We start from the raw sequence: 144,179 nt of genomic DNA, 5'->3' as shown, positions 1-144,179 counted from the left end.
CTAAGTTAAGTTTCACTTATGTTCACAAGTTAGGTTTAATTTTGTTTAGGTGGCTTAAATGGTTTTGTCTGCTAAAGGAATTTCCGAGCCCAGCCTCCATTTTGTATTTGATTTTAACTCTGGGCACAGGTGCAGGTAGGTGAATGGATGGGGTAGTGGGAGTGTGCACAAGTTCTCTTCTGATAGCTTCTATCTTCCCGCTGAAATAGCAAACCAAGATCATCAGCTGGTAGTAAATATGGGGAAGGTTTGAGGAAAGAGAAAGTAGAAATTAGTCACATGTGAAAGTGTGAGCAGACCCTATAGATGCAGTAGAATTACCCACTGGAAGTCAGAGGTCGTGAATTTAAGGCAAGAGTTGTCACTGTGGCCATGTGTATCGGTCTGGTCCCATTCAGCTGTGCAGGTGCAACTGTGGGGCGAGAGCACAACTGGATTGGGCCAGAGAAGGAATTTGCGGGGAGACGCTAGCAAGAGGAGGATGTGTGTGAAGATGTAAATACAATGACAGGCCACAGAATGGAAGGTGGGTAAGGAGGGGTACAGCCTGGTGGGAGGAGAAAGGACGGTGAGAAGGCGGCAGGCTCAGTGGACTTGCAGGCACCGGGCAAGGGTGAGTTGTTAGGTTTGGGGAACAGAGAGTGGGAACCGAACAGACGCGGAGTGCACGTTATAGGAACACAACGACTGGAGTTGAGGGGCTGGTGATGATGACCAAGGCTATGACTTGAGAAGAAGGAGGACTGGAGACCAAGATGAATTGGAAGAAGGAGGTCCAGGAGCAGGTAGGCTAAGGTAAGAAAGGATCCCCTACCACTAATTACAGCAGGAATACTGGCAAGGATCATAGCTAGCTGGGAGGCAGAATCTTCAAGGAACAAGGGGGATGACCCTGGGATTGGTGAGGGGAGGAGGGGGAGCAGGGGGAGAGCACGACGGCAAGCACAGATCTTACCACGCTATGTGCCAGGCTCTCTGCTCTCCACAGCCCTTTGGAGCAGCTATTATTATTACCCCCATTTTATGGATATGGAAACAGGCACAGAGAAGTAAATGGGCATGAGAATAAATCAGATCCCAGCCTCGAAGAAAGAAGTTTCGTCAATCACTTTCACCACTCCCTCCCTCCCTCCTTGCAGGTACTGACTACTGGGCACAGCCATGCTCAGGTTCCCACGTTAACAAAAAGCTTCCCTTCACCTCGTTCACAACATGCTACTGCTTCTAGAATCGTTTCTTTCTGCCACCAGCTGCCTTGAAAGAAAAACGTGCAAGCCCTATTCCCTGACCCTTCGCACTTCAGGTTTCTTGAAAGTGGCTCCAAGTGAACAAATGGTTGGACCCAGGGTTCCCTCCTCTCCAGCCTCTCTCCCTCGTTTTCTCCTTAAGCTGTCGTTGACCACGGTCCCGCATCCCCACTGACCTTGGCATGACATCCACCTCCCTCGTCAGCCATGTGCAGGTCCCTCCACCTCTCTGATAGTCTATCCGGGTCATCTTCAGTAGCTCCTCTCCTACAGGTAACTCTTAAATTAGCCATTCCCAAAAACCCAAGAAGGCTTTTGGTCCCAAACCCCAGAGCCTGAGCCAGTGGTTCCCAGCCACCATGAGACATCACTGTCACCCAGTCCCAGTGCCAAAAGTCTGAAGTAATGGGTCTGGGGTGCTGCCCAGTATCTATATGTTTTTTCAAGTTGCCCAGGCAATTCCCCTGTCTGGCTGGTACACTGAGCATGTCTTGGGGGAGGGGGATTAGGTGAGAGGAAAGGGCAGAGGAAGTCACAAGAGGAAGGGAGTGGGGGCTAAGAAAACCCCCCACCCACCCACCCCTGCACAAAGGGCATGCCCAGCATCTGTCCTGCTTCTGGTTTCTGAAGCCACTTCTAAAACATTTTCACTTCTAAATCTTTCCCTCCCCCGCAAAAATCTATCTCCCTCCTGAGCCGAAAACAATCTCCTAGAAAGGAAAAATAAGTAGAATAGACCAATTTCTCCTTGTTAAGACAGCTCCACAAGAATTGTTTTATTGCTTTTCTTGGAGTTTGATTTTTTTCTTATAAGATCAGGCAAAAATGAGCATTAGTATTCCATGTATCCACAGAGGTGACCCTTGGTATTAGAGAAAAAAATAACATAAAGCAACAGACCATTCCCATCAGGATCATGTTCGGTGTTATTTTTCTCCCCTAACAGTGTTTTCATGATTCGGATAATTGAATGGGAGCATTAGAAGGGCCCCTCAAGGCCATTTGGTGCAGCCCCTCACCCCTTGAGGAACTGGGAAGGCGTCACTCAAGGACCCTGATCTTACCGTCAGACCCACCTGAGTTCCAGTCCCAGCTTGGCCACTTTCTAGCTGAGCCCCTTGGGCATGGAACTTACATTAATATAGGCCCCTCAGTATACTTGTCCACAAAAAGTGGACTTTGATACCCGCCTCCTCCGTACCACAGAGCTTTTGTGAAAAATAAATGAGTCAACAATAAATGTCAGTCCTCTGAGTTGAATTTTGGACGTTGATTGTGATATTTGAGGCTGGAACCATGACCACACACAGAAGCATTTTGACACTGTCAGTTTCTGTCACCAGAATTCAGGATGCTCTAAGGCGTCAGCGTCATCTGTAGGCAGACCACGGGGCCACCTAGGCAGCAGCCTGTCTTGGCCAAACGTCGTCTCCCAGCAGTTTGCCTGGCGCCAGGAAGCACGCCATTATTGATAGGCCCTCACTGGAAAGCAGTGTGGTAAAAGGAAGGAAGTCAAAATGATTACGCTGACCCCGATTCTACAAAATTTGACTGTGGGACCTTGGGCAAGCAACTTAGCTACTCTCTGTTTTCTCCTCGGAAGGTGAGGATGATAAAAGTTGCTCTATGGGGCTCCTGGGTGGCTCAGTCAGTTAAGTGCCTGCCTTGTGCTCAGGTCATGATCCTGGGGTCCTGGGATCGAGTCCTACATCAGGCGTCTTGCTCAGCAGGGAGCCTGCTTCTCCCTCTCCCTCTGCCTGCAGCTACCCTTGCTTGTGTTCACTCTCTCTCTCTCTTTGTCTGTCAGATAAATAAATAAAATCTTTTTTTTAATTGCTCTGCCCCCCCTCGTATTATGGGGGTCAAATGAAATTGTTAAAGGCAGTAACTCTCAATCAGTAGCAGGAAGAACCATGAAGAACACGAGGAACTTAATCTGACATCTCCATTTAGATTTTTCAAAGACACCTCAAACCCAGTATGACTAATACCAAATTCATGCCCATCCCAAACGTGCTCCTTCTCTGTGGTTCTCCGCCTCATCAAATGACAACACTATCCATACATATGGTTGCTCAGGCTAGAAACCCAGGAGTCATTAATTCTGCTTTCACCCGCCATTCTCATCTAACTCATCACCCAAAACAACCAATTTTCTCTTAAAAATATCTATGGACTCCACCCCCTTCTTTCTACCTCCACCTGAATCTCAGCCAACACCAGCTATTGCCAGGATCACTATCTTGTAATTGGCTTCTTTTCCCACTCTTGGCCCTCCATTGACTTTTTCTGATATTCCTCTCTCTCTCTCTCTCTCTCTCTCACACACACACACACACACATGCATAAAAACACACGTTAAAGCTCCTAAAAAGCCCTCCAAATGCTTTTGTGATGAAGACTAAAGTCCTCAACACAGCTTGGCTCCTACTCTGACTCCCCAACTTCACTTCTTATCCTTCTCCCTACCCTCAGCACTGGTCAACTGGATGGCGCTTCTTTTAGTTCCTTGAAACAAACGTGCTACAAGACCTTTGCACATGCCTTTGCATATGCCTTCTCTTTTTCCTCCCCCACTCCCTTCCCCTGACTAACTCCTACTCTTCCTGCAGATTCCAGCTCTAGCACTGAGTCACCACATTCTTAGGGATCTGTATCCTGACCTTTCTGACCAGACCAGGCCTCCCTGTTATCCCTGCTGTGATCCCACCACCTCTCTCCCACAGCATCCGTCGCACTGGTAGTTTTATGTGTTCATGTGAAAGAAGACATTCCATCTGATTTCTTGCTGGCCATTATATTCACAACATAAAGCACAGTGCCTGGCACACAGTAGGAGTTTTATACACATTTGTTGAGTGAATGAATGAGTATGGCTCACAGAGTCATATTGGAAACCAGCGCTTAAAAACAGCAACAACAAAACCCTCAGGATCCTTTTAAGCTGTTAAGGAATGTTTGAACCTCTTCGGTGCCCAGAAGAGCTTTTGGCCTGATGGAACATCTTTATGCTAGACTGTCTGAGATGTCCTCCTATTCCTCCGAGCACTTAGGCGAGCACGCCTGGTACAAACAGAGATTCTCAAGCAATCTGCCTTCCCAGCACTGAATCCTGTTTTCCTTGGGCACTTCCCAGCTGCTGACAAACTTGCTGAACACTCTTCCCTCTGGGTTAGAAGCTCCTTTTTCCTGGTGGTGGGTATTATGGAGGGCATGTATTGCATGGAGCACTGGGTGTGGTGTATAAACAATGAATTCTGGAACACTGAAAAGAAATAAAATTAAAAAAAAAAAAAAAAAAAAGGAAGCTCCTTTTTCTCTCCCGGGCTTTATGAAGCCAGATTCAAGCCAGGAACAGCACTCCACCTCGCCTACCAGGCTTGCCCTACAGAGGGACTCATTGTAGAAGGTTCTCTCCTGAAATTATCTGGCTGACATCTACTCTTCCTTCTCTGAACTCTGTAAGCAGCAACACAGCAGGAACCAGGTTCTGACCCCTGAGGCAGGAGGTGAGGGGCTGACCCTTGCATCCCCGGGAGGTGGGGCCCCTGAAGGAAACTGAGGTCCTCCCCCCTGTGTCCTACCCTAGAGAGGAGTTCTCAGATATAGCCACTGCGAGGGCTGTAATAGGTAGATAGATAGATTGATTAATTCTGACCAAATGAGATTTAACCCAACATGAAAGATGGAATGTGCTGTATTTTTTTCTTTCCTCCTAAGTCCTTGATGTCACAACCATACTGTGCTGTGTATTTTCTAAGTTGTTTTTGTTTTTGTTTTTTGGGTTTCTTTTTTTTTTTTTTTTTTTTTTGTATGAAAGGAAACGAGAGGAAGAGACAGACAGACAGATTGGGGAACCAAGGGGAGGAAAGAGTGGAAGAAGTTAGGAAGCAAGCCGTACGATAGGAAGGGAGAGAATAGCGAGAAGACACAAAGAGAAAGAGAAAATTGGGAGGAAGGAAGCTCATTCAGGAGAATTTTTTTAGTAAATCCCAGCCCAAGGAAGCTGTGCTCATGGGCTCCCCACTTTCTCCTCCTGAAGCCCGAAGGCAAAGCGAGATGCTGTGTCAGTTACAGGAAAAATCAATGAAGATACTGTTCAGAAGTCCTTTTCGCCATTCAATGCGGATGGTATCCTTCACTTTCTACCACTGATTCATTTACTTCAGCCTCTCTTGGGGCTGCTGACATATCGCTATCTCTGAAGAATCGGAAGCAAAATCACCTTTGTTTCTCGCTGCAACTGTTCCTCTGCACGGGTTGATACGGGAACCACCACGTGACCTGCCCAGGCCTATAGGGCTGAAGGGCAAGACCTCACCGGGCCAACCCTCCTTGGGTGCCTCCTCCCACCAGCCCAGCATCTCCTTCAAGGAGCCCAGGCCCCATCAGGCCTCCAGCATGGAGGCTGAGAACCTCTCCCATCTTTACCCCTGGTTTCCTTCCGTGCATCTGTCCTCTGATGCATTAAAACCTGCTCTCGTGCCGGTACCCTCCCAGCTCAACAGTAGTGCGGAAGGGGCCTTCCTAGAGAAGGGTTCTCCAAAGCGGTAACAGGTAAGGGAAGTGCAGGTGTGAAACTCAGGACAAGCATCCCCGGAGCAGGCCTTGTAGGTGAGGCAGGAGGCCACCTGCGTGGCTGAAATCCCTCCTTTACAGAGTCCTTTACTTCAGCTAAGTAGTGCCCTTTCCTCAGGAGCCCATTCTGGACTTGCCACATTTCTAAGGTGTCCAACCCTCAGTCCCCATACTAGTTTCCTGTTGCTGTTGTAACAAAGTATCAAAACCTTTTGGCTTAAAACAACATAAACTTATTAAACTTATTAAACTCATAGTTCTGGAGGTCAGAAGTCTGAGCTAAGTCAGGGGGCTGCATTCTTTCTGGAGGCTCGAGGAAAGGATTTGTTTCCTTGTTTTTCCTACTTTCTAGAGACTGCCTGTGTTCCTTGGCTCATGGCCATCTTCCTTCATTCTGAAAGACACAGCAAAGCCACTTCCAATCTCTGTTTCCCTCTCTCTGTCTCTCTCTCTTCTGACTGTGCTTCCCTCGTCACATCTCCTATTCTGCCTTTGACCCGCCAACCTCCCTCTTAGCAAAAGCCCTTTGATTCCATTGGGTCCCCCCAATAATCCAGGATAATCTTCAAAACTCATGAATTAATCCTACCTGCTAAGTTCTTTTTACCATGTAAGGGAACAGATTCACAGGTTCTAAGGTCTAGGACAAGGACATTGTCCCCTAGGACAAGAGGGTCGGCATTATTCTGCCTAACACATTTCCTCATGGTTAGAATGAGTGAATGATGCAACCATATTTCTTCTCAGCTAGTGACAGGAAGGATGAATGGAGAGACCCGAGAGCTGGGTAAGAGGGGGATGTTGGGTACTAACAAAGGGTAAGAGGGCAGAAGTGACAGAGAGAAGTGACACAGTATTGCTTTCGGTGACTTACACCCTGGTTTTATGTGACTAAACTCAAGGGCAAAAGCAGTCAATAGAACAAACCCCAATCCTCCCAGATTACACAAAATTTGGTGTTTTTCTATAATGGAATATTACTCTACCCCCAAAAAGTAATGAGCTACTGGTATACACAACATGACTGAATCACAAAAATAAATTTTGAGTGAAAGAAACCAGATACAAAAACTGTATTCTGTACTATTGCATTTATAAGAAGTTCAAGAATAGGAAAACTAATATAGGATCGAAAAAATCAGAACAGTCGTCCGTTAAAAGTGGGACTTGACAGGAAGGAGGCATATGGGAATGTTCCTAGTGATGGGAATGTTCAAAATCTTCATTGGGGTTGTAGATACTCAGGTGCATATATTTCCCAAATTGTATGCTTCCGGTCTAGGCTTTTCTCTCTATATAAAATCTACCCCAATTAAGATTTTTTTTTAAAGTTAAGAAACATAAAAGATAGATCAGAAGACTCACATATCCATGTAATCAGACTTGTGTGCAGAGAATGGAGAAACTGAGGCCAAGCAATAATCAAAGAGGAGCTGGCTAGGCATTGAAGTGAGATGATGAGCCCTCAGATGGAAAGTGTCCAGGTGCCAAGCACCTGGAGATAAATCCCCACTTAGACACAGCCTGGTGAAACTGCAGGATATTAAAGATAAAATCGTCAAAGCTAACAGAGAGAGAGAGAGAAAGAGAGCGAGAGAGATCACCCATAAGACTGTGTTCCTTAAACACACTCATTAAACTGACCTTTCTCGGGGCGCCTGGGTGGCTCAGTGGGTTAAAGCCTCTGCCTTTGGCTCAGGTCGTGATCCCGAAGTTCTGGGATCAAGCCCTGCCTTGGGCTCTCTGCTCAGCGGGGAGCCTGCTTCCCCCTCTCTCTCTGCCTGCCTCTCTGCCTGCTTGTGATCCCTCTCTGTCAAATAAATAAATAAAATCTTAAAAAAAAATAAATAAACTGAGCTTCCTCTTCTCCACAGCAACAGTGGATGCCAGAAGACAACAGAACAACATCTCCAAAGTGTTAAAGGAAATGGAATAAAAACTATATACTCTGCTAAATGATCATTAATGAGTAAGCACAAAATAAAGACATTTGAGATATACAAAAACAGATTTTTTTTAACTATCCCCATGCCCTCTTTGTATAAACTAACAGGTGTTCTTCGGCCAAAAAGAAAAGTTGAACTAGGGGTAAGGCTTGAGCCATACAAGGAGCCCAGAGATTGTGAAACATACTGGCAGCTTTCATTAACTAGTAACTACAGGAGGTCAAAAAGACATTTTACTTTTATTTTGAAAGATAAAATAATATAAAAGAAACATAATGAGTGTTCATCATGGGAAACTTGGAAAGTACAGAGAGTTATAAAGAAAATATAAAGACCACCTATAGTCCAGCACCCAGAGGTCACACTGCTGTTTCCACGGCCCCTGGAATCACCCCTGAAGCTCTGTACATATTTTTTTGCAAGAAGATTTTTAATGACATACATTATTACATTGGTTGGCTTTCCACAATGGAGACAACCAAAATAACATATATGTATATATTATGAGACACTATTTTGCTAGGATAAATCTCCAGCAAACACTGTTCTAGGAGATTCTTAAAAAAAAAAAAATTGTATTTATTTATATGGCGGAGAGAGAGACAGCAAGAGAGGAAATACAGCAGGGGGAGTGGGAGAGGGAAAAGCAAGCCTCCCGCTGAGCAGGGAGCCTGATGTGGGGCTCCATCCCAGGACTCTGGGATCATGACCGGAGCCAAAGGCAGACGCTTAACGACTGAGCCACACAGATGCCCCTGTTCTAGGAGATACTGAACAATGTGGCAAGGCCTGGTCTTTTTGCAGCAGATAGACCTTTCAGTCTCCCTCAAACAAAAGACATACGAGGAGTGCATAGTAACCCTGGATTGAGAAGCCAAAATGTTACTTCAACCATGGTGCCAAGAATATACAATGGAAAAGGATAATCTCTTCAACAAATGGAGTTGAGAAAATTGGACATCCACATGCAAAAGAATGAAATTTGGTCTTTTTCTTAACACACAAAAATGAACTAAAGAGGGATTAAAGACTTGAACCTAAGAACTGAAACTATAGAACCCCCAGAAGAAAACATAGGGGAAAAGCTGCATGACATTGGTCTTGAAAATGAGTTCATGGGTATGACATCAAAAGCACAGGGACCAAAAGCAAAAATAGACTCGTGGGAGCACATCAAAACAAAGAACTTCTGCACCGTGAAGGAAACTCAACAGAGTGTAGGCAACCTACAGAATGGGGCAAAATATTTGGAAAGGGGTTAATTTCCCAAATATATAAAGAATGGCAACTCTATAGCCAAAAACAAACAAACAGTATTAATAACTCAACTAAAAAATGGCTACAGGCTTGAATGGACATTTTTCCAAAGTACACGTACAAATGGGCAACAGATATATGAACAAGTGTTCAACATCACTAATCATAACCACTCTGAGATATCATTTTATGTCTTTTAGGATGTGATTATTTAAAAAAAAAAAAAAAAACAAGAGTTGTTGAAGATGTGGAGAACGTGGAACCCTCACAGCCTGTTGGCGGGAATGCAAAATGGTGCAGCGATGAAAAGCAGGATGGAGTTTCCTCAAAAAATTAAACGTCAAATTACCAGATGATCCAGCAATCCCACTTCTAGGTGTACGTCCAGAAGAACTGAAATCAGGATCTCAAAGAGATTATCTGGAGTCTCGTGTTCATGGCAGCACTATTCACAACAGTCAAGACGTGGAAACAACTTAAATGTCCCTCAGCAGGTGAACAGACCAGGATTAGGTGGTATATACCTACAGGGGAATATTATCCAGCCTTTAAAGAGAAGGAAATCCTACAATATGCAACAACACGGATGAACCTTGAGGACATCAAGCTAAGTGAAATAAACCAGTCACAGAACAGTCACGATTCCACTTATATAAGGCATCTAAAATAGTCAAAGCCGTAGAAATAAAGAATCGAATGGTGGTTGCCAGAGGCTGCAGGGAGGGAGACATAGGGAGTTACTAGTCAATGAGTATAAAATTTCAGTTATGCAAGATGAGTAAGATCTAGACATCTATGTATAATATTGTGCCTGTAGATAACAATACCACTTTCATACACTTAAAAATTTGTTTAGAGGGTAGACCTCAGGACCCTGGGTGGCTCAGTCAGTTAGACGTCTGCCTTCAGCTTGGGTCTTGATCCCAGGGTCCTGGGATCGAGTCCCACATCGGGCTCCCTACTCAACGGGCAGTCGGCTTGTCCCTCTGCCTGCCGCTCCCCATGCTTGTGCTCTCTCTCTCTCTGCCAAATAAATCAATTCTTTATTTTTTTTTAAGACTTTATTTATTTGGCAGAGAGAGAGACCAGGAGAGAGGGAGCACAAGCGGTGGGAGGGGGTGGTGAGAGTAAATAAAATCTTAAAAAAAAAAAAAAAGGGTAGATCTCATATGAAGTGTTTTATCATAATAATATTTAAAATATTATTAAATTTTTTAAAAAGATGTTATTTTTAATCTACCTCTGTCATTACCCAGCCAGTTGTCTCTCTGGGCTCCCAGATTCTCATAAGTAACACTCCAAAAATAACTCTCCCTTCCCCCAGAAAAGGCCCTGGCTCTAGCACAGTGGAAACTTCTGTCTAGTTCCAGCTCCCTGGGCAAGTGAGCTGAGGAGCGAGAGCTGCCTGCAGAAAGAGCACCCCGGCTGGGATCAGATTTCCCCGGCTGTGCAGGTGGCTCGATCAGCTTCTTTCACGCTCCCTCCCTGGGGGCCCAAGGTGGCCCAACTCCTCCAACCGTCTCCTCCACCTCCGCCCTTCACGCTGAACAGACCCACAGGAAAGGTTCTGCGGCAACACTTCCCACAAGCAGATGACAGGGAGGGCCAGTCCTCCGGGATCCGGGAAGAGGCATAAAGTGATCCCCAGCAAAAATCTGTTTTCACTTTAAAAATGCATGTGCCTTTTGTATTTTATTCCATACTCTCTCTGTATTTATTTTACTGGAGAAATCTTTCCCCCGTCCTCCAAGTAAAACTGATACACAACAAGGAGATGCACCACATTCCTCTACTGGGCTTTAAGTCCCTCCCAGCCCATGTGGGCCCCCCCCCCACGCCCCGTCATCGTCATCGGGTACACTAGCTGGTGAGAGAAGCAGGGGGTCTCTCAGGGCTCCTCCTTCCACCCCCGCCCCCACCCCTGCCCTGGCACTTGTTCAGCCCCTGCTTCTAGCCCTCTGTTTGCAGGCCCCTTCCGGTTGTCACTGTCGGATTCATACTGGACCCTCAGGGTCAGAGGCCTTGGCAGTTGCTTCAACCCAGACACTCCCTTTGGTTTACAGGAGGAGGCCCTACTGCAGTCCTTAGACCCACAGAACCCCATTTCCCAGCACCCTAAGGAGAGGGGGCACTTCTGAGAGCACTTTCAAAAGTTCAGTGCCCTGGGGGACAGCATCAGCTCAGGCCACCTTAGCCAGACCCCTCCCGCCAACATCCGTAGCTAGATAAATCTAGCCAAGGAGAATACCCAAGGCGGCTGAAAAGAAGAAAAGTGGGTCTGGCGGTAGGAGAGAAGATTGAGCAGAGCAAACAGAGGGCAGCCTACAATCTGAAATGCAGGCAACCAGCCCCAACGCCCGTGCGGGTCACCACTACAGGGACAAAGGTGTTGGGTCCTGGTGGGTAAAGGTTGCCATCTCACACCTGCTGTCTCACCCAAACAAGAGCAGACCCCCCCTCCCCAGAGAGCAACAAACCCAGCTCTTTGGGCCCTTGGGATAGACCAACTATTGGCACATTTTGCAAAAACACTTGCTCAAATCATTGGTGCCTCAGAATAATTGTTTCCTTTCTCCTCTGCTCCACTACTGGCAGCCTGGAATTTTCCATGAGAAACAACTGATGGTCCCAGCCAGGAATTTCTAGAAATCAATGGTCTCCAATGCTTTTTTGATCACTCATATCTATTAGTAAAAAACTTAAGATGTGTTCCCAATATATGGACATTTAAAAATTTATCAATTACATACAACTGTACCTGTAGGTTAGTACATTACACAGAAATAGGCATTTTTGAAGGATGAGTTGAAAATTAAAAGCAAACAGACCTAATGTTTCTTGCTCCACTCCATCCAGCCAATCATCAGGTACAACCTGCTTTGGAAGCCACGGCTGTACCTCATTGTCTGTTACTCTTTTGTTTCTTAAACTGTGTTGAGGTGCCATGTCTCTGCCCAGCCATTCATCTCAGATGTGCCAACTGCTAAAGAATATAAATGTCTTCATCACTGGGATGAACATGTCTGAGGGTGAGAAGAAGAGAGGAGAGGATTAACCCTGCCCTCAAACTCAAAGGATTGGCCTACACATTCTGCAACCATTCAAATGCCTGAGTGACCGCTGTGTGCCTGGCACTGTGTTGGGTACTGAGCAGAACACAGGGAAACCCATGGATGAGTTGGTCATAGAGCCTGCTCGCTGGGCCACCCCATCTCTGCTACTGGGGGTGCACACATCACTCAGATTCAGGGCAGCTGAGCAGAAAGAGAAATAATGGACTGTGGGAATGTAAGAGGAGAGCTAAAAGGTAGGCGGTAGAGGGGTGCCTGGGTGGCTCAGTGGGTTAAACCCTCTCCCTTAGGCTCAGGTCATGATCCCGGGGTCCTGGGATCGAGCCCCGCATTGGGCTCTCTGCTTAGCGGGGAGCCTGCTTCCTCCTCTCTCTCTCTGCCTGCCTCTCTGCCTACTTGTGATCTCTGTCTGTCAAATAAATAAAAATATTTTTAAAAAATATTTAAAAGGTAGGCAGTGGAAGCTGGTCTCTGAAGGATGGGCAGGACATCGCCACAGGGGCTTGGGGGGGGGGCAGGAAGGACTCCCCACAGAGGGCCTAAAAGTCTCCAAACTTAAGGTAATAAAATATGCCAGAGGGGGTGCCCTAATGAATATCCCGTGTCAAAGTCTATTGGATGCAGGAAAACACCGGAAGAACATGCTTTCACGTAGAACTAGGCGTGGTTCCCTGGGCTCCAGTGTTGGCTCCTCCACTGGCTATCCATCGGACCCAAAGCAAGCCATTCCACCTCCCTAAGCCACAGCTCCTTCTCCTGTTAGATTCAGATACTCCAGTTCTCAGGGTTGCTGCAAAGGGTAACTAACATAACACATCAGCATCTACTACATAAATATGGTAAATAGGGTTTCCCTGCAGAGAACAGCACTAAAGGATGCCCACGGAAATGGAGCAGGTCCCAGTGGCCTTGACTCTCGTCGGGGAACCTTCTGGATTGACCATTCAGGAATGTGAGCCATGGCTTTCCGACCAATTTGTACTTTCATCGTGGCCCATCTTAAGGCCCACAAGTGTTTTCGTGAAGAGCACAGAATCAGAAAGCAAACTTCCTTGGTCCAAATCCTGCTCTGCCATGGGCCAGCTGCCTGTTGCTAGCTAGCCCCTGTTATCTCCGTCTCTTTGAAAAAGGGTATAGGTACCTTCATCAGAGATTCTCTTCTGGTGTGTGCAATAATGCTGGGGAACCGCAGACAGAAAGCCCAGCTCTAGAGGAGAACGTGTTACAGAATAAGCCTGGAACGTCTTGTCACCAGAGAAAACCAGGCAGCTATCCAAGGTCACAGTAAAAGATCTGAGGATCCAACCCAAAGGGACTCCTACTTTGAGGGAAAGCGTCAAATAAGACTAACAATAACAATGGATTGAAATGCATCACATTTGTAAAAATCCAGACGTTCATACTGATATTTTTCAAATGATCCCATTCTGAGAGTGCTGGATGTATTATCCTGAAAACTGAACAAAATAAGATAAAATCAAGCATTGAAGTCACCCTTCCTGAACGAGCTGTATCTCAAGATAATTCAGTAGTTGATGAGGGGATATTTCACTTTGTACGAATAGGTTCTGTATTTTGGACCATAAAGGGGAAAGAAAGGACAGAATAGCGTCATCTTGCAAACCCTCTAATGAATTAAAGGGTCTGGGTATGATCTTCAATGCCTTGCCCCCACCACTAAAAGAGACAACCAGACATTCTGTGACTCTTGACACAGCACCATCTCTGAAGAACCCTTGGCAAACAGCAAAAGCCAAACCTAGATCTCAAGAAGCCCCTAGATCAACCAGTCTGCAGGAAATACAGGGGACAGGAGAATGTGCTAAATGCTATCATGGAAATGCAATCAGCAAGATCCAAGACAAACGACCCAGGTTCTTCAACAAGAACCTCAAAGTCAGGGGGAAAAAAAAAAGAGGGAGGGAAAATCAGGGAACGTAAAAGCAGTATGAATCAAACATGATCGACGGACCTTGCACATCCTGATATAAACAAACTCACGGCTGAAAAATCATTTATGTGTACAGAATGGGTACAGAGTTTCAGTTTGAGATGATGGAGAAGTTCTGGAGATGGATGGTCGTGATGGTTACACAACAGGGTGCGAATGCCACAGACGTGTACACTTAAAAATTATTGAAATGGTCGATTTCATGTGATATAATTTTTAACCACAATAAAAAATCATTTCTAAGACTACTTGATGTTGACTGGATATTAATTAAGGGATTACTATGGTTATATTTTAAGTGCCCTTCTTATTTTTTTTAAGATTTTGTTTATTTATTTGACAGAGATCACAAGTAGAGAGAGGCAGGCAGAGAGAGGAGGGGGAAGCAGGCTCCCTACTGAGCAGAGAGCCCCATGTGGGGCTCGATCCCAGGACCCTGAGATCATGACCTGAGCCGAAAGCAGAGGCTTAATCCACTGAGCCACCCAGGTGCCCCACCCTTCTTTTTTTTTTTTAATTATTTATTTATTTATTTGAGAGAGAGAGAGACAAAGAGAGAGTACAAGCAGGGGGAGAGGCAGGCAGAGGGAGAGGGAGAAGCAGGCTCCCCAACAAGCAGGGAGCCTGATAGATCATGACCTAAACCAGAGGCAGACGCTTAATCAACTCAGCCACCCAGGTGCCCCTTAAGGGTCCTGTCTTTTAGAGATACATATAGAAGTATTTATGGATGAAATAGCATGATGGCTATTATTGACCTCAAATTAATCCAGTGGCTTGGGGGTGAGGGGGTATGAATGATACAAAATTCACCAGGAGTTGATAATTATTATAGCTGGATGGCGAATGTAAGGGGTTGGTTGTATATTTGAAATGTTTCATCATATAAAGTTTTTTAAAATCCCTGCCTTCAGAGTTTACCATTTGACTGTGGTAAAATAAACAAATAAGCAAAATATATAGCGCGTCAGGTGATAATGAGCATTACAGAGAACAAAATAAGCCAGGAATATCAGAGGAAATATACATTTGCAAATTTCCGTGCTAAATAAGATAAGTCAGAGAAAGACGAATAATACATGATTTTCTTCAAATATGGAATCTAATAAACAAAGAAACAAACACAATAAAACAAAACTCACAGTGAACAGAATCTTGCCTACCAGAGGAGAGGGAGTTTGGGGGGGTAGGTGGAGTGGGTGAAGGCGATCAAAAGGTACAAACTTACAATTATAAGATCTTTAAGTCATGGTTGTAATGTGCGGCATGGTGCATATTTGAAAGGTGCCAGGAGACTAAATCTTAAAAGTTCTCATCACAAGAAAAAAAAATTCTGTAACCATGTATGGTAACAGATAGTAACTAGACTTACTATAGCGATTACTTCCCAGCGTATACAAATATCAAATCATTATGTTGTATACCTGAAAATAATATAATGTTATATGACAATTATACTTCAATAATAAATAAATTCACGAATGAAATACTAAAAAAAAATTTCAGAAATTTTCAGCTATATTTAAAGCCAGGAGACTAGTTGAGTTCGTCTACGGAATGAGTACAGATAAAAAAAAAAAAAAAAAGAAAAATAGTAGCCTGGGTTCTGAGTCCGGGGTTCCTTCGTGGGTGACAGTTTAGGGAAATGAGAATCCAGGAAAAAAAAAAATGAGAAGGGACCATCAGTGAGGAAAAAGGAAAACTCAGAGGAGAGTGACGTCCCCGTGTCCAGAGGCAAATGATCACCTCTGTTAAATGATGCTGATAGTCTAGTAAGCTTAGGACTGAAAGACATATCAGCATTAGATTTAGCAATAGGGAAGTCATGAATGATCTTGGCAGGAGTGGGATCTCTGGAAAGGTACGGCCAAAACGTGGTTAGAGTGGGTTCTAAGGAGAATTGGAGACATCAAGAATAGGCAACTTTTTTCAAACACGTGATCCCTTATTGTTAACTGCACAGGATTGTACACTTGAAAGTTGCTGAGAGTTGATCTGAAACATTCGCACCACACACAGACACACACACACACACACACACACACACACACACAAATGGGGGTATTAACTATCTTAACTATGTCAGTTGAGGGATGGGTTCATTATCTTCATCTTGGTAATCATTCCACAATGCATATGAACATCATTTCATCACATTTTACACTTTAAATATATATAATTATATTTGTCCACTGTTCCTCAATAAAGCTAAAAAAGAACAGACCACTCTTTTGAGGGGTTTTACTACAAAAGGAAGCAGAAAACTGGGGAGGTCGCGGGAGGAGTGTGTGGAGTCAAGAGAAGAAATTGTTTTAGGGATGGGAGAAATGCGAGTGTGTTGATAGGCGGGTGGGAGTGAAATGGCAGACAGCAACAATTCGATGATGCAGGAGGAAAGAACGCCCTTGGGGAGGCGAGGGCAGACAGGGTCTAGTGCACAAGCACAAGGGCGGCAGTTCATCCATGGTAACGCAAGGCAGGGCGGATAGTATCAGGATGACACAGACTCTGCAGATGGTAAGACACGCAGCTGTGGAAGTTCTGTTCTGGCTGCTTCCATTTTCTCAGCGAAGTCATCATTACGAGCAAGAATGAGGAAGGGGCTATAGAGAGAGGAGGAGGGGTGGCAGGTATCCACGTGAGGGGAGTAGAAGACTGAAACACACATGAACGGTTAGGGTGATGCCTGCAACGCCATCATAAAGCTTTAAGAATGCACTTAGAGGACACAGTTAAAGTGCTTAGAATAGTGCCTGCCATACAAACACGTAACACAGATTCGTTCTTCGTTTTTTTTTTTATTAGGCCCCTCTTCCTAAATCCCCTCCATCTTCAAGAACTGGCACTACTTTGGATATACAGAGTTGACTGAAGACCCAAGTGTCTCCATCTGATAGCTCTTGGGCTGAACCCCTGGAAAACAGCTCCTGATCTCAAAGCCACCGGAGCGGTCCCTGCCACAGACATCCCCCCAGCCCATGGGGAGTCAGCTCTGGAAGGCAGCCTTCCCGACAGCAAACACAGCAACAGAACACTGTGTCCTGCTGGGAGGAGAGATCATTTGGACCAGGGAGCTCCTGGTTGGTAATTATGGTCCCATCCTTGGCATTTCCCCAGGACGTGGTGGGGCTCCTGGGCTCCCAGGTGCTTTCGAGCGGTGAAATGGAAATTATACTTAGCTGCAGGGTGTGCAGGCTCGGGGGGGCTCTGGGCTGGGATCTTCGTGGTGAGTTGCCAGCATGAGGGTGTGTTAACTTATGAAGATGGAGATGAGTCACCCATCCGCAGACAGGAGCGGGGGCTGGGGAGACACTGAGTGTGATGGTGGGAAGTACTGAACCACGAGTCTAAAGGCTTGGGGTGAGATCTTGGCTCTTCCACATGAACTATGTTACCTTGAACTATTCAGGTTCCTTTTCTGTAAGGAGAAATGGTGATGATGATGATGATGATGATGATGATGATGATGATGATAGCTTTACTCAGACTCCCACAAGGCACAGCTTCGGCAACTCTCAAGTGTACGCTCCAAAAAAACAAAGGAGATGGGAAGAGGCAAGACACCTATGCCAGCTGTCCTCTGTTTGCACCTGCAGAGCCACTCTCCACTCTGATCCAGTCTGCTCCATGCCCTGGGATGCAGGCCTGGATCTGAACTGTACTGACTGGCCTCCCTGCCCTCCCGTGTTAGGTTCAGTTAACCCCAGACTCCAGCTGGAGACCAGAGACTGGAAGGAGTGTGAGGTCAGGCATCTGTTTGCCATGGCTTGGCTACATCCATCTACTAGTGATCACAGCTCCTGGAGGTTGTCCTCTTCTTCACCTACCCTGTCCAAGTCCTGGTGGCCTCCTGTTTTCCTGCCCTTTGGGAGGGGAGGAAGAGCTCCTCACTGTCCTTAGCCCCGTGATGCTTCACCACCCCTTACTGTTCCCTAAGTCCTGCCTACATCTTTATTAAGCTCTCTCTAACGCCCAGTTTGGTGGTATCTACTATTTCTTCACGAGATCTGGACTGAGTTCTCTTTCCTACTAAGTAACAGACTCTTGTTTCATCTCTCAACTGAGTACAGAAATCATCAAGAAACACTTGAGTAATATTTATCGAGCAGTTAATGTATACCAGGTTTCACTTCGGTTACAAAAAGCAAAAGAGCATCACTTTACTGCAAAGGACCTAAAGTCTCACTTGAAAAGTCAAGGCATATGTACATCAAAAACCATGAGAAGTGCCTTGCATGTGCTTAATGGGTCTTTCCCTCCTTACTGGATGGAGAAACCTGCTTTTCAGTAGCTGAATCCCTGGGTCACTTGTCCAACCTGGTCCCCTATAGACTAGGTCCCCATAGCACCAGGAAGCATAGTAAGCAAACAATAGGATACAAGTTGTAAGATTTCCCCTCGTAGCACATACTCTATCAGAATTTCCAGTTTATTCACCGTATCCCTAACAGGACAATGAGCTCTGTGAGGACAGAGCTCCTATTCATCTTGTCAACCATTCTCTTCTCACCTGGACCACTGTGGGGCTCCTAGCCGTCCTCCCTGCTTCAAACTTTACCCCTCCACCCTCCACTAACATTCTTCACATGGTGTTAGGAGTGGCTTCCAAAACTATAAATCTAACCCTACTGCTCTACCACTGAAGACCTTCCAAAGTCTTCCCACTGCAACCGTGATCAAGTCCAACTCCACCAGCTACAAGGGCCTGTGGGGCTCAGGAGCCCACCTCCCTCTTACCACACGCCTGTACTAACCTTTATGTACCTCTCACATACCAAGTTAAGTCCAACTTTTGGGCCACTGACTTGCTGTGCTCTCTTCCCGGACCATCTGGCTGTCTCCTTGCTCTCTATCTACTAGGCTTCAGCTCAAATGTCACATCCTCTATAACAGCCCCCTTTTATGCTTTATACATAGCACCCAGAACCATGGGAAATAATTTTACTCACTTATTATCTGTCACTTGCACAGTATCATGAGAGTGGAACCTTGTCTTTGTCACTCACCACTAGATCCCCAGAGCATGCAGTGCTGCTTGGCCACACAGTATGTTCTCATTAAATATTTAGTGAATGAAGGCATAGTATTCAGCTGAGCTCAAAGATGCTTTGGAGCAACATATTAGAAGAAGAGAGAGGTTCTTTAAGCAATAATAAGGGAGAAATAAACAAACCTGATGCCTTAGGTTGTGTTAGCAAGTAACTGACAAGAGCTGGCCCATGAGAAAGAAGAGTTGAGTCCACATGCAAGGGAGGTATTGGACTAATCCCCTGGGAGCCCTTACAAGGCTGCAGACCTGTCCTTCATAGACTGAGAGGGGGTAGGGAGCCATGCAAAGCAGCCTCACCCTCTTATGCCCCCTTCCTCATTATCTTTTCTCTCCCCTCACATTTCCTTCATCTTCCTTCATGGGTACTGAAGTATTGCCCTCATCTCGCATTATCAGAAAAAGTCTCTCTTTAGACCAGGGACCAGATTTTTTTTTTTTTAATGAACATTAGAATTTAAACAATGTGGCATGGGCACTATGTCACTTAGGATGCCTTTGGCCAAATTAAACCCAAACTCAACTGGTTTAAGCAATAAGGAAGATGTATTTTCTCACATAGCTACAGGTCATGGCAAAGGGATGCTGTAAGGTCAGCAAGATCAATTCTTTGCAAAGTCCTCAGGACCTAGTTCCTTCTTTCTACTTCATCATCTCCAGTACTAGGTTTGTCCTCAACTATCTCCCCTCATGGTCACAGGATGGCTGCCACCATTCCAAACCTCACAACAAACACAACAATGTCCATGGGAAGAAGAGCAACTACTCTTCCTTAAGAATCATTTTAAAACTGAGATAATAATCTTCCTTGGAAATTTTCCCAGACATTTCTCTTCACGTCTCATTGGCCAGAAGGAGCTCATGCTTCCCTCAAAGCAGAAAGTAGCAAGAAAATGAAATTTCCATTTCTGCTCAAGAGGAGAACTGATGAAGAACTGCTCTTGAGCAGATGAGTTTGGAGAGTTTGCCAACAGTGCCAGTTATTGGGAGTCTCACTGTGTTCCAAGGTAGTTGCAAGGTTACCCGAATTTCAATGTAATAATCATAGTGAAATTTAGTATATGAAAAGATTGCTTAGCCCTAAATTACAAAGCAATAGGATAATATGTAACTGATGAAAGAAGAAAAGTTCCTAATTCTAACTCTTTGTGGGGACTGGGGGAGGAGCAGGAGAGGAAAAGGAAACCGGAATGCTTTCTCAGAGGAGATGTCAATAGTAAAGCCAACACACCTTGACATTTACTCTACACCTGGCACTGTGCTAAGTGCATTACATAAATCACTAAATTTTATCCCTTCAATAACCCTCTGACATAGTTACTACTCTTTCCTGTTTAAAAAAAAAGAAACTGAGGCATGGAGAAATTAAGTAGCTTTTTCCAGGTCACCAATTTAGTTTACTGATCCCTGGATTCAAGCCCAGGCAGCCTGATTACAGATCCATTCTTTTACTTAATCCCTAGGCCATTCCCTCCTCCCTAATCCTGCAAAAAGTGTTTCAAAGGAACAACTTTGAGTTTCCCCAGATGCTTTAACTAGAGGCAGGAAGTCTAGGCAGACGGAACAAGTACACCTGCTAGAAAGTCATTACCTGGTTCAGGCAGGAGGTAGTTGAGACCTGGTTAGATGGTACAAAAAGAAAGAGGCAAATTGAAAAGTATATTATTTTCGAAGAAAGAAATACTAGTACTAACATCAATGTAATTGTTTCTGGATAGATGTTGCCAGAAGAGTCTCATGTCAGCAACCTTAAGAAAAATTTAATTTCTATAAAGGATTCACAGGACCTGGAATTGAATTTAGAAAGCAATTTGGTGTCTAAGCAAGTTGACTCACGAAGTCCATCTGGGAGTTCCCCCATATCTGCCATTAACATTTTCCATGTTCTCCCTCTACATTCCAAGGGAACTGAGAGCCTTCCTCCCTGAACAGCTGGCCAAGGGATGGACAAATCCACTCCTGGTCCAGTCAGTGCCCAGAGCACAGCCTAGTACCGACTGTCCATCTGGATCCAAGGGCAGGGCAGTGTCAGCCAAATGGGGAGACCATGATGTAGGCCTTGATTAAGGAGAAAGAAGAGTCAAAGCTGATTTCCAGGACTGGAAGGATGAGGCTATTAGAAGCAGTCATGTGGTTGGAAAACATTTAAAAGAGCTATTTTGTAGAAGGAAGGGAGATGTGCTGTTTTGAACAGGTTGGGGTTGAGAAGATGGTAGCACATCTAAGAGATAGCATTAGAGGGGCAAGACTGGAATGCAAGTCAGGACTGTACACACAGGTATGAGATTCAGTCAAGCAGATCCATTCACCCAATCATTGAGCATGGGTCTGTCCTGGGTTCTAGAATGGTCCTAGGTTCTTGAGCTGCACCAGTGATTGGAATAAAGGCTCTGTTCTTACATGGCCTATGTTCTAACATCCAAGCCCTTGCAAATAAATGACCGCTTGCACAACCTCCCACACTATTCGCTGTACCCTGTGTGACTATGAAGAGAAAAGAGCAAAGTCAAAGTCATATAAGTCGAGAAGACAAAACAAAGGTGATGAAGCAGAAAATAAGAAAATAGTGGGACGACACCAGTAGAGAAGAGTAGGGAACCAAGAGAGTATCATTTCATTAAAACCAAAAAGGAGTGAGTTTAAAGAAGATTTAATGTCCAATGGGCCCAGGCTAGTATGAAGAAAAAGTCACTGAACTTGACATGGAGATTGCCACTGGTCAGCTTTCAGCAATGGTTTTTGATCCCCACTGGGTATCAGAATCACCTGAAGAGCTTCAAGACACACAGATGCCTGAGAGCAACCCCCAAGATCCTAATATAGTTGGTCTGGGGTGGGGCCTGGGTTCTGGAATTATTCTTCAGTTGTTCAAATGACTTAAATAAACAGTTGAGAAACATTGCTTTAAAGAAAGGGATTTTGGCAGTAGAAGCTAAATTGCAGACAATAAAAAAGAGGGTATTTTTTTTTTTCAGTAGTGGAACTAGCAGTCTTAACATCAGACATGGATGTTTAGCCTCAGTCTCCTCCTGCCTGGCTGTGTGATTTAACCTCCGTGCGTCTTATCTGTGAAATCAGGATAGAAATACTTGCTGTGCCCAACTCACAGTTTCCTTGGGAGGTCAAGATGGGATAATAGATGTGAGAGTACTTTGAAAAAAGATTGAAGTGCTATAAAAATGTAAGATTTATATGGTTGTCAGTTTTTTTTCCCCAAAGATGGCCCTAAAGATAGTGATTATCAACTATAAAGACCCACGTGGAACCAGCATCCCTTTCCACTGAGCTCACAAAGAAAGCATCCTTTGATAAGTGCTCACAGCCACTGTCTAAAGGTCTAAGGCTGTTTGCAGCTCTCTCTTTTTCACAGTTGGCCCAGCACAGGACCTAGAATAGATGCCACTTCCACAGTCTTGCAAATCCTACCTAATATTGTTAAATCACACAGCCGCCCAACATAAAACTCAAGAGTGAAACATGCTGCCATAAAAATTAAAAATTAAGTTTAATGTTATAAGGTTTCCGTTTAGTTGTCAGTCCTACTCGTTATAGAGAATGGGAAGGCAGAGGAGAGACTGAGAGGCGTCTGTGCTAGCCGGCAATGCTGCAGGATCAGAGCAGCCTAATTCCCCTGGCACACGGGGAAAGATTACCCAAGATCTGAGCCAAAACCCCAAGGTGGTCAAAGCATTCACTGACCACTTTGGGGTCTACTTCAGGTAGGTAGTTGAATATGCCTATCTCTGTAACATGTCATGCCTGATCCCCAAGACATGGAGACCCATCTCCCACTCTCTGACTGCCCTTGAGGTAGCACCTGGTACCAGGGGAGCAGTGGTACCTGTTTGTGACGACCAAGGCCCAGCAGACCCCCAGATGACAGGTGGGAAGAGCAGTACGGTACCATGCTCGCTACTCCCTCTTGCTTGTTGTCTTCCTCCAGTAAAAATACAAGAACTACAATTCTTTGTCAAGTAAACAACACACATAATGGTTGAGTTTCTTTTTTCTAATAAGTAGCTTGAACTCAGAGCAAGAATAAAAAGACAGGCCACCTCCTGCATAGGAACTGAGCCAGGTGTCAGATAACGGGTGTAGGCTTCGGAGATATCTTGGGGAAGATCGGTTACCTTGCTCTCGCCTCTGAGCCTGGTCTGGCTCCTTCTACTCCAGGTGCAATGAAGGAGAAGGTGCTAATTACATTCTCCATCTGCCTGCTACTCCTCTGATACTCTCCACCCAACCTTTCCCACCTGCAAGAAAGCTGGCTTCAAAACTACCCTCCTCAAAACAGAAGTACAGACACCCAAAGCCAGACAGTCCCTCATCTTACCCCACCTCCAACAGGATTTAGACCTTTTGGCCGATAAAACTGTACAACAACAGAACAAGACAGGATTTTGAAACAAAGAGATAAGAGATTCTTCGTAAGTTTATATTAATCCTCTCATCCATTGAGAAGTTACTTCCCTTGGGTTCAAACGTCCTTATAAAAAGCTAACCATGAGGAGAAAAGGGTACAGAAACCACGGTGGGTACCATATCCTTGGCCCCTGTTTAAATAAGAAACATCCACATCAAAGAAGAACGTTTCATGCCCCAGCGTACAAACCCTAAGCTTCTAACATGGGAGGCAACAAGGTTTGGGGAAAAGAGCAATAACCGTGCAATCATATGGTCCTATATTAAAATCCCATTTAAAAGAATTTTTTTTATTTATTATTATTTTTTAATAAACATATAATGTATTATTAGCCCCAGGGGTACAGGTCTGTGAATCGCCAGGTTTACACACTTCACAGCACTCACCGTAGCACATACCCTCCCCAATGTCCACAACCCCACCACCCTCTCCCGACCCCCCTCCCCCCAGCAACCCTCAGTTTGTTTTGTGAGATTAAGAGTCACTTATGGTTTGTCTCCCTCCCGATCCCATCTTGTTTCCTTTATTCTTCTCCTACCCCCCTAACCCCCCATGTTGCATCTCCACGTCCTCATATCAGGGAGATCATGTGATAGTTGTCTTTCTCCGACTGACTTAAAAAATTCCATTTTTTTAAAAAGCTGCTGTGAAGTTGGCCAAGTTACTTAACCTCTCTGAGTCTCTTTTTCCCCTATCTATGGAAGGGAATAAAAATGCTCTCCCATAGCATTATTGTGAACTTGACTTGACACGGAGCAGGACATCTGTCCTGTACAACATGCAGCTGTCTCTTCCCCCACGGTCCCTGCTGGGACTGGATTTTTCAATATTCAGAAGGTCCAGCGACCTCTTATCCCTGCGAATTCCCCGTGAACAGAGCACAAGAAATCTCAGCCAAGGCGCATGCTTATACCTGGGAAGGGGCGTCCGGAACCCAGGGGAGGGCAATACTTAGTAATCCATCCATCAACAATCCCTACCATTTCCTCTGTGGAAGCAGTACCTATCAATAAATCAGCACGTGGTAGTGTATTTTTAATAATGACACGGAAAGTTTACCGACTTTGGTTATAATAATATACAAACCAAAGTTTTCTTTTTTTCTCCTCTCTCCTTCTTCCTCTCAAAGCTATGGTGTTGACAATTACCATTTTAGAAGCATAAGGAACAAAATCTGCCCCAAAACTCAAGATGAAAGCTAAAATTAGATTTCTTTTTAAAACACCTCCTCTGACGGTCTGTAGGTAATGTTACTGCGGCAGCTCTAACTGGGGGTGATTTCCTACATCCACAGTCAATGCAATAAAAAGATATAATAGACATAAGAATAGCTTAAAAGTTAACTGTAAGATTATTGTTCAAGTAGCTTCTCCAAGTATAATACCTGAGCTTCTAGAAAAAAATGATCGCTGTAAACATTTGAAAAGTGAAAATTCTATGCAAGGACCCAGGAGATTAACACAATTGAACATAATAGCTCTTCCAAACCATTTCCTAGGGACTGGATCACAAAGAGCCTGAAGACTGCTTTCCAAATATATTTTATTTATTCAATGAAGAAAGGGCTATTTGAAGTTCTTGTATTCCTTTCACATAGAGACGCTCCACTGAGCCTTAAGAGAAGCATTCGTCTGTAGGCATAAATGAGTAATTCCTCCGCTTCTAGAAAACGTAATCATTGCAAACATCTGAAGTGTTAAAATTTTATGCAAAATGTCTTTTGTAAAGACACAAACAAAAACCTTGAAATAAATATCATTTTAAACTGGTCTTAGCAATTATGTTTAAAAATTAATACTCCCATGCTTGTGAATGCGTAGAGCATCTCCCGGTGGCAGCAGTGGCTGTCTCTAAGGAGACAGGGTTGGAGGAGTCTCAGTGCTCCCGGTGCCTCTCTCCTGTGCTTGATAGTTTGTACTGTGTGCGTGCCTTATCACTGATCTAACTTGATACAATTAAGTTCTTTAAACATGGTCTCTTCACTAGGTAAGACAACTCATCCATTCTCGTCCCGGTGTACGATCTTTCTCTACAACCTGTGCTTGGAGACCAAACTTCTCCCGGGCAGAGAGGTTCCCTGCCTTCTTCCCACCCTGAACATCAGCTGGGTTGAGTGTCGTGCTGACCCTAAAAAACAATGAAAGGGAGATACTGTCTCTTGGGTGACTGCACAGGATGGCTTGCCCTCTAGACCCAGGCACCAGCCCTGCGCAAGCTTCCTCTGGCCCCAGAGCAGGCCACCGGGCTTCAGATGAATCCATCTGGTTTTTCCTTGGCTGCCCCTGGCCCTCCACTCTTACAAGTAAATAGCTTTTTCAACTCGGCTACGTACTCTCTTCATCAGTAATCCTGAGACACAGTGACCAAGAGAGGAAGTCAAAACCCCTCTTCATCTGAGCCCTGGAACCCACCGGAGCCAAATCCTCTTCTGGAACATAATAGTTGTGTGGCCTCAGACACAGCCTACTTAACCTCTCTGAGCCTCAGTTTCTTCATTCTTGAAATGCTGGCCAACCCTCAGAGGGATGGAATAGAGGAAATGAGATCAGTTGTTAAAACGCGTAGCATAATACCCAACACATAGTAGATGCGCAATAAATGTTATATGACATCATCTTCCTCCTCCTCTTTTCCCTCCTCCTCCTCATCAGTTTTAACTGATTCTCAGTCTCAGAAGATGATGCTTTCAAATTTCCCAGGGCTGCACACATCTCCAGCTCTGTCTCAGGAACCACTGACAAGCATATGGAATAGTGGAAAAGGTAGGCTTTAGAGTCAAAAAGGCTTTACCTTGAACAAAATCATTAACATCAGTGTCTTCAGGTATGAAGTGAAAATAATTATACCTTCCTCTCTAACAGATCGGGGTAAAGATTGCAGATTATGTATAAAAGGCTCCTGGCACATAATGAGTGCTCTCTACATCTTGGCTGTTTTCACTTCGTTCCAAGTGGGCTTATCTATTTGCTGGTCCCGAAATGCCTATCTCTCTTCTGCCCCCACATCTTTGTTCAGCCTGGTTGCCCCTGCTTGCCCTGCCCTCTGCTACCATTTCCGCCTCCAGAAACCTCCATGCATCTTTTCTAGTTTCAGTCCCATCTGAGGGCTTCTGTGAAGCTTTCTTTGTCTACAATGGCTTTCCCACCTCTGAGCTCATGAAGTATCTTCCACGGAAAAATAGGAGGTAGAAGCCCCCCAGAGTCCCAAAGTTTTTTCCCCCGTGGCCACTGTTAGACCTATTAGAAACTAAGTCAGGCAATATGTGCTGGAAGAACTCCAGTCACGTGTGGCCAAAAAGTGGTTCCCAGTGGACTGTCCCTGAGCTCCCCGGACTATGATCTCCATGCCATCTAGGAGGGTCACTGGCCCTTCCAAAAGTGGACTCCCTGGCGCCGTACTCAGGAGTGAGGGCCTCTGAACAGAAACTGGTCAGTTGGTCCATTGATAAATTAAGGTGCCCTGGTGCTCCTTGCACATGAAGAGGACACGTCAGCTGATGTCCACCTGAGCAGCTGTCGTTTCCACCTCCCCACGGGCCTGCCTCCAGCGGCTCCTCCATCCGCTCGGTGCAAATCAGATCAAGCCATTCCTCTCTTAAATGTTGGGCGGGTTGGGAGCAGAGCTGCCAAGGACACAGCCAGCTCCTTAGCACCTTCCAAACCAGGGCTTCCAGGACCCTTCACAATCGGGTCCTCGCTCCCTTTCTAGGCGTTTTTTTGGGGGGTGGGGGCTGTCACCTCATTATCTCTTGGCATTCCTCAAGCCCACAGTAATCTTCTCTGCTTCCTCATCTTCCCTGCTTAGAATGTCCTTTTTAACCTCTTTACCTAATGAATCCTACTCATATTTTACAATCCAGTTCGGATGTTGCCCTCTGTGAAGAACTCTGCCAACCTGTCACAGTCTATTGCCCAGTTCTCCCGTCAGCCCTCTATTGCTGACCTCTCCGCAGCACTGTCACTGTGCCTGCTGGCCGGGACTGCCAGCTTGCTGATGCTTGTGCCTCTCCCACAAGACCATAAGCATTAGGAGGGCGAGGATAATTTTGGTACCCTTTATCTGTCCAGCAAGGTGTCTGATAACCACACATTTTATTTACTGAACTGATGAAAGAAAACAGAAATAACTGAATGAAACTCACTCTTTTTTTTTTTTTTTACAGTTTTATTTACTTATTTTTAAAGAGAACACGAGCAGGAGATGCAGAGGGAGAGGGAGAGAATCTCCCGCAGACTCTGTGCTGAGCACAGAGCCCAACGTGAGGCTCGATCTTGCGACCCTGAGATCACGACTTCAGCTGAAACCAAGAGTCAGACGCTCAACCGACAGAGCCACCCTGGTGTCCCTGCATGAAGCTCTTCCTAAGGAAAGACTTCCTTCCCAGCTTTCCCATCCAAAATGCCTGGAAGCTACTCTTGGTAGGTATGAGTTTGTGAGGAGCTGGACGGGTTCCCAGAGCCATGTTTGCAAAAGGGAGGCAGTCACAGAGGTGAGAGAGGGAAGCACTTGTGCCCAAAATAACAGCTCCCCGAGAAAAACCTCAGTCAGAGGGGTCTTTCCTCTCTGAATTTCTTGTTCATACTCTCCTATTCTCCCATACAAGTTTCATTCCTGATGAAATTTGTTAAGTGATATTCTGCAGAAATGTCCTAATTATTTTTTTAATTTACTAAGTAGCTATCAAGCCGGGCTTGGAAAAAATCCTATACCCAGTACTGCAGTTGCTCTGGGAAGCACCATCCCCAGGATTTTTCCCTCTGGTAATTGCCACTTCCACCTTTAGGCCTAGCACAGGATTCCTGTCCGCTGGCTTATTTTCTGGCTAATTTGGTTCCTTTACATCATATGACTTTTAGTGACTCATATGCAATACGGCAATTATCCTACTAGGACTTTCTTTAGAAGGTTCACAAAGGTATGCAAAACATAAGCAATCTATCAACTTTTAAATCCAGGCAGAATGAGTCTGGTATTCTAAGTCCCAAGAAAGTCTACTACATTCTTTTAAAAAAGAGAACCAAGGAGCTTCTTGATCTCTGCCATTTTCTGTAGGAAGATCCCTCACCAAGTACATCCCTTCCCATGCATTCTGTAGTGGGTCATTTATGGGGTCAGAGAAAGACCCTGCCCAAGCTGTGCAGCTCGTATTTAGTAACAGCTAAATACAGGCCCGGAGCTCTGCCAAGGCCTTCACATGCCCTGCATCATCTTTCCCCAACTCCCGGAAGGTTTTTATTCTGATTCTGCCGCTGAGGAGCCTGGAACACAAAGAGGCTGATAACTTAGCCCAGGTCACAGAGCTGTGGGTGCCAGAGCCAGCTTTTGAAGTCAAGTTCATTGGCTCCAGAGCCCGAACGTGTAACCATTACTCTGAGCTCCATGCCATGTACCCTGCTTTTGTGTTCAGGGAGAGTTTTTCCAGTACATGGGATTCCTAGACAGTTCTCAAAGGGAAGATCTTACTCCTTTTAGCATTTTGCACCGTATTCATATGACCTTCTCTTTAAAAGAAACTATAGTTACTACTCAAAAAATAGGACTCAAGTATTCATCATATACAGATATGCAAGCTTTTTCTAACACTTTTTAAATAACAAAAGTCCCATGAGAAAAAGATGATTTGTGTCCTCTTGGCCCATATTTTATTTTATTTTATTTATTTATTTATTTATTTTTAAGAGAGCATGCAGGTGTAGTGGATGGGTGGTGGGGGCAGGGACAGAGAGAGAGGGAGAGAGGAAATTCCTAGCATGAGAGAATCCAGGCCTAGCAAGGAGCCCAACGTAGGGCTCCATCTACGACCCCAAGATCACAACCTGAGCAAAATAAAAATTTGGATACTTCACCCAATGAGCCACCCAGGCATTCCGGTTCACATTCTTAGGTTTGAGTATAAAATGCCCTCAGTGGGTGCAAAATGAATGACTCCCTTCGTCATTCATTGGAAATAGACATTTGCATTCTGCATGCCGCTGCCCACCACCGGACAGACGTTTTTTACAAGGGACCTCATTCAGTTCTCAAACATTTATTAAGCGTGTCCCCTACATGGGACAGTTGCTGGGCAGTATGTGCAAACGGTGAGGAAGATGATGTGGCCCTGGCCCGTTAGAAGTTTACAATCCAGCTGTTCACGTCTTTGAGAAATTTGAGGTCCACAAAAATACCATAACCTCAGATCTACCGAAGTCCATAAGATAAGAAGTTCAGGAGAGAAATAAATCATAACCACCTTGGAAAGTATCCGTTTGCTTTATTGGAAAAGGTTCTCAGAGGCCAATGTCTCACCTCCAGCTTCTTTCATTGGTGCTTAAGGACCAGTATTGGGAGGACAAGGCCAAGAAAAGACTAGGGTAGAAAAAGCCACAAGCTAATTGCAAATAACAGAACTCAAGAAACATACAGGTTGCCTCTGAGAATCCAGCAGCCTGACTGAAAAGTTATTAATTTTTATTTCCAGTGGGTGTTAAAACAGGCAACATATGAATATTCTGAAACAAGCTGAAGGTCAAGCAATACAAAGCATTAGGCAGTGAGCTTTCCCGTCACCCTCAGAGGCAGCCTGGTTCTCGGGCTCCTTCAAAAGACAGTTCGCACATTTATAAAGTGTATAATGCCTTCAGCTTCCGGGCCACACAGGGCTAAGTTAGGTAGCCCATCCCCAAGTCCTGGTCCCAGGAACAGGTCAGGAAAGTGGACAGTGTGCAGTGAAATCAGGGAGAATTGCTCCAGGCCTGGTCCCCTCCGGGCCACTGCCCAGCTGACAACTTGCTATGAGCTGGGATAAGGACAGGGAAGGAGAAGCCAGGCCCTCCACACTCACAGCTCACCTCACAACTGTGCTAGGCACTACCCACACTTTAGTGAGAAACAATGTGTGTGGTGGGCAGACGAAGTGGATAGGGGAGAGATTCTGGAAAATTCTGGGGAGGTTTTAAGCGCTGACAAGGCAGGCTGGCCCAGCAGCTGTTAGGGCTTCTTGGCTGGGGTGCTGGCTTGCTGGGGCACGTGCTACCCTGTGGGGCCCCAGGCGGTGCCTCAGTGGTGAGGAGAGAAGCTTTTAAAGGTTTGTCTTCCTAAAACCACTCTCTCTGCCTCTAGGAGAAGCACGCAGCTGGTGTATAATCTCCATGAGCAATCCCAGGGGTTTATCACCCGATCCTGTAATATATTTATAAAGTAATGAACGGTCCGTTGAGCCAAGTTTGGGCTTCTGTCTCGCCTCGGGCACCTCCTCGCGCGAACCCTCGCCCGGGAGCCCGTGGACGTGGGCTGCAGCCTTCCAGCCTCAATTCCCCTCCCTCTGCCACCCCCTTCCCTCCTCCGTCTCTGCCCCTCCCCCCGCTTATTTGGGAGATTAGAGTTCATTAATTAAATCCTGTGCTTAGATCGAACTGTAACATTATTCCAATCACATTTATCTTACAGGCGGCGGAGGAGATGGCAGCCTCGCTGGAAACGCGCGGGGGAGCCTGAGCAGGCTGCCGGGGACGCACAGCGCGCTCGTCCGCGGCGCCGCCGCGCAGACCCTCCATCTTCCTACCCAGCCTCCTGGCCCCGCTCTGCCCTGCCTTGGGGGTCGGCTTCTCTCTAGGGCTCCTGCCCTTCCCCACCATCCCCCCTGGGCCTCCGCGGCTCCCCTGCCCGGTCCCCCTCCCCCGCCACACACGCTGACACGCGCGCGCGAACACACACACGCTCACACACACTGACACGCCAGCGAGCTGCTGGCCGCTCAATGGACCGATTTCCCTGCTTCCCCTGATCCCAGCCCAGCCCGGGATGAGAAATTGCAAAATGGCCCGGGTCGCCAGTGTGCTGGGACTGGTCATGCTCAGCGTCGCCCTGCTGATTTTATCGCTCATCAGCTACGTGTCCCTGAAAAAGGAGAACATCTTCACCACTCCCAAGTACGCCAACCCAGGGGCGCCCCGAATGTACATGTTCCACGCGGGATTCCGGTGAGTGCGGGCCTCTATTTGAGCGCCCTCGGGTATCTGGCTTATGGGGGGGGTAAGAAGGGGTGTTTTGTCTTCTCCCAGACACTTTGGGCAAGATAATTGCGTGGTCCTTCCACTCCTCTCGCTGATTCTCCCTTCCCCCTCTCCTTTATTTTTTTTTTAACCCAAAGCCCCTAAAAGCCGTTGTCCTAATCGATGTGATTGCATTTCTCGTATTCTTCCTCGTCATCCCTTCCCCCATTTCAAAAATGGGGGGAGGGTTTAAGGAGAATGATGATGGAGGGAAATGCGATGTGGGGGTGAGAGTGGGAGGGGGCGCTGAACCCGGAGATGGACGTGCGTGAGGTGAGCGCCTACCCGGTGCAGCGTCCGCGGACTCCGCGGCCGGACTCCCGGCGATCCAGGGCCGATTTAATGGCGCAGGCGCTGGACTCCCCTTGCGCTGTCCTCACTCCTCTCCCCCACGCCCCACCCCATCAAATGATGCGCGGGTCTATTCTCCTGAAGCCCCTGGGGTATTTTACCTCGATCCTTTCCCCCTGCTGCCACCACCGCCCCCCCCCGCCCCTTTCCGGGATGTCTGCAATTCCTCCGCCCTCTGCGGGAAGCGAGCCTCCTAAGGGCCGCCTACCCTCGCCCCTAGTCCAGTTCACCTCCAGGCGAGGGGCTGGACTGGGAAAGCGCACGGCTCGGCTTGGTGCAACTCCTCGAGAACCGCTGCCTCTACCTGTGACCCTTAGGAGCTCTCCCAGGAGGACCTCCTGAGGGGCAGGTGTACTATCTGCAACCTGTGGTCCAAGCGGGTCAGAGGTGCGGAATCTAGAGAAGCCCCACCTGGGCAGAAGAGTGGAGCTGGCCTGCGGCCTCCAGGGGTCCCCAGTCAGGGGACAGGGAGTGAAAGTCAGACTGGGCTCGGGAAGTAAGAGGTTAAGGCAGGAGCCCTCCCCAGTCTTCCCTTGGGTCTCCGGTTTCCTCTGCCCTTTCTCCAAAAATCAATTCGCCAGGACAGCCAGGGCGTCGCGGGTCGGACAGCGGAGGCGCGGCCGCTGTCCGCGGTGCTGACTCCCTGGTCCTCAGGGCGCATCATTCTCCAGCAGTGCGCCGGGCTCCCGCCCCTGCTCTCCGCGAGACGGCCATTTTATGGTCTCTCCCGCACCCGGAGGGATGGACAATGGAGGCGGATTTCCCTAGTTTTCTTTTTCCCCCTGGATGTGTGTGGGAGCGGAGAGTGGACCAAATGAGAGAGCCTCGGGCGGGATGGAACCGGTGCGTGTGCCAGGTGTCCCCCTCCAGCCCCCAGCCGCCTGGGCTTTAATAGCTACGTTGCTTCCCCTAGCTAAGGCCAGCACGTTTGTCTGTGTACTCATGCTCTTCTCCAGGTCACAATTTGCGCTGAAGTTTCTAGATCCGTCATTTGTGCCCATTACGAATTCTCTGACCCACGAACTCCAAGAGAAACCTTCTAAGTGGACATTTAATCGGACAGCGTTTTTACATCAAAGGTAGGATAGGGGGAAACAATCCGAAAGGTGTTTTTGAATTCTGGAGTTCAAAAAACAAAACAAAACAAAATGATCCAAAACAACAAAAATCTATCCCCCACCCCGAGGTGTTATTTGCATTGTCTTCTTGGCCTGACTGCACAAAGGCAGGTTGGTAACCCTTTATTATGTCCGTAGTGTCCCCTCATAAAAAGAAAACTTCAAGAAGACCAATTGAATGTAAGAGAAAAAGATATTTCCAATATCCCCCCTAACCTGGCCTTAATTGAACACAATACTTTATAGTTAACATGCATGGGTAATACTGCCAAAGAAATCTACTAAAAAAATAAATTAATAAAAATAAATTAAAAAGTTAATTGCCTCAAGACCACCCAATAATACATTTCAGTCTCCTTCTGAGGAAAAAAAATTAAAAATGAAATAAAATAGAATTGCCTCACCCTGAAATACACAGCAAATTCTATAATCCGTCCCTATCAATTACTAGTGAAAATCTTGGCCCAAATATATGCAGGTATCGAAGTTCGGTTTTGTTTTGGTTTCCCTATTTGTTTTCATTAAAACTTTACAGGCTTTAACATATTGTAAAAGCTACCTAACATCATTTTTATAGCTTGTCTTGTAACAGCCTCATTTATACATGAGGGAGTTTATGTGTATGTATGTTGTGGGGTGTGTGTGTGTGTGTGTGTGTGTGTGAGAGAGAGAGAGAGAGAGCAGTGGGGAAGAAGGATGAGATTTATTCAAATTTATTATCCTGAGTGATTTCTGGTCTCCTCTTCACAACCCCAGATAAGTCATTACACCTTCCTTCTTGGTGGGATTATTACGCTGCTAAATGGAATGTGAGCCATCTAGTGTATTCATTAGGGGTGTGAATACTTATTTTACGGATACTCATTTTACCACTCATTTATAGGGTTGTGTTTGGTCTTAGCATTTGTAGTTACCACACTCATTTTTATTTTAAGCTAATGACAGAATTAAAACAAAGTCACTAGGTATCTAAGGTGTCATAAAAATATGGTTTACTTGAAAAGGTGATATAGCCATGCGATTAGTATTAAAATTTTTAGAACTGTCTAATTAGAAATTACTCCATGGCAATGATTAATATGAAAACCAAAGAAGTGGCTTTCTTTTAAAATATTGGGGTTTTAGTCCAATATTAATTTTATAGACAACCTTGAAAACTTTAATGATAGTACACATTTTACTTTCCCTAAAACATATTCCTAACTGAATAAAAATTTTCTTCCTACGCTAGGCCATCTGACCCAAATGACCAGTCAGAACAATATTTCCTTCTCAAAACCTCCTTCCTTTCAATCCACTTATTAGGTAGTCTTTACTTTTCCCAGTATCCTTTTAGATTTATTTTACCTTCATAATAGGCAAAGAATAGTTTGTAAAGACAACATAAGTAACTTTGGAAGTTTCAGATTAAAACTTTCAGCTTATGTGGCTTTATACTTTGACAAACATGTAATTTTTTAAAATAAAATTCCAGGTTAAGTGATGATACACACATTTAGTTTCAATCCTGCTATTTTCTAGGGGAAAAAAAACCCCACTGGAAATTCACAGTGTGATTTCTTAGAATTAGTAGCAAAGTAACATGTTACTGGTCTCTCTTAAATATTTTAAATAGCTGAAACTTTAAGAGGAAATGCTTAATTTTACCTAAAGCTCAACATGAAAGCAACCTGAAACTAGTGCTAAGTATCACCCTTGCCTTGTTTATCCTCTGGATTGTTAGGATATGCATACATTTTCAGGGTTTACCATGGCCTTTTTTTCTAAGGATTAAGTTACTCCAACTAAATTGTGTTTCTATATAATCAAGTAGGAAACAGTTCTTGTTTCATTATTCAAAGGACCTTAATGAGATCATCATCTCACTTCTATTAAATATTCAGCTACACTCACTGATACTACCACTTCCATATTGTAATAATAGATAGTACTATAGTGGCTCATATCTATTTGGCTCTTATTTGGACACCAGCGATATTTGATATTCCTTGAACACTGCAGTCCAATAGCAAACAAGTAGTCCCGAGTTACAAACTCTAAGTCACTAATGTTTGTGCGTTAATGTGAGCTCTTTGGAGCCTGTGTAAATTGTCTCCCTGTATTTTCTGACACAGTTCGGCCTATGCCCCACCACCCCACCCCCGATCAAATACACTTTTCATGTAGGACAGAAAACCACAGAATGGCAGCGAAAACTGTGAGTTAGAACATTTACAAAGATTGAAGGATTATATCCAGAACTTGACTGAGAATTCAGCACGTCTGTACATTCTGAAGCAGTCCTTCCCCTAACAACCACAATTACTATGAATGTATAATCTTTCTTGGATACAATGTACCTACGATTCTTGTCTGAATGAAATGGCAGCGTAAGACATAAGATGCAAAATCAATTCTTTTGAATGGGATGCATTTAATGAATTTCTTTTCATTTTAGGCAAGAAATTCTTCAGCATGTCGATGTAATAAAAAATTTTTCTTTGACCAAGAATAGTGTTCGGATCGGACAACTGATGCACTATGATTATTCCAGCCATAAATATGTTTTCTCTATTAGCAATAACTTCCGATCACTGCTTCCAGACGTGTCACCCATTGTGAATAAGCATTTTAATATTTGTGCTGTGGTTGGAAATAGTGGGATCCTGACAGGGAGCCGGTGTGGACAAGAAATAGATAAGTCAGATTTTGTTTTCCGTTGCAATTTCGCCCCTACGGAGGCTTTCCAAAGAGATGTTGGAAGGAAAACCAACCTTACCACCTTCAACCCCAGCATTCTGGAAAAATATTACAACAATCTTTTGACCATTCAGGACCGTAACAACTTTTTCCTCAGTTTAAAAAAGCTCGATGGGGCCATTCTTTGGATCCCTGCATTTTTCTTCCATACTTCAGCAACTGTTACCAGGACATTAGTTGACTTTTTTGTTGAACACAGAGGTCAGTTAAAGGTCCAATTGGCTTGGCCTGGAAATATAATGCAACATGTCAACAGGTGTGTATATTTTATTGCCTTTAAGTCTTACCCCACCAGATGGCAAATGAATATTGTAATCTCTTGGGGGTGGGAGGTATCCGATTAGTTACTTGTGGTTAGCTTAGCACTTTAGGGCAAACTCTTATGTTTTTGTAATGAAAGAATGAATCATTCTAGGTAAGCAGTGCCATCTTCTACCCCCAGCTGGTAACAGAGTGCCAAATGGGGGGATTGTGTTTCATCAGCCTCCCCGCTCTACTCCCTGTCTCCCCCCTTGTTGGTAAGCCTAACAGGCAGTCATAGAAATCCCCCAAAATCAAGAATTTTCTTCAAATGGATGGCTAGGTCCCCATAATGTCAACGGCGAAATGAGGCAAACCAAGCAGTCTTCTAAAAAAGATGCAATTGACTTAAAATGCCTCTTTTTATTTAATATTTGGGAATTCTGTCGATGTTCAAGATTAGAAAACCACCTAGGTAGATCATAAATTGTATAATCAGCCTTTATCATTTGGGATTTCAGTGCCAAAACATGTGAAGGGTATTTTATGAGCTTGTTGTTATCCCTTATAATTTGAAAGAGAGATTGACCAGAAAGACAATATTTCCATCTATTCTGATGAGTCTTAACTCTGGCTGTACACTAGAAACACCTGGAGAACTTAAAAAATAATAATAATAACTGTTGCCTGGGCTCTAGTTCAAGGGATTCTAATGTAATTTATCTGGAGGTGGGAGGGGAAGGGCCCAGGTACCTGTTTTTCTTAATAACTCCCCAGATGATTCTAATATGTAGTCAGAATTGGGAACCACTAATCCAGGGCATTTTATAAAGCAAAATTAATTGTAAGTCTCATTTTTCTTTAAACCATCTGGGGAAACTACCTCAATCCTAGTATCTCCTGTGTAAGTAGCCTCCATGTCCTAACATACTGTCCAGATCATCCTACAAGTTAAAGTGGGTTCCGGGAGGACTGGTAGCCAGGGAATTCAAAGACTTTTGTCCCCATCCTGTAGTCCTCTAAGACCTCTCAAACGTAAGATCTGTTTAGTTGACCTCTCACAGAAGGACTAATCATCATCTAATAAAGTGGTATTATCTAACAGGTAGGGTTAGGATCATAATGTGCAGCCCAAACTGGAATTTTGTCTTTGAGAGAAAGAAGGTGCTATTAATAATTACAACAGGATAACAAACATAATTTGGGGCTATCCTAACTTCCTGGGATGTATGGTCATCTTTTTGAGAGGTAATATAGCCCAACTTGTAAGTTTAAAGATGAGTTAACTGAGATACGAAGAAAAGGAGTTATTTACAACAGGTCACTGCCCAAAATGGGCAAAAACAGAATTAGAAGCCAGGCTTCCCGCTAACCTGTCCTCCTGTGGTCTTTTGACCTCCTCATTTTGCTCCCCTCTTGCTTTAGTTAAGTTCAGACATACCAAAAGAATCATCAGAAGTCATTCTCACTCCTTAGGTAAGAAGATTGAGACTAAACTTCTAAATTTCAACTGGAATGGGGAATGATCTGTGTGTGAAGATTTTCAGTAGTAAAGAAGGAACTACACGTGCTTAGAAACTTCAGGAAATGGGCCTGGTGTGGCCTACCCTGCCCCCAGCTTTCCCAAAGGGCTGTGGAGTTCGCTGTAATGCTTCACAGCCGCTCAGGCTTGAACCAAACACATTGGTTCAATGAAAACTCAAAGGAAATACAGTCCATAGAAACCTGATTCATGAATAATTTCATTTTGCTGCATAGTCAATGATATACATACACACACACACACACACACACACACACACACTGTATTCTCAAATATGTGGTGGTATAGGCAGGAAGCTTCAAACTACTGTCTAAATATGGAAGGAAAAATAGCCATAATTTAGCTTTTTTTTTTTTTTAAATTCAGAAAGGGTTCAAATACTTTTCTTAGACCCTGCCATGCTAAAGGAGGGCTCAGGACCACCTAGTTAGACAACAACAGAACAAGGAACATGACTTTTTATAAGAAGGTATAGAAAAATAAGTCCCCACACTCTCTCTAGACCAAAGAAGAAGGATTTAATCTCTAGATTTGGGGAAGAAAGTGACACAGGAGGTGCCCTTAGATTAAACAACCTCCTCCCCACTTCTAAGGGCCCTTTGTGTATGAGAAGCAGAGTCATTCTCAGTGCTGGCCTTCTGAGTGTCACCACTGAGGCAGAGCCACCGCTACTGAGGAAGCCGGGGGGAAGGGCTGGCATGGAACATGAACGGCCTATATGGTCACACAGAAGCCTGTGCTCAGAAGGCTCCGGGGCCTGGTTTAATACTCAGCTACCGCCCTCCTGAAATTCTCTGTGGTTTGCCCTGGGTCTCACGAATTATCTAGCCAGCCCGGACCCGAGCTGTTCTGCGGTCTAAGAGACAGATTCAAGGCTCGTACTATTTCTGGGGGAGGAGAAAAAGGCAAGGACTCTTTAAGTTCCATATACAAATCCACCTCCCGGCCCAGTCATGGTGACCTTCTCGAGTGAAACCAACGCTGGCCTCTGAAACCACATGTACTTATTATTCCACAGGTACTGGAAAAACAAACATTTGTCACCCAAACGGCTGAGCACAGGCATTCTTATGTACACCCTGGCATCAGCAATATGTGAAGAGATCCACTTGTATGGATTTTGGCCTTTTGGATTTGACCCTAACACAAGGGAAGATCTTCCATACCATTACTATGACAAAAAAGGAACCAAATTTACCACCAAGTGGCAGGAGTCCCACCAGCTGCCTGCCGAGTTCCAGCTGCTGTACCGAATGCATGGGGAAGGGCTCACCAAGCTGACTCTGTCACACTGTGCCTAAGACTCTGAACAGAAAGTGCCAAACGGCCATTTAAAAAGTGCCCCAAATCAAATGGAATAGTCTTCAGAATAGAACCCTAGAGATTTCCTTATAAAGATTGTCTGCCATTGAAAAGGAAAGATGTCGTCTCTCCCTCCTTTTGCACTGCTCTTTTAAGGGTCTTGGCAAGACAAACAGTTGAAGCCACATGATTTAAACTTGACTGATAAAGGGAATGTTGCATTTGGAACTATGCTGCTAATGAAACGGTTTGAAGTATTTTCGTGTTTGTATTTTGATAATAAATGGCCTCCCGTTTTTTATGAGGATGAGAGCTGTAGTTCCCACAGCTTTGAGATATGGTCCTCATAGTTTGGGCAGGATTTCAGTTTTGCCTGGGTGGGATCGGACTCTTCACAATGGAAACAAACAAACAAAAGAATCGTTTGCATAGCTCATCTCTCACTCTCTCTGTTTCTCACTGGTGTTCTCCATCTCTTTCCCTACAACCCCCCACCTGCCCCACCACTGTGGAGTTTAATAATTTGCTAGGAATCCTATTAAATTAGCTTTGCCTGGATGTGTTGCATCTGTACTTGTTTGATGTGTTCAAAGCTCTGGGTAACTTTGATGTTTCATGACCGACTGACGAAATCATGATGGATCCCCTTAGGATGACTTTGATAAGATATGCCTCTTATGAAGTTCTCACTGGCCTGCGCAGTCATTCTACAGCACAGCGGTCCCTCCGTGGTGAGTGGCATAGAAAGCAGTGCATCCTTCACTATCACAAAGAAAATTCATGTCGTGGGTGGCAATGCGTCTCTTGACATGAGTGCCGTTACGGCAAATCATTCTATCGCCACATCTGCAAGAGAATTCCAGCCTGAGTCTGGTGCCTTCCACAGTCTCAGCCCAAGCACTGGGCTGGGAATTCTCTCAAAACATAGAGGCAATGAGTCAGCTTAAGAGCCTGGAACACATAGAGGAAAAGGAAGAACGCTGAGAAGTTGTTATGGAATCCCCGTGTACCCTAAAGCCTTGTAAGCCTGGTGCCCATTCAGAGTCTTTGAAATGCAGGAGGGTTAGAACAGAATAGAAGATTCGAAGTTGACCAGGACAGGCCCCATGTGAACGGGCTGAGGTGAGGTCATGCTCAGCATCCTTGTGTCCACCAGCACCTCTCAGAACCATTTGTTCCCTGCAAGACACTTGTAGACTGTGGCTACTCCCTTTTCCCACTGGAATCTGTATGTCTAAATCTATATATCTAAAAATTAAGCATTTCATAAGGAAAAACCATTGGGTAATAGGAAGATTTGATACAAAATAACCCTTGGAATATGAGCTGTCTAGCCCTGGCATGAAGGAATTAGTTGGCCATTTTCTTCTTTTATTATATCCGCCTCAGAAGTAGAAATCACATCACTCCCATCCCTGGCTTTTCACTGAGCAGCACTTTGTTCTTCCAGTTCAGCCCAAAGTCTGGCCAAGTTGATGTTAAATTTTAATAAGAGTTTCTTTCTTCTTTCCAAATGCCAGTCAAGCACATTTGTAATACATCTGGGTGGGGTAGCTCGTTCTTTTCCAGAAATCTCATCCTAGATTGCTTGTAATGTTACAAACGCTGTTTGAAATAATTGCTGTAGTTCTGTCCTCAGCTCACTGTCCCTCTTTGGGAAGGTATCATCATGCCCAAAGTTAAACCGCATACAGTAAGAAAAGACATCATTCTTAGGCTCATCTGCCTCCTGGTCTGAAATGGAAGCTGTCTTGTTCTCATGTTTTTCAGAAAGCTCATCAGAGCAGCTTCCACTGGTCCAGATGGTAACTAGTGAAAGAAAAACTGTACAGGTTTGAATGTGTTACCAATCGGGACACACCTTAAAATGTTGTACGAATGGCAATCCAAATAGGAAAAAGAGGAATGGGTGTTTCAAAATGGGAAACACTAACACAGCTCAGTACCTGAAATAATCGGAAGAGGAGACAGTAAAAAACATTTTTAAATTCACTGGTATCATTGGATGGGCATTAGAACTCCCCTCCGTGCTTGTTCCCTGTCACTGTGAAGAGGACAGTACTCCAGAGCCCGTGCTGTGCTCTGTTAGGATCACTGCAAGACTGATAACCGACAGAGTGTTTAGTTGGCTCTTCCTAAGCACTTAGTTCATTTGGTTACAGCTAAGTGATATAAATGCCAGTGTTACATGGGCCAGATCCTGACTCTAGAGTTTTAATCCCAATGTGCACATTAGAGTTCCCTAAATATAAATATGTAGACACATTGAACCAGGCAGATTGAAGGAGCAAAAGACCAGAATCCCTAAAAACAGTTTATTGTACTTTTAAAGTAGACCTCATCATAATGCCATTTTTGGTTTGGAGTTTTGGAGGGTTTTTTTGTTTGTTTGTTTTTTGTTTGTTTTTTTGTTTTGTTTTGTTTGGGGCTATTTTTGTCTTTTCCAGTTCAGGAAGATGTTTAACATCTCACTCTGCTCTTGGTTCCATCTTAACATCAGAGTGAGAGGACTTTTCCATCTTCCAACGTCATTTCATCTGTCGCTTTCACAAGAACTCAGAACATTGAGGAAACAGGCTAGTTTCCCAGAACCAGAGGGCTTAGAGATCAGGCTTATCCTGTTTCCAGGCAGGACTTTCTGGAACTGATCCAAAAGACCACCCTTCCCTTTTCTTCAAAGATCTCTGAAGAAAGCCTCGGGCCCTACCATAGTGGTTTACCACAATTCTCATACCTTATAAATTCTTTCTGCATAGCCTATATCCCTCCTATTGCAAAAATTAGACCCCAGGTGTGGGTAAAGCATCTAACCCAGTTTTCAGCATGTAGTAAGCACTCAATATATCGAAGCTTTTACTGTTGTTTCTTTTGTTCGTTGTACCCTTGACCTATAATTCCAGCACAGAGAAACAGCCTCTAGTTGATCATATGCCCTCTCTTCTTGTTTTTAAAAACTGTTTCAAAGATCAAACCTATATAACCACTGTTGCCACCAAAACAGTTGGCGGGTCCCATGAGTCCTGATTCGAAAGGCAGTGGTATAAGTAACCAGAACTCCGGGGCTGTGTGGTTAAGAGCAGTGAAACGGGCAGACAGGACTATTAAGTCCCCCCACCCGATTCAACCCAGATACAGACCCCTGGCTTGTGTATTTCCCTCACTTTATTTGTTCTAGGCTAAGTGCATCCTTTTGTCCGGGATCCTCACAGCAGAATTCACCCTCAGCTATTGCAATAAATTTCACCATAGAACCCTCAAGGCCATCTTATGTTTGATACCAACACAAATGACCACGTCAGTTGTGGAGGGAAAAAAGCCCACATTTCGTGACCAGCTTAAAGCCAGTCCCTCAACCAGTTTTCATTGGTTGTTCTGAGAGTCATGTGCAGACATTTAAACCAGGGGATAGAGAGCTAAAATGAGACACCAAGAATTCCTCCCACACCCAGATACCTTCCCCATCTTTAATGATTAAAACAGTTGCAGTTCCTCGGCCTTTGCTTCCACGTCTCAAGTGTCCTTGACCATTGAAAAGTGCTGTGTGTTTAGTAGTGTTGTGTGCCTAGCAGTGCTGACTGTGACTGCTGTACCATTTGCCTGTGACCTTGATGTCGGGCATGTGACCATGGGGCTGCCAGCCAAGACGTGCAAGGGGAGAGGTTCCTCGGCCTCCTTGTGCCCAGGCCTCTAGTTATCCACGAATGTGAGTGCCATGACTAACCTAATTTGGTGGGGAAGTTAGAGAAGGGAAGGGCTTTTTTTTCTGACTTTGGGCTAAGCAGTAGTTATTAGGAACTCTCAGACGCAAAGAAAGCTTGGGCTGAGGCAGAGGAAGCAGAGATGGGATTGTAGAACCGTAGGATACGGGAAGTCAAGGAGCCTTTCAGCTTCTCTAGTCCTAATCCTTGAGATTATCCATATCCATATTTCTCCATATCCAACGAGATATGGAGAAATAGGGAGGCTAAGGGATTTTCCCAAGATTGCACAGACAATCAGTAGAAAAAGTGTGACTCCTCCTCTCCTCCATATTAGCATTAAATGAAGGTGGGCCCAAAAAGAATGTATTATAGTCTGGGGTCCTCATGGTACAGAAAATAAGTCAGACTGTAAAGGAGGAAAATGTATTCTCTTCTCCCCACCTCGGAAAAAAAGTATTTATTTGTCAATGTAGAGCAGTATTTATTTGTTGCCTAGGCAGACGTCAGTCCACTGGTAATAACTTACCTTCTCCCCTGAGATGAGAGAAAACCCCCTTGGTCGATCATGATTCTGGTAAATCACAATTTAGTTGCTAACAGTTCATATTTGACAGCTGGAGTCTTATCCAGTAATTCAGTGTTCACCATATCAAACCTTGTCTTAGCAATATAGATGTATAATTTGAAGCTGAGTACTGAGAATAGTCATGTACTTCTTTTTAAATTTTCATTCAGCTTATTTAAGCTGGAAAACAACCCCAAACAGTTCACTTGTTGCATCGTTCCATGTGTATTATTTTCAGCGGGGCCCGTTAAGATCAGGAATACATTCTGTCAATGCTTTCCACATTGTAATTTCAACAGCAGATTTTGCACTATTGCGTTAGTTCAATATGCTAAGAAGATGTGCAAATAATAGTGAATGACATTGAGCTGAGTCTTCATGTGCAAAATAACAGACCAAGCAATTTTCTGTATAAACCTGGATCCTTAAGTCCTTTTCCTCTGATTGTTTAAATGTGCCAGGCAAAAGTATCTGTTCAGCCTCTACTTCTCCCTGAATATGCAGAACTGTCCTTTTGCTTACGAAGATTGTTGGGACTGTGTGTATGTGGCTGAAGAACCCAGATGGAGCATCACAGGTGCCAGAGACTTAAAGCCCCTGGGCCACCTGCCTGACCTATCTGGGCTCTGTGGCCCAATTAATCAAGGCCACGGGTGAATTGACACCAAGGACCAAAATGACTAAATACGCCTCTCTCGCTCTGATTGCTTTGCCACGTAGACATAACATTGGAAATGGGAAACATTTTAGAATGTCATTATTGTATCACACAGTATTTCCTAAAATTTGTTTTTATTGTGTTGACTTATTATTGAAGATATGTATTTTAATAGATGTTTTTATCCTCAATGAAGCCCATTCTCATGTTGTTAATTACAGTGGAATCACAGTGAAGAGCCTGTCACAGAAAAGCTGACTCCAATCTGAGATTACAATGGGTTTATGGGGTTAGGACCTGGATTATGCAGCTGATCCACCAGCAAACAAAGCTGTAGGACACGAGGAGCTCTTTAAAACACAACTCTGGCACCCCACCCCAGACCTTTGACTCAGAATGTCCTGGGATAAGCTACGCTTACAAAGATTCCCAGGTGATTCTGATGTCGCCAGCATTTGGAAACAAATAATATATAGTGAAATCATATAGACCGTTTTGACCAAAGTAGCTGAATGCTTATCACTCCTCAGGCAATCTGTTCCTTGAAGTTATCATAATACGCAGCGATACAGACACAGTCTTAGTGACTCAACTATTCAACTGTTTTGGCTGAATTGACCTGTCACTAATTTGTAGGCAAATAGTAACTGGTTAATTTAGTCAGAGTGGATACACGCCTGAAGACAGCTGGAGTGAGGGACATAGCTTTAATATACTTTACCCCAAGGCCAGCAGTTTATAGTTCACTTTTGATATTTCAGACGAAGAGGCAGATCTCAGGTCACTCATCTCTACCAATGGATAGACTGAGAAACGGGGAAGTTAAATGATTCATTCAGATTCTACTTGGATGTCATTCCCAGAGCCTAAACTATTCCTGAAGGGGTCTGATTTCTCAACCAACAGGTAATGCCCCAAATGCAAAGATCCTCAGGTTACAACAAAGCCAATCAAAAAAAGGAAATGCAAGAAGTTAAAATTCTAAGACCAACTGAGTATAAAATTCCAGGAGCAAGTGAGCTAGCGGTCCCTGGCTGCCCTGGGCCAACCTCTACTGGATAAGGTGCCACCGTGCTAATGAAGCTTTGGTCAGGCTCCTTTTGCCAGCTGTGCACATGCAAAGCCTTCAAATTATACATCATCAGAGACGCTAAAGGGCTCCTTTGATTTTCTTTCTGGGGGACACAGAGGATCGTAGCTCTTTGGCGTGCTGCTAAACACGTAACATCTGGCTCTGGAGAAGGGGGAGCCCTGACCTTTGGCATCTGCCGATCCCCATTATATCAATACTCTCAACATTGACAGTTTCAAGCTACTAACTTGCTGTTAACCAGGTGAATATGTAACAACACGTTTTCAGGAGCCACTAGGAGCTGGTTTGAGCCCGGGACTGCCTGGGAATCTTCTGAGTCAGAAAGAACCAAACAGGAGAGGCTAGCAGCGGCTTCGGAGAAACTCCCAAGTGCCCCCTCCCTGCAAGGAGACATTTCTACTTCGGTTAAATCTACTACTTTTTAGTGTACTATTGGGTCCTTGAGGCTAACGACTCTAAGATGTGCAAAATATTTCCTAGCCATGTGACCCTTAAGAACCTCTCAACAGACCACTCCGTCCTTCGGGTGAGCTTCCAGGTAAATGTTCTTTAATTTAACTGCCAGTTCCAACCATGTCTGGCTGATCTTTCCTTATATCCTATAGCCCATTGCCTGTTTCCCCAAATCTCTCATGTTCCCGGTTCACTTGCTCCTCATTCTCTGACATAGCACCCAGAAATCAGTGCCTGCACGGGAACAGGGGAAGAACAGACATCCATCCAGTAGTTTGAGCTGGCCCCACCACACCTGCAGAGGCTCTGTGGTTCAAAGGTCTCTGCCCCACTAAGGGACATCTGCTAAGCCTCATGCCCAAGGCTTGAGTATGCACTCAGCTAGGGTTTTTTGCCCACAAAAAGTTTCTAATGGGTAATAAAGACCACAAATAAGAACACCAACGGATAAACTTTGTAGAGGGAGCCATCAGGTGACGCCTCGCCCTTAGCTATGCTAGTGTAAGGCTGGACCCCGGGAAAAACTACCAACAAACGTTTGGCCACTGACGTTTCCTAGGCACTGAGCAGTAGTACTACAACTTCCCTTCTTCCTCCCACTGGCTCTAAGTAAATGCCCTACTTAACAGAGTGTTTAGAAATCAGACACTCTGGTGAGCCACAGAACAAGCTCTGTTTGCAAATTAAAGGTTTTTCTGATGGAAATCATTCTTAGGTGGATTTGATTCAATCCTTTGGAAGACAACACTGGAAAAAGAATGGATTTAATTCCTTAAACATCGTAAGTGGACATGGGCTTTTATTCTGTATGTAGTAAATCAAAATTAGAACATAACAGAGAAAATCTACTTTCCTTTCTGTAGTAAAATATCCTTCAGGGTCTGTAAGGCATTTCTAGACTACAGATGTTTGAAACTCAACTTGAACATTGTCTATCTTATGTTTAAAAGGCCAGGGTATCCCTCTGTTTTCTGCACTCTTTAACAGTCTTTGAAACGAGCTTACTTCTTTATACGAAATAAGCTACCTTTTGTTTTAAATAAATCAGGTACCCGCTCAGAGGTTTTTCTGTATTCAACAAATTGCATGTAGCCTCGGCACAAAATATACCTTCATTCCCTGGTTTTTTTGTGGACACCAAAGAGATAAGTCCATAGCTACAAGTAGAAAGGACTTGACAGTAGGCCCCATTTTATTATGAACAAATTCACAGCAAAACCAGCCTTGAGGAACCAGTCACTCCCACAATATTTTTAGCTAAGGAAGTAGGTTAGAAAAATTGGTAGATGAGATGAGATGGGGAGAGAGGTTTGATCAATGTGCAGACGTGGAATAAAGTCACTGAAGTACTTACAAAAAGGAAAGGGGAGGTTTCCCTCTGAAATCTGGAACCTAGATCATTTTGCAAGGCTTAGAATAATTGGTCTCCATGTCAAAACACCCTTTAACCACATTTCAGAATCCAAATCTAAGCCCTTATTATGCAAAAAGCAGCCTTACAGCCAAGAGCCCTGGGAGGGTTTATTGATGATTTGAGATCCAACCACCAAGCATCAGCAATTAGTGCTGAAATCCTCCCAGGACACAGAACAAAAATACTGAACCACCACCATGCAGCCTCGTATGCTCACAGAGGAGAGTCAACTACGCGCAGAGCAGAACATTCCAGCTCTAGACATTATCTCAGGTCTAGATTCCAGATCAACATCTTAAACATGGTGATGAGACCGCTGAGGTCCAGAAGGTAGGAAATGATTTATCCGTCCAGCTAGTTAACTGCAGTTAGAGTCCTGGGTCCCCCAACCACTGACTCTACTCAAGCACACCATGCTGCCTCCATTCTTTAGATGAGAAGCTGACAATCCATTGTAAAGCGTAAATCAGAGATCAAGACAAAAGAATGTTTGTGATACCTTCTCTCAACTGACCTACTTGGTTTCACCACTTCATTTCAGCATCCTTTTAAAGAATGTTATACCAAGGTAGAAGGAGGAACAAAGCTCTTTTCAGAGTGATGATGAAACCAAAAGGTGGGAGAAGAATGAATGTAAGTTACTGAGGAAATGAGCAAGAAGCACACGTCAGGGAAAAGAAATGCTTCTTATATTGTCACCACCCTAACCCTCCCCTCACACACTTGATACATTTATTTTGGAAAATGCCATTTTACGCTGAAAGACTGGCATTGAGGAGTTCGCTCCTTCTCAACTACATCAGAAGCACCCTTGCTCTTGGGGAGAAGCTGTGGCCCTTCGGATCAGACCTCCTCCCCTGGGACAGGCAGCCTCAGCTGTCCTGAGAAACAAGGTGCCAGACGGACCGGGCCACGGAGACCTGAAAGGAGCCAGCGCTGCTGGACTGAGGAACATGTAAATAGCTTCCGCCTTCTTGGTAAACAAGGATAACCGTCTTTCTTTTGTAGAGGTAATCGTGTGTACCTTGTGACTGTAGTGTGTGAAGAAAAACGCAGTGATCTGCTTCGACGGCTCCCCAGATGTACCTGTTCCGTGTGAATATGCCTGCCTCGTTGCCTCATGTGCCAAACACAGTACTGAATGCGTTGTTTTTGAATAAACTCTTCTACTGTGCATTGGGAAACACGGCTGGGTGTCTCTGTCCCATCTGGGAGACCGTCCCACCCCCACCCCCACACGAATACGCTCTATCCGATGCAGAGGTTAAGCGTCCCTCCTTGTGTTCAGTCCCCGTGTTTTGAGAAGTTCTCCTCGGGGATCTGGACCACGCCAGGAAGGCTGGGCTTGGCTGCCTTTGCCATGAAGGTGCAGCAAATAGTAAAAGCGCCCCCACACACCATCCTTCCATAGGTCCTTGATGCAAATCACGCAACAGGCCTTCAACATTAGTAAAGATAATACATTCATCTTGAGTGTACAGTCACACGCGCTACTTAAGTTCATCAAGAATCAGGCGGGAGGGAGGCTGAGGGAGTTGGTCCCTGTCGCACAGACAGTGGCGGAGTTAAGATGAGACCGCGCGCGCGGCCTGATGCCAGTCTGGCGCCCTCCCCCGCCTCTTCACCCCTTCCTGTCTCTCTTCAGGCCCCCTGCCCACAGAGTCTTCCCTCAATGTCCCCACCAGCCTCCATCCCCTTACATGGTTTTCTTTTTCTTCATAAGATTTTCTTTCCTTGGGTTTTTTCCTAAAATTTTGTTTATTTTAGGGAGAGAGCAAGCGAGCAGGGGGAGGAGCAGAGGGAGAGGGGGAAGGAGAGAATCTCCAGCAGACCGCACAGTGAGCAAAGAGCCTGACTCAGGGCTCAATCCCACAACCTTGAGATCGTGACCTGTGCCAAAACCAAGAGTCAGATGCTCAACAAACTGAGCCGCCTAGGAGCCCCAGCACTCTTTTCCCTTGTTTGAAATGACAGTATTTAATTACTCCATTGTCTGCATCTCCCATTTATATAAGCTCTACCTTCTACAAAGTACGTAACTTTGCTTGTCTTAATCACACCCTGCTCCCAGTGCCGATAACTGTACTGGAAGCTGAGTAGGCTATCACTTCATCTCTGTTGGATGGATGGATGGTTGGATGGATACACCACTCTATGTGTCACTTCTCTTTTTCATCTCCCTTTCCATCTTGATGCCTACACCACAGACACCAAAAGTCCTCACTCTGTTCTGACTGAGCTGCCTCAATACCATGAACATTATGTGTTCACTGAATGAATGAGTTGTCCTAGGAGCTGTTTTTCTCAACATCCCTGCTCCAACATCAAGAATGTCCCACATATTCATACATCAAAGTGCCTCCTGTTCTTGTACTTGGTTGATTATAATTTCAAGCAAAACAAGAAATCGTATAAGGTAAAAATATCACATTATTAGGAAGACCCTGCCTTTAGGAAACAGGGTCCCATCTGGAAGAGCCAGCTGTAACGCTCTTTAATTCACACTGAAATCTCTTATTGGTCACTATGTACAACCTGGGCAAGACAGGAAGAGGATACAACATCACAATGCCTATCCTGAAGGAACTTATAGTTCAACACATTATAAGAGGGTATCTTTCATCCTAGGCAGTGCCAGGGAATGTTGGGATGCAGGTAAGGGACATAGAAAGGGGCAGACAGAAAAAAGAATGGCCCCATTAGGGGCGTCTGGGTGGCTTAGTCGTTAAGTGTCTGCCTTCAGCTCAGGTCATGATCCCAGAATCCTGGGATTGAGCCCCGCATCGGGCTCCCTGCTCAATGCGAAGCCTGCTTCTCCCTCTCCCACTCCTCCTGCTTGTGTTCCTCTCTCACTGTGTCTTTCTCTGTCACATAAATAAATAAAAATCTTTTAAAAAAAAAAAGAGAGATAGCAAGAAAAGAATGGCCCCATTAAAGTGAACACAATAAAAATTATAAAGGCCAAATGTAAATACTTAAGACTTCTATTTTCTGAAAACTACTTGCCAGTCTGATGATTACCTGCCCCAACAGAGGAATGGTAAGTTCTTCTAAAACAAAGCACTTCACAAACTTTGGCAAAACATGAAATTGACACCAAGTTTATTGCAGGCTCTCTTTGCCTGGGGCCGCTTAGTACAAATTAAATTTTAAAAGTAGATTTTTTTTTCCCTAAGAAAATGCATTGCCACAGCTTGATCAAGACAAAGAGGATTAAGGAAACCCCACTCATAAAAGGACCAATCCGACCCAACACTCCCAAGCCAGTCAAGGAAGTAGGCTTTCTGCATCAGTGGAAGCCAGGGCTCAGGCTCCTTACCCAGCAGGCCTTGCACAGGGTCTAAGGGCCAGGGGTGGCTGACACCTGCCTTAACAACTGACCTATCTCCCATTTTGAGTGCACGTTTCTTTAGTGAGCGAGTTAGCCTGACGAAGGCTGATCTGAACTGTGTGTCACGTCACTTAGTCATAGGTGACCGGATTCAATGAATTCAAAGCTCTCATTTCCAGATGAAGAAACCAAGACTCAGGGGAGAAAGTCACTTGTCCAAAGGTACTCTGCTAGCAAGCAATGATTTCAGTACTTTCTCAGCTCTTCGGGGAAGCAAAAGGAGAAGAAAATTACTTTTCTATCAACCAACATTCTTAACTTTCATTGAAGTATTGGGTAGGACAGTCTGCTCATCTGAAGCTAACTCTTTTTTCTTCTTATCATAAAAATATTCTTTGAAAAACCATTAGGAAATAGAGATAAGCAAAACTATTTTAAAAACACCTAAAACGTTGACCTGATTCACCTACATGCTTCTTCTATACCATGCATCTGATGTGTTTTCTGCTTTTTCCCCACTTCAAAATATACCAAGAGCATCTTTCTCTGTCATTAAATATTCTTTGGTAAGCTCACAGGACGGAAGCATTTATTTAACCCATTTTCTATTGTTGTTTCAAATTTAAGTTTAGGTTCTTTGTCATTATTCATCGCTGTAAACTGTGCTTGGATGAACATCTTTGTAACAATGTTTGAACCTCCACGATTATTTCCCTGAATAATCCCTTGAAGTAGATTTTCAAGAGACATGAAAAAATTTTGCAAGAGGAGTCTTTTTCAAAGGCAGTCAGAAGTGTTCAATGGAAGGTCAATGACCAACTTTCTAAATCTTTATTTCCCTAGAAAACTTTAAAAGGCTTAGAAAAGGCAAAAAGGTTAGGAGAAAAGCATGCGTCATCACTGAGGATGACTTCCTTCACACAGCGGTAATGCCTTTTTATGTACTATATTAGCATAAATAAATAAGCTTCGGGTGTGTGCTACTTTCATTCAGTTGCTGCATCTCCTGTTCAGGAGAAAGGAGACCTTCACACATTTAGAGAGAAAGCCCATCCAATTGCTCTTCATTGCTAATCAAATAAAAAGCACCCAGGACTATCTGGGAAAGACAAACCTTCAATACAATGATAGATAGCTCTTTCCCTTATTCCAAGAGGATGTTTATTGCTTACTCAATCCTACCAACCTAATAATGCTTCCAATTCACATTAAGTCCAAGAACCCAAAATGAGGAGATGAACTAACAATCTACCTTGAGGCTACACAAATCCTATAGATCAGTTGTTTTTGTTGAACTTTCTTTTAATCAATATCTCCACTTCTATAGGAGAGATATGACTCTAAGTAAATGGAAATACAAACACATAGACTTTCAAAGCAGATGGGTTAAGGGTGGCTGAAGAGAGGAAATCACTATAAAATTCCCTATTCCCCATCGCTGTCCCTCTATTAAGTAAATCTGTATTTGCACAAAAAAATATATTAGTACATGTATTAATCACTGTTGGTCTTACAGTCTCTGTCGCAACCACTCAACTCTGACATCATGACATAAAAGCACCAGAAATGATACATAAATGAATGAGTATGTCTGTGTTCCAAGAAAACTTTATTTACAAACTAGGCAGCAGCCAGATCTGGCCCGTGGCATTATGGTTTGCCAACCCTTGCTTTAAGTAACATGTTCTTTATGTTAAATATTTCACTTGACAACCTCCATTGTATTCATTTCCTAGGGCTGTCGTAATAAATTACCACAGGATCCATGGTTTAAAGCAACATAAATGTATTCTTGAAAGTCCTTAAGACCAGAAATCTGAAATCAAGATATCAGCAAGGTTGATTCCCTCTTGAAGTTCTGAGGGAGAGTCATCTGGTCTCTCTCCTTGCTGTTGGCGCCTGCCAGTAACCCCGGTGTTCCTTGGCTTATAGGAATATAACTCTAGTCTGCCTCCATCTTCACATGGCCTTCTCTGTGTGTCTATATCTGTTTCCCCTTCTCTTCCTTCTGAGGGCTTGCCATTGGGTTTGGGTCCCACCATAATTCAGAGTGATCTCATCTCAAGATCTTTACCTCAATGACATCTGCAAAGACCTGTTTTACAAATAAGGTCACATTCCAGGTGGACAGAACTTTTGGAGGCCACAGCTCAACCCACTATATCTGTTTACGTTATAATCCCGCCCACCAAGTCATCTGGGGACCCGTAGAGAAGGGACTGCGGAACACAATTCTCTGATGCAGACTCAGATGTGCTGTGGGGGTCATTTTTCCCCTTTGAAGGTAACAAACCCATACGTAAAAGCCCAAAAGCATTATTGGGTGGTGGAAGCTATGTTCTCAAATTACATTTATAAAGCTCTCCAGTCTATAGACAGTAAACGGATGTGTTTCCAACAATGGATTCAGAGACAAATCAAACATCACCTCCAAAATCAACAAATCCTCAAGACGTTACTCGTATACAAGAACTCATTCCAACACCCTAGAGATGCTCAGTGCCAGGGAATCTGATCCGGTGTTAAGTGAGTTTTCTGGCTGGGGTACATGCAACCATATCGAAAGTTAAAAAAAAAAAAAAAAAAGGTGTGTAGTGAAAATACAAAAGTTGACCAACCTATGACATGAAGTGATAAGTTCAGAAGAAATGTCTGAAATGGTTCAGGAGACACAGCTGTTCAACACTTAACGATCAATTTAACTCATTCTCGTCTTGCAGCAGATATCACAGATACATAGATATAGATCTAAACAACTTTACTCACAAACACTAATGTGTCTGATTTCGCTTCCAGAAACCTTTGTGACCTGATCAGCAAACAAAGCCTGGTGGCAACTAAGGTGGAAATTTAGTTGGAGACATTTTTCTCAGAAATGGAAACTATCATTCACAAAATGGAGAGGATATAAAGGAGAGTGATTGAGTGACTTAAAGGAGAGAAAAGTCAGAGTTACATAGAAAGTCAGAAACTGAACACATAGATTTGTTTTGTCCTTTTGGAAGCATTACATCCTCCAAAGTAGGACATTTACAGCACAAGAAAGTTTTCTGCTTTAAGTGTGTCAGGACCAGAATGACGACTTGGAGCCTGCATTCTTGGGAGACTAAATTACACGAATGTGAAGGCTTCTTATAAGAAATGGCCCAAATGGTGTTTCCTGTAGGAAGCTGAGTGTTCCCAGTTAGGAGACATTCCCCCCTTTCCCAAGCCCTGAACTTGGATGGCCTAGATCAGAAAATGCTGGTCCAGAGAACACACAAGGCCAGTCTGTTCTCACTCTCTGATCCAGCCCTAGCTAAGGGAGGGTATTTTCCATGTAGATCAAATACTCAAGAAGGGACAACCAATGGCGGAAGAGGTAAGTTCAGTGAGACCTTGGTATAAAAGGGAGAGGGTTGGGTTGACCTGGCTACTCCCTGAAGAAGAGACTCCGCTAACTACCAACCGGGGACAAAGGACCAGAGAATGTTGTCGTTCTCTTTAACCTTTGTAATTCCCTATATTTCCTTTGCTGCCTGCCTAGGCTATTTCCCCACTGGGGGTAGAGTTAACTCTCTGGCAGCGCCTTTAAATGGTCTCAGCATGTTGCTTCAGGGAAGTTCTCCCCATCTGCTTTCCTTCTGAGCGCAGGACCTTCCTCACACGGCGACTCCCCACGGTCCCCCTCCTACTCAGCTCCCAGCTTGGTGTCCTCATTCCAACTCCAAGACTTTCCCTTGTTTTCAAACCAGGGATTGCCCTTGAGATGCACGAGCCATAATAACCTCAGACTTGCGATGGGGCTCCCTGAGCCAGGCACTTGGGACAGGACTGGGCAAGCCCACGGTGCCCCCAAGCCGCAGCCCATGTAAGGAGGGAATTATGAAAATAAGCCTGGGTGCTGGGAATGAGGAGCTTGGCCCTTCTTGGCTGCCAGTTTGGAGGCGCACAGGAGAAGCTCAAGGGATCACACAGGCAGGAGCACTGTGATAAAGAAAGAAAAATAAATTTAGTCTCTCTGCAGAGGGAGAAAGTGGCCACAGAAAGGGAGGCGGGAAGCCGGAGTAGTCAGATAGATTCCTGACAGCCTCGAAGAAAAATGACATCTTCAGAAACCTAGTCGTGATTTTGCGTTCTCAAAAGTGTTCAAGCGAGGCGAGTCCACTCCTGTCGTTAAACCGCGGAGATTCGGGGGTTAATTTATTACCAAAACATAACCTAGCTCACTCACATTAATACAGTACCTTAGACTTTACACTTCTATTTTATTTTAAAGATTTTATTTATTTATTTGAGAGAGAGAAAGAGAGCATGAACTGGGGAGGAGGAGCAAAGGGAGAGGGAGAGGGACAAGCAGACCCCCGCACCCCGGGCAGGGAGCCTCATGTCAGGCTCGATCCCAGGACCCTGAGATCATGACCTGACCCCAAGTCAGACACTTACCTGACTGAGCCACCCAGGCACCCCTAGATTTTACACTTTTACAAATAGATGTCACCAAAAAGACGGCGTGCAAACAGAAAGGGTCCCAATTGAACATCCCCGTATCCAGCTACAGACCCTAGCTCCTCCGATAAGGCTTGCATTCCCCACCGGAATCTTTTCTTCTTAAGTAAACAGCTCTGGGGAGTCAGCACATACTACTTAATTTCAGAATGAAGCTCGCTGGCTGGTACAGAGAGTTTCGGGAGTAGATACATTCAGAAAACCCTTCAGATATTCCATGATGGCTTTTCTCTCGCATCTGTACCTAGAAGGCTAGATACCAGCATCTTACTTAACAGTGGTTATCACTGCATGGTGCTATTCTGGTACCTTTTTATAATTGTCTACATTTTCCCCAATAAACATTTATTTTTGTGACTTGAAAAAAAATGAGATTGTTTTGTTTCTTCTTCCCACCAAAAAAAACACCATGATTCCATTCAGAATACAAATAAAAACATCCCTCATGGGATATGGAAGCCTTGGTGTGGCTCAGCCCTACCCCTCAGTGACAGCCATGACTAGATGAGGCACTGGGAGCCAGAGTGAGGTGTCTTTATTCATCAGATAAAATGTTCCACCAACCATCAGAAGCTAAACAGTTAAAACCAGTAGGCCCACTCATTTTTACAGCCATACAAAGGAATATCAATCTCCACAGAGAGCTGTCCCAAATAACCCACTTGGGCTGAATACCAATGGTTCTCCATGAATACTCCATGGCATTCCTTATGGGGAGCCTATAGACCAGGGGCCAGAAGCTCGACCAATGGCACTTTGAGACCTGGCTCAAAGTGGGGAGTGAGGAGGGACATGCTCCCTTGTATATTTCCTTTCTTCCATCTAGAAAGAGGATGCTGAGGGATGACACTTCCCAGAAGAATGGACACTGAAGGTATGGCTTCTCAGATTGACAACCGGAGGATATTGACATTGGAAGGAATTTCAGGGGCTCAGAGGAGTGATCTGACTTCTACTGAGTCACACAGCCAGTGAATTACAGGTGCAAGCCAGGAGCCTAAGTCCCATGAATCTTACTTAGCACTGGGCCCCTTTGCATGACTGTGCTAAAAAAAAGCATGGGGACATCAGAAACAAAGGGCCTCCCTGCATCCCTGTGGGCATCCACCTCCTCTACCCCTCGCTGCCGTGGCCCTATTCAGCTTTTCCATGTGCACGCCTGTGCTAGACGTGGCTTTCTGACTTCTCTAATCCAAAGGCACAGATTTAGATTTGAAACAACCACTGTTATGCTGTAATTAGTAATGAACTTGCCAGCTTCCAACAGCAACAGTAAAAAACACAATGGAGTCCACTGAAAATTAAAATCAAGAAAGTGTTTAAAAAATTAAAACAGAGTAGATTTAAAGGAACTATATCACTTGGTAAATCAGGTCACTGAAGCTAATTCTAATTCCTCCTGATTGATGAAAAGGTAATAGTGGGGTAATAGGATGCCTTCAAAGAAATTTACATCTTACCACGGGGCTTCCAGAACAGGGATGCTTAAGCTGGGTTCACTAAGAAACCAACTATCCCAGTTTGCATGGGACCGTCCCAATTTTAGCATTAGAACTCCTAAGTCATGGGAAACAGTCACTCATTCTACAAAGAAGTCAAGAGGTCCCTGAATCTGGATGGGAAACAACTTACCTCTCAATTTGATTAACCTCCAACTAAAATTAACAAATTGCATTCAATAATGAAAGTAAGCAACAAATCACAGTGATAGTAGCAATATCTGTGCCCTGATCAACAATAGAAATTCCGGATATTTTCAGCTTTCAGCAGACATCTTAAAATATCACATGTTTGGGGCACCTCGGTGGCTCAGTGGGTTAAAGGCTCTGCCTTCGGCTCAGGTCATGATTCCAGAGTCCTGGGATCGAGCCCCGCATCGGGCTCTCTGCTCAGCGGGGAGCCTGCTTCCTCCCTCTCTCTCCAGCTGCCTCTCTGCCTACTTGTGATCTCTGCCTGTCAAATAAATTAATAAAATCTTTAAAAAAAAATCACATGTTCATCACTACTTTGAAATGAACGGGTATTAGAGATACCACTAAATCTTATTTAATCGTTAATCTAAGAAATACATGTTACTATATCAAAAATGTTGTTTTTGCTACTTTGATAGTCATATATCATACAACTGCATTTCCTTTTTTTTTTTTTTTTGGCTTACAAATTTCCAGTTTTTTCTGTACATTTTTCTATTTACAGTTGCATTTCTAAAATTATGAGGCAAGGTCACCAGTCTTCACTCTACTGTCAGAGAGATCCAGCAGCACACAAAGGGTTAAGAACTGTAGAGGCACCATGCAGAATCCGAGAGTAGCTGTCTGTAGTGGAATTTATGGAATGATATACCAGGCGGTACACTAAAGGACTTTAAAACATCATCTCCTTTACCTCTCTACCATCCTTTAAGGTGTTCCCTAATTGCTAAGGTCATGCTAATGAAGTCCATACACTTAGCCATCAGGCAATCTGACCTTCCCAGGGCAGACCTGGCACTGGAATCTCCCCTTCTGGTTCTCAACACAGGACACATCCGCCAGGGCATGGGTGCAGACAAAGAGTTCCTATTAAGCACCATACAGATTGGAAGCTGCCTGCTGCTCTCACTATCTTGGAGACTGGATTCATTTATAAATAAACTTATTAATTCATAAGTGTCTCAGTCCCACCTAACTGAGCACAGTACTTTGTTTTGTCTAAATCCCACTCCCTTCCTAAGATCTTAGGGAGGTTCACTAACTTCTGGAGCATTTTCCAGTCACCTCCTAGATATCTTCTTGTCTCTGGATTAAAGTCTGTACTACTCACTAGATTCCTTCTAGGAGTGGATTCTGGTCAGATGTCTCTTAGTAAAGTGAATTCCACCAACATTACATTATTATATTTCAGAAAGACTAGAACCCCAGTCACTTAGAAACTTCTTAGTCCCCTCAAAGCTTTGGCAGCACAGAGATGACACTAATACCTTAAAATATCTATGAGTTTTATAAATAGAGGTCAATCGGGATGCCTGGGTGGCTCAGTCAGTTGAGCATCTGACCCTTGATTTCAGCTCAGGTCATGATCTCAAGGTCCTGGGATTGAGCCCTGCACACTCAGCACGGAGTCTCTATGACTGTCTCTCTCCCTCTGCCCCTTCCCCTTGCCCACTCTCTGTCTCTCTCAAAAAATAAATAAATCTTTAAAAAATAATAAATAGGAATGCCTGGGTGGCTCAGTCAGTTGAGCGGCTGCCTTCAGCTCAGGTCATGATCCTAGGGTCCTGGGATCGAGTCCCACATCGGGCTCCTTGCTCGACGGGGAGTCTGCTTCTCCCTCTGCCTCTGCCTGCCACTCTGCCTGCTTGTGTGCATGTGCTCTCTCTCGCTCTCTCTCGCTCTCTGTCTCTGGCAAATAAATTAAAAAAAAAAAAAAACTTTAAATAAACAAATAAATAGAAGTTAATCAACTGCCTTTGAAGATTGAAAAAAAGGGGGGTAATCTGTAAAGGAGACCCATTATTTTCATATCATCAGAGCAGTGGAAAGCAGGACCCATTTTTCATCCTATTGAGAAATTAGCTTCATTTCAACAACAGTTTTTAGCCTAGAAATGTCAATGTCTTACTATTAGATAGTAATTATTATTCCACAGACATGGAAGATAGCAGTCCTTGGCCAGAAGGGCTGGAAGCCTTTCTGAAATCCCTTTCCTGCCCTACAAGTAGCTGGGCTGACAGGTTCTGACACGTCCTCAGATCAAACAGAACCCACAAGGGCTCATGAGATCCAGCTGCTAGATTTCTTCTCCTGCGGATACCCAGGCTGCCACCTCCCATGGACTGAGACATTTTAGAGACCCTTATTGAGAAGATGATGGTTCATCACCACAGCCCAGGATAGGAGTGGTTTTATGATTCCTCTCCTGGCATCATTATTAAGAGAGCTGCATCTCCCCCTCAAGAATGTCATGATATGGACAATACATAAGATCACCCTACTTACTGATCGTCTGGTCTAGCTACTTCTTTTCTTAGAGGAGGACACTCAAACCCGGGTAAGTGAAGGGACTGATGCAAGTTCACAAAGTAAAGGATTGATACCAACTTGCCTCTCCCAAACTATTCACCTAGGCTTGTACCAGGATCTCCATTCATCAGTATCCTCACGGTTACTATGCACACTTTGCTAACATTACTGTGCTCTTCCATATCTATCGGCTACTTTTCTTTTTTTCTTACTGAAGTATAATTTATATATAACAAAGTACATAAATTGTAAGTGTTCAGTCCCATGACTTTTGACACCCAAAACAACATATAAAATATTTCAATGAATCCTGAAATTTTCATTTATTCCCTTTCAGTCAATTCTCCCACCTCAAAGGCAAAAGCATCTTGATTTCTAGGACCACAGATTTCTTTCCCCACCCTTAGACTTCTTGTGAAAGGGATCCTACAGCTTACAGCTCTAGAAGGGGGAAAGGAAGAGTAATCATTTCCGATACACCCAGCTAGAGCCTTATCTATAACAAAGGTCCACCTTCTAAGGAACAGATTTTGGCAGAGCACTGTACCAGCTGAAGGAAGGGAATTCCTCCCATTCCAGCCCCCTACAGCCTTCCTGTGTCACGTAAAAAGGGGAAATGCAGTAAACAGGGGTCAGAGCTGCAAAAAAATAAAAATAAAAATAAAAAGATTGGAAGTGCTGTATCCAGGTAGGGGAGTAAAGGGTCAGAGAAAAAAAGAATACAGCTGGAAAACCAGGTGTAAAGGTCACAGCCCTGAGACATAGGTCCACTAAAAGACTGAGGTTTAGACTAGAGAATGTTCCTCCTTCCCCTACCTTACTACCACACCAGGAGAATGCCCTGTAATGCCAGTGAATGAAAGAGCTGCAAGCCACAGGTGCTCACTGGAGAGGAAGATTTAGGGAAACCCAAAGTCAAGAGAACACAAAAGCAAAGATGTTAGAAGAAGCTGAAACTTCTGGCACCTAGAGCTATGGCACATATAAAAACAACCCAAATGGTAGTCAGGTTAAATCCTCATACTAAAGGCCCATTTATCTCAGTTCCTAGTACCCAAAATAATATGCATGGCTTTCAAGAAAAAATTAGAAAACAAACCAAAATGAAAAAAGAAACAAAGTCTGAATAAACCATCATCAGAACCAGACTCAGATGTGACAGAGATGTCAAAGCGCCAGGGAATTTTAAAAAACAATAATGATCATGTTAAGTGTTCTAATGGAAAAGAAGACAACACTCAAGAATAAATGGGTAAGGGGGAGATATGTAAGCAAAAGAAAGAATCAAAAGATATTCCATAAATCAAAAACACTGTAACAGAAATAGAGAAATAAAAAATGCCATGATGGGTTCATCAGTAAACTGGACACAGCCAAGGGAAGAATCAATGAGCCTGACGATATGTCAATGGAAACTTCCCAAACTAATACAAAGAGAAAAAAAGAATGGGGCCGGTGGGGGGGGACCACAACCTCCAAAAACTGTGGGACAATACCAAAAGGTACAACATATGCATAATTGGAATACCAGGAGAAGAAGACTACCAGGAAAATTAGAACACCAGGATAAGAAAGAGAGAAGAAATATTTGAAGTAGTAATGGCCAAGAACTTTCCAAAATTAATTACACCAAGCCAGAGATCTAGAAGCTCCAGATCACTCATTTTCAGTCTACTTTCTTATCAATTGAGAGGGTGTAAAAATCACCAACTATGAGTGCAGCTTTGTCTATATTTCCCTTTAGAAAGATCAATTTTGTGTCATAATATTGAACTTTTCTTATTAGATGTATGCATATCTAGGAATATTAAATCTTGGGCACCTGGGTGGCTCAGTTGATTAATCACCTGCCTTTGGCTCAGGTCACGATCCTGGAGTCCCAGGATGGAAAGACGATTGGGCTCCCTGCTCAGCAGAAAGCCTGCTTCTCCCTCTCCCTCTGCCCCTCCCTCTGCTCGTGCTTTCTCTCTCTCTTTCAAATAAGTAAATAAATAAAATCTTTATAAATAAAATATACATAACATAAAATTTAACACCTGACTCATTTTAAAATGTACATTTCCATGGCATTAAGTACATTCATGCTGTGGCACCAGCACCTCCAACCATCTCCAGAACTTTCCCATCTTCCCAAACTGAAACTCTGTACCCATTAAACAATGGCTCCTCATTTTCTTTCTCCCCAGCCTCTGACAAAAACCAATCTACTTTCTGACTCCATAACTTTGAGTACTCTGGACATCTCATGCAAACAGAGCCAAGGATCTATGTCCTTCTGGAATTAGCTTATTTCACTTAGCATATTGTCCTCAAGTCCATCCAGGTTGTCATGTGTCAGAATTTCCTTTCTTTTTAAGGCTGAATATTTCATTGTATGAGATACCACATTTTGTTTATCTGTTCACCCCTCCATGGATACTTGGGTTGCTATAATGTCTGATGAGTTTTTGAAGTTATGATTTTGTGGCTTATCTGGCTTATTCTCCTTCGCAGGGTAGAAACAATGGTGTCTTGTAATTTTCTATCCCCTAACCAGACTTAGAAGTCTTCTAGATATAGAGTTGTAATTTCATTTTTAATGTGACACAAAACCCTAGAATTAAAGAGAGGATATCTACATTCTACCAAACAAAGGATTATAAATCATTTCAAAAATGGTAAATATTAAAGTTGCAGATAGGTAAATGTATTTATATTTTTCAACATCTGAGACAAGAAAACAACATCGACAGGTACATAGTTACGACTGTGCAGAGACTAGAATCCACGTGCCTTGATTCTTAGTCTGGTTGTTTCCCTGCTGCCATGTGGCCTCTATACTGGGAGACAGAACATCAAATGGAGAGATGAAACATCATAAATTGGTCAATTTTCCCACAAATTAACAAATAGATTTAACACAGTTCCAATAAAAATTCCAACCAAATTTTGGGAACGGAAGGCAGAGAGCAAGCAAAAAACAACTTCACTTGACAAAATGTCTATTAAGTTTAGCCTAAAAATTAGCTATGCAAAAATAACCCCCCAAAATTATTGAAGAATGATTAATAATGAATGACAAGCCTTGGCAGATGTTAAAACATATAAAAGAGTTTCTATAATTAAAAGTGTATTGGGGGCACCAGGGTGGCTCAGTGGGTTAAAGCCTCTGCTTTCAGCTCAGGTCATTATCCCAGGGTCCTGGGATCGAGCCCCGTATCAGGCTCTCTGCTCAGCAGCGAGCCTGCTTCCCTCCTCTCACTCTGCCTGCCTCTCTGCCTACTTGTGATCTCTCTCTGTCAAATAAATAAATAAAATCTTTTTAAAAAAAAGTGTATTGGGGTGCCTGGGTGGCTCAGTGGGTTAAGCCTCTGCCTTCTGCTCAGGTCATGATCTCGGGGTCCTGGGATCGAGCCCCCCATCGGGCTCCCTGCTCAGTGGGGAACCTGCTTCCCCCTCTCTCTCTGCCTGCCTCTCTGCCTACTTGTGATCTCTCTCTCTGTCAAATAAATAAATAAAATCTTTTTTTAAAAAAAGTATTATTAGTGAATGAGTAGACAAAAAAGTCAATATATTCTGTTCTGGAAGAGAAATTTTGAAAGCAGATCAGAGAATTCAGTATACGATTGTAATGACATTTTAAATTAGTGATTAAATAAATGGTATTGAAAAATACAGAAGTACCTGGAAATTAATAGTAAGAAAGTTAAAGTTACAGTTATTCAGGTAAAGGGAGGTGACAGTGATGGTGGTTGTTTTTAACAAAATCTTTCAAGTTCTCCTTCCATTATATTTATTTTTTGTTTCACTCACCAGACCACTCAAATGTCTGCATTAACTAACCACCTTGCAAACAATCCCTTACCCAAAGCAAGCATCATTTTTTATGAGCAAATTTTAAATTCTTTTCTATTACTGAAGGGGAGAAGCCTGGGCTCTAAGGCTGGAGTTTTCCAGACAGCTCTAAGGCTGGGCTATTATTTACAAGTATTCAGTGACTGTGATTTCAGTCCTTCCCGTGGACCAAGCATCGTGCTAGGTACTGGGGATACAAAATACGTAAGGTTCAATCCCACTTTCAGAGTGCTGTTTAACCTGTCAGTGAGTAAACAGACTGAAATATACATTACCACTTCGCTTATTGCTTGGTGATGGTTTAGGTATAACAATAGAAGCATTAAAATGAGAAATACCCGGTACAAACATGAAATACCAAAAAAAATCATTCCATGGAGCTCTTGCCTATTCGATCTCTGCTGAGAGATTAAGCAGGATGGTTAGACTCTGATGCCCACGCCTGAGGACGCTCACTCCTGCAAATCTGCTGAAGACGGATCTTCCGGGTTCTCCCCTTCACGCCACAAAGCAGGCACAGCTGGATGCTTTATCATAGCTCTGCCCTCTCCCCGCACAAATCTGACAAGCCGATCGCATTAGGCCGTGACATACAAAATATGGCATAATTGTAGACTGTAATCATCATGATGATAGCTGACTTGATAAGAGAGGTCAAATCCCATTTTTATATCCTGAATTTCTAAAATATTGTTTCGTCAAAAAAATCAATTTCTCATTTTTCTAGCGTTAACTTGAAAAGGGTATAATTGATCAAGCCTAAATCCCTTACATCACCCCAGACTCTGTGAAAGGCTCGTACCCAACAAGCCACTTGACTCAGGCTGGGCAAACAGCGGTTGTCCTCAGCATCTAACACCCATGGGCCTGAACAGCTTCAAAGCAAGAACACGTTTTACATCCTTCGGTTAAGACTGTGGGGAAAACACAGGCTCATGGAATATAGATGCTCAGCTGGCTCATTTGGGTTTTGTGGTCCAATTTGTGGATGAGATATTTATAAAATCCGGTGATTACAATGCCGTCTCATTAACATTCGTTAAGTGAAAACCACAAAGTACAGGACAGGAACTCCAGTCTGGGGGGAGAGGGAAGAAGAAGATGAATAGGGAGATGGGTTTTCCTACCTCAGCACAGGCAAAAAGAGAGAGCCAGAGGGAGAAGATCCCTTCCTTTAAGTTAGAGCTTCTCCTTACTGAAGAAAAAAGGAAGGGAGAAAGGAGAGTAGCTTTTCCACTTGTCGGTTACGTTTGATTCTGAAGCAAATTAAAACCGAGGCAAGCCCAGGCTGATTTCCCCATGAATGTGAATTCTCCCTTCCTTGTATGATTTGCCAAGGAGACACCGCCTCCATGATGTCTGCCTAGACTAAACTCACCCTACAAGATATTTGCATGCCTAGTGAGACTGTGTGGACTGGACTGAACCACCTTGTTCTCAGCACAAAGTTGCTGATGTTGCCTTGTGACTGGTTCCTGCCCCCGTCCGTCTGGGGAAGCAAGGTGACTTCCAGGAGAGAGACCCAAGGCTATGCAGTCAGAAGAGCCTAGACTGCAGCCCCCGCTCTGACAGATCCTGGTTACAGACCCTCTGATAATAGCCATTTGGCAAGGATGTCACCGTGAGGGGTAGAAGAGCAGCAGTTACGTAAATTAGATAGATACTGTAGTATCTATCTAATGAGTAGGCACTCAATGAATGGCGGCTACAATTATGATACCCTGACTAATATCACTGATGGTTTTTCCTGCTCAGTCTCAAACCCACAGGTGGCTTAGACAACACCTTCCATGTAGAAGCAGCAATTGGATTATCCACTCAGGAGACACTCAGTAAATACCAACTAAACACGAATGACGCCAATGTCCAAGGGAGAGCATTTCAAGGTTGGACTCTATTATCAATAACTAATCAAATTCAGTGATTATGGCTATGGTATGTGCAGTGACTTTACTTGAGGACTGTGCAAAAAATTTCAGAAGGCTCTTCCTTCTTTATCAATTATAGAACAATCTAGATCTCTGGGATTCTTCCCCTGTGCTACTCCTCATCAAAGAGAGAGATTTAGAAAGCAGGGGTTATTTTTCTGGTGCTTAGAATCACTGACATAGAGCCAAAAATGCCAAATGAAGATGCAGAAGCCCAGCCACAGAGAATCTGCCACACAGTCAACGGAAAAACTGTGACCCGCGTTTGTAGCTTTTACCCACATTTCTGCGTTTGGGGATGTGGGGCGGACGACGGTCAGCTAGAAGGTGCTGCTTCTGTGACTTTAATTCTGCACTGCCTCTTGCGCCTTCCCTCTGCAGACAGAGCTGCATGCATAATTAACCCTCCGCAGGCTGAGCTAGCTGGAGCTGGGCCTCGCCAGCACTGAATCTCTTCCCCTCCCCAGGGCCACAGGCAGGCTAAAGGATGGAAGTCACAGAAGAGGATTCCCTAAGCCTGCTACCTGGAAACAATTAATGCGGCTGCCCTGGAAGCTTCTAGACTTCTCAGGTCCTGGGGCCGTGCTGCCATGAGCAGGCGCCCCTGAAAGGCGGGCGGTGGAGTGAAGTGAGTACCACTGATGCAGTCTTTGGGGGGCCTGTAAGGCTTCAAATCCCTGCTCCTAAATCTCCCTATTTATGATGGGTAGGTTCTTAGGATAAATGGCTATATACAGTGTCACATTTTCTTAAAAGGTAGAAAAACAAAATCCCCCATCCAATTCATTAAAATCTAGGGAAGAAGCCTGGAGTACAGATCTCGTTTTCATTCTGCAGCATTAGAAGCTTAAAGGTCTTGGTCTGCCAGCTGATGGTTCCTTCCTCACAGCCGGAATATCCTTCAGTCTCCTCTTCTAGCTCCCACCATACACTCTCCTCACACCTGGGTTTCCCTCTCAGTTCTGTTTCATCAGCACAAGTAGAAGCAGCAGAAGGCCTACAACAACTTGAAAGACATTCAAATCCCGCCCCCCCCCCAAATCTACCTCCTCTATCTACCGGCAACTGTCTGCAAAACAGATGCTACAAGAGATCTATCTTGTGCCAAAGCACGTCTTTTTTTTTTTTTTAAAGATTTTATTTATTTATTTGACAGACAGAGATCACAAGTAGGCAGAGAGGCAGACAGAGAGAGAAGGAAGCAGGCTCCCCGCTGAGCAGAGAGCCGGATGTGATCTGAGCCAAAGGCAGAGGCTTTAACCCACTGAGCCACCCAGGCGCCCCCCCCCAAAGCACAGCTTTAAGAAGGACCCTGAAAGGGGCACAATGAGCGCCATGAACACTGAGGCAAACTCCTAGCACAGGTCCTGAAAAGAGTAGGAGCAAGACTGGAAGGTCTGATGGGTGGAGAGCCCAGTTTGCAAGGTAAAGAATGGATCAGCAAGTTAAGAGAATAGTGGGCCCACAGAGAGCACCAAAGTTAGGGAGAGGGGCTAAGTGGCCAGCAGTTCTAGAACAGGATGGAAAAGAAGGCATCAAAATGGAAATTGCAAAGAAGTAAAACCAAACTTGGTCAACATTCATTCATTCATTCATTCAATATGATGTATCAGGTACTACTCTTGGCACAGCGTAGTATAGTGAAAAAAGTCATGGCTTTGATGTCCGCTAGGTCTGTGTTGAGTCACTAGCTCAGCCTATTCACTGTGGGTATTTAAATCAATGAGCCCTGGGGTGCCTGGGTGGCTCAGTCAGTTAAGCTGCTGCTTTTGGCTCAGGTCATGATCCCAGGGTCCTGGGATCAAGCCCCATATCCCAGCTCTCTGCTCAGCACAGAGCCTGCTTCCCCCTCACTCTCTGCCTACTTGTGATCTCTGCCTGTCAAATAAATTTTATTTTTTTTAAAGATTTTATTTATTTATTTATTTGACAGAGAGAGATCACAAGTAGGCAGAGAGGCAGGCAGAAAGAGAGGGGGAAGCAGGTTCCCCGCTGAGCAGGGAGCCCGATGGGGGACTCGATCCCAGGACCCCGAGATCATGACCTGAGCAGAAGGCAGAGGCTTAACCCACTGAGCCACCCAGGCGCCCTAAATTTTAAAAAAATAATAATAAAAAATAAACAAATCAATGAGCACTGCTTTTCTCCTGTTTCGCCAGGGGATTAACTGAGATAATTGTGCACAGCACAGTCCCTGGTACACATTCATCCTTCTTCCCACCCTCCCCTTGCCCTTGCTCTACGATTCTATGAAGACTGATGCTTGATTCCGTCCTAGAGGTCCCAGCTGTTGCAGATCACCACCCTACCCCAAACACTCAGTTTCAGAAAGGCACGAAATTCCACTAGCCCTGGGCCTCAAGCAAGCTTTCGTCCATGGAGCTGTTTTATCTCCAGAATCTCAGCAGGGCAAGATCTACCGCCATGCTCGCTGGTGAACACTATCTCTTCTTTGAAAACAATGACGCCCTGTAGACAGAACAAGCCGCCATACAAATGAGCTGACAACCCATGGGGAGACCATGTAAACCAGGCAGTGTAACAAACCAGCTGATGGGAGATGAAAACGTATCAAGAGGATTCACAAAGTAACGGCTCCAGACTTGCTTTCAAAAGCGAAGAAGGACTGGTCCAAAGAACTCATAAATTAAAACAAATCCTCGAATCGTATTCACAGGGTTGGAGCCGCCATCATGTGTGGTTCCTAAAGCCTGGGCTGTCAGAAGCCATCTCATGACATAAAAGGCCAAAGGCACAACATGACAAGCATAACGCCTAAACGACTAAAGGCGTGGTGGCACTTCCTGCTCATGAGGCCATGAGGAAACCCACTTACCCTGCCCAGCTGCTGTGCAGTTCTAGACAGAAGACTGGACGAACTGTTAGAACTCGTCTACTGGCAAGGAGTCTGGCTATTCATGGTCCAAATACAGTTGGATTTATCCAGTTTAATGGACCTCATTCTTCCAACAAACAAATATTTACAGAGCACCTACTACACACCAGGCACCATCATTGATGCTAGGGAAACAACTGGATAAAACATGGGCGCTGAACCCCCGCAGCTCACATTTTAGTGAAGAGAGGCGGACAATGAACAAATAAACAAGGAAGGAAAGAAAAAAGGAAGGAAGGATAGGAGGAAGGATGGCCGTTTCTTATTTTCCAACTTATCACCATCCAAAATTAAAATCCGGAGCCATATGGTAGAGTGACTAGGGGACCTAAATGACACCGAGCCAGCCATGCAAAGAATTTATAGCATATAATTTATTGCCCTCCTACTTCCTAAAGTCATATACTTGTCTTACTGGAGAAGACCTTAGTGATCAAACCCAATATTCTCAACTTATGAAACTGAAGTTCAGGGAAGCAACATCATGTCTCCAAACGCATACTGAAAATGAATCAGGGTTCTCCACACAGGGACTTCCTTGTTTATTTGCTGGAAGGTCTAAAGAGACACATGATAATGACCCAACAGATGCATATTCTGCTGGTTTTTTGGTTTTTTTCAGGGTTGTTTTGTTTTGTTTTAGCATGGTGATAGCCGCTCTCCAGAAATGTCTCAATCAGTAAAGCACGTGACTCTTGACCTTAGGGTTGTGAGCTCTAGCCCCATGTCGGGTGTAGAGATCACGAAAACAAACAAACAAACAAACAAACAAACTTTTGAAAAATAATAATGATTTACCTGAGATCACAGAGCTGGAAGATAATGGAGGTGAGATTTTAATCTGGGTTGTTTACACAGTAAAATCCAAGTACCTCCCAATTTTTAACTACAAAAATATTTGAGTACAAAACTATAGAAAAAGAAAAAACAAACTTTGCTTCCTTCACAAGTTAGCTTCAACCAGCCTTAGCTGTTTGGACACTGAAGGTATTTTGGCTCTCTCTGAAATTCCTTTTAGTCCTTACACAGATTTCCTAGATGCAGCTCAACTATGGGCAATTGTTACCAGCATTTATTCTTGGAAGCTGTTGCTTAATCCTTAAGCCAGGAAATACAGAACTTATTAGGTCTTTGAATCCTCCTAGATGGCATGGTACCATCACCATTTTGAAATTTAAAAAAAAGAAAAGAAAGAAGAACTGGTTAAAAATGAAAGTTCTCCAACAGGGATCAGGCATAAGCAGGTTCAGAGAGCACGTGCAAGGCTGCATCAGGTAGAGGCACAAATCCACGGGCCTTCCAGGACCTGTGCACCAGCCCTCCTCCTACAGCTGCAAGGAGCTTCTCAGGCTCTAGAGACATAGGAGGGAAGGGGCTTAGCTGCTGCTGCACTACCGCCCACTCTGAGGGAGCCCAGAAGACAGCACTCTTCCCAGAAGGCAAAGTTTCAAGTGACGCCCCCATCAGATGGCCCACACAGACTGCACTGGAACCTTGAGCGGAAGTTCTTCCTTTTGGCTCTTATCTCCTTAAGTGAGTTCATTTAATCAATTCAACCTGCCCTCCCAAAATCTGGGTGAGTTATTGTCCCTTCAAGTCTTACTCTGAATCTATCAGACTATACGAATTATTAAAAAAAAAAAAAAATACACCTGATGCAGGGGCACCTGACTGGCTTAGTTGCATGCAACTCTTGATCTCAGGGTTGTGAGTTTGAGCCCCATGTTGGATTTACAAACACATAAAAATAAAATCTTTTAGAAAAAAAAATCTATTACAAAGTAACCCGTTTCTTCCAACACAAAATGTTGGACTAGAGATATAAAGACTGAAATAGACTTGGCTAATAGACAGTACTTAAAGATACTTAGAGTCAGAACGTTCACATGAAAAAGCATTGGGAGGGGTGCCTGGGTGGCTCAGTGGGTTAAGCCTCTGTCTTCGGCTCAGGACATGATCTCAGGGTCCTGGGATTGAGCCCTATGTCGGGCTCTCTGCTCAGCAGGGAGCCTGCTTCCCTCTCTCTCTCTCTGCCTGCCTCTCTGCCTACTTGTGATCTCTGTCTGACAAATAAATAAATAAAATTTAGAAAAAAAAGCATTGGAAAACTAGGTCATTAAGGTCAAATAATTTAGGGAAGTCATTTAATTGAATGTTTTATGATATCCGGAACATAGTAAACAGTCCATATACAGCAAGAATCAAATGCAAGGTTGCTTGCAGAACTTTCTTGAAACTGTAACACGCTACGAAAACACTAGCAGTTACGATTACAATAATATCGTTAATGGGTAATATTTTACATCTTCCCAGAGGCTTTATCTTCGTAACCAAAGAACAGGGTCCCGCTCTTTCATTTCATTTGCCTCCAAAACCACTAGCACAGTCTTTGTCAGTTGGTAGTAAAGGTCTTTCCCCTAACTCGCCAGACGGGAATCAGTGCAAATGACTTCTGTAATACCCTATGGAAGAGAGGTTTTTGTTTTGTTTTGTTTCGTTGCATCAGATTGTAAAAGACGAGGGGGAACTCCATTTCCCCAAGCCACCTGAAATGCCACCCCATGATCTGAAATGTATTTCTGTCTGAATGTATTCCCATCGAGTTATTTCTAATCATCTCTTATTTCAGGTGCTGGTGTGTGTGCACCAATTTATCTTTATATTTTATTAAATGAGGAATCAAGGATTACATCTATCCTGTGCTCAAAATTTTTAATGGAACCAAAATCCTCCGAGGATTATATTAAATCCGGGTAATATTCTTAAGTGGGACCTCACTGTGGCCAAATAGCTGCACGGTGAGAACCAGGTCTATCTGTCTTCTTAGTGCGATCCCAGGAAGCCGGCTCCCCAGGCTACTGAACCACTTCAGCGCTGGCACATATATTATGAGGAAACACAATGACCAAAATCCAAAAAACACTCCAACAAATGCCAGATCAAAATGATTTGGAAAAACTCCATCAATCCAATCCATCCCATTTAATCTCATCTTTAAATGGCCCTAAACCGTGTATTCTCCTCCTGTGAGTAAGGCTAACTTTTTTCCTTATCCTTCGCCCCCTTTTTTTTTAATCTACGTTAGCAACCCCGCCTCCCTCCCCTGTGTATTCAGCTGAACAGCATACAGCTTTCTTTCCCAGAGTCACCTCAGATCTCACTCCCTCCCTAGGCCTTCCGAGTACACATGAATTTCCAGAATCTAGCCTCCTCTGTGAAACCTGGAATTTCCCCCATGTAAACGAGCGCTGCGGAGGCCAGGCCAGGAACGGTTCAGCATTGGTTCCTTGCCACAGGACTGAGGGCAAGGCATGAGTAGCCACTTGCTCTCATGCAAACTGTGATAATAATTATGTAATAATTGCTAATTACCATTACTGAGTTGCGTTGAGTGTCTGAATGACAGGTTTCCATTTTGCAAAGGAACATATGGCCAAATTTTAAAAATTCATTTCTTTAGAAAACATTTCTTACCATGAATGATCTACATTGACCCCACACTGAGAGACCCGTAAGATTCACTCCTACCTGACTAAGTGAGGACACTAATTGCCAACCCAGCAGCCATGGCGCACATCCTTGCTGTGTTCCATTTCCAGACTCGCAGCTCTGTTCCAGAACAATGCGATGGAAGCCTTGGTGTTGAAGTCTTGATAGTAGATTTTGTGTGCCTTCTCAGCGTACTGCTTTTTTCATAAGGTCTTCAGTGGCTGAACTTAAAGAAATGAAAAAAGATGGAAATTTCAAATGCCATTGGCAAGCCAAGGAAACAGTCGATTTTTTGACTGAAGCAAAAACTTCAGAGACCATCAGTCCTTCAAATCATACCATGCAGATGGTCACTTTTCTGTCAAGCATATTCTGCACGAATTTAAAAACATTTAAAAACATTTATATGTTAGTCAAATTAATGAATAAATCAAAAGGGAGTGGGAAAGAGAGAGAGATGCCCAGGAAGCAGTAGACCTATTTCTAGTCCTGTCCCTGACCAATAAGCTGTGTGCCCTCAGACAAGTGACTTAGTCTCTCTGTATCTTACAATACCTCACTTGAGAAATGGGAACAATTGACATCTTTCTTCCTAACGCAGAAAACCAGAAAGGAGTGTAACCCTCTTATTTTATAGATGAAAACAGACATTCAGTATAAGTAACTTAACATCAGACAGTCAGTAACCCAGGCAGGGCTAGAACCTAGGATTCTGGGTTCAAGTCTCCACCTAGTCTTCTGATTTATGCCAATACAACAAAATCTAAAACCCAGTGAAATAAGTTGGGTACTATAGTCCTATTTGACAGAAAGACAAATGTGAGGTGTGAGGAACTCAGGTGACTCAATCACGGCAGAACCCTGATTAGAAGCCAAGCATGTTAATGTCTAAGCCAGAGTCTTTCCACTATATCAAGCCAAAGTGCTCTAACTTGACCTCTTTTTCTTTTTGAAAATATTAGTATAAACTTGCCTCCAAATAGGTATATTTAGGTGTGGCAAATGTCCTAGAATGCCCAACCTGAATCCTATTTTGTTGGTTTCTTCTTTTATCACGTGAATCCTTGCCCTTTATTTGATCTTAATTTCCTATTATTTTCTATTATCTTGAGATGGATATTTAGATTACTTATTTTCAGTCTTTCTTCTCTAAGATTTGCACTTAATGCTATAAATTTATCTCTAAGCAGAGTTTTAGTTGAATCTGCCAAGTTTTGCTAAATCTTATTTCCATTAACATTTGATTCAAAACATTTTGTGATTTCTTCTTTGATCCAAGGTAATTTATTTTTTTTTTTTTTAAATTTTTTTTTTCTTTTAAGATTTTATTTATTTATTTGACAGAGATCACAAGTAGGCAGAGAGGCAGGCAGAGAGAGAAGGGAGGAAGCGGGCTCCCCGGTGACCGGAGAGCCCGATGCGGGGCTCGATCCCAAGACCCTGAGATCATGACCTGAGCGGAAGGCAGAGGCTTCAACCCACTGAGCCACCCAGGCGCCCCGATCCAAGGTAATTTAAAAGCACACTGCCTAATCCCAAAACTTTGAAGAATTTTCTAGTTATCTTTATAATTGATTTCAGGCTTAAATCCTCTGTGGTCAGAGATGATACTCTGGATGATTAAAATTTTGAAATCTGTTGAGATTTGAATTATGTCCCAGCATATAGTTAATTTTGGTAAATGTTCTACGTGTACTTGAATCTAAGGTTCATTCTTGTTATTCCTGAATGCAGGGTTCTATACATATCAATTAAGTTGAGTTTGTTTAGCATGTTGTTCAGGTCTTCCAAAAGATTTCTGATTTTTTTAATCTGTTTATACTATGAACTATTGACAGAGACAGGTTAAAATTTCCCAGTATTGTTTTATGTTTCTACTGGATTGACCCTTTTGTCTTCACAAAATCTTGCTTATGTGAAATATTTTAATATTTCTTTTCTACAGTCTAGTTTGTTGAATAATAGATATATATTTTTCCAACCTTTTTCTTTCAATCTTCAAATCTCTATGTTTAAGGTGTATCTCTTCTGAGTAACACTTCATAGGGTTATGGTTTTTATCTAGTCTTATAATGGCTGTCTTTTAGCTAAAGCATTAAGTCCATTTACATCTAAAACAATTACTGATGTTACCTGTACCAGCCATCTTATTATCTGTTTACTATTTGTTCCACCTACTTTATGTTTCTTTTTCCCTGTTTGATTTATTTTAAACAAGTATTTGCCCTTCCTCTGCTTTTTTTTTTTTCCTTCTATTTGGGCCCTTTATGGATTGGATGATGTCTATATATATTGAGGAAGACTATCTACTTTACTCAGTTCACCAATTCAAATTCTAACCTCTTCTAGAAACACTCTCACAGACATACCTAGAAATAGTGTTTTGTCAACTATCTGGGCGTTGTGTCAATTATCCGGGTATTCTTTAGTCCAATAAAGTTGACATATATAAGGACACACATAACTAATCATCACAATGACCAAGTGATGTTTATTCCAGAGATGCAAGAGATGATTTCTAATTCAATATTAGAAAATCAATGTAACCCATCTTATTAACAAAAGAAAGAAGAAAAATCATATGATCATACCAAGCAATGACTAAAATTACTTGATAAAATTCAATACTCATTCATGATAAAACTCTATCAAAAGACGAATTTAGGAGAATTTCCTCAACTTTATAAAGAGCACCTACGAGTAATGTTATACTAAATGATGAAAGGCTAAATGTGTTCCCCTCTAAGTTTCAGAACAAGACAAGGTTGTCCATTCTCACCACTCTCATTCAACATACTACTAGAAGTTCTAGCCTGTACTATACAGCAAGAAAAGAAAGAAAATTTTCATAGATCATAAAGGAAGACACAAAATTGTCCTTATTTAAAGATGAGAATGGGGGCACCTGGTTGGCTCAGTGGGTTAAGCCTCTGTCTTCGGCTCAGGTCATGATCTCAGGGTCCTGGGATCGAGTCCTGCATCTGGCTCTCTGCTTGGCAAGGAGCCTGCTTCCCTCTCTCTCTCTGCCTGCCTGTCTGCCTACTTGTGATCTCTCTGTCAAATAAAGAAATAAAATCTTAAAAAAAAAAAAAAAAGATGAGAATGAATGTCCACATAGAAAACCCCAAGGACTCCCCCATTTAAAGAAAAAGACTAATAAATAAGCTCAGCAAGGTTGGAGGAGACAAGATAAACACACAAAAAAAATCATAGATTTATAGATAGCAATGAGTACATGTATACCAAAACTAAAAATGCAATATAACTTAGAATCACCCACCAAAATTAAACTCTTAGGGAAAATATAACAAAATGCATTAAGAACTGTAGAAAACTACACATTGAGATGAAATAAGTCAAACAAAATATGAATAAATTGAGTTACATACTATGTTTATGGATTAGAAGACTCAATATAATAAAGATGTCTATTATTCCTGAATTTATTTTTTTAATTAGTCCTGAATTTGTACACAAGTTTAACACAATTCCTACTAAAATTTCAGGAAGATTTTTTTGTGGATGTAAATAAGATTATCCTAAAATGTATATGAAAAAACAAAAGAACTAAAATAGCTTAAGAATGTTTAAAGGAGGGACGCCTGGGTGGCTCAGTTGGTTAAGCCGCTGCCTTCGGCTCAGGTCATGATCCCAGGGTCCTGGTATCGAGTCCCACACTGGGCTCCTTGCTCGGCAGGGAGCCTGCTTCTCTCACTGCCTCTGCCTGCCTCTCTGCCTGCTTGTGTGTACTCTCTCTCTCTCTGGCAAATAAATAAAATCTTTAAAAAAAAAATGTTTAAAAGAGGGGCATCTGGGTGGATCAGTCAGTGGAGCATCTGCCTTTGGCTCAGGTCATGATCTCAGGGTCCTGGGATCAAGCCCTGAGTCTGGCTCCCTGCTCAGCGGGGAATCTGCCTCTTCCTCTCCTTCTGCTCCTTGACCTCACTCATGCTCCCTCTCACTCTCTCTCAAATAAATAAAATCTTTATAAAAAATTTCAAAGAAAAATAAAATTTTAAGAGCCACAAGAAAAAAGAGACTTGTCACACACAAGGGAAATTGTTCACACCCTATAAAGCATATTGCTCAGCAGAAACCTAGCAAACCAGTAGAGAATGGGATACTATATTCAAGGTACTTAAAGAAAAAACCCCTGCCAACCAAGAATATTGTACCCAGAAAAACTGTCTTTTAAGAATGTAGGATGTGGGGTGCCTGGGTGGCTCAGTTGGTTAAGCGCCTGCCTTCGGCTCAGGCCATGATTCCAGGGTCCTGGGATCAAGCCCCGCATCAGGCTCCCTGCTCAGTGGAGAGCCTGCTTCTCTCTCTCCTTCTGCCTGGCACTTGGCGTACTTGTGCTCTCTCTCTATCTCTCGGTCAAATAAATAAAATCTTAAAAAAAAAAAAAGTAATGTAGGATGAGTACTGGGTATTATATAAGATTAATGAATCACAGACCTGTACCCCTGAAACAAATAATACATTATATGTAAACTAATTGAATTTAAATTAAAAAATAATAATTAAATTAAATTAAATTTAAAAAATAAAATAAAGTCCATTTCTTAGTGACAATTAAAAAAAAAGAATGTAGGAAACAAACAAAAACTAAGGGGGTTTATCTCCTCTAGATGAGCCCTACAAGAAAGGCTAAAGAGAGTTCTTCAAGATGAATAAAAAGATACTAAACAATGAAATGACAGCATATGAAAGCAAAAATCTTACTACTAATGGTAAATATAAAGACAAAGAGAATATTCTAAGACTACAGTAGTAGCAAATAAATCACTTTTAACACTGGTTATATAAATCAAAAGGTAAATGTAGTAAAAATAACTATAACCACAGAAATTTGTCAATTCAACGCAATACAGAAAGAAGTAAAATCTGATATTGATTGCATAAAGAGTAAATGGGGGGGTAAACTGAAGAGTTTTTGTATGCAATTGAAGTTGTTATCAGCTTAAAACAGACTGCTTTAACTATAAAATGGTCAATATGAACCTCATGGTAACCAACAAAAAACGGTACATTAGATACACAAAAGTTAAAGAAAAAGGAATCAAGGCATATCACTGAAAAATTATCAAACCATAAAGAAAGACAAGACAACAGGAAAACTACAAAACAACTAACAAAAGAGCAATACTAAGTCCTTACCTATCAATAACTACCTTAAATGTAAATGGACTAAACTCAGCAATCAAAAGACACAGAGCAGCTGAATAGATAAAATAGATAAGACCCAACTATATGCTGTCTACAAGAGACTCACTTTAGACCGAAGAACATATATAGGCTGAAAATGAGAGAGTGGAGAAAGATATTCCATGCAAACTGAAATGAAAAAAGAGCAGGGTGGTTATACTTATATCAGACAAAATAGACTTTAAGTCAAAAACTGCCACAAGAGACAAAAGCCTTATGAAAGATAAAAGGGTGAATACAACAGGAAGGCTATTACATAATACTATAAAAACAACTAAATAATGATAAAAGGATCAATTCAATAGGCATATATAATAGTTATAAATATATATACATATATATGTGTATATATATACACACATGCACACACACACACACACACACACATCAAACCACCTAAATATAAACATATAAAGGAAACATTGGCAGATCTGGACAGAGAAATGCACATTACAGTAATAGGAGACTTCTATACCCACTCTCTAAAATAGATAGACCATCCAGACAAAAAATTAGTGGAGAAACAATAGAACTGAACAACACTGCATATCAAATGGGCCTAATAGACATATAAAGAACATTCCACCTCACAGCAACAAAACATTTATTCAAGTGCATATGGAACATTCTCCAGGATAGATCACATGCTAGGTCATAAAATAAATCTCAACAAATCTAAGAAAATGGAGGAAATTCAAGGTATCTTTTCCAATTACTATGGATTGAAACTAGATGTCAACAAAAGAAAGAACATAGGAAAATTCACAAGCACATGGAAATTAAACAACACACTCAAATAACTACTGGGCCTAAGAAGAAATTAAAAAGGAAATTAGAAAACAACTCAAAATATCTCAATGAAAATGAAAATATAACATACCAAAACTTATAAGATGCAACAAAAGCAGTACTAAGAGGGATGTTCATAGTAATAAACACCTAAATTAACAAAAAAGAAGGATTTCAAATAAACAACCTACCTTTACAACTCGAGGAACCAGAAAAAGAGCAAACAAAGCCACCAAATTAGCAGAAAGAAAGAAATAATAAATAGTAGGGCAGAAATAAATGAAATGGAAAATAGAAAAACATTTTTAAAAATTGATGAGAGGCACCTGGATGCTTCAGTCAGTCAAGCATCTGCCTTCAACTCAGGTCATGATCCCAGGGTCCTGGGATTGAGCCCCAGTAGGGGCTCCCTGCTCAACTACTTCTCCCTCTGCCACTCCCCCCATTCATGATTTCTCTCTCTCTCTCTCTCTCTCTCTCCTTCTCTCTCTCAAATAAATAAGAATCTTACAAATAGACAGATAGATACATAAATAAAATTGATGAGACTGAGAGTTGACTTTTTGAAAAGAAAAAATCAACAAAACCTCATTTAGACTAAAAAAAAAAAAAAAAAAAAGCAGGAAGAGGGGAGTCTGAGTGGCTCAGTCAGTTAAGCATCTCCCTTTGGCTCAGGTCATGATCCCACGATCCTGAGATTGAGTCCCACATATCAGGCTCCTTGCTCAGTGGGGAGCCTGCTTCTCCTTCTCCCTTTGCTGCTTCCCCTTCTTGTGCTCTCTCTCTCTCTTAAATAAGTAAATAAAACCTTTTTAAAAAGAGAGAGAGAAAGAGGAAGAGAAGGCTCAAAATCAGAAATGAAAGAGGAGACATTGTAATGGATCCCACGGAAATAAAAAGGTCATAAGGTACTATTATGAACAAGTATATGCCAACAAATTGGACAATCTAGAGGAAATGAAGAAATTCCTAAATACATACAACCTACCAAGACTGAATAAAGGAAAAAATATAAAGTCTGAAAATACCAAAAACAAATGAAGAAATTAAAAAAGTAATCAAAAAACCTCCAACACAGAAAACCCCATGACCAGATGGTTTCATGGGTGAATTTTACCAAACATTTAAAGAATGTTTGGTAAAGAACCAATCCTTCTTAAAGTCTTCCAAAATTAGAAGAAACACTTCCAAATTCATTCTATGAAGACAGCTTCAAACTTACACCAAGGCTAAAAAAGATTATATGAGGAAAGAAAACTATAGGTCAATATTCCTGATAAATCAATGATGCAAATTTCTCAACAAAATACTAGTAAACTGAATGCAAAAGCATATGAAAAGAATCATAAATCGTGACCAAGTAGCATTTATCGCTGGTATTCAAGGATGGTTCAACACATGCAAATCAATCAAGGTGATATACCACATTAATAGAACAAAAGCTAAAAATCACACAGTCATTGCAATGGATGCAGAAAAAGCACTTGACAATATTCGACACCCTTTCATGATTAAAAACTCCCAACAAATTATGTATAGAAGTAGCTTACCTCAATACAATAAAGTCCATTTATGAAAAACTCATAGCTAACATCATATTCAACAAGGAAAAGTTGAAATCTCTCCCTCCAAGATCCAGAACAAGTCAAGAATGCCCACTCTCACTTCTCCTATTCAATATAGTACCAGTTGTCTTAGCCAGAGTGATTAGGCAAGAAAAAGAAATAAAAGCCATCCAAATTAGAAAGGAAGAAGTAAAACTATCTGCCTGCGGACAACATGATCTTGTACATAGAAAACCCTGAAGACTCTACAAAAACTGTTAGATTAAGCAAATTCAGTAAAGTAACAAAATGCAAAATCAACATACAAAAATTAGTTGTGTTTCTATACACTAACAACCTATCTGAAAAGGAAATTAAGAAAACAACTCCATTTGCAATAGCATTGAAAAAAATAAAATACCTAGGAATAAGCTTAACAGAAGAGGTGAGAGTCTTGTACACTAAAAACTACAAAACAATGACAAAAGAAATTTTAAATGTGACAGATAAATAGAACATTCCATGTTCAGGAAATGGAAGAACTGATATTGTTAAAATACCCATACTTCCCAAAATGGTCTATAGATTCAATGGTTTCCATAATAATCTCAGTGGCATTTTTTTACTGTAATGGAACAAAGAGTCCTAAAATTCATTCAGAACCACAAAATACCCTGACTGGTCAAAGCAATTCTGAGCAAGAACAACAAAGATGGAGATATCACACTCCCTGATTTCAAACCATTACAAAACTACATCTCTAATACGATCTCTCTCAACTAGTCCCATAGCTTTATAAACCGTTCATACACATAAAACTCTTAAATATATAATTTTAGCCTCAACTTCTTACCTGAACTCCTGACTCACATCCAAATGCCGACCTAATATCTTCTCTCGAACACTTAACAGACATCTACACTTAACACATTCAAACAAATCCTCTCTCTGTCCTCCTCCAGGGGCTTCTAAGAAAAAGAAAGAAATCTTTCCAAGAACTCTCTAATAAATGGAAGGACAGTTTTAAATCAAGCCTCCAAGTTCTTTGATACCTCAATGCCCCCACCTCTTTGAATGTGGACGAGACTGTGCATAATTCTAGCCACAGAATATGGGGGGGACGTGACGCTATTTGAGTTCTGAGGCTCAGTCGCAAGAAGTCACGCAGTTTCTTCCTGGTTCTCCTGAAAGGTTCAACCTCAGGGAGCTCTCCTTTTCAAAACCGTCGATGGTGATCCTGTAAAAAGCCCAAGCCAGTAACATTTTTAAAACACACCAGAAACCGTTGTTGATTTAGTCCACTAGTTTAAGGGTGGTTTGTAGTTAATAAGAAACTGGAACCGACAGCAAGCTGATCCCTTCAATTGATCGTACCAGAAATGATGAAGTCATCCTTGCTTCCTTTCTCTCACATTCCATATCCAATCCCTCAACAAAGTCTGTCAAGTTTCTTGTCCAAATATGTCCAAAATAGGACCAATTGCATCACCTCATCTATAAGATAGATCTCATTTAGTCAAAATTCTTGGCTGAAAACAACAGAAACTGACTTGGACTAAAATTGCAGACAAATTGAATGAAAGAAAATCAGATGGCTCATAGACGGGAACAAAGGGCTTGAGAATCAAAGCCAGAAAATGGTCTAAAATCAAGGAAGTTTAAGTATAAGGAGTCAGAGCAAAAGAACCAGTCTGGCTGATAAAGAGTTACTGTCGCACCAATATTGTGTCCTTTGGTGTCTTCCCTCCGAAGAAGTGTATTTAATTGGCTGAGCTTGGTTGATGCTCCTGAGTCCCAACTACGGCAGGAGGATGAAGGGGAAAGTTGGCATTCTGGGTTTCATAGGAAGAGGTGGAGACCCATCTTCCATAAAAACCCATTTCACACAGCATTTTCCAAACAAAAGGTAGCTACAAATTCTGAGCAGCCAAATAAAAGTAAATGTCTATGATAAGGGTTAAGTAAGAAGATACATTTTGTATACAAACAACAGGTTCTCAATATATATGGAAAAATAAGTAGACTGGAGTTTCCTCAAAAAGTTGAAAATAGAGTTACCCTACGACCCAGCAATCGCCCTACTGGGTATTTACCCTAAAGATACAAATGAAGTGATCCAAAGGGGTACATGCACCCCAGTGTTTATAGCAGCAATGTCCACAATAGCCAAACTATGGAAAGAGCCTAGATGTCCATCAACAGATGAATGGATAAAGAAAATGTGATACATACACACACACACATATATATATACACACACATACACACACACACATAATGTGTGTATATATATACATATATACATGTATGCACACACACACACACACACACACAATGGAATACTATGCAGCCATCAAAAAATGAAATCTTGCCATTTGCAATGACATGAATGGAACTAGAGGGTATTATTCTAAGCAAAATAAGTTAATCAGAGAAAAAAATTATCATATGCTCTCACTCTGATACGTGGAATTTGAGAAACAAGGCAGAGAATCACAGGAGAAGAGAGGAAAAAATGAAAGGGGATGAAACCAGAGAGGGAGACAAACCATAAGAGACTCTTAATCAAAGGAAACAAACTGAGGGTTGCTGGAATGCAAGGGCTTGGGAAGGAAGGGGTGCCATTGGGGAGGGTATGTGTTGTGGTGAGCGCTGTGAATTGTGTAAAACTGATGAATCACAGACCTGTACCCTTGAAACAAATAATACATTCTATGTTAATTTAAAAATAAAACAATAAAAATAAATAAATAAATAAAAGTGCTATATGGCCAATAATAATAATAATAATAATAAGTAGACTGGATTAAAGCCTTAGATTCAAGTCCTATTCTACCACTTACTAAATGTGTGATCCTAAGCAAGTCACTCAACTTCCCTGAGCCTCCCATTTTTTTTCATCTTTAAAATGAGAACAGTGATATCTGCCCTGCTTATCTTACAGATTGGTTTTGAGGATCAAATGAGTGTGTGAGCATATTAAGGCCACTATCTTCATCTCATTCATCTTTGTAACACTGTTGACGGGCTTAGGGTTCGGCTGGAGTAGGTGTTCCATAAATGTCTACAGAATGAGTAATCGCTATAGAAAAGATTTGCAAAATGAAAGCCATTAATTAGCTGATCCTACTATATCCTCCACCTAGACCAGAAAAGTGTGATGTTGTCCCCAGAGCCAGCCTAAAGTCATATCAAATGTGCTTTGAGAGCAGACCCTTGACACTGAAAATTTCTGCCACTGACCTCTTCATAAAATAAATATGGAAATGGCAGAGCAACTTAATTGTTTCATTATATAGTATAAATTCGGCTTGTAGAGCAAATTCCTCCTGTGACAAGTTTTAGGGACCAGATAATAGTTATTGAGAATCATTCTAGCATGGAGAAGTAACGTAGCTTATGTAGATTTCTGGCCAATGGACTCAAGTTACCCTGAGAAAACAAGACCTATCTGGTTGTAGAATAGCTAATAGTAACAATCCCTTAACCAAATCCTTTGGAGATAGATTTAAAATTGAAAATGCTTCATTTATTTGAAAGGTGTTCATGGTAAAAATCGTATATTATAGAACCCCCAGCAGGGTCTGGGACAGCCCCCTGCAATCAAACACAATAATTATTTCTGCAGAAGTATGTATGAATGTCCAGTCTAAGGGGAATAAACAGGAAAGTCTCACATCAGTTCAGTTAAGTTTATTTCAACATAAGACTCAAAAAACTTCCGGTTTTCAGGGCTTTTTTAGGATTTTTAAAATGCAGATAAAAATAAAGTTGTATTTTTCATAAAAACGGGAATGCGTCTATAGTGCCTTGAGATAAAAAATGCTCACTGTGTACACGCAAAGTTCTTATAAGTTTGAATATTAATATTACTCTCTTTAAATCATCTATCTAAAATCACTTTCAAAATATTTTTTTAGCATTCAATTCAGCAAATTCTGGAATTCAGCCAGAGAGATCATCTATTTCAAACTGCCACCTAATTCAGCTGATTCCTGCTAATAGGTTCCTATCCAGACGGTCACTCAGCCTTTGCAAAATACTCCTATGGATGAAGAATTCACTCCTTCATGTGGCAACTTGCTGCACTTTTGGAAAACCTTAAGTATGAGGATCAAAGTCAGATCTTCTGTCACTTTTACCCCTTAGTCCTAACTCTGCCCTGGGGAGCAGGAACAACTACTCTAGTTAGCCCCTCTGTCATGTGATAGTTAGGCAAATATTTGAAGTGGTGATCACATACCACATCATCTGCCTCTTCTCTAGGCTAAACATTTGCTCTAATTCTTCCACATAAAGTATAGTTTCCTCTTCCCTTACATCCTGAGAGCCCATACTAATCTCTAACTTATCAATGTGTATAATAAAACGAGGTAGCTAGAGCTACATAAATCTCCAGCCCAGAATGCAGGGAACCTGTTATCTTCCTTGTAAGCTATATATCATGTTCCTGAATGCAGCCTAAAATTACATTAGTTTGGGTTTTTTTTTTTGTATGCAGCATGATACTTTTGGATTGTTTTGCATTTATAGTATATTAATCTCTACATCTCCCTTTATTTAAATTTTTCGGTCTCAGTAAAGGGGTTTTCCACTGGTTAAATTACATCATGTTGGTTTTTATTCCAACATTTACATTTCACTTTGAACCTTGATTTTACCTTTCTGTATATTAGCTATGGCTTCTAGCTCTGTGTCACCTACAAATCTGATGAGCAGTCCTTAACCTCCAGTAAAGACTTTAATAAAAACATTGAACAAGATAGGATCAAGAGCCTTATGGCATGCCACTGGAGACTTCCCTCCTGGATGGCATCCTCAAGTGCTTACCATCTAAAATAGCCAATAAAATAGCCATACACAAATAATAATACCAACCTCTAGTTGACAGGTATTGAATGAGCAGTAAGAAAAAACAAATGCTATACAGAGAAGAAAACAACACATCTCAGAACCATCAGACCAAGCTCTACATTTTAGTAGCTAAAATTTAAAAGGATGTATCTCAGGGGCACCTGGGTGACTCAGTGGGTTGGGCATCTGCCTTTGGCACAGGTCATGATTTCAGGGTCCTTGGGCACAGCCCCCAAGGCTCCCTGCTCAGCGGGGAGTCTGCTTTTCCCTCTCCCTCTGCTCCTCCCAGCCTTGTGTGTGGGCTCATGCCGGCTCTCTCTCTCTCTTTTTTTCTCTCTCGAATAAATAAAATCTTAAAAAAAAAAAAAAAAGATGCATCTCATTCCTGAAAGTGCATATATCTGTACTAGGGTTGCAACATAAAAGCCATTCCCTACTAATGATCTCACCCAGAAAGTTTACAAACCCAGCATTAAAGGATGAGTAGGATTTTGAAATGTCATAAGGAATGGGGGAATTAGCAAAGGAAACAATCTTGCCCCATTATGGATCTACAACTCCTATAGATGTAACTCTTCTGGCTGCCAACTTGACTCCACCCAAACAAACCACAACATGCAGAAATCAATATCTTAAGTACATATGTCTTTAAATGACTGGTTTCCCAAGGAATTACTCACTTTTAAAATTGGTCATACACGGGCGCCTGGGTGGCTCAGTGGGTTAAAGCCGCTGCCTTCGGCTCAGGTCATGATCCCAGCATCCTGGGATCGAGCCCCGCATCGTGCTCTCTGCTCAGCAGGGAGCCTGCTTCCTCCCTTCTCTCTCTGCCTGCCTCTCTGCCTACTTGTGAACTGTCTGTCAAATAAATAAATAAAATCTTAAAAAAAAAAAATGGTCATACAGGGGAGGCCTGCCTGGCTGAGTCCACGGTGCATGCATGCAACTCTTGATCTTGGGGTTGTGAGATCAAGACCCATGTTGGGTGTAGAGATTACTCTAAGAAATAAAAAAGTAAAGGGGCACCTGGGTGATTCAGTCTGCTAAACAGCTGACTCTTGATTTTGGCTCAGGTAATGATCTCAGGGTCATGAGTTTGAGCCTAGGTGGGGCTCCGTGCTCAGTGGGGAATTTGTCTTGAAGATTCTCTCCCTCTGTCCCTCTTCTCACTAGCTCACTTGCTCACTCTCTCTCTCTCTCTCTTTCTAAAATAAATAAATCTTTTAAGATTTTTTAAGTTAAAAAAAAATAAAATAAAATGGATCACAGATCACACATAAGGCTCATGTACATGACCCTGGCTTAAAAGGGGTTCATGTGATTGACACCCAGTTTTTTTCAGAATACCACAAACACAAAATATCCAGGGTTGCCTCTGTTTGCTTATATTGTGTAACAAACCTAATGTTAAACATGACCCTTGAAACTATTCCCACATCTTTCCAGTCAGGACATTTTGATGATATAGTAAATATCACCATCCTTTCACCTTGAAATGGGGTTTAAATAAGGATTTTGTCACATCAAGTAATTTTTTTTCACATAAAACTTAAAATTCTCTTCAAAAGCAATACCTGTTCAAAAACTTGTAGTAAATATCCAAAAAATGACATAACTCTGAAACAATTCTAGACTCCCCAATTACTTTGAATCATGACAGTTTCTGTTCTCTCATCCTGTCTTCTATTCTTTCTGCCTTTCTTGGGCTGAAAATTCGTTAGAAATACAAACCAAAAACCCAGAATGTAATTCAAAACTGAAAGCAACAAGCCCATTCACTGAACTAGATCACGTGGAATTAGAAATAAAAGAAAATTCAGTTTGAAAATGAAAATCTTCAAAGCTTTTTGGAATATGAAGTTAATCATTACAAATTTATCCCAACAGAAATAGCTTTTTAAGGGGCACCTGGGTGGCTCAGTCAGTTAAGTGTCTACCACGTGCACTCTCTCTCTCTTCTCCCTCTCAGATAAACAAATAAAATCTTCAAAAAGAAAGAAAGAAAGAAGTAGTTTTTTAAGGCTGTAAGCCCCCATAACTATTTGGATTCAGATTTAGAATATCTAAAAGAAAGCCCTCGGAAAATTAACCCGATCATCATAAAGACCCTATTTTGATTAAAGGGGATCCCTATCAAATCAGACTTGAAGAGACCGTCTACAGAAAGGAGCTCAAAGTCACACAAGAGACAATAATCGGATTGGGACTGGAACGCAGGGCTCTTCCTCAGGATCCAGAGCTTGTTTCCACCACATCCTTGACCTTGAGACTGAGGGTAGAGGACTACACACAGCACTTCCTACATCAGTATTTTCTGACTTACCCTGACCAACATCCAACTATATCCAAAAGACAACAGAAGAAAACAAATAAATAAATAAGTAAAAGTAGAAGGAAGTTGAATCTATTACTTTGAGATGAGATCTGAATAGTTGGGTTTTTTTTTTTCCTCCTTTATACAAGAAACATAAAGCTGTGTGCAACTATAAGACATTTTTAAATTTTAAATATTTTAAATATTTTATTATTTAATACTAAATATTATAAATATAAATATTTGAAAATATAAAATATTCCACTAAAGTAGAGGATTCATGAGAGCAGGGTCCACATCTAACTTGTTCATTACTCTATCCCCAGCATCTATGTGGTAACATATTTCTGGGTTCTTTCTGCTTCTTTTCTGGTTTTTGCTGCCCATGATCCAAATACCCTTCTTATTTTAAAGTAATTCCCTACATTAGGCAGTATAGGTAGAATGAGTGACCCTCTTCTCACCTTCTGGTAGTTATGACAGCCCCCAACCAGTTCTTGTGGAGGCAACATAAAAACACAGGGATAGCAAAGAAGTTACTCTTGGCAGCAGTGACAAAGACAACAGTGTCTGCTAGTCTCCCCTGGTCACTGCTTTCCAAGCTGCACTCCTACTGCTTCTGTGAGCTACCTGGTTTTTGCCATGAAAGTTCTTTTCTACTTAAGTTGGTTCAAGGCGGCTTCTGCTTATAACCAAAACCTCTAATAGGCACATAGTAGGCATTCAGTAAATATTTCTAAAATGAACAAATAAATTAATAAAGCAATTAACCACCATCGTAATTTTCTGTATAACACTTTCCGTTTTCAAGAACTCCCCAATATTCTGCATCTGGTTGCAACTGCATTTATGTTCCAATATTTAAGTTATGACATTTAACCAAGGCAAGTTTTTCTTAATGCAAGGATCAAATAAAAAAAATTTTTTTAACTAAACAAGGGTTAGACTTCATTTCTCAAAGTCTGCCGTAATATCTCTTGGTGTCAGCTACCACTATGAGTAATAATACCATTTAAGTAATAAGTAATTTGATTATGTAAAACCTCTGAAAGAGACGTTTAAAATAAGAGCTAGGGAGAAAAACCAAGTATGAGTATTAAAAATGAAAAAAGTGAAATAATTTTATTCAAAAGAAATTAGATTTGGAAATGGATTCAAAAACGTCTAAAAAAAGGCAACTGAAACTTCAGATATGAGCTGACATTGGGCAGAGGCACTGTGGGTGGAAACGGTTCAGGGACTTGGAAGGAACAGCATCTGCAAAGGCAAAAACTGTGTCCCTTCACAACACAAAAATCTTTGCTAATCAGATGGCTCTGTTTAACCTACTTGGTTTGTGAATTGTTAAAAATGTTTCCATTCACCCCACCTCTACTCCACAGAAAGCTGAAATCAACCAGAACTCATCCCTTCCCCCACAAAATCCTCTGATTTCAAAGAAGGGGGAGAGGGGATTAAAACAGAAAACTGCTTTCAAATTCAGTATCATAGTTTTCTAGCAGATGTATATGATTATTCAAAGGACTTTCAGAAATCTTTCACGCCTGGAATCAACCAAATGGAAAATTCTGAAGACTTTTCACATTTATACTTAGAAGCCATGTTTGAAACGTGGTGTATCGAAACGTGATGTTTCAGAATTGCCCTGAGAAATTCCACTCCCTTGTTACCAATTTCCGTTGATAAGGCAAAGTGCTATTAACATAGTGCATTGTATTCGGTTTATGTGAACACAAAGCCCCAAAACCAGGTCTCCCCTGGCTGATAGTTGGAAACCATTACAAAATCCATTAAACCATCTCAGTAAGCAAGAGAGGAAAGGCCATTTTGTGTTCAGTGACCTATACTCAGCCCCATGGATTATGAAGCAGGCAATGTAGTGCCTTTTTGACTCTATATCTGGTCTCCAGGGAGCCTGAGCTCAACTCTTTCCCGGATAAAGTCTGAAGAACACATTTCACCAAACAAAAGTGGATAGTAAACACTTAAAAGTAGTTTTAAGAAGAGAGAAAGAGAAAAATGAAACATTGGGGATAAGGAGTGTTAAACGTTTTATTCCTTTTGCTTTACGTAGCCTATAAATTTCCTGTATAATTTGTGATTCCTCTAAAATGTGGTATAAAAAGCAATTTCAAATGGTAAAATAAACCACACGGCTTTAATACGACCCGAGAGGAGAACATAAACTGTATAGACCAAACTGGGCGTTTCTGATCTAGATGGAGGGGGAGGGGAGCTTTTCCTACACTATCTGAATACATCAAATCCTTCTACATTTTCGTGTCTATAGAACCATAATGGCTTCTTTAGCATGTACTCTCCGCACGGTTGCGTCGGCTCGCGGCTCCGAGCACACAGAGAATCCTTCTCAGGACAACATTCCCGACCCAGTTCCCGAGCAAAGGAGAGGGAAGCCGCCTGCCCTGCCCTCGGGGCTCCTGGCTCCGACCTCGAGGACACCTGAGACTTGTTGCTCGGGTGGCGGGAACTCACCCTTATCGACCGAACGCGGGTCGCCCTGCGCACGGGGAGGACGGCATGTGCCCGGACCCGCCGTCCCAGGCCGGTCGTCCCGCGCGCAGGGGACGCCGCGGCCCTGAGAGCCTCTGCGCCTCGCGGGGCCGGGCCTGGAGCCGGGCGGCGGTCATACAAAACCCGCGCCCCGAGCGCGGGGACCGGAAGCGCCCGCGGTCCGCCCTTCCGCCTCCAGAACGCGGGCGCGGGGCCGGGGAGCCGCGCCAGGCCTGGGGCGCCTGCTGGCGTGGCCCGGCAGGCCTCGGGGGGAGCCTCTTTCCACCCCCGGCCCGGTGTCCTTGCCTCCCTCTGTCTCCTCCCGAGGGGGCGAGAGCAGGCCCGAGGAGGGATCCAAGCCTGGCCTCCCGACCCCGGCCCCACCGGGCCTAGCTCGAGGAGAGGAGCCGGAGCCCCGGCAGCCCGACCCTGCCGCGTGCGCGGCCCGGGCCCGGGCGGGGAGCCAGGCCAGGGCGCCGGGTCGAGGGCACCCGAGGGCCCGGCCGACTCCCCTCCCTTGCGCGCACCCCGCGGTCTCCCCACCCCCACTCGCTCCCGGAATCAATAGTGACCGCTGATTTTTCACGACAATTGCAGCTGTCTAATTCATGAGTGAATAATTAAATCAGAAGCAGCCAGGCCTGCCTGAGCCAGGGCCCGGCTTGGCGTCGGAGACTAGGGGTCTCCCCCAGCAGATCCCATCAAACTGGGGGCCCGGGTGGGAGCCGGGAGGGCAGCCGGGGGACAGGCCTCGCCCTGTGCCGCCGCCGGGAGAGCGGCCGCGCGTGAAGAAGCAGGAGCTCGGGGCAGGGAGAAAGCGCGCGTGGCCTGGGGCCAAGCAGGGCACCCCGCCGAGGAGCTCCATATGGGGGGCTTGTTCCAGATCCTCCGGCCCCGCAGTGTCTCGCGTGGGGCTGCGCTTTCCACTCCCCTCACGCCGACTTCGCGAAGGGAGAGGAAATCACCCTCAGGAGGCGATTTGCCTTTGAGGAAGATGGAGAGGAGCAGAGAGAAGCGCCTAGAAACGGCATTGATTTAGACATCAATCCTGGCCGGCTCCCTCCGCCTCCCGAGCCGCGGGGCCGCGCAGCCCCCTCCCCGGGAAGAGGCTCGCCTCGGGGCCGGAGGCCGGCCGGCTCCGCCGGGCTGGCGAGGCTGGGCCGACAGCCGCACCAGGGCACGGCCGGCCCGGGGCGCCCCTCGCCGCCACCCGGCGCCCGCGGCCTCGACGCCCGCCTCTGCGCCGCCGGAGCGGCCGGCGCGAGCACCGCTCCGCCGCGGCCAACAGGTCTCCCGAGTCTCTCCCGAGTCAGGAGCGCCGCCGCATCCTCTCTCCCAGCCCCGGCGGCCCGACGCCCTCGGAGCCCCGGTTCTCCACAAGCGGCCAAACCACCTGTGTCTGGCCGGGCCCGGGCCCCGGAGCTGCTGCGAGTGGCCCGCGGGGACCGCGTCGGGCTCCCCCAACCACCACGGCCCCCACAGTTACGAAATCACCGCCCGTGAACCCTGTGGTCGGCCAGAGTTGCTTTTTCCTACACGCTTGGAAGTGAAACAGTTCAAAATTCTAAAAGAGTGGCACCGAAGCGATTTCCCAAGATAAAATACTCCTAAAATAATCTGCAGGTGATATATTACTTTTGATCGTGTCGTCTTCAAAGATCAGCGCAGACTCACTTAGTTATTTAATTACTTTAGGAGCTGATATACACGGAATCTAAAAAAATATGCCATGTGATTTTTTTAATAGAGAAATCTTCTGACTCGCATAAATATTTTAAACCCCTCGATTGCTTTTGTTAGTTTTCAAATAGAAATATTATCTTTAGAAATCGGAAATAATATTTCTTAAGTTTAAAAGCCGGCCAACTCTTTTTCTTTTTTCGATACTCTGTCCTCTTTTTTTAATTACATCGTAGGGAGACAATTAAAATTACAGAAAAAGATCTTTAAACTCTCCCATTTTCATAGAGAGTAAAGTGGTGGATATTTGTATTAATACCTAAACAATATTGAATCCTCAATCAAAAGTGGTTATGTCCAGAGCAAATAAATGATTGTTTTAAGACGGTAATAAATAAAAGGCAATGCCCGTGTTTAGTGTCTCAGGGTAACTTGAAAACAGTTCTACTTTCAGAGAGTTAAATTTGTCCTTTTTACAATCAACTGCAACTTTTGCCTTCCCTTTGAAAGGACAACAAAAAGATTTCACGCACAACTTAACCTGAACAAAAGGACCTCACGCCAGTTTTTCTTTTGTGGGGTGACAACTGGAGGAGGGGAAAACTTTATTTTAAGCATACATGAATTGTATTTTTGGAAATCCAAAATTGTACTTTTGGAAGCCCATTTAAAAGAAAATGCGACTGCAGATTCACGTGGCTCAAAACCGGTGCTCCAGGGCTTTGGTGGAGAGAAATAATGGAACAGGTACTAAAGGCCGCGGCGATAAAACTCATCTCCGTTCTCAGGCTAACAAGTTGCTTTCTCAAAGTGCAACGTTCTTTTACAGAAAAAGCTGTATTCCGGTGAGAGTCGTCCTGCAGGCTCCCCCCACCCCAGCCTTCCCACCGTCTCCTCCCCCCAGAAAAAGAAGCCATCTGATCTCCGCAGTTCCAAATCCTCAAATTCCCCTTCACTTTTTTGAATTTCATTTTCCCCAACAGTCAAATTATTTCTGCCACGAGCTTCTACAATGGTAGCAGCCGCGAAAACAGAACCAGAGGGTGGCCCCAAAGAAGGTTCTGTGGTGGGCCCCGAATTCGGAAGAAGGAAAATGTCCTGGGCAAGGTCTGCAATCCCAGCACTCAACCACGGCGACAGTCGCCTCCAGTCCGGATCAGAGAGGCCCAGGCTCTGATTTCCACCCAAACTCCACCCGCGAGGGGGTCGGGGAACCAAGCCAGAACCGGAATGGAGAGGGACAGAAGTGTGTGTGTGTGTGTGTGTGTGTGTGTCCATCCCTGAGGGCACAGTAACTCCAACAATTTCCTATCTGTGGGCATGGAGGGGGAACGATCAAGGTTCGCCGACCTAGTCTCTGGCTTTCTTTAAAACTAGGCAGAAGGACCCGCTTGCTACTTAGCTCTGCGGAGCCGAGGATTCTGCCGCTGCCTCTCCAGACTCGTCGCCCCAGGAGCAGGTGCTACCGCTCTTCTGGCTCGGGGTCTCCTCCTCCTCCTCCCCGCCCTCAAGCCCGCCCACTGCCCGCGCCCGGACTACTGAGGCTTGGGTGGGTTTTGCTGGGTTCGCCCCGCAGCCCGACTCCCCACCTGCGAACCCAGCTGTGAGAGAAGGCTCCTCCAGCTGACAGAGCTATCGCAGCTTCATTTTTCTTTTCCTAAGAGACCAGCGGAAGGTGGGAAGAACACTAACACACTCCAAATGATCCTCCGCCCTGGCGCACAGTGTCACCCGGAAAGTTAAGGGCAGTCCCTGACAGCTTGTAACTAAACTGGCTTTTCGGATTTCAACCAGATTGACGCTGAGGAGAAGCGAGTTCACGAAAAAGGACCCATGGGACCTCACCACCTAACACACTTAAACAACAACTTTCCTGGATTCGACTGGAATCCGCGAACTGTCAGAGAATTTCTGAGCTGAGAGGCAGAAGAGGGTCAGTGGTGCCGGGCTTCGGTTTTAGTTTTCTTCCCCCTGTGTTCAACCAGCCTGAGCTTTCAGGCAGAATAAAATTGAAGCTAATGGAGATATCAAACAGAGCCACAATTCCAAAGGCTCCCTTTCCTCCACAAGCACCCACCGTCCATCTGCAAGTGTAATCACAGAGACTTGCGGTGTCTTCATCACTAGAGGCTCGGAAAAAGGGGGGAGAAATTTCTCCGTCGTTAAAAGGAACCCTCTATTATCACTATTATTATTTGTGTATAGCAACATGAGAATTCCCCCCCCCCTTAAAATTCCCCCACAATATTGAAACAGCATTTGTTGTACGATTCATACAAACGCTTGAGGCCTTTCTGGAAAACCATTACCATTCAATGGCTAGAAAATTGCTCTCCTTCCTTTAAAAAAAAAAAAAAAGGCTCAGCAGCAGCTACAACCGACAACAAAAACTTTCTCCTGCATAATCCTCACCCACGAAATGACAAAGAAATGATATTGACTTACCCCTGAACGGATGAAGTGTTTGATAAGGGGGGGACTTTTCTGAAGATTTCTTTTCGGGAGCCACACAGACAGCTGCAATTCATGGGCGACACTGATTGCCAGAAACGCTATGGATTGGCATGGGGTCTGCAGCTCACAGATCCTGATCAATACCCCTACACTCACACGCCAGATGGTTTGGGGAAGGACAAAAATAAAATAGTCCAAATCAACCCACCATTATGTCTTTTTGTATTGCTTTGATAAACCTAGTTGTAGCACAAATGCGTTCTCCCAACACAAAACCTTCCTCAGGATTTTGAACATTTGGGTAGAAATAAGCAGCCCCCCTCTTCTTGGGATTTGGGCTGTGGTTACTGTTGTTTAGAAACAAAGCTGTTGGGCCCCTTATCCAGACTGGGTTTACTTGTGGTCTGTGTATTTGTGTGTGTGTGTGTGTGTGTGTGTGTGTGTGTGTGTGAATAATTTATAGGATCTCTGTTTTAATTGAATGCTCACCTTTCTCTCCCTCTCAGAGCCTAAAAAATTTTTTTGAATATGAAAACACATATGAAAAGCTCTGGCAGTAAAAATTTCCAGTCTATTCCTACAATTCATAACTCAAGTGGTTTTTTTTTCTTTTATAATGCAGTACCTTACATTTGTTGCCAAAGCTGTATTTTATTTACAGACTTCTTTTGACCATTTAAGCATCTGATTTTGAAGAAAATCAGATCTGCGGAAGTGGTATGTTAAGAAAGGGATTTCCTGATCCCAGTATAGTGGCTGGTGTAACTGTTTGTCCAGACTCTAACAGTCGTGAAATAGCATGCCTGCTACCATCTATTTGTGAATCAACTGCTGAGGGGAAGGGGAACAAGAGTGTAGCTTCAATTTTGTAAAAAATTCTGAGTTACACAACTTCTGAATGTTAGAGTATGTGTGTAAATAAGGGGCAGTTAGAAAGTACCTTTTTCTTTTATTTTCGTAGAGAAAGGAACATCAAAGATATTTTGAAACATATTTGAAAATCTTATTAATACTGATATTCTTAAAATTATCTTCAAGTAGAAAATATTTTTTTCCTTTTTAGAAAGGAAAAAGGCATACAAGACTAATTTACTAAAAATTAGGATGCCGACTAAAAATGCACATTAATTTCCCTTTTAAATGGGTTTTAGGTTGACATACAAAACCTCAAACCATCATTAAGAAAAACAACGTGGAAAATCTGCTTTAATCTAGCCCAATGAAATTATACACAAAGAAGCCAATACGATTTCATGATTTCCCTGAGATCGCCAATATTGATCGAGGGAAGAGGGAGGGATGGCGGGAGAGAGGGAGGAGGGAGAGAGGGAGGAAGGAAGGCAGCCAGAATATGCAACTCACCTTTCAACTCTCCAGCACGTGACTGCTCCCATGCACACCAAAATGCAATTCCCAGGAGCAGATTTATCTTGGTAGCCTGGTAAACGAGTTTATCATTTTGAAAAATTATTTTAATGGCCATCTATATACTCAGTCTTCTGTATGGTGGCAGTACCTACTCAATGTCCCAGCCTGGGGTCCCTGGCCACTCTTTAAGCCTGAAGCCAAGGCAGAGAAGGCTGTGTTCAGCATTGGGGCATATCAGACTCCTTCCCCAGCCTTGCTTCTCTCTCGCCCTATTTCAGTCTCTGAGTACTCCTAGACCAACAGGAGGTTGCGCTCTTGTGAACTTTTGTTCAACTCGGTAAGTTTTTCAAACATTAACTGTTTCAAATTATCCCAACTGTCCAGCTGCCATATATAAGATGGGGAGTGAAAAGAGAGACAGTAAGAGAGGGTTGACGGGGAGAGCAAAGACAGAGAAATAGAAAATTCAGTTATTTTACCTGTCTAATTTTGTGACATTAAAAAATGTTAGCAGCTAGAAAAGTATATCTAGCAAAGTAGAAGAACGTCCACTTTCTTACTCAGGCTCTGATATCACAAAGAAGCTACTTGAATGAATAATTGGCAATGTATTGGCCAGAGCTCAATGAAGTTGATCTATCAATAACGTCACTGTACATTCATGTGACAGAATGGTGTGGGAGTGGGTGGATTTTTTCTTTTTTTTTTTTTCTTTTTTGCTCTGTAGCTAGAAGGGAAAGGAGGGCAGCAGCAAAAGGTCACCAAGACTAAGAACTATTTTCCAAATGAATCAAACCTTTCTCTAGCACCAGGAAGGCAAATACAGTATTCCAGGCTGTGTGTCCTTGTTTTCTTATCAAGTTTTCTCTAACAGCTGGAAGTGGTTGGAGGGGGCTGTCTTAAGGAGACCCCCCGCTCTTCTTTTGACAGCTGATCAAAAGAAAATAGGTCACGCTTCTCAAACTTATGTCCACCCTGTCCTTAATTACTGTCTCTTTAAACAAAGGCAACATCTGCGCAACCTCAGCTAGCTTGAATCTTCGGAGGCAAACAGAGCGCAACCTGCTTTGGAAGAATCTGTTACTTTTAAGGGTTTCAATGCCGATAGCTCCCTGTCTTCAGCCTCCCCTCCGCCCCCACTCAGGCCTCGGAAATCTCCACCTCCTTGCTCCGCCGCTCCACTTCCAGTCCCCGACCCAGGGTGAGCAAGCAAAGGAAATTCTGGGTAGACGAAGGTGCACTTTTTTAAAGCTGCGGCTCGAGAGCCTTCTAAAACTCGCCAGGGTTTTGGTCTTTTCAGAAACAAGTTTTGGATTTACAGATGTCGGCCGAGGGTCCGTGTCATCTACCCACAGCCCCAACCTGGGGCTTTCCTTTCTCGGGATTCGAGTGTGTGTGTGTGTGTGTGTGTGTGTGTGTGTGTGTGTGTGTGCGTGCGCGCGCGCGCGGGGACGCGCGGGGACGCGATAGAAGAAAAATCCGCGGGTGTCGTCCGGGAAGGTTTACGTACTCCTTGCTCCCACGAGAAGTTTGCTCACTACAGGCTTTGGGAACAGTCTTGCCGCCCCCCACCCACAACCACTTCTTTACAAGACGCTAATGGGGGGAGCGTTTGGTCACCCTGAAACCGCAGCTCCTGGAGTTCTAGTTTTGTTTTGCAATCTAACAGGGCCCTTCTGAAGCCTCATAACTGGGAGATTTATGGGCTCGCCGGGTAATTAAATGATGTTATTGTGTTAACTTTGCTTGGATTACGGTGGCCCGCACCGCCTGTGGGCTCTCGTCGCCGGCCGCAGCTCCAAGGCAGCGAGGGTCCTGGGGTTCCTTTCGCCCGGTAGATGATGCAAGCCTCGGTCTCGGGAATTTACCCTGCATTAGAATACCTAAGCGCCTGCATTTTAAAAGGGTAAACTACTGGCTCTCAGATAGAGACGCTTGGGAAGTGGCTCGCTAGGAGACTTGGGTTTGTATTTTCACAGTACAGACCGGCTTGGTAGCTGTGGGGTGAGGCAAAGGGAACTAAAGCAATGCCCTTTTCTACAGATCGCAGCTCCTCAAGAGGGACACAGAGCGGCATCTTTAACATAATTTCTCTCCCTCGCTCGCACTCTCGCCTCTCTCTCCCCACTACACCCTCTTCCCCTCCCTCCCTCTCCTTGACGTTTGATTCTAGTGGCAAAGGAGGAAAAAAAGGCACAGAGCCGTCAGCCAAACCTGAAACACAGGGCCCCGCCCCCTCCTCAGCCATTGGCAGCCTCACTCAGGAGGCCCGCCCCCCGGGGCAGTAGCGCACTCGGAGTGGCTGTTTGCAGCGCTCATCGGGCGCGGCCCCGCCCCGGGTCCGGGAGGCTAGGTTGCCTGCCCCGGCGAGCGGCAGAGCCCTTCTGGACAGCTCCCGCTCACCCAAACAGAAGACGTCGGCGCCGGAGCGGGCTCGGACATGGCGAGGCAGCGCGCCGGCCCGAGCGGTGGGGCCCGGTGATCCCTCCCTCCCTCCCCGCCCCCTCCCCTCTCCCGCTCGCACGCCCCGTCCGCCCCCACCCCACCCCCACCCCGGGCGCGCCCGCCTGCCCGCCCGCAGCCCGGGGCGCACACCCGCACGCAAGCTCCCCCTCCACACACTCACGCACTCCCGCGCCCTCCCCCGCTCCCGCGACCGAGCTCCGCCACGCGCGCCTTGCCCGCCCGCCGGCCGCCCCCGCCGCCCCCGCCGCCCCCGGGCCCCGATGGACTGAATGAAGGCTGCCTACACCGCCTATCGATGCCTCACCAAAGACCTAGAAGGCTGCGCCATGAACCCGGAGCTGACAATGGAAAGTCTGGGCACTTTGCACGGGCCGGCCGGCGGCGGCAGCGGCGGGGGCGGTGGCGGGGGCGGCGGGGGCGGCGGCGGGGGCCCGAGCCATGAGCAGGAGCTGCTGGCCAGCCCCAGCCCCCACCACGCGGGCCGCGGCGCTGCTGGCTCGCTGCGGGGCCCGCCGCCGCCGCCAACGGCGCACCAGGAGCTGGGCACGGCGGCAGCGGCAGCGGCGGCGGCGTCGCGCTCGGCCATGGTCACTAGCATGGCCTCGATCCTGGACGGCGGCGACTACCGGCCCGAGCTCTCCATCCCGCTCCATCACGCCATGAGCATGTCTTGCGACTCGTCCCCGCCCGGCATGGGCATGAGCAACACCTACACCACGCTGACGCCGCTCCAGCCGCTGCCGCCCATCTCCACAGTGTCGGACAAGTTCCACCACCCGCACCCGCACCACCACCCGCACCACCACCACCACCACCACCACCAGCGCCTGTCGGGCAACGTCAGCGGCAGCTTCACCCTCATGCGCGACGAGCGCGGGCTCCCGGCCATGAACAACCTCTACAGCCCCTACAAGGAGATGCCCGGCATGAGCCAGAGCCTGTCCCCGCTGGCCGCCACGCCACTGGGCAACGGGCTGGGCGGCCTCCACAACGCGCAGCAGAGCCTGCCCAACTACGGGCCGCCGGGCCACGACAAAATGCTCAGCCCTAACTTCGACGCGCACCACACTGCCATGCTGACCCGCGGTGAGCAGCACCTGTCTCGCGGCCTGGGCACCCCGCCCGCGGCCATGATGTCGCACCTCAATGGCCTGCACCACCCGGGCCATGCTCAGTCCCATGGGCCGGTGCTGGCGCCCAGCCGCGAGCGGCCACCCTCGTCCTCCTCTGGCTCGCAGGTGGCTACATCGGGCCAGCTGGAGGAGATCAACACCAAAGAGGTGGCCCAGCGCATCACCGCGGAGCTGAAGCGCTACAGCATCCCCCAAGCGATCTTCGCGCAGAGGGTGCTGTGCCGGTCTCAGGGGACTCTCTCCGACCTGCTCCGGAACCCAAAACCGTGGAGTAAACTCAAATCTGGCAGGGAGACCTTTCGCAGGATGTGGAAGTGGCTGCAGGAGCCCGAGTTCCAGCGCATGTCCGCCTTACGCCTGGCAGGTAAGCACAGAGGGTCTCCTGGACCCCGGCTGCTGGGGAGAGTTCTCCGGGTGTTTGTGGCCCCAGGTCAGCGCGCCTGGCTTCGGTTCTTCCCTCCTCTCCGCTACGCACTTCCTATTTTCTCTCCACTTTATTTCTTGTTCTGTCATTTCCTCCTTCTGCTCCCTTGTTCCTTTTCTGTCCTTTTTTTCTTCACATTTTCATACTTCTCTTCCTCCCTCCTTGACTCCAAGCTTTCATTGACCCACGCTCCACCACCACATTTCATTCACCCTCCCCTGAATGTGCCAATTTTACCCCCTCTTTCTGCCTTCCCTAGTTGTGGGACAGGGGAGGGGGTGCGCTGTGTCTGCTAGGAGCTTTCTCTTTAAAGGACTCACAGAGACTCAGGATTGGCCCTGTGCACTTGAACTCTAGCTTAGACAATACATTTCAGTTTTCCAGGCTGCCTGGTTTCCCTGTATGGAGGCAGTTGAGGCGCTTTGCTCTTCAAAAAGGAAAAAAGAAATCTCCGTTCTTCTCCTACCCACCACACCAGGCAAACTTGTTTAGTTACTAGCAGGAGTCACAATCTTGACCGCGCGGGGGAACGGATGGTAGGATACAACAGCGCTTTCCAGGCTCATCTCCGGCCTTGGCGCTGGCTCGGGGAGTTTCTGACTGAAAGAGCCGGCTCGGGCTAGTTCCCGTGTCATTGCCTACGGAGAGGGGAGGGTGCAAGGACGAAGGTTGGGACTAACACATTCACCTCTAGGGGGATGGGGGAGGAAAAACTAGGAATGGAGAGCTGCCTAACTCGCCAGCCACACTCGCCCGGCACCCAGCTTTTGCTGGCATTTGCCGAGGCTTGGCTGGGCTCGGAGAGAGGCCGGGCGTTTGTGAGGAGAGGTGCTGAAAATTAAGATGCAGGTTAGTTAAAGCATCTTGGCCACTGGCTACAGGCTCCGCCTTTGCATTAAGCGGACGCTGATTGTGCGCGTAGCGCGGCGGCGGGGAGGGCAGGCGGCCCGCGGGAGGGGACCGGTCGACGCTTTGGTTACATTGTTCTGGAGCGGGCTTGGTTCTTTGTGCCTCCTCTAGCGGCCGAGTCGCGAGGTACAGCCCTCTATTGTTCTAGGAGCACAGATACCTCCTGTGTGGGCGGCGGGAGCGAGAGAGAAAGACGCAGCCGTGGCTGCGACTGACATACAGTTGCGCGCTTTTGTGCGCGCAGACCCAGCGCGGTGCGTGTGGCAGTTGCGCTGCCTCCAGGACTTAGCCGTGGGTCCAGAGGGGCAAAGGGTCCAGGCGCCCCACTGGAAAGGATACACAGTATCCTACTGCAAGTCTGTATGGGCAGTTTCTCTTGGACTGGGGCCATCTCTCTGAGTCCGTGAGCCACCGAGGGGACAATTCGTAGTGGCAGTGATTTACATTGGTGCGGAAAGTGGGATGCGCGTTGTGTGCGGCCGGCAGGGTCTGAGCCGGCTATACACAACGCGCTTCCGGAGCGGCGAGCTCAGGCTTCCTCTCCCGCTCCCTGGGGCTTTCCTCGCACCACCGAGCCTGGCTTACGGGGTACACTCTACTGACGCGGGACGGGGCTGGGGGCGTGTTCACCCAGCTTGGGGAGGGGGCGTTTCCACTCTGACAGCCTCCGCCTTTCCCCGCTGTTGGAGGATTCCGATCTCCAGGCAGTAATCCCCCCCTCAGTATTGATCTGAAAGAAAAGGAAAACTATCCCCCCAAAAGGTTCCCCAAATCCATGGACTCCTAATACTTTTGTGTGCTTTTAGTAATCTTTCTCCTTTAGCTTATTCGTCATTCTCTGCCACAATTCTCTCTTATTTGCTCCTGGTTCCTAGAAAAGATTAAGCAGTGAATAGAGAGCAGTGGTGAGAAATAAACTGGAGACTTGCTGACACTTCTGAACAGTGCGGTACTCCTTTGTCTTGGCCCCCCAAAACTCTGCGAGTGCCTCTCAGGTGAGCTCCAGCAGCGGCTGGCTTCCCTGGCACAGGCAGCCAGAAGAAACTTGGCAGCTGGAGTGGAGGGTACAGTTAAGGGCAGGATGACAGCTTTTCCATTCCAGACCATCTCAGAACGCTGCCGCCCCCTCACGCCTGTCCTGCAAAGGACAGAGCTAGAAAGAAAGAAAGAAAGAAAGAGAAATAGATCGTGTGCCTTGTGCCTATGTGTGTCTGAAAGTGACATGGCAAGTAATGCTTGACCTGTTAGCCCACCTTAGCCCCAAGCATTGCTGGGATAAGGGAAAGTGTGGCATATGTGGGGATCCCCGGTCCCACCACCCACCCCAGGAAAGTCGGGGTAGGGGGACACTCCTCAGAGGCTGGCCGGGGGAAGCACAGAGGCTCTTCCAAGGAGAGGTGCTGAAGCCACCTCCTCAGGAAATTGAAAGCCTCCTTCAGCGAGTGGGAAATTCCTGCTGAGGACCCCGCTTTGCTCAAGCATTCAAATGTGTGTCTGTTTTATTACCCCGAGTTGAAAAGGGACAAGGGCTTTAGCCTTTTTATCTGGCCATTTTATCAGCAACTACAAGTGTGTTGAGTGGTTATTATTACATAGGAGGCTTTTCAGTATGGGGTCAGTAGATCAGTCTCTTCAGACGCTGACACAGAAGCTAGGACTGGTAAGTAGGTATTATGTGCTCAGGAGTGCTAGGGGACAGGAGCAAATGGAGAAGAAAAGCAGAGGCCTTCCCGGCCAGGAGTATCGATCGGAATCCCCGCAGGGACACCGCTGAGGGCCCACGCGGCAGGGCTCTGGGGCTTAAACAAGCCCATGGCTCCACAGGGCAGCTGGTCCTGCCTGCCAGGCTGGAGCCTCCAAGAGCAGCCTGGGCACTTCCGGCTTGCCCCAACCAGGCCTCTTTTCTCTCCCTTCCTCTCCTTTTAGTTTCCCTTTCTCTTTCTCATTTTGGCCCCCTCTGGGTCTTGCCATAGGCCCAAGCAGGCAGGGGTTTGAGGGACCTCGGAATCAGGATGTCTGATTTGGACCACATGTTGCAGACCTCACCCCTAGGCGAAGCAAACTCTGGATTCACAGAAGCAGGTCCTTCCTCTCCTCTCCCACCTGCCTCCCCCAGGTCTCCTTTGGGCCCATTGGTGGGTCCCCAGCTCAGGGTGGCATTTCAAAGGGACAAGACCCTGGGGAAACTCAGATCGCCCCGGCACTAGATTTCAGAGAAACGGACTCCAAGAGCATGATTTCGTTGGGACAGGGTGGCCAAGGCCGCGAGGGGTTGCAGCTGTGCTTTCGGCGGTTCTCAGGGCGCGCTCCCGCAGGCAGTTTCTATTTCCGCCCCGCTCGAAGCGGCTAGGACAAACTCCCGCGGGTTTGAACACTAACACTCCTGACTTAGAGTCCAAGAAGCCTCTGAACGAAGCACAGACATGAAGAAGGAGGGACTGAAAAACCCAGGCAAAACCTGGGACTCGCGGCTCACGGAGGAAAATCAGGGCCTCCGTGGCGGGAGTGGTTTCCTCCAAAGCCCCGAAGCTAGAGCGAAGCCTCTGACGGTACGACCTGCCAAGGTTTGCGCCTCCCGAGACCGGGCTCCGGGGAGGGCGGGGGAGCCCTGCTCGGAACCTGCCACATGTCCCGGCGGTGGACAGACACACGGTCCTCTTCAGACAGCAACTCCCAGAGGCCAGTCTGGAGGCAACTCTGTTCAGACAGCTGATGGCCTTTCACCAACCTGCCAAGATGTTGCCTGGGCCAGCTGACGCTCGCGGCGGCAGAGCCTGCCGGGGACAGTGCGCAGCGGCTCCTGCCAGGGGCACCACGGGCCGGCGTCTCTCCTTCGGCGCCAGGAAAGTCGTGGGCTACGCTGGTTGCCGACTGGCCTCTTCTAAGTGGAGAGGCAGGGACCTCATTGTCGGAACCCCACCGTCCCTCCTGCTGGTCCGGCTCCCGGCCCAGCTCAGGCCCTCTCTCCCCGCAGTTTAGTGCGGGATCCGAGCCCGAGAGACCGAACACAAACCTGCGTCCGTACCGAGCACAAGATACTTCCGCCTGCTGGCTGGTCGGATTAATAACGGAAAAGCTCGCTACTGTCCTTGTTTGGTCAAGTCCCGGGTGCGTGGAGAGCACCCTCCTAACACGCATCAGGGTGAGCGGGAGCGGGCGGAGAAGACAGAACGCAAGGAAGGGTAGTGAAGCCGAGCGCGAGAAGCAGTCCAGGCCGCTGGGCGCCCTGGACGCGAGCGTCTGTGCATTTTATTCCAGGCTTTCCACCGTGTGGTTATGTCACTTTCTCAAACAAATGTGTATATGGAGGGAGATCGATGCTGATAATGTTTAGAAGATTAAAAGAGCATTAATGCTGGCAACAATAACGTAAACGTGTGGACCCAGATCTCATTGATCTGGAACCTGATCCGGCGGGTTTCCAGTAAGCCCGACGGCGCGCTCTTCCCAGCAGAGCGCTCGCCAGCGCCCCCGCTCCCCAGCGCCCAGTCTCCCCCGCGCTCCCGCCGTGCCGCTTTCCTTGCTCCCGGCGGGCCCACAGGTCAGGCCGCGGCTTCTCCCCGCGCGGCCCCAGCCCGCCTCTTCCCGAGGCTTTCTCGGGTCGCCGAGCTCCCAGTCATCTCCGTAGTCCCCGCGCGCGCGCGCTCTGCGTCCTGCGCTCCCCGCGGAGGGCTCTGCGGCGGACCAAGTCCGCGAAAGGACTGCCCCGGACGGCGCAGGAGTCCTCCCAGCTCTCTCGTTCTCGGGGGACCGTCGCTCCCGGTCCCCATGGCCCTCGTCTGGTCAAACAGGGCCCGGGCAACATCTTTTCTTCTTCTAAACGATCCAGGCAATTTGACCTACTTCTCAATTTGCGGGAACGACCAAACGCAACTTGAAACGTCTCTCGAGCTGCCATGATAACCGCGCAGCTTCCGGATCCTCGGATCCCCTCGCATCTTTCCTTTTTTTCATTAAGAGGAATCACTCACACCAGAGTGTTCGCATTCACAGACTTTCTACACTATTGCATTAAGTGGGCAATTAAACGCCGCCCTAGTGACAAAGGCCTGGGCTTCATCCCTCAGAACAGTCTGCTGTGGGCTAATTGGGTCAACCGGGGCAGAATCTTGTTTCCTATAGGGGCGGGGGCAGTAAGGTAAGAAAATCAAACTGGGAACCCCACCCCACCCCTTCCCACCAGCTGGAGAGAACTTAACCTCTGAGACCCCGATGGAAGGTTTTCTCTAAGGCACGTGCATTGACTGGAGAAGACAACTTTTGAGCTTTTCCTTCCTCCCGCGGGGGAGATGTCCACACCATGCCCTACTGGCTTCCCTTGCCAAATGGTGGCTTATTCGTCCAGAAGGAACGCTAAGGTGAATTTTACTGAAAAGAATGAAAGAGCTGGGGTAGATAGTGGGGGTGGGATGAGAATTAAATTGTTCTGGTTTTATGAAACTCTAAATCCTACGACTGGGAAAAAACTAAGCTTTTCCTTCAAGAGGAGGTCTCAATCTGGAAGGAAAGGAGTGTTTTCCTTCCTTCTCCAAGAATGAAACGAGAAGAAGGAGAGAGAAGAAGAAAAATCTTTCATGGTTCTGCTTTGAGGTGTGCCAGAGGGTGAACTGGTATTTCTTCCTGTCATTCCCAGAGGTGGGGTTCATCTTCCCACCAGTGGACTTCTTAAAGAAGGGAGCTCTGATACAGCTTGATTTCTAGTCAGAATATGCCCAACACCCTACTGAAAACTACAGTTGCCTGGGTCAGGTGACCAGATGAAGAAACCAAGAAGAGTGGGTAGTGTCCTTCAGGTCTGGAAGACAATGGGTCCTCCTCCCCAGAGCCCCCACTGGAAGAGCTCCTAGGTTCTGGGAGGGGTGAGTGAGCTTAGACTCTCCTCCTTACCTGTCTTAGAATCCCAAAATAGGACAGGGGTTCTGGTGAATGGTGAAGGTAAGGCAGAGGGGAAACTGACTCCCCAGATTTTGGTTCCAAGAGGAGAAATGTTTTTACTTCCTTCTAGAGCCAGGTCTAGAGGTAACAGGGCTCTGGGCAGGTCCCAAGCTCCAAACCTGAACCTGGAGGGAAGGAGAGCCTCCCTCTCTTTCTGTTTTCACCTCTTGATTTTCTGGCCGTTAATATCTATTTCTAAAGGAATAGCAGAGGAAAGAGGCTGAAGGAAGAATGTACTGAGCCCCACCACACTATAGCTGGTGGCTGATGCTGGCAGAAATTGTCTTCAGGAAGAGTGGGATCATGTCGGGGGATCCCTAGAGGAATGAAAACCTCAGAGGAGGAGGAGAGAGATTTAATTTCTGGGTTCTTGCCAAAGGAAGGGAAATGAGAAGGGAATAAATAGAAATAATTGCCTGGATAAAGGACCCTGGGGGAAAGGGTGCGTATGGAGGCACCCTGGGCCTTAAACTTTATCTGCAGATTCTCTGGATTACCCTCACCCCTGACATCTCAGAAACACTTTATTATTTTCTTTTTTTCTTGGCCTAGGGAAAGTCACTTTCTTCAGGGGGTACTTTCCTTGGTGGGGAAAGAACTATATGAAGAAACCTAGTGGGATCATTTAGGCTATCATGTGCAGAGACTCCTTCAGGTGCGCCGGAGGCCCATTAACACCCCTCTTCACCCACTCTGTCCCCCTACCTCACTTCATTGCCTTTGGGAAAGGCTTTTTGTTTCCCAAGTCTCACTCAAGCCAAGAACTCTGGAAAACGTGCATAGGTTCTCCTAAGTGCAGGGAGAGGGGTGGAAGGGAAACTTACTGGGTAATTCAGGCCATCTGGTGCCCTACAAGGTGCAGGATGGGCAAAGCACGTAGGCAGGCCGGCGACATGCATAGACAGATAGATAGTCTTACTTGGGGAGCAGGTTTCCTAGAAGTTGTGGACATTTTTTATGAAAAGCCGTCCTCACGCAAATTGCCCCCGAGGGAAGGGAGGCTCTGCATTCCACCTTAGAGCTTCTGTCGCCACTCGAAGATCCATTACTCTTCCGTAGAATGCAGACTTTGTTTGGGTTGGAAGCACACCTCCAGTGTAATTTAATCAGCATCGGACTTTGGTTCGTATAATCAAATATACATATACTTTCTCCTGCAGGAAGAAAAATAATTTCTCTGTAACTGGTATTGACTTGAAGTCATGTAATCTCTGGAAAGCATCACATTTTTAAAGGGAAAGGTAAAATTAAGAGGAAAAGAACCCACACGTTTAGCGGTTTGCCTTGCCATTGCTAAGAGAGCCAGTTACCGTCCAAGAAAGGGCTGCTCCGATTTTAGATATTTCATTCCCACTCCCTCTGTGTAGTTAACCCCACAAATCTACATAGGTAGGAAAGAACAGTGACTGGCTCACAAGATCCTAGGAATCTGGGCTCTATCCTTGGGTTGAGACATCCTTGGAGGAACCTGTTTGGTATTCCACAGGCAGCAGCATCAGGATTTCAGTGGGCCAGGAGCCCCTTCTTTAACATGAGTGGTAGCTATTGGCAGCTCACTCCTTACTCTATCCGCAGGGCCTTGAGCTTGAAGCTCTGCCCTAGAGCATCCTCCAGGAGCAAGCCCGGACTCCCCACCCCCAGGGCGAGGCTCTGGGCTTTACCCAAGTTGAGTCTGTTAGGGAATCTGTTGTAAACACAGATCCATTGATTTGCATTTGTCAGAGAGTAAAGTTAAACCAGTGAAAAGAGAAGCCCTTACCCTTTTATGCAGGGCCAGGGAAACCTTTCATATTGATCCTATTGATCCAACCTTTCCCTTTAAGGAAACCACATAGTTAAAGACCCTCGTTCAATAGATTTACCCTTCGTGCTTGTGATATTCCTTTAAGTGTTCTCATCTAGGATAGCTGGGCATTAAGCCCACACTCCAAACCAAACAAAAATGAAAAGTAGGGGGGGTTGGAGGGGAGGGGTCAGGAGGCAGAATTGTGGGAAGTGAAATTGAATCAAACTGAAATGTGTAATGAGTCGGTTGGAGATGTTTTTTCTCATTCTTCTAAGACGACATGCAGGGTTAAGAACAAAATAGATGCATTTAGCATCTCTCTCTCTCTCTCTCTCTCTCTCTCCTTTTACACACACACACACACACACACACACACATCTGTTTATATGCTAGAGTAGCAATGTCTCAGGAACATCATTTTCTACTATAAAATTATTTCAATTAGCCACTAGCTTGGTTCATTCAAACTGGTACTTAAAAGCAGTTAATACTTCCATAAAAATTGTTTTGGCTCATTTGTAGCAAATCAGGAATGGAATAGAACTTTCCCCAGAAATGCAACATTTTGGATTATGTATTTGAGCATGGACACTGAAGTCACTCCAGAAGAGAGAGGGCTTGGAATTTTGTGTTCTGATGGAAGTAGGTAGAAACCAGGCCAACGGAAGGGACAACCTTCTTTAAAAAATTTATTTAAAGAGCAGTATAGATGGAATAGGAATTGCTAAATATTCCCCAGTATCCCTCATGTTTGCAGATATGAAAATGAAAGTCCCCTTTGTTTCCAGAACTATTGGCGCAATCCATTTCATTTCTTCCTTGACCCTTTTTTGTTCTGTAAATAACATCCATTTGTGATTTTTTTTTTCAACATGGTACATGCATTATTCCTAATTGACTATCTCTTGGGTTGTGTTCGGACATTCATGTTTGTTTTCTGTGATTGAAAAATATTAATGATTCCTTAGGTGAGCTAATGTATTTATCTGCTGAGTGAGTTCAAAGGGCAGAGTTCAGCTATGGTTCAGGTTAATTGAACAGGAAGCAGTGAGCTCTCCAGGCTATGTTGAGCAAGGGTCCAGTCCCTTAAAATATCACACTCAGCAAACACACAATTTCACTGTCCTCATCCTGGAGTCTGATGTAAGAGGCTCAGATCAACTTGGATTGCCTGTTTAAAAACCCAAAGCAAAGCACAGCAACTGCAACAAAACCCTCACAGTCCCCCTCGGGGAAGAAGAGTTTTCTCATTGGCTAATTGCTTTATTGGTAGCACTGACCTGCAGAGCAGCTGCAGGGGCCTGGATGAAGGCTTAGGCCTCCTAATAATGTGCTCCATTAGAACAGGGCAAGGCATTTTTTGTTTACTCAATTGGAGCTCCCTGCAAAGTGCCATTAACCCCAGCCCAATCGTGTGTGTGCTGCAAAAGCCAAAGGTCACGCCAGTCAGGCTGTAGGCATAGCCAGCTCTGCCCTGGTGGGAGGGAGGGGGCATTCTGCTGGCATTGCTCTCCCCACACTTGGCTCAGGGCTGTAGGCCCCTTCAGGGCTTTGACCGCAGCAAGCAGTTGCACAATTTGTTTACATTTCCCAATTGCTGAATCATGTTATTGATGATTAAACAGTTCTGATCTGAACACCATCAATCACCCTAGGAAAAAAAAAATCCTCCCACTAACCCTCACTTTTCTATTTATGTTTTGTTTGTTGTGCATTACAGTAAGTAGAATTGTGCAAACGGTGCTTATTAGCAGGAATATAGTCTGGGTAAGTGCTTGGATCAAGAGGAAGATAGACCTGCAAACATGGCTGGGACGCGGTGGGGGAGTTGTTTAGCAGAAGGAAGGTTTGAGGTGGAGCCCCAGCACAGTCCCAGCTTCTGTGGAGAGCACCTTGAGCTAGAGTGCCACCTGCCGGGAGTCTTCTAACTGCAACAAGCCTTGCACCTCCCCCCCCAGGTGCTTCTAGTATGTGTCCCCTTCCTTTGCTTTACTTCTAGTGTGTGTCCCCATCCCCAGTCTCCAGACCACTACCCACATTTTCTTGAGGGACTTTTTCTTGTCCGTTGGGACTCTAGCCTCTGCCTCTCCTAATTCATCATCAAAGAGAAATCGGTGGGTCTACTGTGGTGGGTGAGATGATTTGCCCACCCTGCATGTTGAGGTGATAGTCTCCTCCTGCTTGGGAGAGGAGGGATGGAGAAAGCAAAAAATATCTGTGGGAGAGAAGAGGAATGGTTATGTGTGCAGGAGAAATGGCTCAGCTGATGATGCCAGTGAGAGCTGTGCCAGCTGTAAGGTGCTCTGCAAAAGTAATGCATTGTACAAAAAGGAGAGGGGATTGGAGAGAATTAGTATTGGCGAGGGAGGACTTCAGGAAAGATATGCCAAATCAGCGAGCCAGAGGTGGGCCCTGTGAAATCCCCCGGGATGGGGAAAAGTGAACCAGCCGTTTTGCAATTGCAAAGAAGTGAGCCAGTGAACTAGATTTGGAGCCAAACTGTGGAGCGGGCTGTAGGTCTGTGGGCAGCAGCTGTTTCCAGACTCGCCTCACATCGATCTCGGCCCAGCGCCCCTGGCTGCCTAGCGCCTGTGGGTGGGTTGCCGCCTCCGCGCCTTAGCGCGGGCGTCAGCACCACGAACAGCGCCCCCAGAGCCTGCCCGCTTGGACCACGCTCTGAGCGAGTTTCCATCTCAACCCGGAGAAGGAAGATGAGCTCTCTACTCGGGTTAAATCTGGACAGGACCCTGATCGGTAGCGCCAGCTCTCTAGATCTCAGCGCGCCAGACAGAAACGGGCCTCAGATTTTCCTCTGGCGCCCCATGGCTTCCGTTCTCTGTGTGAGGTCAACGATAATAGACGGAGAGGAGGCGATGCTGAGTGAGAGGACAAAAGATGCTAAACGACCCTTTCCTTCAGAAGAGGAAGAGCATTACCTCTGTTGGGGGGCTGAGGGATTGAACTGTTTTACTCCATGTTACTGCCTCGTGCAGACACTGATGGCCACTCTTAACATGATATTCTAGCTTTGGATTTCCTTTCAAGGTTTACAGTCTGGTTGCCTCGCACACAGGTGTGCACAAATGGATGCTTTCCTCCACCCCACCGCACCCCACATGCTGACTTTTGAAAACGTGGTTTTCGTTATATTAAACAATATTCTCACATTGTATCAGCAGTAATGTTGCAGGGAAAGCCAACTAAGGGACATCACTACCTCCAATAAATCTTGAAGCTGGGTTTGATTTCTTGACAGTCATCTTTGATGGGCTCTCTTTAAGCACCTCTGCACCACTCCTGTAGGTGAAGGGTTGAGTCCCTTCCTCCAGGCCACACAGGGTGAGAGCTAACATTAGGCACAGACCCCCTGACTCTGACTATTTTTAGTTAGTTGCTCTGCTTTGTGTTTTTATTTCAGAGAAAAGAGGTGGGTTCTTTTGGTCTGTACGACTCATATCGCTTTGGGTTTCTGGTAAAATGGCCTTTGACTTCCCAAAGTTAATAAGAAATTTTATTTATTTATTTATTTTAGAAGAGGGGAGGGGCAGAGGAGGGAGAGGGAGAGAATCTCAAGTGGACTCCATGCTGAGCATGGAGCCTGATGCAGGCCTCGATCCCACAACTCCGAGATCCTGACCTGAGCAGAAAAGAAGAGCTAGATACTCAACCAACTGAGCCACCCAGGAGCCCCTCCCAAAGCTAATTAGAATGTAAAACTTTTGCTTTATTTCAGGGAATTTTAGTTCAAGCCTAATCTATTGCTAAAGGGGTTCTCAGGGAGATAGGGCACAGGAACAGACAAGTGTGTCCACTTTAAAAGAAAGTCAAGGACATGATAGACGAGATTGTCCTCCCTGTGACAATTCATCTTTAAATTCCTAGTGGCTCTTGGATGAAAAGAAGGAAAATACAGCCCAAAACAAAACAAATGTGAGAGAGCATTCCCTGCCAATATTAAAAAGAAATAATTTTCTTTGTCTAAATGCCTAAAATTTTGCCCTAGAAATGAGCAGGGACATATTTAAATCAGATCTAAGAACTGGTTTTAAATCTCTTTGATAAACAGTGAGTAAAGCAGTTTCTGAAAGCTGTATAATCTTTGAATTTGCAGACATGCATTTCTTAGCAGTTGTTGGGTTACACCATCAAAACCTTTTCCAGTAAAACACGAATTTGACAGTGAGCTAAGTCTTGTTTTAGTCCATTTTAAATGGATCAGTGCATCTTATTAAAATAAGGTAGTCCACTGCAAGGGCTTGTACTTAATTACATCTCTCTTCTTGTGAATTCTGTGTGCATTTCAAAAGATATTTCAACAAGACTGCACTATGAACGGGACTTCCAGTCTTCTTTTATTCCAAATACTAAAAAATGAGTGTAGTAAAGAACTTTTTGCTTTTCTGAAAGAGTATGACAGAGTCCCAAATCTAAGAGTTTTTTTTTTTTTTTTAAATCTTGGATTCAGTTGTCTCCTGATGTATACCAGAGTTCACTTCAGTTCATGTTCAAGGCACAAGAGTGGACTCTTTATTCATCCCAGCGTGCAGCCTCTCTTCCTTTCTCTTTTATTCTTCTGAAAAGCAAGAGACTGCTTTTCCGATAAAGGCCAATTTCTCAAGCTGATTCTGGGCGCTCGCCTCTCCGGCCTTCTCAGGACCCCAGCCTTCCCTGTGCTTTTAACCTCTCCTCTCTATTGCCTTTTTCCCGTCCACATGTTTGGGCTCCCGTTTCTCTTATCTTTTTAAACAATGTATCCCCACCCCAACACCTGTTCTAACTTCATCTTTTCCCTCTCTCCACTTCTGGAGTTGCCTTAACTCCATGCCTTTTCTTTGCTTCCCCTTCAGGCCCAGCCCTCTGCAGGCTGCTTCCGGCCAGCCCTGTTTACTAAAACATCTCTTACCGGTGTCACTGTTGAAGTTTTTGTAGCCAAACCCAATGGACACTTCTCAGTCCTTATTTTAAACGTGGGCTTTCCTCAGCATTTGACACACTGCTGACCACACGCACCTTTAAGCCCTTTCTTCACTTGACTTCTAAAATAATACTAGACTCTCTTCTTCTCATTGTTAGTCTTCTGGCCACTCCTTGTCAGTCTCCTTTCTGGGTTCCTCTTGCTCTGTCCATCTAGCTCAGCATTCTGACCAAGGCTATTTCAATTTTACGCTCAACATACTCACCCTGGAAGATCTCATCCATTCGGTTACCATGTCTCTCTAAGATGAGGTCTTCTAGGTCTCTCTCTAGCCCTGATGTCTCTCCTAGCTCCAGGTCCTTATTTCCTTCTGCATCTGAACATCTTTGCCTGAATGCCCTCAAATTCAGTTTACCTCAAAGTGAACTCATGTTCTTGCCTCACTCTGACCCCCTCACCACTACCACCGTATGCGAGTCTTTTCTTTTATTCCCTCTCTCTTTCAGTAATACCCCTTTGTACACACCACAAGCTGGGAAATCAATTTGGACTCTTTCCTTTTCCTCTTTCCCCTTGAGTCAACCATAATAGCCATATGGATTTTACCTCCTAAATATCTGTCTATGTCTCTCCATTCCCTGTGCTGCTGCCCTAGTTGGAGCCATCCCAACTTCAACAGCCTCCTGACTGGTCTCCCTATCTCCAGTCTTGACTTCTTCCATCCATTTTCCAACCTTAAGCCAGAGTGATTTTTCTGGAATGCAAATATGATCACATTACACCATTATTTAAAACTCTTTGTTAGCAATCTGTGACCATTGGATGAAGGTGCAGGTCCCTCAGCAGTGTGTGCCCGTCCCTGTATGGACTGACTCCTGACACGTTCAGCATCATCTCACACTGCTACCCCTTCACTCTGCGCCAGCCGTGCTACACTGCTGCCAGCTTGCCAAAGACATCAGGCCATTCCTTTAGCCTAGAACGTTTTTTTCCTTACTCGACTAACTTGAGCTCAGTTTCAGATTTCGGCTTAGATGTCCTTGCCTCTAGAAAGTCTTCTCTAGTCTCCTAAATTGGGATGCCCTTGGATGACCCCTCCCATTGCACATAGAACACAAACAGGTATCACCTACTAATTTGTCAGTGTGTTCCTGCCAAAGATTCTAAGTTCCACAAGAGCAAAAGTTGGATATATTATATAATAGGCAGCCAATAAGGACCTATGAATAAATTAATAAATACTTTTCTTTTGTAGACACTGTTTCTTCCCACTTTATTCCCTCAAGTTAGTAGATGGCATTTAAAAAAATTTTTTTTGTTTAGACTTTATTTATGTATTTGTCAGAGAGAGAGAGAGAGAGAGCACAAGCAGGGAGAGCAGCAGGCAGAGGGAGAAGCAGGCTCCTCACCGAGCAAGGAGCCCGATGCAGGACTCAATTCTAGGACCCGGATCATGACCTGAGCCGAAGGCAGATGCTTAACTGACTGAGCCACCCAAGCGTCCCAAGTCAATGGCATTCGAAAAAGAATCATCTGCGTTGGTGCATCATTTCCGAGCAGTATTTCATATTTCACAATATCAAGTTCTCAGCAATGTCATTTTCCCCCTAAGCTAAGATACTATAGATATGCATGAGTTTTGAAGGGAATCTTGAAGTGGGGTTAATCTTATCCAAAGCTTCATATTGTCATCAATGAGGTGAAGGAGGTAAAGTGACGATGACTAGACACTAGAATCAGAACCCATTTTACCAGTTGACACTAGTTCCCCAAGGTAACCTGCTCCAATCAGGTCATCTTCCGTGCTATTCTGCTCGTACATTATCTTTTTTGCCATGACTGTATCTTTTTGCACACTCTTTTCCTCCCTACCCTGAATGCCTTATTTCCTGTCTCTCTCCAGATCCCTTCCTGGCCACCTCAGTTCTTCCTTCTGTGGATGTTCCCATCCTATTCTAGCCCATTCTTTTCTCTTTCTTTCCTGAACTCTGGCTGCAATCCTCCATTCCAAAGTACAGAGCAGCTTCTTAGCTGTGGTTTCTAGACCTCTCCTATATCTCCCTACGACCCTGGAGAGGAGATATTGTAATATTATATGTTATATATTATATCCACAGCTACTGGTTCACAGCTGACCCCATTAGGCTTTTTTTTTTCAAGTGAGACCTTTGATGGACTCTTGCCTGCCTTTACGGATTCCCCTAATTTCCGTCACTCTTGCAAGGAACAGGCGCATGTTGACTAATATCTGGCATTTTTCTAGCCTCTGCTCTTCAAAAAAGAATATTCTTTTCTATACATGTTTTGATCGTTGACAGAAATTCTTGCTTACATACCACAAAATAGATTCCTATGTCAACCTGAAATGAGAGATAAGCTTAATATGGAGAAAACAGTACTTGTGATAGCCAGTTAATAACAAAGGCTCTTCTACTTCCACACAAAACTGAATATTTTATTTTATTATTTTTTTAAGATTTTGTTTATTTATTTGACAGAGAGAGATCACAAGTAGGCAGAGAGAGAGAGAGAGAGAGAGAGGGAGGAGGAAGCAGGCTCCCTTCTGAGCAGAGAGCCCAATGCGGGACTCGATCCCAGGACCCTGAGATCATGACCTGAGCTGAAGGCAGAGGCTTAACCCACTGAGCCACCCAGGTGCCCCAAAACTGAATATTTTAGAACATTGATGCCTGCAAACACATCAGCAAATCAGAGGGACTGCTGTCCTCTTTCAAGTCATTTTAGTTACCAGTAAACTAAGTTTGCTTTTCAATGGCCATTATTCCATATACTTCAAATTCTTAGATTATTGCCTTAAATTTAACCTATAAGGAAAAAAGCCAGAGGTCAACATTTTTATAGTCTCAAGTTTATGCTTTTCCTGTCTCATTTCCTTATTTTCTGGCAAATGTGTCTGTAAACAAATTACCTGCGATCTTTGCAACCCAGAGGTTCAAAAACTTCTGGATATACCAGTTCTGCCTATACAGTACAGAACAAAGTAGTTAAGAATGGGAAAAATAAACTATTTTTTTAACCTTTCATTTTACTGGATTTTTAAGATTTAAATGGAGAAATCCTCATTTACCTTTGTAATATCCATGTAGGATTGAGCAAAAAGAGATTTTATGGTTATCTCAACGTCAGTGAGAAATTGAAACTAAGAGAATTTGCTATCCATCTTAGGTGGGATTTATTTATTGCCTTGAGATGTTTTATCTATTCTACAGTTATGTTTTTTTGATCTCTGTATTACATGAGTAACTAAGAAAACCGAGCATATATAAACAATTTAGTGTTAACATTAAAACATCCCAGACTTTTTCTTTCCTGATGCCTTTAATTGTGTGCACTTTTGGGCTGCATGATAATTAGGTCTTCTCCGTAAGCAGTTGAGTCAAGTGACTGTCATTCAGATGCCTTGCATAGCCCAACCAATTTTCCAGAGATAGGCAGGTTGAGCAGAGCAGGAGGCAGCCCTGAGGCCTGTCTGAAGACTGCCCAGTAAGGGCCACACTCCTCTCTAGTGGGGACACCATGGGCTAACAACAAACACCACACACTCTCCTTTTCTCTCTGATGCCTGGGACCTCAGCCTCCTCCGCTGCCATCCACCCAGAGGAATCACGTTGGACCCAGCAGATGCAGAACTGTTGAACTCACTCCTCCCGGACCAGTTTTCCACCTAGAGTTTTGGACTTGGGCTTCCATAGGCAGATGCTGGAAATTCAGTTAATAAAGGCAGAGTGGGGAGTAGGTAGTTGATGGAATTAGAGGGGAAAGGGAGGAAAATCAACAGGAGAAGTAGGTGGACTTCTCTGCTAAAAGCCATACCTACTCTGGAGACTTAGTGTTCTGCTTCCTTAGATCTCTGAAATTCCCTGGGATAGGCGTATCCCCATGTGAACCCCAAGCTAAGAAGAGTGGGAGTCAACAGCAGGGCCTGGGAACTGTATCTATACAACCCAGATCCTTCTCTCCTGGGCTGTTGGGAAGGGTTTGGAGGCACCAAAAATTCCTTTCTCACCTCCCCTTCACCCAGCTGACCTTACAGAAGTAGCAGCAGGTTAGTACAGTAGAATGAATGGTCTTTGCTTCTAACTCTGCCATTTTCGAGCTCTAACCTAACTGCTCTGAGTCTCAGTTTCCCCCTTTGTAAAATGCGAATAAGATGTCCACCTTGGAGAACAGATGTAAGTATTAGAGATGATCTGTATAAAGCAGTTGTCCGGTAACAGGCTGCTGGGCTGTCTTCAGGACTTCCCCACAGAATCACTTACTTAGAGTGGTGACCCAAAGGAGAGGTGACTTTGAATATTGAAGAGGGGGAAAGAAAGGAAGTAAAGTATAGATTTTACTGAAATTCTATTACATGCTGTGTATCAGTTACCTATTGCCATAACAATGCCAAGAAACAAACCATCCCCCAAATTCAACATTCAACAATAAACATTTTTTTTCTTCTCACAGATTTGCAGGATTTGGTTGATCTAGGCTGGTCCCTGCTAGGCTTGCTCGTGCATCTTTGGTTCAGTTGGCTTGGTCATGTGTTTTTGGGGAACTCTGCTCCACATGCTTCCCATCCTTTTCTGGAGTCACTGTAGCGGTATGAGCGTGTCCGTTGCATGCAGTGGCAAAGGGGAAAGTACAAGCAATAACATAGTCTGGAACATACCACTGGTGAAAGCATGTCACATGGTTGAACCCAGAGACAGTGGGAGGGTGCTACATGGTTACATGGCAAGGAGCATGAGTACAGGGAAGGGTGAACTGGAACTTTTTATTCTGCAATCTACTTAATACCATATATTTTAGCCCACTTCTAATTTTGCAAGAAGCCAATCCTATGGTAGGGATAGGATAGGATAAGAAATTTGGCAATAAATATGGAAATATTTCAATATACTTTGTTATTTTATATTTTATACAAGTAACAAACCTATGGCCAACTTGATGGGAGCCATGTATCTTTGTACCATGTCTATTTGTGGACATGCCTGACGGGCTCTTCTAGATCATAGCAGACAGGCCTCCTGAGCTTTGCTTTCCTCCATCTTTCCTTTAGCACTAGTGCAGGGCCTAACATGTAGTTATACGGACATAGTTATATGTAGTTATAGATACAGATTGCCGTATGATCCCGAGGGTCATGCAGCTCTAGTGTCCTAACAGAAGGTCCCCTCCAGGTAACCCACATGCACTCTGCATGTATTTTTTTTAATTTTCAAAAACATTTAATTTATTTATTTGACAGAGAGAGACACAGCGAGAGAGGGAACAGAAGCAGGGGGAGTGGGAGAGGGAGAAGCAGGCTTCCCGCTGAGCAGGGAGCCTGATGAGAGGCTCAATCCCAGGACCCTGGGATCATGACCTAAGCTGAAAGCAGACACTCAACGACTAAGCCACCCAGGCACCCCCCACCCACGTGTATTTTTAAATAAGGCTTTATTTCCCATTTTTCCTCTTTTTTCCCACTGAAATAATCACCAAATATCTGATGCCTATAGAAGTTAAGGCATTCAATTTAGATCTCTGTTATTCTGTGCCAACAAAATACAAACACGGCAAACACTTTGCTTAGAGTTTGCCAACAAATATGGAAGCGATTTGGAGAGGATATCCAAAAGATCAAAAGATTTGTTCGTTTGTGACTCCGACAATATCTGAGGTTTGTTTTTCTTTATTTGTTTGTTTTTAACCTTCGGTTCTACATCTGGGGCATTATTTTTTTAAGACATAAGCAATGTTAAAAACACCAGACAGTTCTGTCTTGATTCTTAATGCGGGTGTTAAGAGATGCCTTCCATTAGTGAGAATGCCCCAGATAATGTGTTTATTTACATCTTCCTTCTTCTCTGCCTGTCCCCTAATGGTCTGGCACACAGAGGGCTACTTGAGCTGATTTATATGGATCTCAGTTGCTCTCATTTGTGCATACTTAATTCAGAGAGGTGATTGCATTGATTTCTGAGCCCCACTTTTCAAGACATTGTACCAACATAGATATCTCAGCTGTTCTAACTACATTGTCTGAAAAGGAAAACATTTTAAACCTTTGGAAGCAATTTTGACCGACATTTCATTGTGTTCTATATTACTTACCTAATTAAATTTCCTTCACATCAAGGTCTGTTTAAAATTAAATTGAGAAATATTTTTGAGTTCCATTGGGCAGATAACTTTGTTTGGCCAGATTCCTTCTGCGTACATATGAAATGGCATCCCATGAATCAATACCCAGTGTGTAGACTTCCCATAGATGTGAAAAAATGACACCCTTATTAGGCAGACGTAGTCTCCTGTTATTATAACAACCTGTCCCTGGTTACTGAACTTTGTAATTCCAAAATGTCCTTGCACTTTTGTGCCTGTGGCTCGGCAGGCTCATTTTTTCAGATCCTGAGCATTGTGAACAAAATTCATAACTTCTTTCATGGATTACTGGAGTCCAGGGAGTCCTGTGGATAAGCTCACACTCCAGCTCAAGGCAACCAGCTTCCTACGTTATCGTATTTGCACAGCCAAGAGGGTAGAATTCCAGACTGGGTTTGAAAGCAAATAGAGCGAGTGGTCTGAGGGTTCATCCCCAGTGGAAGAAGTATGATTCTCAATGTTTTGTATCTTTAGAAGCAAGAAACAGGAGAAAGGCCTTATCTCTCAGTTCCACCCACTCTGCTGCTGAAGACGAGAAAAGCAGACCCTCCTCCTCTTTTATGCTAGCTCTTCCTGAGACAGCCACTCCATTAAATTCTATGGCAAGGGAACCTGCGGTGATAAAGCTGTGATTGGAGGGCTGACACTCCATAGGCACTGCTTTAATATTTTTAAAAATAGTCCCAAAGAGGGGCGCCTGCGTAGCTCAGTCGGTTAAGCATCTGCCTTCGGCTCAGGTCATGATTTCAGGGTCCTGGGATTGAGCCCCACTTCAGGCTCTCTGCTCAGTGGAAAGTCTGCTTCTCCTTCTCTTTCTCTCCCCACCCCTCACCGCCATCCCGCTCCACTGCTTGTTCTGTCTCTCTCAAAGAAACAAAATCTTGGGGAAAAAAATAGCCCCAAAGAACTGCTTTTTGTTGCACTGTTAATTAGCCTTTAAACATTTCAGACTTCCTTAGGACCTCTCAAGGTCTTCAGGTTTATCCTTATCTCGTCTTAGTCCATTCCTGCTGCTGTAACAAAATACCACCAACCAGGTAGTTTAGAAGCTGCAGAAATGTATTGCTCACAGTTCCAGAGTCTGGAAGTCTGAGATCGAGGTGGGGGGGGGGGGTGCCAGCATGGTAGGGTGAGGACCCTCCTCTGGGTCCCAGACACGTCATTGTGTCCTCACGTGGACGAAGGGGTGGGATCTCTCTGGAGCCTTTTGCATAAAGATACTAAGCCTGTTGGCGGTGGGCCCCATCTTCATGACTTAAGCACCTCCCAAAGACCCCACCTACTAATGCCATCACCCTTGGGGGTTAGGCTTTCAACATATGAATTTGGGGGCCACAAGTATTCAGCCCACAGCAATCATTAAGTTACTGTGAGCCTTCAAGGAGCTAAGTCATATAGATGCTCGGAACACCTGAATGCTTGCTAATTCTGCTGTATCATTGTTACTGTTGGATAATATTACCTTCTGTAAGTTCTCTGTATATCCGTAGGAGATTTGGCCCGAATCAACAACTCTCCCGTAATTTTTGTACGTTAAGAGTGCTGCTTGGGGTGGTCATTGAGAGCACGAGCTTTGGGGCCAGACAGATCTAATTTGTGTCCCAGCTGCACCACTTAGTAGTTAGCTGTGTGACCTCAGGTGAGTAATTCACTTTAGGGACACTCAGTTACTTTCTCTGTGTAATGGGGGTAAGGTTGCTGTCGGGCATCACGTGGTTGGTGTGCAGGCTAAGGGAGATCTGCTTAGCGCCACACTTATCACGCTTACCTCTTGCTTGCTGCACACCACAGATGCCATCCCGTTTGGCAGGGACACATCTGTTCTTCGGCATAACCTCTGCATCATTTTCACTGGTGGAATCTGTGATGAGAGGGATTGCCGGACAGCGCACTGGTCTCAGGATACGCTCCGTTCAGACTGATCAGACACAGAGCAGTACTGTTGACTCTTCCTCCCCGCCCCTCCTCCCTCACCCCTGTGTCCTTTTAAGGCTCAACAATTCTGGACACTTTGTGAAGCTCATGCTCCGCTCACAGAAGTCGGCTCAGCATGTAGTAGGTCCTCACAGAATCCTTACCACCTTATGTTGGGATAAAGTCCATTTTGGCGTGACATGTGCTGAGCACAAACTCTGTGTCTGATAGAACATTACGATTTTCCATGTGGAAATCTCAGCCCAGCCAACAAGGCTCAGCCATCTCGTATCCTCATCGTGATCACAGGCTGGGGGTCATATCACAAAGTTATTTTCTCAGACACCCAGGTGATTATGAGGCTAAGAGTGCTGAGAATGGTTCCCTCTTTAACATCTTTTCTTCTTTCGGCGTGTCCGGACCCTGCTTCCTTTTCGTGGTCCCCGCATCATTCTTTGGGCATTCACTTGTGCTCTCATCTGACTCTGTGACGAGCTCCTGTTTTGGTTCCCACCATCATCTTTACTCCCAAGCCAGGAGGCTTAACAAGAAAACCAAGAAATCTCGGAGCCACCCCAAGGTTGTCTTTTCTGAAGTAGCAATTTTTTTTGCTAATAGAAGATTTCCAAGCCATGGGCCTCTGAACGCTCAACACGCAAGTCTATTTAAACAGCCTCTAGAATCCTTTCCTGACCCCAAATTACTCCCAGGCATTAATTGTCCTAGTGGTTTTATGGCCACATTATTTCATATTCATTAGTGTTTTCGTGAAAAATTATAACGCTAATTAGAGCAGCTTCCAGTTAATTCACTTGGTGATTCATCTGCTCTCCCTCTCGGTGTTCTGCATGTGGTCATCCTGGAGAATGCATCCGAGGGGGTAATTGCAGCTCTATTCCCTGAGTGATCGCCTAATGCCATTAGTTCTGATCCACAGACACATCCTGAGCGGCTCTGATGGGGGTCTAGTTCCAGCTGTACCCGTGCCTGCCCTTGGATGCAGGGAGGGAGGGAAGTCTGCAGGGAGGACTGGTCTTCCATGGGGGAGGAGGGACGGGCTTACAGAGGATGGAGTGGAGGCAGAGCTTCTCGGTGGGAGGTGAACGTCACTTGAACCTCTTCTGGAACCTGAGGTATGGACAGGATAGTGCCCAGAGAAATCGCCTTTCTCAAAGGCAAGCAAATTTTCTTCCGTTCTCGCGGATGTGTGGCCCGGCACCGGCTACACTCTGGAAGCCTGCTTCCCACTCAGAGTTCTGATGCCAGTTGTTTTCATTAAAAGTTCATCAGATCTCATACCCATTAGGATGGCAGCTATCAAAAAAAAAAGAAACACAACACCCCAGAAAATAACAAGCAATAGATGTGGAGAAATTGGAAACCTTGTGCACCATTGGTGGGAGTGTAAAATGATGCAGGCTCTATGAAAAAAAAAATATGGCAGTTCCTTAAAAAACTAAAAATAGAATGACCATATGATCCAGAAATACCAATTCTGGCTATAGACCTGAAAGAGTCGAGGCAGGGTCTCTAAGAGAGATTTGTACACCCATGTTCATAACAGCATTATTCACAGTAGTCAAAGGTGGGTATGACCAAATGTCCATCAGCAGATGAATAGATGAGGCGCCTGGGTGGCTCAGTCGGTTTAGCGTCTGCCTTTGGCTCAGGTCATAATCCCAGGGTCCTGGGATCGAGCCCCACATCAGGCTGTCTGCTCAGTGGGGGGTCTGCTTCTCCTTCTGCCCCTCCCCCTGCCCATGATCTCTCTCTCGCTCCCTCTCTTTCAAATAAATAAATAAAATCTTTAAAAAAAATAGATGGATAAACAAAATGTAGTATATACATAAAATGGGGTAATATTCAGCCTTAGAAAGGAGGGAACATCTGACAAGGTTCTGGATGAACCTTGAGGACATTATACTAAGTGAAATAAGCCAGTCATAAAAAGACAGATACTGGTGACTTCGTTTATATGAGGTATCTAAAGTCATCAAATTCATAAAAACAGTGAGAGACATGGTGGTTGCCAGGGGCTGGGGAGAGGAGGAAGGAGAGGTTGTTGTTCAACATATCTAGAGTTTCCTATCTTACAAGATGAAAAAGTTTTGGCAGTTGCTTGCACAATAATGTGAATATATTAGACACTAATGAACTGTACACTTAAAAGTGGTTAAGGTGGTCAATTTTGTTATGTGTATTTTAGCACAATTTTTAAAAAATAGATGGTCATTTATAGTGTAATGCTTTCTTAATCGTAAAAATTAGACAGCAGAAAAATAGAAAACCAAAAATGTTCTACCGCCCAAAGACAACCATATTAATACTTCACTTTTATTAAATTTATTTTTTAGTTACTTAGGTAATGCCATCAAAACATTCTCTGTGTAAAAACTCAAAGCATTCATGATCAGGATGAAGTCTCCTTTGCCCACCTCCTGTAATTCCAGTCTCTTTATTTTTTTTTAAAGATTTTATTTATTTATTTGACAGACAGAGATCACACGTAGGCAGAGAGGCAGGCGAGGGGTGGGGAGCAGGTTCCCTGCTGAGCAGAGAGCCTGATGCGGGGCTCAATCCCAGGACCCTGAGATCATGACCTGAGCCAAAGGCAGAGGCTTTAACCCACTGAGCCACCCAGGCGCCCCACAGTCTCTTTTTAAAATTAATTTATTTATTTTAGAGAGAGAGCTGAACATGCGTGAGCAGGAGGAGTAGCAGAGGGAGAGAGGGAACCTCGAGCAGACTCCGTGCTCCTTTTTTTGTTGTTGTTAATTAATTCATCTATTTTAGAGAGAGAGAGAGAGAGCACAAGCAGGCATAGCGGCAGAGGGAGAAAGAGTGAGAGAACCTCAAGCAGACCCCAGGCTGAGCGTGGAGCCCAATGCGGGGCTCAATCTCATAACCCTAAGATCATGACCTGAGCCGAAACCAAGAGTCAGACACTCAACTGACTTTGCCACTCAGTGGCCCTTCCGGTCTAATTATCACTGCCCACTATGGACACTCTTATAGCTACAGTGGTGTCTGCCAATCCAGGTGCTTCCAATGTGTTTATTTATGGAGGCTGGTACCCACAGAAATGTTTATCTCTGAGGTTTGCACAGTGTTCTGCTTTAGCACGAGTCCCATGGCACAGCACTTGCCATTCTGAAGCTTGCCACTTTCATTCAGTGGTCAGACTACCTGGTTTCTATGTGTAACTGAGATCTACCCAACCCAGATCTGCTGCACTGTATCCCACGGTATGGCTGTTTTCATTTCCTTAGCCACTCCTGTACAGATAGACAGTTGGACTGTCCATGTTTTGCTGTTTGCTGGATTTTCTGGGCAGTGTTGAGTGAACAGCCTTGTGCACACGTCCCTGGGTGTGTGAGCGAGTACTCCCTGGGGCAGACACTGAGAGCTGGAGTGCTGGGTGGTGGAGAAGTACGTGTTTGGATTTTGATAGAGATGACCAAACTGAGCAATGCGGGAAAGCACCTATTTCCCCCACACTTGCAAACAGTTCATGTATTGTCCATCCTTCCTTTTTTTTTTTTTTTAATCCTTGTTGGGTAAAAATGGCATTTTGTGTTGTTCTAATTTACATGTTCATGATTTCTTTCTGGTGAACCTGAATATTTTCACAGACCTACTGGTTATATATATTTCCTTTTCTGAAAATGTTCTGTTCACATGCTTTGCCCATTTTTTAATTTGCTGATTTGTTTTTCTTTTCTTTTTCTTTTTTTTTATACTTCTTTTGATTCTGAATGCTAATACTCCTTTGTTTTATATACTGCCAACATTTTCTCCCAAACTCTTTTTGTTTTGAAGTTTAATAGAATTTCTTTTAACGTTCATGTGATCAAATTAACCTTTTTGTGTTGTTCTATTTCATACATTTTGCTTCTTAGGTGATTTTTAAGCATTTGGCTCTTTATTTTTTTAAGACACTGTTTTTTCTACAAGAGTTTTCAGTTTACAGCATTTAATGAAGAGGAAGCTACAGAGAATTCCCATATAGCTCCTGCCCCACACATGCACTGCCTATCCTGCTATCAACATCCCACACCAGAATAGTACACTTTTTTCTTTCTTTTTTTATTTTTAGTAGAAGGAACCTGAATTGACATATCATAATCACTCAAGCTCATAGTTTCCCTTGGTGTTCACTCTTGGTGTTGTACATTCTGTGGGTTTGGACAAATGTCTAATGACACGTATCCATTATTATCATACAGAGTATTTTCACTGCCCTAAAACTCCTCTGTGCCATGCCTGTTCATCTCTTCCCCTCCCTTCCCCAGGCAGTCAGTGATCTTTGTATCATCTCCATAGTTTTTCCTTTTCCAGAATGTCAGATAGTTGGAATCCCACAATATGAAGCCTTTTCAGATTGGCTTCCTTCTCTTAGTGATAAGCACTTAAGAGTCCTCCATGTCATCTCATGGCCTGATAGTTCCTTTCATTTTCGTGCTAAATAATAAATATTCCACTGTCTGGATGGACTAGAGTTTATTCACCCATTCGCTTGCTGAGGGACATCTTGGTTGTTTCTGAGTTTTAGCGGTTATGAATAAAACTGCCCTAAACATCTGTGTGCGAGAGTTTGTGCGGATGTGGTTGTCAACACTTTCGGGTAAATACCAGGGAGCCCAACTTCTGGATCATATGGTAAGAGTATGTTCAGTTTTGTGAGAAACTGCCCAACTGTCTTCTGAAGTAACTACTATTTTGCATTCCTTCCAGCAATGTGTAAGAGTTGCTGATACTCCACGTGTTTGCCAGCATTTGACGTCCGTGCTCTGGACTGACGTTAGAATTTTGGTTATTCTAATGGGTGTGTGGTGGTAATCAGAGTGTTGTTTTAATTTACATATTTCCTTGCTGACATATGGGGCATCTTTTCATATGCTTATTTGCCATTTGCCATCTGTGTATCTTCTTTGGTGAGGTCTCCGTTAAGGTCATTGGCCCATTTTTTTAAATTGGAATGTTTCTTTTCTTGTTGAGGGTGTTTGTGTTTGTGTTTTTGTTTTTGTGGTGGTTTTAAGAGTACTTTGTATATTTTGATAGCAATTCTTTATGAGATGTGTCTTTAGCAAATATTTCCTCCCATTTTGTGGCTTGTCTTCTAATTCTTTTAATGTTAGCTTTTGCAGAGCAGAAATTTTTAATTTTCATGAAGTCTAGCTTATCCATTATTTCTTTCATACATTGTGTCTTCAGTGTCATCTCTAAAAAGATATCACCACATTCAAGGTCATCTCAGTTTTCTCCTTAGTTACCTTCTAGTTTTATAGCTTTGTGTTTTACATGTAGGTCTCTGATCCATTTTCGGTCAGTTTTTGTGCAGAATGTAATGTCTATGTCTGCATTCTTTTTTGTTTTTGTTTTTGGTTATTTTTTAACGTGTGGATATCTAGATGTGCCAGCCCATTTGTTGAAGAGACTATCTTTGCTCCATTGTATCTGTTGACTGTAATCATGGGGATCCATTTTTAGGCTCCCTATTCTGTCCTACTGGTCTATTTGTCATTCTTTCACCAACACCACACTGTCTGGACTACTGTAGCTTTTTTTTTAAAGATTTTATTTATTTACTTGACAGAGAGAGAGATCACAAGTAGGCAGAGAGGCAGGCAGAGAGAGAGGAGGAAGCAGGCTCCTTGCTGAGCAGAGAGCCCAATGCAGGGCTCGATCCCAGGACCCTGGGATCATGACCTGAGCTGAAGGCAGAGGCTTAACCCACTGAGCCACCCAGGGGCCCCTGGACTACTGTAGCTTTATAGGAAGTCTTGAGGTCATGAAGTGTCTGCTCTCCAACTTTGTTCTCTTCAAATTGGTGTTGGCTATTCTGGGTCTTTGTCCCTCTGTATAAACTTTAGAATCAGTTTGTCAATATCCATAAAATAAATTACTGGGATTGATTGGGATTGCACCGACTCTATAGATCAAGTCGGGAAGAACTGACCTCTAGACAGTACTGAGTCCTCCTATCCATGAACATGAAATACCTGTCCATTTACTTAGTTCTTAGATTTTGTTCATCAGAATCTGTGCTTTTTCTCATAGATCTTCTGTGTATGTGTGTGTGTGTCTGTCTGTGTCACTTCTTGGCCTTTTGGTTAAGATCAAGTGTAGTATATATTAGATTTATACCTAAGTATAAATTTCAACTTCTTCCAACTCTTCAACTCTTTTGGATGCTGATGTAAATGGTATTATGTTCCTTTTTTTTTTTTTAAGATTTTATTTGTTTTTATTTGACAGGCAGAGATTACAAGTAGGCAGAGAGGCAGGCGGAGAGAAAGGAAGGGAAGCAGGCTCCCTGCTGAGCAGAGAGCCCGATGCGGGGCTCGATCCCAGGACGCTGGGATCATGACCTGAGCCGAAAGCAGAGGCTTTAACCCACTGAGCCACCCAGGCGCCCCTGGTATTATGTTCTTAATTTGAAATTCCACTTACTCATTATTGGTATATGGGAAAGCAATTGACTTTTGTATATTAACCTGCATCCTGCAACCTCGTTCTAATTGCTGTTAGTTCCAGGAGTTTTCGTTTTTTGGGGTTTTGTTTTTTTCTTTTGTTTTGATACTTTTGGATTTTCTGCAGAGATGAACATGTTATATAAATGATCTTTTATGTCCTCCTTCACAGTCTGGATACCTTTTACTTCCTTTCTTGCCTTATTGCATTAGCAAGGACTTCCAGTATAATGTTGAAAAGGAGTGGTGAGAGGGGCCACTTGCCTTGTCTCCTCCCTCGTACCTCATCTTAGCGGGAAAGCTTCAAGTTTCTTACCATTAAGTGTGCTGATAGCTTTACTCTTTCTTTGCTAGAAATTTCTTTTTGTAAATGATGTGAGGTTGGTGTCCATTTTTTTTCTTGAATGGATAACCACTTAATCCATCACTAGTTTCTGAACAATTCATCCCTTTCTTAGACTTTGAAATACACTATTCTCTTTATATGTATTAAATTCTTCTATATACTTGGGTCTGTTTCTGAACTCTATTCTCTACTATTGATCTATGAATTCCCATGTCAACATCACACTATATAAATTTTGTTTTATAAAGTCTTGAGGTCTGGTAAATCATGTTTTACCTCTTCATCTTTTGTTTCTGCATTTTCCTAGCCTTTCCTGCCCTTTCATTCTCCCAAGAATTATAGAATCAGTTTCAATTTATTTATTATTTTGACCTTTCCAATTATATATAAGGCATAGAGTTCACTTATCCAAATTTTTGTTTGTATTTTCATTAAGAAAAGTTTTAGCTTTGGTCTTTCCATTTTTGTACTAATAGTTATTCCCAGGTATTTGTATTATTGTAAATTTCTTTTTCTGAACATTTTCTAATAGGTAATGTCTGATGTACAGAAAAGCTATTGCTTTTTAAAATGTATTATTATAAAAGAAAACATGTATACAAGGAGTGATTTAACATAAATAGATTGCTTAGTAAATCATTGTAAAGCAGATTGAATATTGCCAGCTCCCCAGAAGTCCTCCATATTTCCCTTCCTTATCAAAAACCCATTCCTCAATCATAAAATTTAAGTAATAACCTGCCTTTTATGATAATCATCTCTTGGCTTTGTCTTACAGTTCTTAACACAAATATGTATCCCTAATGACTAGTTCTGCCAGGTTTTTAAAACTTCATGGAAATAAATTCACTTGATGTGTGTTTCTTTTTTGTCTGGCTTCTTTTTTTCAACACGCTCTTCATGTTGTTACACGTTATTGCGTGTAGTAGGAATAGTAGTAGTTCTTTCTTTTTCAGAGATGTATAGTATTCCATTAAATTAATATGCCATAATACATCCTTTCTACTGTTGATGGGCACTTGGATTGTTTCTAGTTTTATTACAAACAGCTGCTCTGAACATTCTTGGACATGGATCCTGATGTACCTAGCATACATTTCCTGTAGGATTTTCTTTATTTGGGTTCCCCCAGAAGCAGACTCTGAAACAAGGATTCTAAGACAGGTCATTTATTTGAAAGGTGATCCCAGAAAGCACTGGTAGAGGAGAGAAGTAAGACCAGGAAGGAAGAAACACAGTAAGTGTTGTTTTATCAAGCACATTCCCACAGCTGGCAGCGGGAGCTTAAACCTACCGAGTAACTCTCTGTGTGTTCATAGAAAACATGCCTCGGAGCTCTTGCACCTAGAAAACAAGGGTGTTGAGGTCTCTATCTAGCAGCACTCACCATTCACTGATTGGGAGAAGCTCCTAGGAGGGGGGCATTGACTCCCCAGCCTTCTGGCATGACCTGCGTATGGACAGAGCAGGGTCTAGTAACCAGAGAAAGCCATTAGACGAAGAGATAAAGGTGCTGGCAATTGGGAGTTGGGCTGGCATGCTCTACAATGGTGACAGCCAAGAGAGTGTGCCAGTACATGATAGCATCTACAACAAGACGGTCTACATAGGAGGAAGAATTTCTGGGTCATAGGACATGTGTATGTTCAACCTTATGAGATGCTGTCAAATAGTTTCCTAAAACGTTGTACCAATTTACAGTCCCACCAGCAGCGCAGGAGAGTTCTCATAGCCTTGCCAGCACTTAGTTTACATTTAAGCCATTTTGATGGATGTGTAATTTTGTTTTTAATTTGTAATTTTTGGATGACTAATAATTGTGCCTTTTTGTATAATTACTGGAAATTTGGATTTCTTCTTCTGTGAGTACCTGTTCAAGTCTTTGCCTGTTTTCCTATTGAGATGTCTGACATTTTCTTATTGCCTTCCAAGAGATTTTATGTATTCTGGATTCGGGCCCGTTGCCTGTCTTATGTGCTGCAAATATCCACGGCCCTCTTTCACTCTCCCTTGCTCTCTTTTCTTCCTTTTATTCTCGTATTTGTGTCTTTTGATATGCAGAGTTCTTAATTTTAATATGCTCTAATTTGTAAATCTTTTCCCTTTTGGTTAGTACTTTTTGAGTCTTAAGAAATCTGTCCCATGATTATGAGGATAGGACCTTATATATTACCTACTATAAGCCTTATTGTTTTGCCATTAACATGAAGGTCTGTGATCTGTGCAGAACTTATTCTTAACCCCCAGGTGAAGGTAGGGGTTAAGAATTAAGCCCTGCCCCAATGCCTATCCAGTTACCCCAGCTCCATTATTGGAAAGAACACACTCTATATTCTGCAGCGGCATTGTCATTAAACAGCACTTGTCCTTAAATAGAGTGTCATTAAATCTTGTTGTTAAATCAAGTGTCTATATGTGTGTGGATCTGTTCATGGGCTTTGTCTTCTGTTCCACTGGTCTAGTTATTTGTCCTTTTCCCAGTACCACACCATGATAGTCTTATTAAAGGTCTTGGTGGTTGATACAGCAAGTCTTCCTATCTTTTTCTTTTTAGCAGGACTAACTTGACCATCCTTTGATTTTTTGCATTCTCGTAAAGATTTCAGAATCAGCTTGTCAAATCCCAAAAACTGAAAGGCAAGAAAGGAAAAAAGGAGGAATGGAGAGCCAACTGCTGGGATTTTCCTTAGAGATTTGATTGGATCTATAGATCACTATGGAGAGAATTAAACTCTATAATATTGAGTAATGGAATATTGAGTATAATATTATTTAGATATTCTTTAATTTCTCTAACAAAGCTTATAGTTTTCTCTGTCAAACTATTGCATACCTATTGTTAGATTTATTGCCACATACTTGATGTTTTGATCCTATTATAAGTGGTATCTTTTTCATTTTCTGTGTGTTGTATTATAGAGGATTTTTGTCTACTGATACTGAGTCCATGAACCTTGCTAAATTTTCATATTAATTTTAATAGTTTATCTGTTTACTAGTAATTTCAGTATTGAGGCTCTTGGGTTTTCTGGGTTTAAAAAAATCATATTAACTTATAACTAGTGTTCTGTTTCTGCCTGGAGAAGCAGTATAGGTAGCTGTTAGGTACAAGGAATCTGGAATCTGACCACCTAACTTTGCACCCAGCTCCTTTACTCACTCTGTAACCTTCAGTAATTTGCTTAATCTTCTGGACTTAGTAGCATTCACTGCAAACTACCTCATAGGTTGATTGTAAAAATTAAATGAGTTAATACCTTCCAAATAATGCCTATCATCTAACGAGCACTCAAATTATGTAGACTTCTGTCATTAATTAGTTTCATTCCTTTCTAAATTTTCCCTTATCTGTTTTTTTCTTATTCTCACTGCATTGATCACATTCTCAGCACTATACTGGATAGTAGTGGTGCTTTCAGGCCTCACCTGAACACTCGGAGGCATTTCCTTCTAGTTTTTTTCTTCTTGTTGTAGGCATAGTTGTTTTCTTTTTTGTCTATTTGACATGTATGAAATCTTTTTTTTTTTTTAAGATTTTATTTATTTATTTGACAGACAGAGATCAAAGGAGGCAGAGAGAGGCAGGCAGAGAGAAAGGAGGAAGCAGGCTCCCCACTGAGCAGAGAGCCCGATGCAGGGCTTGATCCAAGGACCCTGGGACCATGACCCAAGCCGAAGGCAGAGGCTTTAACCCACTGAGCCACCCAGGCGCCCCCCTGAAATCATTTTTAACTGGACTTATGAATCTGGTGTTTCACTCTGAAAGAGGGAACTACTTTTCCAGAGGATTTTTTTTTATTCAAACTATATACTTCAAATAATGAAAAACATTAATAAATTAATAATGAAATTATTTGTTTGTAAACATTACTGAGATCCTGTTGGAAAAGGAGACAGATTCATTGCTGTAGGCTTTCCCAAGGCAACCTTTGTTCATGTAAAGATACTCCTTTGGATGTTTGGGTTGAGTTCAGGGGTATTCATAGCCACATGGGGCTGTTAGCCAGTTCTTTTTTGAGGACAATAGAACATTCTTGAGCTTTTAATTCTGATCGTATACCAAGTAAGCTAGAATGTGTCTTCAGTTATTTTTCTTTTCATCAAGTCTGTAGACACACTTTTCTGAGTCAGTATGTACCTGAGAATGTCTCCCTACAGGCAAGATCACGGACTGACAGAAATTCTAGCATTGCGACTACCCTGTCAGTGTTGCTCTGGGCTTCCTCCAGTGCTGTGTATTCCTCATTCTCCTGCAAGTTTTTATCTTTCTCACCTCCTCATACTGGTTTTTTTTTTAATTACATACTGTTACTTAGAGAGTTCTGTTTTCTTAACCGTTTTCTGTTTGTTTCATAGAAACCATCTCCTTTTACATCATATTGAGATACCACATGATACTCTAAAATACTCTTTAAGTTTCTATAAGATATTATCAGAAGAATTTCCTCTGATTCATTCTCAAATGAGAAAAACCCCATCAGGCCCGATGTGGTTAACAGAAACGGTGTGTGTTTTCCTGACGACGTCCTTCCTGGAGGTCCGTGGACTCACCCTCTGAGACCGGCACGGAAGGGCCAACGGACACACCTACCGAGCTCCTAACACCTGCCTAGCTTTCTTCTAATTTGGCTCTGCTGGAGCGCCTTGGATTCAGCTCTGCTTGCAGAAGACTGTCCGTGCATTCATCCCCATGCCCCGCACCCCAGTCCCCGTGTCCCCATATCCTGCTCCGCTCCTCTTGTCCTCGCTCGCCTAGAGCGCCTTCAGAAACTCAGCCTTCCACGCTGTGACCTACCACTGCTGGTGCTTCTCTTCCTCCCCTTGCCCCCAGTTTTTCTCTCCTGATTATTTCCTGAGAGTTCCAGTTCTCAATGGGTAGGTGAGGGGAGTGGAAATCACGCTCGCTGTTTCAGGACGGACCTACCAAGACAAGTGCTGGCTGCTTGATTTGAATTCTGAACAACTGGGGGAAACGGGTTTTGGGTTTTTTTGGGTTTTTTTACAATTCAGATCTTATTTTTCAACCTAGTTGCACTGGCCTCGTGGTGAGTTGAACATTCCTCAGAGATGGCCTCGTACAGGTCGACTGCAGGCCTGGCTTTCAGTTGGGCGAGTTTTGCCTCCTGCTCTCAGTTTTTTTAGATGATTTTAGTGGGAAGTTGGGAGCCGCTTCACTGGCTCCCTTAGCCATTTTCAGCCAGACGTTTCTACCCAGAATGAAGTGTTCGTTTGAGCAACTCACGACTTCCTAGATAGCCTGCAGGAATGCAGCCATGCCCAGAAGGAAAGCTCTTTCTTTGTCATCAGCACAATTAATAACCAGAAATTATCATTTCAAAGGCCAAGTGCCCCCAAAAGACTTATTCTAATAGCCAGCTGGGAAAGGAAAGTCCTACTGGAGTAGAAGTGAGAGAATCTGGCTTCTCGGGGCTCTGCACGGACTAGCTGTGCTCAGTCTTGGGCTACGCGTGGCCCGTCTGAGGGCCTCACGCTGCCCCATCCAGGATAAAGGATGGGACCTTGTGGTCTCTAAAGCCTTGACGTTCTGGCACTCGGTGGTTTTCCCAGCTGTCCTGAAACATCTGCTATTAGAAACTTGGTCCCTTCCACGCTCAGAGCTTCTGCTGAAAGGGAAGCAGAAGCTGAAGGCGTGTCGGGTGCGCACGCCTGAGCTCTGGGGGTGCAGAGCCTGCTATTAGGAGCAGCTGGGGGAGCGCTGGGCTGCGGGCCGGGCCGAGGGCTGGTGCCCTCCTTCCAAGATTCACCTTCTGGGGCCACCTGGGCCTTTTTCTGGCTCTCCTGCTACCTACAAAAGTCATCAGGCATCCGAGGACCCCCATTTCCTGAGTCCCCTCCAGTGCCTTTGTATTGAAGGTGAAAGTAAAGACAGGAAATAAAGCCTGTTTCCTTCAGAGAATGTCTTTGAGGCACAGGAAACAAGAACGGTGGCTGGCTGACTGCCTTTCATTTGACAATAAATGGACATCAGGGAGTTGCTCTAACATTTGTCATGATAACCCTCCCAACACCCAAGCCGAGGCAGGGGCATGGGATAGAGGAGAAGCAGAGGCTTTTCTTTTCTTTTTTTTTAAAGATTTTATTTATTCAACAAAGAGAGAGAGATCACAAGTAGGCAGAGAGACAGGCCGAGAGAAAGGGAAGCAGGCTCCCCCCGCCCCCAGCAGAGAGCCCGATGCGGGGCTCGATCCCAGAACCCTGAGATCATGACCTTGAGCCAAAAGCAGAGGCTTAACCCACTGAGCCACCCAGGCGCCCCAGAGATTTATCATGAATCATCCACATTTCCAGACGGGAAGAGGGTACTGCAGGGATACCCAGGTGGACAGAAATTTGCCTCACATCCAGAGTGAAGCCTCAGGGGTGGCTCAGGCACTTGGGGGTGACCCCAAACATCCTGGGACTGCTGGCATTTCTGCATTTTGGACATGACCCCTTCCGGAGTCTCCTGAATGAGGGGTGTCTGTGTGTGCTCACGTGGGCACAGCCATGCTCTGCTGATGCTTCTCACTCTTCTCTCTCTCTCTTTCTCTACCCTCCCCGCCCCCCGACTACCCCATCCCCAGCTCATATTTGGTCTAAGAAGCCAGGGAACAGCTTTCTCCCTGCTGTGTAGTCCTTCAACCTGGACTGCCAGGCCTGTCCAGGAAAATCTGCCAAATGGTTTAGAGGGTTTTCTCGCCAGGGTTTTGTCTGCACTCCCAGGTTGAAGGGAATGACAGAAGGCTGGAACCCAACAGCCAAGAGTGACTCCAAGTCCATTTGTGCGGCAGGTCCTCCCTGTCTCTGCTCTCGGCTTCTCAGATGGATGGGAGTCTGGATGTCACTGGCTCCACAGTCTGAGTGGACTGGCATCTGATCCGTGATGAAAGCCAGCTTCCAACCTGGAGATAAAGCCATTAAGTTTCTCGTCTGATTCAGGCCAAGGACATTTGCAGAAACCAGAGTGAAGTTAGAGCTTAGCTCGCAGGGGCCAAGTTCACCGTACTGGCTCTGCAGTGATCAAGACCAAGGTCAGGAATCAGAGGGAGGCAGGGAAAACTGCAAAGCATCCAAATTTTAGACGGTGCCTGATAATTCAGTGATTTGAGGAGCTCATGTCCCTTGCAGCCCCTCCCCCTCTATCAAGCCCTCCCACCTCACAGGTCTGTGCCACCCTGGCCCTCAGGGGCCAATGTGTAGAGCTGGAGCCCTCAGTCTTGTGCGTCAGACCCCTCTTCTCCCTGTCCCTGCAGCAGTGTGCCAGCTCATCGTCTCTGCGGTCTGAGAAGTCTGCATTGCTAAGACTTATCAGCATTGATGGCTTTTGGAACATTAAATATGTACCATCAGAGTATGTAGCGTCTCTATTCTTGCTTCCCTATTTGAATGTAGGGGATCCTGTTATTGTTTTCAAAGCTCTTGGATATCTGCATATCCTTAGTTCCAAAGGCAGGGGACCCTCCTGGACCTCCTCAGAGCAAGGAGGTAAAGGGAGTTTACCTCCCTCTTCTTACCTGCACCCTATAGGTTTCTCTGACTTATTTCACTTACGATAATACTCTCTAGCGCCATCCATGTCACTGCAAATGGAAAAATTTTATTCCTTTTTATGGCAGAGTAATATTCCATTGTGTATATCCACCACACCTTCTTTATCCATTCATCGGTCGGTGGACACTTGGACTGTTTCCATCTGTCTGTTGTGGATAACGCTGCTGTAAACACTAGGGTGTGAGCATCCTTTCGAAGGAGTATTTTTGCATCCTTTGGTTAAATACCTAGTAGTGCAGTTGGTAGCTCATAATGTAGTTTTATTTTCAACTTTTTGAGGACCCTCCATACTGTTTCCCCGAGTGGCTGCACCAGTTTGCCTTCTGGCCAACAATGCAGGAGGGTCCCCCTTTCTCCGCATCCTCACCAACACTCGTTGTTCCTTGTGTTGTCGATCTTAGCCATCCTGACAGGTGTGAGGTGGATCTCATTGTGGTTTTGATTTGCATTTCCCTGATGATCAGTGATGTTGAGCATCTTTTCATGTGTCTGATTTCACTCATATGTGGAATTTAAGAAAAAAAACAAAGGAGCAAAGGGAAAAAAGAGAGAGAGAGGCAAACCAAAAAATAGACTCTTAACTACAGAAATGGTTACCGGGGGGAGGTGGGTAGGAGGATGGGCTATGATGGGGATGCAGGGGTGCTCTGGTCGTGATGAGCACGGGGTCATACGTGGAAGTGTTGAATCACTATATTGTACACCTGAAACTAATATTACACTGTATGTTAACTAACTGGAATTCAAATAAAAACTTATAAAGAAAAAACCATAGGTTTCTTGGAACAAGGTTGGAGCTACGAATATGAACTTACGTTTGTCATTGGTTTTTCCAGTACAACCCAGGTGATCTTCCCAGCACAGCTCCAGCCCTGGTGTGTGTGTTCCCTCCTTGCTAGAGAGAGTCACTCTCCCACCTTGCACAAGCCCTCATAAGTGGGCAGCTTCAGGCTCTCCATCTGAAAGAGGACATTGATTCTCCTTAGCAGATTTTCCAAACCTGTATACTTGGAGGTCAAGTGACCGTTGGCAAGTGCACACCCCCATGACTTCCACCCACACCGCCACCCCACACCCTGGCAAGATCACATTGAACTATTCAGGGAAAGTTTTTACTGAATGCAAGGAGAATATGACCCTTCTGCATTATTTATTAGGGGCTAACAATACCCATCATATGTAGAATGTATTTGGAAATAAATTCGTGATGTTAGGAAACAGCAGAGGTCCCAAGCCTATTAGGATCTCTGACACATACATGAAAACACATCATGGTCTTTTTTTTTTTTTAAAGATTTTATTTATTTGACAGAGATCACAAGTAGGCAGAGAGGCAGGCAGAGAGAGAGGGGGAAGCAGGCTCCCTGCTGAGCAGAAAGCCCGATGCGGGGCTCGATCCCAGAACCCCGAGATCATGACCTGAGCCGAAGGCAGAGGCTTAACCCACTGAGCCACCCAGGCGCCCCACACATCATGGTCTTACCTTTCCTGCAAGGCTGGGAATTGACCATGAGACAACTTCACAAAGAAAACAAGTATCTTTAACCTTTTATTTGCCATTAGCTCTCTGGGCAGTTCATCTACTATTGAGTAAGTCTTGGAAAACCATTTGAAATTATGAATTCCTAAACTTAACTTCTAATTTTTTAAAGATTTGTTTATTTTTGAGAGAGAGCGAGCATGGGTGGGGAGGGGCAGAGGAAGAGAGAATCTTAAGCAGATTCTGCACTGAGCGCAGAGCCTGGCTCGGGGCTCAATCTCACGACCCTGAGATCATGACCAGAGCTGAAATCAAGAGTCGGACACTTAACTGACTGTGCTGCCCAGATGCCCCTAACCTTACCTTCTTATACACCTTTTTTCTTCCTTTTCTATGAAGGGAGAAAGAATTTTTACATTTACTAAGCACCTACTGTGTTCCAAGTGCTACAGCTGGCCTCTGGATGTCCGGAGTGGTGGGCATTCCTACCCCCATTTTAGACATGAGGTAGATGAGGAAACGGAGACTCAAGGTCATGCAGCCGAGAACCAGGTCTCCATTTCAAGCGGAGACTTCTTATCCGACATTTGACTTTCCCCCGGGCAGGAATGCGAAGATTTTCTCCCTTGGCTTCTGTATCTATCACCACAACAATGCTACATAATGCGAAACCACAAAACCAGTAGCATAAAGCCATCAATGTTTATTTTTGCTGCGGTCTGTGGGTCAGCTGGGCGGTTCGGCTGCTCCGGGCCCCCCGCTGGGTGGTCTCAGCCGCACTCCCTCCTGCACCTGCAGTCCGCTGACCCGGGTGGGCTGGGGTTTGTCGCGTGGCCGCCAGGCAGAGTTCCAAGAGCATGAACAAAGCACATGGCTGCTTGAGGCCTGTGCTCAGAACTGCCACCCTGTCCCTTCGGCCACATTCTTTCGGCTAAAGCAAACCATCTGGCCGGTCCAGATTCCCAGCAAAGGCAAGCAAACGCCATCTCATGCTGGGGGGTGGGGGGGTATTTGAGTCACATTGCAGGGGGTGTAAATATTGGGAAGGGAAGAATTGGGGCCAATTTTGCAATTAGTCTGCTTCAGTTCCCATTGTGGGGCAGCTCTGCCCCCTTGGGGGCACCTGCTTACTATAAGCCTCTGCTCCCCCCACCCTGCAAAGCCTGCTCTAGGAGCCTCTCCTCATTTACACTAAGGGGCAGGACGGCTGCTGCGGAGAATTTTTTTTTTTTTTAAGATTTTATTTATTTGTTTGACAGACAGAGATCACGAGTAGGCAGAGAAGCAGTCAGAGAGAGAGGGGAAGCAGGCTCCTGCTGAGCAGAGAGCCTGATGTGGGGCTCCATCCCAGGACCCTGGGATCATGACCTGAGCCGAAGGCAGAGGCTTTAACCCACTGAGCTACACAGGCACCCCTGCTGCAGAGAATTTAAAATGACTCCTTTCCCAGGAGGAAGGAGGGCAGTCAGCCTGGCAGGGGTTCCACCCCTCTGATTAAGCTAAAGCAGGAGCGCTCAGCATGAGCCAGCAGGCAGAGGGGAGTCTGGGGAGCTGGGGGCAGCAGGCCTTCCAGGGACCCACAGATCCTTCTCTGCCTACACCGGAGACTGGTACTCCTTGCGGAGTCCCCTCCGGAGTTGGCTCCCCCTTGCCCAGCCTCAAGCATCCTGTTTTGCTGTCAAAGCCAGGACTCCCCTCCTCTCCAGGAGCTCAGCCGCTCACCTTCCCACCAGCCTCTGCAAAGACCTCTCTGTCCTGTGTGCTTGTGGTTTCCAGGGAGGAGGGTTGCAGGGCCAAGGCCATTTCCGCAGGACTCCAGGGCCAGGCTGGACCCCACAGGAAGCCGGAGGGGCGGGGAGGTACTGAGCGGGGTGGAGCGGAGGAGGGAAAGTGAGGGCTAGGGCAGAGGTGGGAAGAGCTGCTGGGTTCCTGGAGGACAGGGACAGGACCTGGAAGCTCATGAAAAGAGATACAACACGCTGGGAAGAAACTTGAGAGACAGGGGTTTACACATCCAATTTGAAAGATCAGAGATAAAGGGACAAGCCAGGGGAGGCGGACGTTTGCTGCCCGTGGAGACCAAATCAGGTCCTGCCTGCCCCGTGCCACCTTCCGCCAGCGCGTAACTCAGGAGCGCCCCCTAGGATCCTTGCGAGGCGGTGGTCCCAGAGCTCCAACCCCAAAGCGTCCTGTGTGGGAGGGAAAGAAACTCCTGATTGCACTCTCCACTGGTAGGTGGGATAGGTGTCCTCAAAAGAGGCACCTGCCCAGTGTGGGACTTTGCAGGCAGAACGGGTTGTGTATATTAACACAGGTGTGTATATTAAGCTTGCAGGTACCAGCCGATATTTCCGTAATTCTTCTGCCTGAGAGAGAGGAACAGGTGTCACTGAGAAAAAGAGCATCTGCCTTTGGTTTGGGACAGTAAGAGTAACGGTACTAGACAGAGGGAGAGGCCCGTGAAGCCAAATTCATCACCAAGGTGGGAAGGTCCTGGGTAGCCATGTCGGGGGCGGTGAGCGCTTGGGAAAGGAAGGCACAGGGAGGCCGGGGGACCACACCCAGGTCACACAGCTGGGCTCTGCACTTGGGTCGGTGGGAACTGCCCCGCCCTCGTCCATTTCAGCCTTGCCCTCTGTCAGTTGCCCAAGAAAAGTAAAACTACAAAGTCTTTCACTTCAAGTCTTGGGAGTAGAGCTCGCTTCTACGAGACACTTTCCTTTCCCGTCCATTGAGGCCATTATGCAGGAGCCCGAGCGACCTTCCGGCACTAATTCTGCAGCAAACGGTCAGGGCTGAGTTCTCCAAAAACAAGTGGGCATGATCCAGCCCAGACAGAAGAGGTTGTCCAACAGGCGCCTGAATTCACGGGACAAAACCCCACAGTGTGAGAAGCTTCAGGGCCAGAGCAGGGGGTGCCGAGGAGTCTGACCCCTGTCGGCTTCCTCTTACTTCACGGGTTCCTGGGGCACTAGGGAGGCTGGGAAGGGGTCTCTGGGCCTATGTCCTCGCTCCAGTGCCAGTTGTGTCCCCCTAAGCAAGTCCGTGAACCTTCAGCCACTATAAGATGAGAATCTCCATTTCTACCCCCACATTCCACTCCAAGATATCATGGGAAGGAGGTTCTGCAAGGGTCCACCCTTCGGCTTCTGCTCAGGCTCGCCTTGCTGGGCCTTCAGCTCCCCATGTGAACAGTGACAGCCCCAGGCCAGCCAACAGCCCTTGCGTTCTACGACTCAGGGATGAGGACCCAGTTGTGGTGTGAGATGGGCAGGTGCCTTGAAGGGCTGAAGACACTGCACCCGTGGGGCCAGGTGTTAAGGGATGACAGCAGGTTCCAGGATGACCGGAGCCTGTATCTGCCTGACAGAACGAACTCATTCCTGCCCCACTTCCTCTCTACACCCTCCCACACTCAGGCTGAGGTCATGCACCTGGGACACCGGGCCTTCCCAGGAAAGACCAAAGAGAGAACAAGGCAAGAGGCAAGCCAATGTTTGTAGAGGATACTTGCCCAGAACTTGTTATCAGGAGATCACCGTGCACCACCTTTGATGCAGAATCCTCCCGAGGAAGGCTTGGTACCAGGTGTCCCAGGAGACTGGGGCGGGGACAATAGTCTGTGACCTGGCAATGTAGGTAGGCATGCTGGTTCCCATGTCTCAGGAGGGCCCAGGGAGGTTTGTAAAAGCACAGATTCCAGAACCCTGCCCCACATGGGTGAAAACCAGAATGTCTGGGGTCAGAGCCCCAGAGGCTGCCCTGCGAACAGATCCCCTCTAATGTGACAGCGGCGTGGGTGCTATTTCTATAGATGAGAAAGACGGAGAGAGGGGTGCCTGGATGGCTCAGTCAGTTAAGCGTCTGCCTTCCGCTCAGGTCATGGTACCAGGGTCCTGGGATCAAGTCCCGCATCAGGCTCCCTGCCCAGCAGGGAGCCTGCTTCTCCCTCTCCCTGCCCCCCTGCTTATGCTCTCTCTCTCTCTCTCTCAAATAAACAAATCTTAGAAAGAAAGAGAACAGAAGGAAGGAAGGAAAGAAAGTTGGAGAGAGAGAAGGACTGAATTCTTACCCTGGGTCTGCATCAGACTTGGAATGGGACCTCAGGTCAATGACTTACCCAATCTAGGTCTCGACTGATTTTATTTTAAAATGAAAACAATTCGGGACACTGGGTGGCTCAGTCGGTGAAGCGGCCGCCTTCAGCTCAGGTCATGATCCCAGAGTCTCGGGATGGAGCCCCACATCCGGGTCCTTGCTCTGCAGGGAGCCTGCTTCTCCCTCTGCCTCTGCCTGCCACTCTGCCTGCCTGTGCTCTCTCTCTCTCTGGCAAATAAATAAATAAAATCTTTTTAAAAAATTAAATAAAAAATTTAAAATGAAAACAATTCTGCCGGCTTCCTCAGGATTCCTGGGGAAATGCAGCAAGAGGGGCGGTGAGGAGAGAGCCCTTGTCCACGCTCTCTTGGACCTCTGCCGTCAGCGTCGTTCCTTCCGTTGGATGAGGAACTCGGGCTCCGAGGGGTGAAGCAGTTTGCTGGGGTCCCAAGGCCCTGGAGGAGGAGCCCCACTGTGAGTCCAGGCTCCCCTGGCTCCAGAGCTTTCCTTGCCATCAGGGTGTTCCTCTGGGAATTTAGAAGTCAGGTGGGTGCTAGGAAGTCAGCTGTGGCACGTGGACCAGCAGGACTGGCATCACCTGTGAGCTCATTAGAGATGCAGCTTCTGGGGCCCCGCCCCCGGCCGCCTGCTCCAGAGTCTCCAGTGACCCCTGGGCATCTTTAAGGTTGAGAAGCCGTGTTGAGGAAGCCTGGAGATTGGATGAGAGAGCGGGAGTCTGAAGATAAGGGTGTGGTAAACACACAGAGTCCAACCCAAACGGAAGATCCTCGAAGGGGTGAGCGAGGAGGCCGCCTTTAGTGCGACGCATCTGTGAGGAGAGAACAGGTGCGCAGCATCTCGGCCTTTTTGCTTCCGTTGCCCGGGAAGCTCGCCTTCTCTGAGAAAGTCCGACCCTCCAAGAGAAAGAGTTTTCATGTGGAAACAAATTGCTTTCATTGGTCTCTGTGTGCGGGAGGGGAGTGTATTTCATTTTCAAAGGTACTATATTTTCTTTTATTTTTAAAAAGAAAGAAAGAGGGGCATCTGGGTGGCTCAGTCGGTTAAGCATCTGCCTTCGGCTCAGGTCGTGATCTCCAGATCCTGGGATGGAGCCCCATGTTGGTTCCCAGCTCATGGGGGAACCTGCTTCTCCCTCTCCCTCAGCTTCTCCCCCTGCTTGTGCTCTCTCTTTCACTCTCTCTCAAATGAATAAATAAAATCTTTAAAAAGGGGGGGGGCACCTGGGTGGCTCAATGGGTTAAGCCTCTGCCTTCGGCTCGGGTCATGGTCTTAGGGTCCTGGGATCGAGCCCCGCATTGGGCTCTCTGCTCAGCGGGGAGCCTGCTTTTCCCCTCTCTCTGCCTGCCTCTCTGCCTACTTGTGATCTCTCTCTCTCTGTCAAATAAATAAATAAAATCTTAAAAAAAAAAAAAGAAGAAGAAGAAGAAGGAAAAAATCAGAGAGAAAGCGTTTAGCAAAGCAATGTGTCCTCACTTTTCCTGTATTGGGAGTGACTCCTTTATGGCAGGGAGCACCTACCGGGAAGGAGGGCCAGTTAGGCGGGGGGATGTTCAGCGTCCACAAGATCTTCTCTCAGGTTAAATTGTAAGACCCATCCATGGGAAGGCTATCCCACCCCCACCCCACCCCCCGATACTCCAACAGCAATGCCCCCCACCACCCGCCTACACAAGCTGCTCCCTGCCGAAGGTCACGCCCAGGGCTCAGATGTCAAACTGGCAAACCAGGGCTACAAGGTGTGGGAAGACATCCAGGCAGCACCCAGAGTGCTCACTCTGGGGTGGGGGGTGTCAGTCCAGTACAAAGGAATGCCCAACCTGGGCCCAGAACGTCCGGTAGGGTTTGATGCAAGAAGGAATGTCTCTGCTCCCTCCTTGCCTTTCCCAGGTTAGCTCTGTCGATGCTGCACGACCCCCCTGGGTGAGCTGGGCTTTCTTTCCAGCGACTTGAGCAGGTGTTCTCGTGTTTACGTTCTTGGGGTGCCTGGGTGGCTCAGTGGGTTAGGCCTCTGCCTTCAGCTCAGGTCATGATCCCAGGGTCCTGGGATCGAGCCCCACATTGGGTTCTTTTCTCAGCGGGGAGCCTGCGTCCCCCTCTCTCTCTGCCTGCCTCTCTGTCTACTTGTGATCTCTCTCACTCTGTCAAATAAATAAAGAAAATCTTTTCTAAAAAAAGTCATGTTCACGTTCTTGATGGGCGAGCCCCATGTTATTTCACCCTTATGAGGCTCTTTTCTGAGACCCAGATAGGTCGGTGAAGGACACAGACCCCCTGAAAGAGTCCAGGCATCACGTGACCTCGGCATCCCAGGCATTCCATTAGGTCGATGGCTCCCAAACGGGCCAGTTGGGAACATTCCGCAGACCTGCTCCCTGCCTTCCAGGCACTCGTAGGGTAAGGCAGAGATAGGGACACATCGGTTAATTAATGTCCCCTTTAGTTGGGCTGCTTCTGCCGCCCCCAGTCCTGTCCTCTTGTACCGGCTTCACCTCAAACTACCCAGAGTGGAGTGGGCTCAACCAATTTCTTTGGGTCTTTCCCTCCTTGTTTTGTTTTCGTTTCGTTTTTCCATTATTTTTCAAAAGTCTGGAAGAAGGGGATTGGGGTTGGGATGATACCATCAGTCTGTCACTTCTAACTTCGTTCTGTTAACAATTTTTGGAATCACGTGCGTAGAAGCTTTGATTTTGAAAAACTAAGGCACTTTGAAGTTTTGACTCCAGAAAGTCCTTTCAGCTCAGCCGTGCACACTTCTAGAAGCTGAATATGAAAGAAGAACTGCCCGCCCAGGCTCCCGCTGGGGACCTGGAGCCCTCACTCTCTTCACCGTGCCTGGTTTCAGAGATGACGAATTTTAAGGGTGTGCTGGGAGCCAGGGGGCTGCCACTGGTTTAAAAGGAGACCGCTGAGAGCTGCCCCCGCCCCGTTCTCCGTTCTCCCCTTCCTCCCTTCTCATTTCCCTGGAGGCGAACGGGGAAGACTGGTTATTGACAGCTGGGCAACGCGCACGATAAAGTTTAACGGTTTACATCCCCTTGTACGACTCTGTCAATGTTTTCAATGGCTCACCTTCTCGGGGGCTGGTTCTCACACTCTACTGACTCCCTCCTTCTTCTCTTTTCCCTTCAAGCGTGCAAACGCAAAGAGCAAGAACCAAACAAAGACAGGAACAATTCCCAGAAGAAATCCCGCCTGGTGTTCACCGACCTCCAACGCCGAACACTCTTTGCCATCTTCAAGGAGAACAAACGCCCGTCCAAAGAGATGCAGATCACCATTTCCCAGCAGCTGGGCCTGGAGCTTACGACCGTCAGCAACTTCTTCATGAACGCCCGCCGCCGCAGCCTGGAGAAGTGGCAGGATGATCTGAGCACAGGGGGCTCCTCGTCCACCTCCAGCACTTGTACCAAAGCGTGATGGAAGGACTCTCGGGTGGGCACAGGTCCCCTCCAGGTGAGGACAACCGACACAAAAGAAAACACAAAAGAAAAAGACACCGGATACTTAGCTGGGGCCCTTCACTGGTGATTTGAAAGCACAATTCTCTTGAAAAGAAACTTCTCTTCTAGCTGTAATCATAGGCCAGGTGTTCTTTTCTTGTTTTGTTTTTCATGGCTATGGAGTCCAAGTGCAAGCTGAAAAATGAATCTCTTTGAACCGGACATTGTCCTCTGAGCATGCTAAGCATCCCAGAAATCCAAATGGGGTGGGGGGGGGGCCTTCCTGGAGCGGATTGATTTCAGCGTGGTGTTAGCCAAGCTCAGGATCTCTTCAGGTGTCAACAGTCCCACCTGGGGCCCTGTTGCAGTCTGAGTTCCCACGTGTCACGGTGGGAATTTGGCTCGTGTAAGGATTCTGAGTTTGGGCTCCCAAGATGATACCATGAGAGATTCTTCTAGCAACAAGAATGACCTCATTTGCTTTCCCAGTGCTTAGCCTCATCATACCACAGTACACCAAAGTTCACAGCCATAACATAAAAAACATCAGAATGAAATTACTGAGCACAACTTTTAAATACGGAAATTAAAAAAAAAAAAATCCGAGGACCTGTTTTTCCAACTCAGGCATCATACCATTGAATGGTTTAGAAAGCTTTAAGTTGATCCAGTTTATGATTTTCTTTTCCTTACCTCCTGGAAATCTCACGTGGTCTTGGATCCATCAAAAAAAAAAAAAAAATCAGTTCTCTTGAGCTCAACATATCAAGCACAACGTAGATAAACAGAGAAGTAAGGAAGGTTCTGGATTCACCGCATCTGGATTTTCAAGACGCTGATTGTGAAGTCATTAGGGAATCGTTGGGAATATGGCTTCAAGCACATTTTGCAGTTTGCTACAAATTCTGTTTGTACACAATGCAGACGCACACTCAGGAGGCCAATTTAACTGTTACGGTACATGGAGCAAATGCAGCATTTTCAAAGATCTAGATTTTTTTAGATCATCGATGTGTCCTTCTTGGTTAGTAGTCACCTGGTTCCTCCCACTGTGCATTAACACGATTCATTCTCACTCTTTCGCATTTCGGTTGTTTCCTCATCCATCCCATTGGTAGGGCCGTTTTTCAGTGTTTTCTAGCTAGAAAATTAAAAAAAAAAAAAAAAGTAATTCAAACCACCATACATGTTACTCATGAGGGTCATCTAGTCCCCAATCTCTTCCATTGTCGAATCACCCTTGCAAAACCACGGAGTAAATCTGGAGAAAACACAGCACACCAAAGAAGCAGAATACTGCAAACCAAAGACATTTCTTACTTGCCATTTTCTAGCCTAAAAATACTGTGATTACTTTTAGAAATCAGAAAACCTCTGCAACTCCAAATGGCATTCAGCTCTTGCATTTGGCTCGCCATCGGGCTGAGCAGACCGGCTAGCCCAGCCACCCAGGGAGTGGCTTTGCCACGCCAGCTCTGGTTCCTGGCTACCACCTTCCCACAGCACGTGGAAGAGCGCCCACAGAACTCTGGGAGATGCGAAGGTCACGATGTGCGTATTTACCAGTGAATGGCCCCAGGTGGGCCCCATGGGGGTGTTCGAAGCAAGCCAAACGCTGCAATGATTCTTTACAGACACTTGAGACTGACTTTTTTATGAATTACTTAATCGAAACCAAAGAAACTTTTTCTGCACCTACTTCTGCAACAAACAAAACTGTTCCATTAAAATGAATAAATAAATAAATACGTAAATCAGTGAACGTCACCATCACCAAGAAGGAAGCACGCCAGAAAAAAAACAAAAAAAAACAAAAAAAACAGCGAGACACACTGTGTGTAAACAGACCTCTTGGGACATTTTTTGGAAGCAGATTTTAAAGAAAGGGTTGAGACAGGAATAGATATAAGGAAAAGCCTCGGCGGCTCCTGCTTCATTGGACAACTCATCGGTAATCGTAAAGTTGAAGATTGTCTTTAATTTGTGCCTATGCAGTTTTTCAAAAGAACACGGAACAGAACAACAGAAACCTCAACAGCTACAATACCAAAGACGAGGATTTCTCTCATCTTTTGTTTCCGTTCAGTATCTCCTCTTGTCTGGCTAAAATACTAATAGCGTCATTGATCTGTGTAAAGGTAATCAATTTTGTTTCTGAGCAACAAAAGGCAAGGGTCATTGATTTGATTTTATTTTTTCCCTTTAATTTTGTTTTATGGCTTTCTGCCCCAACCTGGAATCTCCCAGAAGGTTCCATGGACTCCAAGTTTAAGATGTTGGGATACTGATCTGTTCCCTCTACTCCTCGGAGCACGGGGAATAATGTCACTTGAATGTTCTTTGCTTATCCCTTAGACTTGGTTCCTTCTATGTTCAGAGTCTCAGCATCAGGGGAGGGAAGGGGAGTGAGGGTCAGGGTTAGGGGTCTTGGTGACATGTACTCTCCTGAACCACAGAACCAAAGAGTTTATAGAGGAATCAACAGCCTCATTTTCATGTGATTGCTACATCCTAACGGCTACATTTGGGGGTGGGGGGGAAAAACGTAAAAATAATTGCCAGTTTCTACTTTTCTATCAGCTTTTTAAAATTCAGCTGTAAAGTTGCATTTCTAAAGAAAGAGATATATATATAATATATGAATACATATATAGATTCAACTTGACATTGGTGATAACCCCAAATTCTTGCTGTCCAAGTCCATGTCTGGTTTTGG

The 144,179-nt window shown here is 44.8% G+C and overlaps 2 protein-coding genes across 2 annotated transcripts; both read left to right on the top strand.

The window, feature by feature from the left end:
• Positions 1-31,302: 31,302 nt before the first annotated feature.
• On the top strand, positions 31,303-38,845 carry ST8SIA3 (ST8 alpha-N-acetyl-neuraminide alpha-2,8-sialyltransferase 3; the record flags this gene model as incomplete). Its single annotated transcript, XM_080821156.1, has 4 exons — positions 31,303-31,481; positions 32,861-32,983; positions 35,460-36,017; positions 38,563-38,845. 4 exons carry the CDS (start codon positions 31,303-31,305, stop codon positions 38,843-38,845), a joined length of 1,143 nt encoding a protein of 380 aa, XP_080677282.1.
• A 57,216-nt stretch (positions 38,846-96,061) lies between these two features.
• Positions 96,062-143,250, top strand: ONECUT2 (one cut homeobox 2). Its single transcript, XM_080821155.1, has 2 exons — positions 96,062-97,382; positions 141,154-143,250. The coding sequence occupies exons 1-2, from the start codon at positions 96,155-96,157 to the stop codon at positions 141,438-141,440; spliced, it is 1,515 nt and encodes a 504-aa protein (XP_080677281.1). The 5' UTR covers positions 96,062-96,154; the 3' UTR covers positions 141,441-143,250.
• The last annotated feature ends 929 nt before the right edge of the window (positions 143,251-144,179 follow it).

This window comes from Martes martes (assembly GCF_963455335.1).
Source record: "Martes martes genome assembly, chromosome: 13".
NCBI classification, from domain to species: domain Eukaryota; kingdom Metazoa; phylum Chordata; class Mammalia; order Carnivora; family Mustelidae; genus Martes; species Martes martes.
This window is presented reverse-complemented; position numbering and strand designations above follow the sequence as displayed.

What these genes read in the sequence shown, in the direction of transcription:
- ONECUT2 (XM_080821155.1), top strand. Translation starts at nt 96,155, where the DNA reads ATGAAGGCTGCCTACACCGCCTATCGATGCCTCACCAAAGACCTAGAA. An exon ending in GTCCGCCTTACGCCTGGCAG is followed by an intron (nt 97,383 to 141,153) that starts GTAAGCACAGAG and finishes TTTCCCTTCAAG; the next exon opens with CGTGCAAACGCAAAGAGCAA.